Source organism: Homo sapiens, chromosome 9, assembly GCF_000001405.40.
Source record: "Homo sapiens chromosome 9, GRCh38.p14 Primary Assembly".
Lineage (NCBI taxonomy): Eukaryota > Metazoa > Chordata > Mammalia > Primates > Hominidae > Homo > Homo sapiens.
Window position 1 is genome coordinate 88,813,008 of NC_000009.12, and position 144,179 is coordinate 88,957,186.

At 40.8% G+C, this 144,179-nt stretch overlaps 1 long non-coding RNA gene across 1 annotated transcript, besides 1 other annotated feature; it reads left to right on the forward strand.

Moving 5' to 3' along the window:
- The first annotated feature begins 40,112 nt into the window (after positions 1 to 40,112).
- LOC124902205 (uncharacterized) lies at positions 40,113 to 115,177 on the forward strand. The gene is made up of 4 exons (XR_007061654.1): positions 40,113 to 40,183; positions 65,507 to 65,641; positions 74,860 to 74,968; positions 110,486 to 115,177. It is a non-coding gene; the product is annotated as an uncharacterized LOC124902205 (long non-coding RNA).
- Positions 119,807 to 120,101: an enhancer, noted in NCBI's record as "tiled region #12308; HepG2 Activating non-DNase unmatched - State 21:Repr, and K562 Activating DNase matched - State 5:Enh". NCBI's record gives its function as "activates a minimal TATA promoter and a strong SV40 promoter by Sharpr-MPRA in HepG2 and K562 cells {active_cell/tissue: HepG2 | K562}" and the evidence as "EXISTENCE:reporter gene assay evidence [ECO:0000049][PMID:27701403]".

Here is a 144,179-nt window from a genome sequence, read left to right on the forward strand (position 1 = left end):
AAGCCATCAAAACACAGTCTTAGAATATAGTCTCAATTTGGTCATTTGTGTTGAATCCTGTGTTGACCTGAATTGAGCGTCCCCTGCAGGCACATGTGGGCGGGCAGGCCAGTTCAGGGCCAGTCAGTCTGTCTGAGCCTGGTCTCTCCTGTTGTCCAGGGCCTCTCCACTTATGGCTGAGAGCTCACTGCTCCACATGAAGGTTTGGAGGAGGGACCACAGGAGGAGGAGAGCCCTGAGGACCTGCCTTCTGGGCCCAGGAAGGGCCTCCTGCTGACCCTCTCATAGTGCATTCTGGCTTGCCAAGCTCCCCTCTCACTGGGTGGGCGGGGAGGGTCTGTGACCGCAGCCCCTTCACCTGCAGTCGGGTTCACTTCTGCGGGTCGCTTACTCAGGGAGCCAGAGGTGGAGGGAGCTGAGCTGGCCTTTGATGCTGCTACCTCCCACACCAGGCCCACATCCCATCAGGCCTCCTGCACCCTGAGCTGCAGCCGGCTCTGACAGGGCATCACTCCCAGCACAGTGGGTCTCCCATTCCCCATGATCTTAACAGCCACAGGAAGCAGTTCCTCACACGGAAGCGGGCAGGATGAGCTCTTGACTTGAGCTAAAAGGGAAAACACCTTCCACACCTACAGGGGGCTTCGATACACCCTCCAAATAATCCTTTTCACAGAGTCTCCCAGCCTCCCCCACATGAGGCCTAGATGCTCCAACAGGTCCTCAGAGAGCAAAACCAATTTTTAATGAATTCCGTTGTAAATGTTGCATAAGCTCCGGCACCTCGTTTGAAATGCAGCCAGTCCTGTGCCCTGTTTTCCAAGCAGCGCCTTCATGTTAACATCTTTTCATCTCTGGGAAGAAAATTGCTTTCCATCAAAAGATTTAGAAAGCATGGGATTTATAATTCTCTTTAATAAGCAAAACATGCGTGCAGAAACGCTAAGAAATGAGCGTGTGGGGTTTCCCCACTCAGACCCAGGTCAAGGTCAGAGCCTCCAGGGTCCCTATGTGCCTTAGTCATTTATGTAAACAGTCCTTTACTTTAGGGCACTTTCTGTTGATCTATTGGCCATATACTTTTTTTTTTTTTTTTTTTTGAGCTGGAGTTTCACTCTTGTTGCCCAGGATGGAGTGCAATGGCATGATCTTGGCTCAGTGCAACCTCCAACTCCTGGGTTCAAGCAATTCTCTTGCCTCAGCTTCCCGAGTAGCTGGGATTACAGGTGCCCGCCACAACACCTGGCTAATTTTTGTATTTTTAGTAGAGACAGGGTTTCACCACATTGGTCAGGCTGGTCTCCAATTCCTGACTTCAGGTGATCCACCCATCTTGGCCTTTCAAAGTGCTGGGATTACAGGCATGAGCCAGCGCGGCTGGCCATACACTTTTAAAGGAGGGGTCTGCTTTAAGATTTGGATGAAAAATAAATAAAATTAACTGCATGAAAAAGCAATTTGCAAATGGGTGGTCCAAGCCCCTCTTAAAGTTTGATACATCTTTCAAGCTGAGAGGAAGTCTACGTACCTCCACCATCTCCAGAGTTTGTTCCCTGCAAAAGTGATTTTAATCTAGAGCAATGAATTCTGCAAACTCACATCTCAGGCATGTTCCTAATAATAGACTGCCTCCCTGCCCCCACACTGGCAGCCGAATGTTGCCAGTCCCAAGGAATGCTCCATCATGATGCCATTTGCCTGTCAGGACTCTATCCCAGCAGCAGCTGCAGCTGATTATGGCTCGGCTGTGGGCTGTGTTTTTTTATGATCCACCTCCTCCCTTTCAAAATCAATCAGGGCACACTCATGGAAGTAAAATTAGAGGCCCTGGCCAGGGCTTCAGCTTGAGAAATGCACTTTCCCCTCCTTTTCAGGGCAGTGGTGTCCAAGGAGGCCAACAGAGGGGTGGACACCCCGCAAGAAGCCCTGTGACAGCCTCCACCCAGCGTGTCTCCATCTATAGGCAGTTGCTAAGAGACTTAAAATGCTTTTATTCCTGAAGTTTCTTCTTCTTTCCCCTCCTAACCACCCTGGTGTGGCCCTCAGCTCTCAGTAGATATTTCATGTTCTGCACTCCCCTTCCAACCATGTTTATTTCTGCTTTGGGATGCTTGTTGGAAATAGCATGCCATTCAAAGTCACAGACTGTCACCTTGTCCTTAGCTGCTGCCTTCATTTCAGTCCTTTTTTCTACCTATCGAGACTCATTGGCAACCACCATGTGGTCCCTCCCCAGTTATCCCACTGCTCTCTGGGGGCATCATCTGAGCTCGGTTGTCCCTCAGCAGCCTGGGCCAGAGCTGTCCTCTTTGGTTGATTCTTGAACAATCCATCACCTTCACATCCCAACGTGACATTTCCATAAGATCAAACTGCATTCTTTATCCATCCCTGAAGATACATATTCATTTTCAAAAGCTTTGGCTCTCAATTAAAACAGAGAGAGTCATTTGGTCGAGGGCTCTGTGGAAAAGACATTATTAGCTGGAGTATTCTTCTCTTCCCTGTGGTGAATGAGAGAGCATTTTCCAATTAAGGCACTCATTCACTTTCAAGAGGCATGTGCAGGGTGCTCAGATGCGGTATAAAGGAGAGCCAGGCAGATCAGTAGCAAACGAGAGGAAAAACTGGTGGAAAATTAAGAAGAAATGAGAGTATTCAGATGCCAGAAGAGAAAATGAAAGACTGATACAGTGACGTACTCCTGCCCCAGAAGCGGAGTGTCTGCTCAAAAGCGTGAATTTGTGCAAAAGGTTGTGCACCAAAGCAGAAGGGATTCTGTTTGCACAAATGCATGTTTCTATGGATGTGCACGAGATCTGTTGTTCTAACAAGAATTGCTGAGCATTTCCAGCAGGTCACTTAGGGGAGAAAGGACTCTGCAGCCTTCCTGGCCCATCTTCTTCCTAGGTATCCCGGGGGAAGGGCATTTCTGATCTGCCTGCTCCAAAGCTGGGACTAGTACTGGGCCATCTGCTATCGCCTCCCAGGTGATGTGCCATAAAGTCAGAACTCATGAAACATCTCCTGGGCAGCCTCCTTCACTTTCCACACCTGTAACGAGTGGAGAAATTTAGGCCTGGGTCTCTCTTTCTCTCACTCTCTCTGCCCCATCTTCGTCATACCAGATATTCCGAGCATGCTGGTCCCAAAATACAAGTAGTGTAGGGGAGGCCTGGAGAGAGTGAGGCAGGAGCTCAAGTTGTCCCAGAGCCTTGCGTGGGAGCTGGTTGTTGCTTTCCTGGCCACTGACAAAGCGCTTCACCGACCTCCAGTCTATTCTCATTTCCTGCCTTTGACTCCTCGGTAGAGCGCCGTGCATCATGACTGATGACTGACTCTCTTGCCGGCTCCCTGTGGTCAGTCCCTGGGTTGGGTTGAGGCAGACACTCCATCTTCATGGAGTGTGGTCTACTGTGGAATTTCCTGCTGTGTTGGTCTCTGCATCGGTCACTGTGATGGTCCCTGCTCTGGAACAGTGTAGACAACAACTGAGTCTGAAAGGAGAAGGATGGACAGGATCCAGATCCAGGGCTTTTCAAGTTGGGATTCCCCTGGGGCCAGGTAATCTATGTGCTCCAACAGCTCACTTTTTGAGTGGGCAATGTCACAGGCCAACTCCTTTGCTTCAGGTATATCAGGTGTACTAGGGTGTGCCAGAGTACCAGGTGTGCCGGAGGGATCAGACGTGCCAAGGGTGCCAGTTGTGCCAGGAGACCAGGTGTGCCAGGAACAAGGTGTGCCAGGGACCAGGTATGCCAGAGAACCAAGTGTGCCATGCGTACCAGGTGCATCCAGGGACCAGGTGTGCCACAGGACCAAGTGTGCTATGGGTACCAGGTGTGCCCAGGGACTATTCACATCAGGGGTACCAGATGTACAAGGCACCAGGTGTGCCAGGGGACCAGGTGTAGCAGGGATACCAGGTGTACCAGAAGTACCAAAGGTAGCTCAGCTCTTCTCCAGCTGATGATGCAGTGTTGACTCTATTTTTCTTTGAAATAAGAATTTTGTTCTCTCCTTCTCACACACGAAAATTATAAGGAAATTTATTTATATTTATTTATTTATTATAATGAAATTTAAGGAAAAATTGTATTTATAGTAAATACAAATAGATAAAAAGTTAAAACTATCTAAACTACCCCATTCAGGAATAACCACTTTAAATGCTTTAATGTCAGTCATTCCAATAATTTTTTGATTTTACATGTAATGTTTTCAATACACTCTACTTAAAAACAGAATCGTGATTTCAAAGCCTGTTAGTTCAAGAAACCTGACATTTTCAACATCTTTCTGTATCATTAACACACTCCTACAACATCATTGTTAATGGCCTTCTGGGATTCCATTACTTTGAATGTAACAAAACTTTTTCAACCAATCTCTTCATTTTGGACTTTCAAATTATTCCTCCCTTATTTATCTAACCTACTACTGATAGATGTTTGCTTGGGTAGTACCAACATAAAATAGCCTTGCCAGGTGCCAAGTGTGGTGGCTCAAGCCTGTAATCCCAGCACTTCGGGAGGCCTAGGTGGGCAAATCATTTGAGGTCAGGGGTTCGAGACCAGCCTGGCCAACATGGTGAAACCCAGTCTCTACTAAACATTCAAGAAAATTAGCCAGGCCTGGTGGTGGGTGCGTGTAATCCCAGCTACTGGGAGGCTGAGGCAGGAGAATCACTTGAACCTGGGAGGCAGAGGTCACACTGAGCCGAGATGGCGCCGCTGCACTCTAGCCTGGGCGACTGAGTGAGACTCAAAAAAAAAAAAAAAGCCTTTCAGGTTGCACGGTGGAAGATATCAGCTCCTCGGTTTTAATTTGCATTTTTGCATGTGAATCATCCTTTGGTATTCTTTGCCCAATTCCTTTAGTGTCTCAGTATTAGGCTTTAAGATTTAAGGTATAAAATCTTCATCATACAGAGTGAAAAATATGGTTCTTTTTTGTCATCCATCTCTCTAGTTTGTTAGGGGTGTTTAATCTAACACTGTATTTTCTTATTTGTTATGTTTTGGGTGGAAGGAGAGAGGTCAGATCCCTTATTTTTTATCCTTGTGGTCTCTGCCTTGAGGCCCTATGTAGAGGGCCCTTTTCACATCGAGATGTATCTACAGGCTCACCTATATTTTCTTTCATTACTTTTATGTTTTTTAAAAATAATTGTCTTACATCCATTTATTTGTATGGCATAAGGTCTTTAATATTTTTCTCAAATGATTAGCGCAGTTACCATTTTTTATAAAAACAAAAGTTTACATGCTCCCTTTCTCCTACATTAAATTTTTATATATGCTTAGATCTGTTCCTGAAATGTATGATCTGTCTTACTCATCTGTCTATCCATTTCTGAGCCATGGTCACAGTTTTAAATTATTGTAGTTTTCAAATATAATTTTATTTCTATTTTTCAAATATAATTTTCTTTCTTGTATACTAGATGGCCCCGTCTTTAATTACTTAAATAAAATTTATTATCTCCTCTGAAACATTTTTTTCTCCCAGGTAAAATTTAAAGTGGAAAAAAAGCATTGCGGTTGCTGTTTTCCAGCAAACTCCTGCTGTGTTCTTGCCGCACACCCCCGCTAGCCCTGGGAGAGCCATAGGGAATGTCTCACATGTGCTGTAATCCTGCAACACTGTCACTGTGCCAATCTTGAGTGCAAATGACAGGTCCTGCCTTCTCTTTTGAGTGTGTGCTTTCCCCCATCTACCTACAGAACTGCAGCAACACAAAGAATGGAAGGGCAGAAGTTGCCTAACGTTGCCTAGTGCAAGCCTGGCCTGCGAGTCTGCTCAGAGCACAATTGCAGTTTGTAGAAGGCAGCCCCAGGGGACTCCTGGGCAGAGAGAGCTAATACCAGCTAGGTGATCACAACTCCCCAGGAATGCTGACCACGGAGGGAGGCTGTCCAAGGGTCTACGAGATGGCATCCCTCTGTAGACGGCCTCCCTCTGTGGATGGCATTCTATGGGTGAATTGATACAATTCATTCGTCTTATTCAGATTTCCCTATTATCACATTACGAGTCCTCCATGGGGACTCATCAGGATTCCTTTGTGGTCTGAAATGCAGGAAATTGAGCTCTTTGGGTCAGAAGCCAAGTTAAACAAGACAGACTCCAGATGCTCTGCAAGATGGATGCAGATGCCAGCGGCACCAAGGTTAAGGTGGGAGGCATCCACTCCACTTCCTCCCATGGGAGTCTGGTCCTTCCAGGGCCGGTGGGCACCGTTCTTCCCCATGCTGCAATGGTGTTGAACAATTCCTGGGGTAAAATAAAGTTAGTAAAGACAACAACTTTCTTATGTGATAAAAATTAGCACCAAGAACAGAGAACAAATAAGAGCAGCTTCATGGGCAAGCAACCCAGGCAGGTACACAGGTCTCCACTGTCAGAAGGGCCCTGTGCTTGGCTTAATGCTCTCCTGTCACCATCTTCAAATTCTAAATAATTGTGAACGAAGGCTCTTTCCTTTTGCATCATGAAGCGGGTCCTAATTAGCAGTATAGGAGAAAGTAGAATCTTTAATTGCAGTCAACTGGCTTGGAGTCTTCTCAAACTCAGCCTCCACTTGTGCATTATGCAGCAGTGAGGGCTGGGTCTGCATTTTGGCACCTAAAATGTGTACATTTCCATTCAGTGAATGAGTCTCCCATTCCTAACATGGATGAGGTTCCAAGATTCCTGAGGAGTTGACCTATTCCACTGTGCAATTTATCAAGCCTGAAACAAGGAACATCTGATTTGGGATTTAACAATATTGTTTTGTTTTAATTCAACAAAACAGGTTGTAGGAGGACAACATGCAAGATTCTTGTGGAAGTCTAGTCCTTCCAGGGCAGAAAGGTAGCCACTTCTACCTTTCTCCCTATGCCCATCCCTAACTCCAGCAATCACTAATTAGTACCCCCATCTTATAGTTCTGTTATTTCAAAAATGTCATACAAGAGAAACCATAAAGTATGTAGCCTTTTACAATTGACTTTCAATCAGTATAATTCCCATGAGATTCATCAGAGTTGTGGTGTGTTTCAATGCTTAATTTCTTTTTTACTGCTGAGGAATGTTTCATGGTAAAGGTATGCCAAGGTATGCAGGCCACCTGGGGGCTTTCGTTTCCATGTGGAGGAGTCAGTGGATAGGTTATGACCAGGCCACAGCTGCCAGGTGACAAGGGCATTGTGTTCTGTGGCTTGTGGCTTGGGGCAGCCTCTATCAGATGTCCCCACACAGCTAATCCTACCCACAGCCAAGATTAGAAATGTCAAAACCCTTATCCTTCTGCAAAGTCCCTCCAGCACTCTGTACTAAGAAAGCATAGCATGGGACATAGGAGAAAAGCTTAATGGAACTCTGGGATTTATCATACAGCACATACGGAAGTGTTCTTTGGAGCTGAGAGGCAATAAATTGATAACTGACATGATATACACAAACAAGCTTATTTCTAACTCTGTCTTCTGCTCAGTTTATCTGTGTATCTATCTCTTCATTGATATGACACTGTCTTCATTACTTTAGCTTAATAGAGAAAGTCTTGATATTGGGTAGAGTGATGGCTTATACTTCGTTCTTCTTCAAATTGTTTTAGGTATTCTAGCACATGTATTTTTCCATATAATTTATTTTTTATTTTTTTATTACTATACTTTAAGTTCTAGGATACATGTACAGAACGTGCAGGTTTGTTACATAGATATACACATGCCGTGGTGGTTTGCTGCACGCATCAACCCGTCATCTACATTAGGTATTTCTCCTCATGCTATCCCTCCCCTATCCCCCCAACCCCCGACAGGCCCCGGTGTGTGATGGTCCCCTCCCTGTGGCCATGTGTTCTCACTGTTCAACTCCCACTTATGAGTGAGAACATGCAGTGTTTGGTTTTCTGTTCTTGTGTTAGTTTGCTGAGAATGATGGTTTCCAGCTTTATCCATGTCCTGCAAAGGACATGAACTCATCCTTCTTTATGGCTGCATAGTATTCCATGGTGTATATGTGTCACATTTTCTTTATCCATTCTATCCATCTAATTTTATAATAAGCTTGCCAATGGCTACAAAAAAAAAAAAAACCTTGCTGGGACACTTAGAGAAATTGTATTAAACCTATATAGGAAAAAATTATCTTTATTATGTTTAATCTCCCAATTCATGAACATAGTATGTCTTTTCATTTATATAGTACTTTTTTGATTTGTTTAATCAGCATTTTGTAATTTTTTAGTATACAGATTCTATATATGTTTTGGTAAGTTTATATTGAAATGTGTCTATTTTTCTTGTTTTTCAGATTTGATAAATTCTATTGATCTGTCTTCATATTTATTCATTCTATATTTCTCATATCCACTCTACTATAGGCCCATTTAGCAAGTTTTAAAAAAAATTACTGTTATTGCGGTTATCAGTTCTATAATTTCCATTTCATTCTTTTTAAAATTTCTGTTTCTTTCTGAGATTGTCTATTTTTAAATTTTATCAAGGGAATTTGTAGTTGCTTGTTGAATCATTTTTATGGCAGCTGCTTTTAAATTCTTGTCAGACAGTTCCAACATCTGCTTCATCTTAGTGCTGGCATCAGTTGATTATCTCTCATTCAAGTTGTGATTTTCTTGGTTCTTGGTATAATGGGTGACTTCTTATTGTATTAGGTTGGTGCAAAAGTAATTGCGGTTTTTGCCATTACTTTTAACAGCAAAAATAATATTGAGAACATTTTGCCTATTGCATTTTTAGACTCTGGGTCCTATGAGACTCTTCATTTTAGGAGGCTGTTGCCAGGCTTAGGGTTAGCAGGTGGCCTGGCCTGCTTTTGTATGCTGTGGTTTCAATCCCATGCTGGTGCTCATGGTTGTGGGGTCATCCCTATGGAACTGTGTGGCCTCTCTGTGACTCTGGTTGGGAGAAGACCTCGTTGGACTTCAGGAACAAAATGTGCTGCTTGGATGGGGCTACTGTTGTTGCAGACAGCCCCTGTGAGTTCTCTCAGCTGCCCAGTGTCTCTAAGGGCCAAAGAGCATTATCCAGCCCATGCTTCCTGCTGGGCAAAGATTGCCCTGTCCATGCCACCCAATGTCCCAGTGTCTCTTGGTGGAGGAAGGGATTCTCCAGCACTAAGGGGTTAGAGTACCTCTCTAGCTGAGGCATGAGCTGGGAGGGACCTCCTAGTGCTGCCCAGCTGCCAAAGCCTCTAGCTGGGAGAGGTGAGCTCAGGGCCAGTGGTGAAGGAGCATGTTCCTTCAGAGAGAGCCAGACCCCCACGCCTGCTGCCAGGCTCTCTGGTGTTGTCAGCAGGACTCTTCTTTGATCTGGGGCAGGGAGGAGCCTGCCCAGGTTGGCCTTCATTGCTAGGCTGGGGGCTCAAGGAATGCAGGGTCTGGGTCACCTTCTGTTGTTGGGGTCAGGGGTGTAGGACTCTCTGGCGCTATTTTGTTCCTCTAGTCCTGGGGTTGCTGATCAGTTTGCCCTCCTCTTTCTCCCTTTCAGAGTCCTGTGGTGGCTTCTTCTGCCATTTCAAGGGCTTAGAGTTGTTCTTAGGGGGAGAAACAAGGAGAGAAACTGGCTGAGGGAGCGGAGAAGAAAATTTCACACAGGGAGTGACAGGAACCATGTGTGTTGGGCATGTGGTGTGTGAGTGTCTGTGTGTGTATGCAGTGTGTGCATAAGTGTGCATAAGTGGGTTTGAAATATACGAGTTTAGCCTGCCATATATTACACAATGAGTCAAGTGTCAATTATCAGTCTCTCTGGCTTTCCTCTATTACCATAGATCAACAAAATTGAATTTTGATAGTCTTCCAAGGAACTGAGATTGCCACTTAGCTCTCCTTATATTAATCATAGCATAAAGCGAGCTACAAATATTTTGGAATTAAATGGCTGTGCTGCGAACTGATATTCATTCATTTCTTTGACATATGACCATGGTAGTAATAGCAGATGTGGCAATGGCTTCAACTGAGCCCCTGGTGTGAGCCCCTTCTCCTCTAAGTCCCCTTTCCTGTGTGAGAAGACTCTGTTTCAGAGCAGTGGCCACCCCGTGTCCCTCCTTAAGCCCAGGTGACTGTGGACAGAGACCCCTGTGTTCCAGGAGCCAATAGTCTAGAGAATATGAATCATGTAGGGTTTTTGATATGCATTTTTCATTCTCACTCCTGAGTTCATGAACTTCCCCTGGTCATACTAGGCACCTACTTGCTTGGGATTGTGTGTATGGGTGTGCAGATTATAGCTTCCCATAGGAATTGACACCAAGTCTACTGACGCCAATTCTTAGGTTTATCAAAAGAAATAATGTTTTCTAAATTCCTTTACTGTATCAAGGACAAAGCCTATTGAAACCAGATCATTGAGTTACTTTTAAGAGTTTGAGAAGTTGCCCTCACCCTTTGGCAGCCTGGCCTTTGTGTCTGCTGGGAGAAGTGAGAGGAGGTAGAAGGGATAGGTGGGCAGAGGGAAGAGAGAAGGAGAGACAGGGGGAGGAGGAGATGCTCACGTAGAGCTCACTCTGGTTCAGATGAGCTTGAGTAAGGACAATGCTGGGGTCAGAGGGCTTTGGGGATGCCTATCACTGCTGGTCAGCTGCCCACATGCCAGCTGGGTTCAGCCACATCACAGCCCCCATAGTGCTTCAGCTTGGACCAAGAACCAAGGGACTCTGAAGCCATGCTGTGTCCCCTTGACATAGTGGGACCAAAGTGGGCCAAGGGTCCCTCTGGAGGGGCCACTGTGGGGTGGTAGTAGAGTGGCCCTGAGAGTGGGAGTGGCAAGGTGGTCCCCTGAACTGATGCCATCACAAGGGTGGTCTCCAGGGGCAGCAAAGGTTGCCTGAAGCTGGATCCCCAGATCTGGGCAGGGAAAGAGGGAGGAACAAAGACTCCAGTCTTTGTGGGCTGCCTGGATCCTATAGACACCAGGCGGGGAGATCAGAACCGCACAGGCTGGTGAGGGGCCATTTGAAAAATGAGGCTAGGGAGGGGTAGAATCTGAGATTCAAGGCCCGTGACCCCTAGGTGCTGTGAGACTGGCTCTAGAGCCTTTTTCTTGTTATACTGTGAGTGGATATTCTCAAGGAAGGTTGCTGTGGACTGAAGGTTTGTGTCCCCCCAAATTCACCCAAATTCATCTGTTGAAATCCTAAACCCAAGGTGACAGTATAAGGAGGTGGGGCCTTTGGGAGGTGATTAGGTCATGAAGGTGGCACCCTCATGAATGAGATTAATGGCTCTATAAAAGAGACCCCAGAGAGACCCTGCACCTCTTCCATCATTTGAGGCCACGGTAAGAAGGTGCCATCTATGAGGAAGGGATCCTCACCAGACATGGACTCTATCAGCCCCTTGATCTTGGACTTTCCTGCCTCCAGAACTGTGAGAAATACATTTCTGTTGTTCATAAACAAGCCAGCCTATGGCATTTTGTTATAGCAGCTTGGATGAACTAAGACAGAAAATTAGTACCAAGGAGTGGGGACTCCTGTACCAAATACCTGCAAGTGTGGAAGTGGCCCTGTAACTCAGTAATGCATAGAGACTGGAAGAATTTTAAAGTTCTAGCTAAGAAAAGCCAATGGATGGAGCAGTAAGGGTGATTCTTGTGAGGGATCAGAGGGAGAAGAGAAGAGCTGTGGGGAATCTTCTGTCTTCCAGGAAAACACTTAAGTGTTTGATAACAGAATGCTGGTAGAAATATGAACAGTAAAGGCCATTCTGATGAGGTCAGATGGAAATGAGAGACACATGATTGGACCGTGGAGGAAAGGCCATCCTTGTTATAAAGTGGCGAAGAACTTTGCTGAATTGTGTTGTTGTTCTAGGTTTTTGTAAAAGGTAGAACTTGTGAGTGATGAAATTGGATATTTGGTTTCAAAATTTGAATATTACGAAATTTCTACAGAAGATGTTGAAGGCATGGCTTGGCTTCTCTTGAGTACTTATAGTAAAGTGTGAGAAGAGAGAAATGGCTTAAAGACAATGTTGATCAAAAAGGAAACAGAACTAAAAATTGCGGAAAATTCTCAGCCTATCCATATTGTAGAGAATGAAAAAGCATGTTCAGGAGAGAACAGTAAAGGTGTGGCCAAGCTACTGTTTGATAAAGAGATTTGTATGAGTTGGCATCTCAAGGGAAGCCAGGTACTATTTATCCAGACAATGGAAGATGACCTAAAGGTGGAGATCATTGGGGCTGCCCTTCCCATCACAGTCTTAGAGTGCAAAGGCCTGGGTGGAGAAAGAAGGCCACTGTTGCCCAGTGCTACCTCATATTGCGGGCTCTTCTTACTTCATTTCATTTCAGCGCAGCTGTTGAGCCTCAAAATAGTGTGCCTGGTGCCTGGCAAAGCTGAGGGAACATCACTGTTTCCACTTAGATTTTAAAGGATGCCCCCAAAAGCCACAGGGCCAAGGCAGAGACCTGCTGCAGAGGTCAGGCCACCCCAGAGACCCCAGCAGAGCCATGGAGGTGGGCTGTTCCTGAGACCCTGTACTAGAAGAGCCACAGAAGCATGATTCCAGGCGAGGAGAGCTGGGGGCGTTACCCAGGCACAGAGCTACTATAGAGGTGGGGCCATGGCAGAGAATAGACTCAGGGGCAAGCCCACTGCCCTAGTGGGCTTACATGGCAGAACTTCCAGCCAAAGATGATTCTGAGGCGTTACGGTTTTAGATTTACTTGGGACCAGTTATCCCTTTCTTCTTTCCTAGTTCTCCCTTTTGGAATGAGAATGTCCGTCCTATGCCTGTTTCACCGTTGTAATTTGGAAGCACATAACATGTTTGATTTCAGAGGCTCACAGTTAGAGGGGAAATTACCTCAGGATGCATTGTACCTGGAGTCTCACCCATACCTGTTTTAGATGAGACGCTGGGCTTTATTTTGTTTTTGTTTTTTTGAGACAGGATTTTGCTCTGTTTCCCAGGCTGGAGTGCAGTGGTGCAATCACAGCTCACTGCTGCCTTCACCTCCCGGGCTCAAGGAAACCTCCCAGCCCAGCCTACTGAGTAGCTGGAACTACAGGTGTATGCCACCGTGCCTGACTAATTTTCATATTTTTTTGTAGTGATGCGGTCTTGCTATGTTGCCCAGGCTGGGATCAAACTCTTGGGCTCAAGTAATCCACCTCCCAAAGTGCTGGAAGTACAGGTGTGAACAACTGTGCCTGGCCTAAGACTCTGGACTTTATACTTTTGAGCTGATGCTAGAAAGAGTGAAGACTTTAGGGGCTATTTGGATGGAATGAATATATTTTGCATGTGAGAAGGGCATAATTTGAGAGGCCGGGAACAGAATGCTGTAGACCAAATGTTTGTGTTCCCACCAAATTTGTATGTTGAAATCCTAACCTCCAAGGGGATGGTATTAGGAAGTGGGATCTTTGGGAGGTGATTAGGCAATAAGGGTGGATCCCTCATGAATGGGATTAGTGCCTTTGTAAAGGAAACCTCAGACAGCTAGCTGGTACCTTCCACCATGTGAGGAGACACCAAGGTGCCATCTATGAACCAGAAACTGAGCCCTTACCAGTCACATAATCTGCTGGTGCCTTGATCATGGACTTCCGGCCTCTAGCTATGAGAAATGAATTGCTGTTTATAAGCCACCCACCCAAGCCACCATGCTCTTTGGAAATAAAGAGTGTAGGATGAAAAACCATGAGACATGTATGTAATTAAGAGCCTACAAGTACCAAAAACCAACAAAACAAAACAAACCAGTCCTTTTCAGGAATAAAGATGATCAGCTGGGCAGGAAACTGCGAGCTCTGGTCTCAGGCTCCTCATGCTCATCCCAGCCCCTGAGAATCAGATGCAGTCTAATTCCCAGCAGAGAAGCAGATCAGGGCTTGGACACACCTCTTATTCTCTTTCTACATTTCCTACTAGTCAAACAATAAGAGCAAAGAACTGTGAAATATTGGTTAGGTTATATGCTGTGGTTACTTTGGTTTTCAGAAAAATATTTGTGGACAAAATAAGGATTTGGGAACTGCAATCTAAGAGGGAAATAACTCTTTCCCCCACTGTCAAAGATAAAAACCACACATATTGCATGAGTATGCTTATGAAAACATACTCCCTCCTTCATTCACTCAGCAAATGTGTCCTGCACCCAGCCCTCCTGTGGTCCAGGCTCCTGTGTGCTGGAGCACAGGGAAGTACTGCTTGAGGCTGTGGTTTGAGCTCCCAGTCAGGGGAAGATGGACAGGTGAATTTAGGGGATTCCAGAACAGCTCTTGCTGTGACAGTGATGGCCAGGGAGCTAACAAAGGGGACCCGAAGGTCCTTAGAACAAGGGAGAGGGCCAGGAGGCCTGGGTTCTTTTCCAGAGTCAGAGAGACCATCTCAGTGGGCAGATAGAGGGGCTTGGGGCCGCACACACATGGGCAGCACAGATTTCAGGCAGGTGACAGAGACAGCATTTGTGCAAAGCATGTACGTAGGGACAGAGGCCCAGAGGTGAGGGGACAGCGGCAGCGTACATGGACGGAGGCTCCTCAGAACTGTATCTCCTCTTTTCAGCAAGTGGGTGCATGAAGGTCCCCGTAAAGGAATGGTACCCAGGCCAGGAGACTGTCTAGAGGCCATACTGAGGCCCGAGTCCAAAGCCATGAGACTGTTGGTTTGGAAGAGAAGCGAGGAGGCTCAGTGCACTGATTCCAACCCCGCAGGCAGTAGGCAAGGGTGCCTGAAGGGAGGGACCCTGGTGGGGCACTGAGAGGGCGCTGCCCTCACTTGCCCTGGGTGCATCTCTGCGTGCTCCTGAATAGCTGTGGCCCCCTCCTTGAGCACCTGGAAGAGCACCCAGTCTCTCATCCTGCAGAAGAGGTGGCGTGGAAGAGCAGGGCCAGAATATCCATGAGGACAGTGGTGAGCAGTGCAGGCTTCCAAGGGCAACAGTAGAGACAGGATCATTGTCACAAATGGAGTTGAGATATGCATGCGGATGCATGTGCTGAGGATGGGGGCTGGGGGGCCCTGGAGGTGGATGTGGATGGGTTTACAGAAACAGGAGGAAAGAGGTAGGAAAGGGCAGGATTCAAAATCCTACAGGAGGATAGACCTAGTTCAGGAGCGAGGGACTGACCTCCCAGGAGGGAAGGTGGTGAAGGAGCATCACTCTCAAATTCCTGATGCCGTGGGAGGCCTGCCAGTGGCCGGCACAGTCTGAGGTTGCCAGGCGCACAGGGATGCCTCGTCATGAAAGGCACCATTCTTGCTGCAGGCGACGTGGGTTTACATCATTTCAGGACATAGTGGAACTGCATCCTGATCTGCCCTTGGGCACCTTATGGAGCCTGAAATCCAGGGCATCTGCTGAGTGGGAAGGGGACTGAGAGGGGGGATCTTCAGGGGCTCTGTACAACTTGGAACTAAAGCAAAAAAAGACGGAGAAAGGAAAAGGCTGCCACAAGCAGTAAACGTCTCCTCTTTCTGTTTTTCCCAAGCGATTTCAGAAACTGCTTGTGACTGTTATCATTCTGGAATATTATCCAAGAGACCATTGTTCCCCAGGGAAAGAAAGTAACAGACAAGAAACTTTGGATCTGGACCTATGCCGTCACAAATGTGCTGTTTTTATAAAACCTGACAGTCCGGGACAGCCTAATTAAAAAAAAAATAAAAATAAGGGATTTAATTCCCTTGGTATTGCAAAATACTCAGCAAAATAATCTCTTTCTGTACCCCATGTCAGATTTTTTTTAAAGTGCTGATGAAATGCAGACCTTGGCAATTTTTGTTTAATCCAAACCCAGAAGGACTGGCTATCAGCTCATGGCCATCAGTTAATGCAGGGCTTGTAAGGCCATTTATCAATCGAGTTCATGAGCTTGAATCTGTGCCAGCCATTTTCTCTCATAAAATGATATAGCCCAGCCCTTGTTCTTGCTGAAACTGGGGGTGACAGCGTCTGTTTGTGCACATTCTGGGCTGATGCAGGCCATGGAAACAGCTGGTGCAGGTGTTGCTGGCTTTGACTGAAATCCACGGCCCACCACGGCATCGTAGATGCATGTGCATTAGTTTGAGCCTAGACTCCTTAGGAGTTGTGTGGCATTCAGTAACTGACTTAACTTCCCTGTTTCTCACAAATTAATGAGAGGTCTTAATACATTTCTCATGGAGCTAATGCCTATTGAAAGAAAATAAAGCTTTTTCACCTGTAGCACAGCCAGGCACACAAGCTATAAGTATGAGTGATCATTATTACTTATTCTTCATTAGCATTTCCCAATGTGTTATATAATTGTTATTCAAAGGAAAAATATCTTACAAAACTCCAGTTACTGCTGGGGCATGACAGCCCTAGCCATAGTTCCAGGCACCCTGAGATCCATGTACCTGTGATGAGGTTTAGTGGCATCGGCTCTATATTTCTCATGAAGCTGTAGGACAATGAACTGAGACAGTAAATAAGAAAGCACCTTATGCATCATCAAACCACACACAGGCACGGGGTGAGGTATGCACTCCATGGCAACAGCAACCGGGGTTAATAGATTACATTCACCCAGCTCCAGTGAATGTGTCAGGGGATGAGATGCCCCCAGCAGTTACTACGAGAGCTGTGAGAACAGAAGAAGTCAGCACTGCAGCCTAGAGCCCTCAAGGGGCACTTGGAAGGTCGTCCAAGCCGAATTCCCTCCCCTCAAGGCTGGGGCAGAGACTCTCTATCTTCTATGTCTAATGACTAACCACAGTGGGTGTTCAAAATCAACTCCAGACATGGCTCCTCCCTACCGTCAGAGTGGAGATGACCCAGGAGGAAGGCTCATGGGCTCTGGGCCATCTCTATGCCAAGGTCTGTTTCCTTGGGGCAGCACAGGGCACATCAAGGATTTATTCTCCCTGTGGAAAAGAAAGGTGTCAAAGTGGGAATGCTTATGTTGAAATATGTGCTGGGCACTTCCTGTGTCTGCACTGACCACTTCTAGAGGGCATCTGGGGAGCTTGGACCTGTCTGGCCAGGGCTGGCAGGCATTGTTTCCCTAGGTTCTTTCTCATCCTCAAGCCCTGACCAAGCCTCAGCCCTGACTTCTGTTCCCTCCAGCCAGTCCTCCTCCTGGCCCAGGCTCTTTGTCATACAAATGCCTCTGGGCTCTTTCTTCACTTTGCTGTTCCACATGGCACACATCTCCTGTCTCTCCACCTAGGAGGCCCCTAAGTCTCTGTGGCCTGCGTCTTTCCCTAAAATCTCTCTGTGAAGCCACTGACATTGTCACTGTGCTCACACAGTGTTTGTGCAGCCAGGTGGGGCTGGAGAAAGGACTCTGAACTTGGGGGGTGGGTTTTGTATTCCACCCCCATCACTTGGCAGTTCTGTGACCTTGATCATGGTCTTTGGAACACTTGGGTTTTTTTTTTTTTTTTTTTTTTGAGACAGGGTCTCTCTCTGTCACCCAGGCTGGAGTACAGTGACACAATCATGGCTCACTGCAGCCTTGACCTCCAGGGCTCAAGCGATCCTCCCACCTCAGCTTCCCAAGTAGATGAGTAGCTGGGACTACAGGTATGTGCCACTACACCTGGATAATTTTTGTATTTTTTTGTAGAGACAGGGTCTCACTATGTTCCCCAGGCTGCTCTTGAAATCCTGGGCTCAAGCGATCCTCTAGCCTTGGCCTCCCAAAGTGCTGGGATTACAGGCATGAGCCACCACACTTAGCCTGAAACTCTTGTTTATTGATATTTTCCCATGCTGGTCTCCTTATAATTCTGACTCAGTGTTCTTATCTCTATTTCACAGATGAGAAAACCTTGTCTCAGAAAGTGGGTTTTCAGGCTTACAGACCCTGTGAGCACCATGGGTAGAGTGCCACATCCGACATCTAGGCACCCAAGCCAGCACTTCGGGATGTGCCGATGATGCTTCTCATCTTGGCTCTTCCAGTATGGAATGGGGTGATGACCCCTGCTTCTCAGAGTTGTTACGAGGATCAAATGAATCTCCAGTCTTACTGGACTGTGGGGTTCACAGGAGATGCATGCTTTATCCACAGCAGTTGTCCTAGCATCCAGAACTGGGCCTGGTGCATAGAATAAGTGCAAAATAAGTATTTATTTAAGTGGACCACATAAGCAAGCCCTCTGCTCAGCACCTGGCAAAAGGCAGGCATTCCATAAACTATAGTTGTAGGAGGAGGATTTTTACATATATACTCAGCCAAGTTACTCATCATCTATTTTCATCTACCTTTTGTGGTCAAGCGCCCTTAGTGCCCAGTATGGAGCCTGGCACACACTGGCCACTTAACAACCATGTGTTTGTGCTGCTGAGGAGGGTGGTGGCCACATGCAATATAGAAGGGGCATGCCCGCCCTTCAAATATAGCAGTCCTGAACAAGTGGATCCACATAGAGAAAATGAACACATTTATTTATGCTCGCTCTTGTTAGGCAATGTAAACGTATTTTGCTGTGATTCATTTAATTCCCTCACACACACAAAAACAAAGGGCTCTGCTCTTTTTACAGATGAGGAGACTGAAGCCTCAAGGAGTTGAGTTGTTCACAGGGCATGAAAATTAAGTGAATTATAGAAAAAATAAGTTTACAATGCCTAACATACAGTAAGCACTAAATAAGTGTTTTGATTTTCTTTATTTGGAAAGGGTTGTTTGCTCTAATCCACTGCTCCATGTAGCCACTGGGACATCTCCACTGATTGTGGGTAGAGGGGAAGGCCACGTCCTGAGAAGACCTTCTCCAGGGGAAGAAATGCCCTGAAAACCACCCAAAGGAGCTGCTCTTGATGCGTTGAAACAGAAAAAGAGAACAAAGAACATCTGGGGGTTCTTCCTCCTTTTCCAAGCACAATGCAGGCTGCCATTTTCCATTTAAAAGCTTAAAAAAAATTGTAGTTAATAAGAGAAAAAAAATCCCTCACAATTCTTAGGGGAAATCCAAAGACAGTTATTCTCATCATATTTTGAGGAAGTCTTGAATCCTTCACTGGCTGATATCAGATTCTCAGAAAGCAACTGACCTGCAAAAGCCATTAAACAGCCTCATCTGGATGGGGGTTTTGAGAATGAAATACGGCAGAAAAATAAACCCAGACAATGGAGCCTTCGAAGGGGGCCTCCAAGAGCACACACAGACAGGCAGGCACACATGTTGAGGAAGGTCTGCAGCTTCCCTGATCTCCCCTCCAGGCTCCCAGGTTCTGGAATGTTGTGCATTTCCACTCCAGCAGGACAAGGTGAATCTCAGAGGAATGTTACATTTCCCCGACGGGCCACTTCCTTTCTAGCAGGAGAGGAGCCCACGCTGGAATGTGTTCCCAGGGCTGCTTTTAGGGCTTTTCACTAAAGTAAGACTCTTTCCATAATAATGAAAAGAATATGAACTCACATTTGCAGATTATCCTGGATGATTTACTTTGTTCAATGGCCTCAGCTCTATAGTTGTGGGAAATGAGAACTAGAGAGAGAAGTAACTTGCCAAGTTTGCCTAACTGATAGATGGAGCCAGAACCAGAACCCCCCTCACAGACCACACCCTCCATCACTGTCAACGTTGTACTGCCTCCAGTCACCTATCTACAAAACATTACCTGGGTAGTTTGAAAATTCACAGAAGATCTTGTCTCTTCCTTGCTTAGACCCTTCTGCATTAGCCTGTTCTCGCATTGCTATAAAGAAATACCTGAGACTGGGAAATTTATAAATAAAAGAGGTTTAATTGGCTCACGGTTCTGAGGCTGTACAGGAACCATGATGCTGGCATCTGCCCAGCTTCTGGGGAGGCCTCAGGAAGCTTACAGTTATGGAGGAAGGCAAAGTGGGAGCAGGCACTTCGCATGGCTGGAACAGGAGCAAAAGGAGTAGTGGGGGAGGTGCTGCCGATGTTTAAATAAGAACTCGTGAGAACTCACTCATTATCAAAAGAACAGAACCAAGGCGATGGTCCTAATCCATTCATGAGAAACTGCCCCCATGATCCAGTCGCCTCCCACTGGGTCCCACCTCCAACACTGGGGATCAAAATTGAACATAAGTTTTGGGTGGGGACACAGATTAAAACCATATCACCTTCCATTCCCACTAGCTTGGATGAAGCTCAAGCATTCTTTTGTGGCTCATGGCTTCCTGGGCCAGGTCCACACAAACCATTCAGGGCAAGTGATAATGGATAGTCCATATATCATATCTCTGCATATTTTAAAGCTCTGGTCTCAGCCCAGCCCCCAGCCCAAAGGAGAACCCTTTGTGCTCAGGTACTCAAGTTTTCATGTCCTTGCAAGTGAATATTCTGGCCTGAACATCCAACCTCTGAGCACACGTGTGTGGACACCTGCCTGGATTCCCACTTGCTTTGTTCACCCACTGAACTCCCAACTTCCAAAATCTGCGTATGGCTCTTACCACACTTACCACACTGTTGTCCACATGTCTGTGCTCAGCTACCCCTTGAGCCCAGGGTACATACTGGACAGTTGGTCAGTCCTCAGGAAGAGACCTACAGGAAGTGGGTTTGGGATGTTTGGGCAGTGAATTCTGGGTTTTGGGGTGTCACAAGCATGATCTAGAAGGAGGGGTACAGGCCCAAGGTGGGCACACCCCCTCTGCAGAAACGGACTCAGCAGAGCAGGACCAGTGTGGACTCTCTAAAGGCCAGCCCATCCTCCTCCTTTCAGGCTGAGGGCCTCCCTGGCCAGGCCCAGACCCAATGTCTGGCCTCATTTCCTGCTGTATGATGCCAGCCTTTGTAAGTCACTTGCAGTCCCCAAGAGCAACCTCTGTCTCATATCCCCATGGACCCATTTTTTATTATATGCCTGCCTGGGATCCCCCACTTGCTTTGTTCATCCACTGAACCCCCAACCAACACCAAAACTCCAGTCTGGCTCTTACTCTGTTGCACAATGATGATTTTATAGTCTGCCTTCCAGACCAGATGGATGTTCTCAGTCCAAGCACAATGCCCAACATAGGGTTGATATTTAATCAACGTATTGCCTGAATGAATGATTTTACTTGCCCTGCATTCTAGAAAAAATGAGAGACTAGCTTTTGTTCAGAGAGTCACAGAAAAAAAAATAAGGAAGGCTGGAATAATATGTGCTTATGTCATCTCCCTCCAGGCAGGTCTTGGCTGAAGGGCAGCAACTGTGGTCTGATCACCTCTTAAAGATCTTACCACTTAATATTGTTGTGTTGGGGATTAAGTTTCCAATGCATACCTTTTGAGGGATACATTCAAGCCATAACAGGCTTCAACATATTTCAGAATTTGAGGACAGGCACAAATATTCAGTTTATAGCTACAGGTGAAGGAATTCTCCTAGAAGAGAGAAAAAAGACAGCAAATAAAGAAGACAAAAGACCTAGAAGATAAATCTGGTGGTCAAACCATTAAAAAACAGAAATTCTAGATGAAGTGAAAAGGAAAAGATTAAGGGGAAGAAATTACCAAAAAAATTTCTCTAAATGGAAGTACATGCATCTCAAGATTGAACATATCCTTGAAAAGTCTACCACAATTAAATTTAAAAAAACAAAAACAGTCCAAGGTACATAATTATGGAATTTCAGGACACAACTGCAAAATAAAAACTAAGGCCAGGTGCGGTGGCTCACGCCTGTAATCCCAGCACTTGGAGAGGCCGAGGCGGGCGGATCATGAGGAGATCCAGACCATCCTGGCTAACACGGTGAAACCCCATCTCTACTAAAAATACAAAAAAATTAGCCAGGCGTGGTGGCGGGCACCTGTAGTCCCAGCTACTTGGGAGGCTGAGGCAGGAGAATGGCATGAACCTGGGAAGCGGAGATTGCAGTGAGCCGAGATCGTGCCACTGCACTCCAGCCTGGGCCACACAGCAAGACTCCGTCTCAAAAAAAAAAAAAAATTTGAAAACTCCAAGAGAAAAACAGATCACCTTTAACAGAACATAACTAAGAATGTCATTAGCCTGCATGAGGAAGGCAATAAAGCAATGCCTTCAAAATTCTGTGGAAGAATAATTTGGAGTGTAGAATTCTAATATCCACAGCAGATATTAAATAAGTATGATTACAGAGTGAAGACATTTCAGGCATGCAAGAACTCAAAATGTTTACTTCTTATTCAGTCTTTCCTCAGAAGTTACTTAAGGTTGCACTTATCTAAAATGAAATACTAGATCAAATCCACCAAATAGAGCAATGTGTGAGCTTTTAGAAGCTGTTGAGCAGTCCTGGAGAACAGCCAGCCAAGACCAGGAAGGATTCCAGGAAGGACCTGAAACAATGAAGTTTGGAGGTAAAATAAAGACTATTAAAGAGGAAGACATTGCTTGATAAGAAGTCAAATTAACAAAAAAAAAACCTCTAGAAAACCAGACTCAAAAGAAGAGGAAATTGTGGTAAACCACAGTCGCATAAGAGCAGGGTAATGTAAGTGCCCTCTGTCTAACTTAAAGTAGTGTTATGACTATACTTCAAGATAGATAAAGGGAGATGAAATGTAGTTTGAGAGAGCTAGCTTCTCAATTATCAGAAGTTAAATAATATCTAAATATTGAATGAACCAAAAATGTAAGCATACTACTTAGAGTTGTAAATGTAACTACCCTAAGAAATAGCTAAAAATGTTGAAGTGTGGTTATTACTGGGAAACATGATATATTTGTTTAAGCAGGATTTTTATATGACAATATTTTTTATTTATATAATGATACTTTAACCATATATCACTCTGATAAAAATGTCTTAAAAGTTTATTTTAATATACTTGTAGTTTGGCTTCAATTTTTATTTTATATTTCATTTCAGAAACTAATGTGACACCCATGTCAACCATTCTTGAGCTGCATTAACGTACAAAGAGACTTGAGCAATTTGCCTACTTTTCATCGAGCAAAATTTTGTTTCCCAAATCCAATTATTCAATCTCTAAATTGCTTGCTTCCCACTTCCTTTTCGTCATAGTCTCTTTATATTAATACCAAACTTGGCTTTTTTTCCTTCCTTTTATGGCCTCTCAGCCCAAACCACCAGTCCCTAGATAACTAATTATCTGTGTCCTCTGGCCTCATCCCAACTTTTTAGGGCAGTGAGCTAACACTTCTTTTTGTATGTTAGGAGTTCTCAACTTTTTTGAAGAAACATGGTGCTTTCTAAAATAAATGGGAGAACATAAGACAAAGCAAAGCCAGAAGAAATTAATTTTCTTTGGAAAATCCCAAAAGTCAGGAAAGTTTTCTGAAGACTGAATATTCTTCACCACTCATTTTCACTTTTATTCATTCAACATTGTTTGAACCTTCACCCTGTAATGGGCTCTTTAGTGGCATCATGGCTACTAATGTGAGGAAGGTATGGAGAGCCACCTAACAGGGCTCTGCTCTTCTCTCCGCTGCATGTTCCACAGGCGCTCATGGCAAAACTCACCCAAATCTCTTCATGGTGACCACTTGTTCAGCCTTATATCTTCCCTCACAAGCATAGCCCTTTTCTGAGACTTGCATTTGCTTTAAAATTTTGAATTTCCAAATTCCCAATATGGTTTACTTCATAATTGAGACATAAAGTTCACTGCAGAAGAGAAGATACCCCCACAAGTCAGAAAATGCTCTTTAATTGTTTATTAAAAATGAAAGAGTGGAAATTATTGTGCAAATCCAAATAGAACAAATCTAAAAAATCCATACCAAGACACATTGTAGTCAAATTTCTGGAACCTAAACAAAGAAAAATTCTTGAAAGCAGTGTGAGAGAATGACACCTTAACCTATAGAGGAAAAGTCACTTAAATGAAAGATAATATCTCATCAGAAACCATGGAGACCAGAAGTAAGTGGCTTAAATTTTCTTTAAAGTACTGGGAAAAGAAACCCTACCAATAAGCATTCAGTATCCAATGAAAATATTTTATGGGGATGAAAGGAAAATCAATCATTCTCAGATGAATTTCAGAAATCATCATTCTCAGATGAAGTAAAAACTAAGCAAAATTTTTACCAATACTCCTACCCTAAAAGTATGGGTAACGGACATTCTTTCAATATAAAGGATATGATAAAAATAAGAAATCTTGAAACATTAAAAAAAAGGTGAATGGGGAGAGTAAAAATATGGTGAATACAATAGAATTTCCTCCTCCTCTTGAGTTTTCCAAATTATGTGTGATATTGGAGCAAAAATTCTGACACTCTGATATTGTTCTCAATGTATGTTGAGAAAATAATTGATATAATCATAAACTGGAAAGGATAAAAAATATGCTAAATAAAGGAAAGTTTCTATACCTAATTTGAACTGAAAAAATGTTGAAGCCTTTAGACTATAGAATTATATATATAACAAATATATAATAAACATATTTTATATATAAAAAATATATTTCTATACATAATGCAATTCTATATATAATATAATCATATATATATATATATATATATGATTCCATTATTGATTTCTGCATTGCAGAAATTTGATCCTCCTTCTCTGAGAGGGAGCCGGTTTTCATTTCCTTTAGTCTAAAGGCTTCAACATTTTATCAGTACAAATTAGGTGTAGAAATCTTCCCTTCTTCATCATGGCACCCAGGAAGAGAATTCTAACTCAGAATATCTTGGCTAAAACCACAACATTGAGCATGGAATTCATTCCTGTGCAGTTTCTCCATGCTAGTCTGTGTCACTAATGATGGTATCTAAGAAGCTATGGAAGAAGGACGAAAGTCCTATTTTTTCTTTTGTATTAGAGATGATTAAGATGTCATGTCTTTCCCACCAGCTTTTCCCTTTCTCTTGATATGAAGAGTGTTGAGATTTTGAAAAGCAAGGAAATAGAGAATAGAAATCTCAGATTCTTTTCCTCTTATTTATTCATTGCATAAAATAGTTACTGAACACATCACAGGTGCCCGGATGAACGTTCAAAGCTGGGAATACTATGGTGAGCAATGCACAGTCTTGGTCTCATGTTGCTTCCTGTCTAGGATGCTTCCCAGTCACTTACTTATGCTTCTTGATCTGACAAAAAAAAATGTAAGTACAAGAGTGAGTAAATGGCAACTACCCCAGAAATGTAAGCACTGGTCCCTGTGAATTATGTGAAAGAAAGGAGATAGTGAAAGCTCAAGTGTTATGAGCATGCAACCTTCAACCTGTTGTTTGCCTAAGGCCTTAAAATCCTTTTTATAAGCCAACTCTTTACTAGCAGGTTAGAAGATAAATTTATGTTTCTTCTTTTGTTGGAAAGTCATAGTAAAGTAAATTCTAGCTTCTTCTTGGGAGAAGTCCTTTTGTTTCAGTGGACTTAGAAGTAACTTACAATCTAAACTCCTGAGAAAGCACACTGTAGGACTGCACAAAAAGCTCAAGGTAGTAGGAATACATGGATTTTTGTCTTAAGGTTAGAGCAAAGTTTTCAAAAAGGAATTCTGAAGTTACAATTAAAATTATCTACTTGGAGGGAGCCTCTTGGTGGAAATTCATGAGAGATGAAGCAGCATCTTCAAACAGAATCATCTTCCTAAAGACGGTGTGCACTTTCACAACCACGAAAACTAGGGGTCTACCGAGTGGGATAGAAACCAACTTCATTTAGACTAACAATTCGTTTTCTCTCTCCTTCCTTTCTCCCTCCCTCCTTCCCTCCCTCCCTCCCTGCCTGCCTGCCTGCCTGCCTGCCTGCCTGCCTTCCTGCCTTCCTTCCTTCCTTCCTTCCTTCCTTCCTTCCTTCCTTCTTTCCTTCCTTCCTTCCATCATCCGAGTTGTCAGAACCAGAAACCATGATCTCCCAAGGGCAGCAAGTATGGTTTAGTTGACCTTGCTCTTTCAATACTTGCCACGTAGCAAGTGTTTTAAAAATTAAAGGATGCAAGAAATTCTTTAATCTTTGAAGGGAAAAAATTAAAATGATTGCATATATAACTTTCTCCCTTCCCTACCATCTATAGGGTAATATTTGTTTTCTCCCCACTTTACAGGTCTCTGTTTCACAAAGAAATGAAATAAATGGATACCCTCAATTGAAGATGGGAAAAACATATTCTAAATGAAAAATTGCATGGAGGTCTTTGGGGAGAATAACAGATGCTGTGGATTAAAACAGGGAGTCACACAGCTGGTGGGCTGCGGGAGAAGACTCTGGGCCATTTGGGTGAGGGAAAGGGTAAAGAAATGGGCTTTAGGACAGAAGTCTAAAGAGAGAATTTCTGGGTGCTTTGCTCTGTTCTGTGCATCTGCTGCCCTCTCAGGAAAAGCCCATCTTAGAGGGCCCTGGATTGGGTGCTTGGGTGCTCAGTGGGACTGTCCTGAAAACAGGAGCAGGACAGCACAGGTCTATGTGGGTTACAGATCTTTGCATCTTGCAATGCTTCCCATCTGCCACCGCAGATACATGGCCCTGTCAAAGCCAAAGCTCACATAGACACTGTCAGCAAACAATTCAGTGTTCATGAAAAAATCTAGAACTTAGTAATAGTACATATATTTGTTTCTGTGAGTCCAGAGAGTGATCATGTAAGTGTGTGAGGATGTAATCCCTCACATGTGGAATAAAAGGGTCATGTTTCATTCAGCATTGAATCACCCTTAACAAATAATCGACGAGGAAGCCCGCTGTTGCCTGCCTCAGTGGACGGGGCTACCAGGAAGCATACAAAGGCTCATCACAGCAGAAATTCATTCTGTGGAAAATGTGATCAAGATCCATTTCAAATGCCAGAGCCCTGCTTTATTTGACAAATTCAACAATCCTGAGATGATTGGTCATGGATTCAAGGCCTAAGCAAAACTGGCTTCCAGCAAATTCCATAGGCCCTTGTTTTGACCTCTTCTGAAAATGGTAGGTATCACATTTCACCAATCATTTTTCTTTACAGTAATAACCAAAATGAAAGCTTATTTTAATTTCTCTAAATAGTCAAAGGTTTCTCTTGTTTTCCTACATATTTCGGGTGTCTGGGGCTCTCTACCTGACTCAGATCTCTTAGATTATCTTAGTAATCAACTCAGCCTTGAGGAGTTCTCTTCCCAGAAAAAGCTAAGGCTTTGCTGCTGAAAGCCAGCATGTTACTGGAGTACAAATTTGATTCTCCTTCTCTGAGAGGGTGCTGGTTTTCATTTCCAAGCACTGGGACCACACAGCTGCTGCTGGATACCCACAAGTGTTTCACAAAAGCAGTCCTGTGTCTGGGGTACCCTCAGCAAGCACTTATAAAATGCTGCATCTTTCTTTTCCCAGGAAAAAAAGATAGTGTTCTGTGCCTGACTAGGAAGTTCTGGTGGTTTTCTTAGTTAGCACATGAGAGGTTGACAGTTGCCAGTCTCCAGTGAAGCTGTCAACAGGTTATACGCAAATAAGAAATTACTTTAACACATACAAAACTTTTCTTTAGAAGAATGCAGACAACTTATATTCAATTTCATTTCAAAATGCTACCGATTTTCATATTTAGAGAAAATAAGTACGTAATACCTCCTGAAATTAACATATGTTCCACAATTGTGTGTGTGTGTGTTTGCACAATCATGCCAATAGTGTATCTCTGTAAGATATACATTTTTTTCTTTTTTGAGACAGAGTCTCACTCTGTCACCCAGGCTGGAGTGCAGTGGCGCGATCTCAGCTCACTGCAACCTCTGCCTCCTGGGTTCAAGCAATTGTTCTGCCACAGCCTCCTGAGTAGCTGGGATTACAAGTGCCTGCCACCACACCCGGCTAATTTTTGTATTTTTAGTAGAGACGGCATTTCACCATGTTGGCCAGGCTGGTCTCGAATTCCTGACCTCGTGATCCATCTGCCTGGGCCTCCCAAAGTGCTGGTATTACAGGCATGAGCCACCATGCCCGGCCACCAATTTATATTCATTGAAAATGTTACCCGCATTCTCGCCAACACTGGGCAATATTAAACTTTTAATCTGATAGGCGAGAAATAGAATCTCATCATTGTTTACATTTGCAGTAACATTAGTGATGAAGTTGAGCCTCTGTTCATGTGTATACCATCATTGATATTTCTTTTTCTATGAACTACTTGTTCAAGTCCTTTGTAGTTTATGTTCAATAGAATTGTTTATCTTTTTCTTATTGATTTGTATGAGCATTTTATATATTAAGAAATTCTGTCTTTGTTGTATGAAATACAACTAATTTCTACTTCCTAATAAATAGTATGGCATTTGTCTACTTCCTTTGTTACTTTGTGCAATTATTATTATTATTATTATTTTGAGATGGAGTCTTGCTCTGTCACCCAGGCTGAAGTGTAGTGGCATGATCTCAGCTCACTGCAACCTCCGCCTCCCGGGTTCAGATGATTCTCATGTCTCAGCCTCCCGTGTAGCTGGGATTACAGTTGCGCACCACTGCGTCTGGCTAATTTTTGTATTTTTAGTAGAGACGGGGTTTCACCATGTTGGCCAGGCTGGTCTCGAACTCCTGACCTCAAGTGATCCACCCACCTCGGCCTCCCAACGTGCTGGAATTACAGGCATGAGCCACCGTGCCTGGCTGGAAAATTTTTATAAAGTCAAATTTATTAATCAATTTTTTCCTTTGTGATGTCTGGAATTTATAGCATATTTAGAAAGAATTTCCATAATTTGGAAAAATCTATACAAATCTACCTGTTTGGTTTATAGTGCACTTGTGGCTTTTTTTTTTGTAGTTAATATTTTTATTTATCTGAAATGTCTTTTGAAATAAGGTAGGAATAAGCATTTTTGTGATTTTTCAAATGACAAGCTATCTTTTTCTACACAGGTATACTTTCATTTGAAACACCAATTTTTGATCTATGGAGTTTTCACATGCATTTGGCATGCAGACTGTGCTTGCAGACTGTGGTGGGCTTGCAGACTGTGGTGCTGGGCAAAAACAGAACTAGTTCCACTTTCTATCAGTCTATTCCTGTACAACACTATATTGTCCTATGTTATTAGCATCATAATATATTGTATTTAACAGATATAACTAGACTCACATCATTTTTTTCTTTAAAAATTTTCAGGCTAATCCTATACTGGTTAATTTTAGAATAATTTTGCCAGGGGAATTTTAGAATTGCATTCATTACTAATTTCAGAATTATTGTTTTAAGCCTTCTTTTCCAAGCATAATGAACTCATGTTTTCCATTTATTCAAGTTTTCTATCATACCCCTATTGCCATCATCCTCATTATTATTTTTGCCCAACCACTTTGGACTGCCTAGCTGCCATCATAATTTTCTAGGCGCAGAGTCACATCAGCCAGTTATACTCATTACCTTTTTTCTTCCACTTTAGTCTTATCTCTTCTTCCACTTCATTGCTTTGACTAAGTATTTATGACAATACAAGGGGCATAAGTAAGTGTCTCCATCTTTCATCTGACTTTACAGGAAATACTTTTAGTTTTTATTACTGAGTAGTAGTTGAGAAACAGGGTTTGGAAATTACCTTACTTGGATTCAAATACCAACTCTATTCCAAATGGATATGTGACTTGGAAAAAGTTCTCAACATCTGTTAAATGGGGATATTAATACTACCAATCTCTGTTTTATTTTTTCCATTTTGTTTGTCAAGTATTGTAATCACTGTTATGTTCATTCATAGTAGAAATTTGGATGCTTCCCATCTTCCTTATAAGTTCCAAACCGTATAAATATCATCAGAATCATGTTTTCTTTGAAAGTGGGAAAAAATATGGGCTTGGCAATTTGGGCAATATCACTTTAGGAATCTTCACAATTTATTTTGCTTTTATTGGTCTCTTTAGGTTTTTTAAAAAAATCTCTTATAAAATCAAATTTTGTGATTTATATTTTCCTAGAAAATCACCTATTTAATCAAGTTTTCAAATTTATTAGCACAAATCAATAACTGTTTAAATCAATAACTGTGTCCTGTCATACTTCTTCTTTCTTTGTACCTGTGGCTATGTCCCGGCACACAGTGCTAAGTTTGTGTGCTTATACCTTCCCTTACCTTGTTTATTAATGAGCCTGGGCAGTTGGTGCAACTCTATCCTGGGATCTATAATGAACAAGCACTGAGATTTGTCAGTTCTATTATTAATTGTTTCCTGGTTCTTAAAATCTTGCTTCTTCTGTATTGACTTTTTCCTTTTTTTCATTTTTTGTTATTTCTTATTTTTCTTATTTCTGAAGATTTTTTATTAGTTTATTATTTCTCACTTAGCAATGTAAAGATTTAAGTCTATGAACTTAACTTTGGGAATAACTATTCATATCTCATAGACTTTAAAAAACAGCTTTATCTAAGTATAATAAAGCATTGGCATACAATAAATAAATAAATTGTGTATATTTAAAGTGTTCAGTTTAAGTTTTTGACATATACACTTTTAACATATACACCCATGAAACCATCACCATAGTTAAGATAATGAAGATATTCATTACCCCAAAGGGTTCCCTGTACCCTTTTTAATTCCTCGTATTTGGCCCCTCTTTGACTTACCTCAATATCCCAAGGGAATCACTAATTTTTTTTCCCTCTCACTATAAATTAGTTTGCAAATTCTAGAATATTATATATATTAAGTTATATACTATGTATTTTTTTAATCTGGCTTTTTTTCTCTCATCATAATTATTTTGAAATGCATCAATGTCATATAGTGTATCAATAGTTAAGTTTTTTTATAGTTGAGTAATTTTCCATTGTATGGAAATGCCAACTTTGCTGAAGTATTCATCTGTTCATAGACATTTGGGTTATTTCCAGTTTGGGGCTATTACAAATAAAGTTGCTGTGAACATAGTGAATACATCTTTGTATGGATATATGCTTTCATTTATTTTGGGTAAGAACCTAGAAGTGAAATGTTTGGATCAGAAGTGTATGACTAACTTTTTTTATTTTATTTTATTTTATTATTATTACACTTTTGAAGAAGTTGCCAAACCTGTTTCCAGAGTGGTCTTGCCATTTTACATTCCCACCAGCAGTGTATGAGAGTTACAGTTGCTTCAGGTTCTGGCCAATACTTGACAAAATAAATCTGTCTAATTCAATCATTCTAATAGATGTGTGATGATACCTCATTGCAGTTTTAATTTGCATTTTCCTAATAACAACTTTTCATGTGCTTATTGATTATATATATATATATATATATAATATTCTTTGGTGAAACATCTTAATCTTCTGTCAATTTTTTTATGGTTTGTTTTCTTATTGTTGAGTTTTAAGAGTTTCTAAATATATTCTGGATAAGATTTTTCATCAGATATATGCTTTATGAATATTTTTTCCAGTTTGGGGTTTGATTTTTTTAATTCTCTTAACAATATATTTCAGAAAACAAAAGATTCTTTGATGAAGCTACATTTATAGTTTTTTTAAGGGTTGTGCTTTTTGTACAATATCTAAGAAATCTTTGCCTAACACAAGGTCACCAAAAAACCTCCTGTTTTCTTGTAGGAGTTTGTAGTTGTAGCTCTTACATTTATATTTGTAATCTATTTATAATTGATTATTTTATATGGTGCAAAGTATAGACTGAAATTATTTTTATTTTTGTATATAGATATCCAATTTGTTGAAAAGACAATCTTTTCTTTACTAAATTGTCTTTCACCTTTGTTGAAAATCAGTTGTTAATATGTGTGTGTGAGGATCTGTTTCTTGGTCTCTTTTTCTGGCTCATTGATCTATTTGTTTATGTTGATTTTTGTAGTGCTATAATCCTTAAAGTCAAGTAGCATAAGTCTTCAACTTTGTTCTTTTTTTACTTTAAATGCTGTTTGACTATTCTAAGTTCTTTATATTTTTATGTGAATTTTAAATCACCTTGTCATTATTTACAAAATCTTTCTGGGATTTTGATTGGGATTGCATTGAACCTAGATAAATTTGAGTAGTTATGCTTTATAAACTTGCCACAAACATTGAATTAGTGAACACTGAACCATTGCTCTTAGGGGAAAGACAAGGCTAGTTTCCTGAGAACATCTGGTTCCACAGAGGTGACCACAATAACCAAAATATTTTTATTAACATATCAACATAAAACCTCGTCTTATGTATGTTTCTGTTTAAAGATATCTTGTTTAATATATGTTTGTGTATATATATCTATTACCAATACATTAACATTGAACAGCCAACAGCACTATAGCTCAGCTTGAAGAAATCCTATCACACATATATTTTTTGTAAAGCACATCATGGCCTTCCTGAACTTAAGAACACTAGACAGCCCTTCAGCATGAAAGCTTGGGGCCATTTTAAATAGTGAATTGCCCCCAGAAGAGCTCAAAAATGTTTAAAACATGGCATGAAATACTGCAAAAAGGACATTTGTTTACAGTGTGAGAGCTGGAGCAAGAAAGCAGAGTGTAGGCTTGTTAAACTCAAGCTGCGAATGTGCACCACAGGAGACCCATCCCTCTCATCTCTCTGTGCCCATCTGCGTGTGACCATGAGAATGCTGCAGCTATTGATCTGAGTGTTACAAATACATTTTAGCAAGCAGGCAAATTGGAAAATATGGAATCTCTGAATTATGAATATCAATTGTATTTCTGCATTGATTTTCTAAAAATTTTGTTTTACATTTTTGTGTCTATAATCACAGGGGATATTGTTCTATAATGTTCTTATAATATCTTTGTTAGAGTTTAGTATTGAGAATTGGCCTTATAGAATGATTTAAGAAGTATATCTTCTTCAATATTCTTGAAGAACTTGTATACAATTCCCATTATTCTTTTCTTAAATATTTGGTAAGGCTGGGTGCTGTGGCTCATGCTTGTAATCCCAGAACTTTGGGAGGCTGAGGCAGGCAGATCACCTGAGGTCAGGAGTCTGAGACTAACCTGGCCAACATGGTGAAACCCCATCCCTACTAAAAATGCAAAAATTAGCCAGGTGTGGTGGTGGCTGGCACCTGTAATCCCAGCTACTCAGGAGGCTGAGGCAGGAAAATCGCTTGAACCAGGGAGGCAGAGGTTAAAGTGAGCTAAGGTAATGCCATTGCACTCCAGCCTGGGTGACAGAGTGAAACTCTGTCTAAAAAAAAAAAAAAAAAGAATATGACATGGCTGCTTCTAACAGCTTAAACTCAGATATGGGAGTAAAGGAATGATTTAAAGTTGAAACATATTTAAAAGGGAAGCAAAGCATAAAAGTTTGGAAAATTCACAGCCTAGCCCTGTGGTAGACAAAGAATCCAAGCAGGCTGCAGAGCAACCACTTACTAGAGAGATTAGCATGACTAAAAGGGAGCCAAGTGTTAATACCCAAGGCAATGGGAAAAAGGCCTCGAAGGCATTTCAGTTATCTTCAAGGCAGCTCCTCCTATCACAGGCCCAGAGGCCTAGGAGTAAAGAATGGATTCAGGGGCCAGGCCCAGGGCCCTGCTGCCCTGTGCAGTCTCAGGACACTGCTTCTCACATCCTGGCTGTCCCAGCTTCAGCCTTAGTTCAAAGGGCTCCAGATAGTACTCAAGCTGCTGCTTTGGAGACTGCAAGCTGCCATAAGCCTTAGTGGCTCCCACATGGTGTTAAGTCTATGGTAGCATGGAAAGCAAGAGTGAAGGGGGCCTGGCAGCTTCCCCTTAGATTTCAGAGGATGTATGAGAAAACCTGGGTGACCAGGCAGAAGCCTGCCACAGGGGTGGAGCCCTCACAAAAAACCTCTACTAGGGCAGCACAGAGGGAAAATGCAGGGTGAGAGCCCCCACAGAGACTCTACCAGAGTACTGCTTAGTGGAGCTTGGGGAAAGGGACTGCCACCCTCCAAACCCAAGAATGGTAGATCTAACAGAAGCTTGCATCCTGAGCCTCGAAAAGCTACATGTACTCAACTCCAACCCATGACAGCAGCCATGGTCATGTACACTGCAAAGTCACAAGGGGCAGAGCTGCCCAAGGCCTTGAAGGCCCACCTCATGTGCCAGAGTGCCCTGGATGTGGGAAATGGAGTCAAAGGAGATTATTTTGGGGCTTTAAGTAAAGAAAAGGAATCACTTTCTTTTTTCATCCATGCAAAAGAAAGTGATAGAGTGATCCATCCATCACTTTTTTTTTTTTTGACTGTCCTTTGAAGATTTGAAGCCAGGCATTGACTTTTCTCTAGCTATGAAAGTCCCAGATGGCATGTTCTTCCAATTTAAGGTAGTTTCATCTACACTGGAAATCTGTGGCCACCTTTATCAATAATCTTAGCTAGATTTTCTGGATAACTTGCTGCAGCTTCTACATCAGTACTTGCTGCTTCACCTTACATTTGTATCTTACAAAGACAGCTTTTTTCCCCCCCTAAATACCGTGAACCAGTATCTGCCAGCTTCAAATTTTCCTGCAGCTTTCTTGCCTCTCTCAGCCTTCACAGAATTGAAGAGAGTGAGGGTCTTTCTCTGGATTAAATTTTAGCTTAAGGGAATGTTGTGGTCATTTTGATCTTTTTTCCAGATCATTACAACTTTCATCAGCAATAAGGCTATTTTACTTTCTTATCATTCATGTGTTCACTGGAGTAGCACTTTTAATTTCTTCCAAGAACTTTTCCTTTGCATTCACAACTTGACTAGTGATTTGGTTCAATAAGCTTACCTTTCTGCCTATCTTGGCTTTTGACATACCTTCCTCATTCAGCTTAATCATTTCCAGCTTTTGATTTAAAGTGAGAGACCTGTGACCCTTTTTTTTTAACTTGAACACTTAGAAGCCATTAGGGTTATTAATCGGCCTAATTTCAATATTGTCATGTCTCAGGGAATAAAGAGACCCAAGGAGAGGGAAAGAGAGGGGAAAATGTTCAATGGAGGGAGCACTCAGAACACACACATTTACCAGTTAAGTTCACTGTCTTGTATGTGTATGGTTTGTGATGCCCAACAAAAATTACAGTAGTTCCATCAAAGATCACCGATCATAGATCACTATCACAGATATAGTAATAATAAGAAAGTTTGAAATGTTGCGAGAATTACCAAAATGTGACACAGAGACACAAATTGAGCAGTATATGCTTTGGGAAATATGGCGTCAATAGGCTGTTCAGAGTAGAGTTACCACAAACCTTGTAAAAAGAAGTTTGTAAAAAAAATAACGTAATATCTGAGAGGTGCAATAAAGGAAAGCACCATCAAATGAACTCTGACTGCATTTCATTGATTTTTAATATGTAGGTTTTTTGTTATTATTGTTTTCTTGATAATCTGATTTTTTAAAATTATACCATTCTTTTTTAGCCAAGAAAGTTATCTTTAAATATTTGGCTTATTAGGTTTTCCTGAAATGTTTGGCATTATTGGTTTTTATATTTATGTATTTATTGAGACAGAATCTACTTCTGTGGCCCAGGCTGGAGTGCAGTGGCACAATCTCGGTTTACTGCAGCCTCTGCCTCCCAGGTTCCTCCTGCCTCAGCTTCCCAAGTAGCTGGGACTACAGGCATGCACTACCATGCCCTGCTAATTTTTGTATTTTTAGTACAGACAGGGTTTCACCATGTTGACCAGGCTGCTCTCAAACTCCTGACCTCAAGTGATCCACCTGCCTCAGCCTCCCAAAGTGCTGGAATTACAGGCATGAGCCACTGTGCCCAGCATTTTTTATTTATTTTTTTATTGAGGTAAAATTTACAGACAAAATTAAGCATTTTAAGGTAGACAATTTTGTGGCATTTAGTACATTCACAATGTTTTGCAAACACTAACTCTATCTAGTTCCAAAATATTTTCATTACGCCAAATAAAATCCTATATCCATGAGGCACCTACTCCCCATTACTCACTCTCTCCAGCCCTTGACAATCACCATTCTGCTTTCTGTACCTCTGAATTTACCTATTCTGAACATTTCATGTAATTGAGTCATATGACCAACGTGTGAACTTTTGTGTCTGGCTTCTTTCACCTGGCATAATCTTGTATAATATCTGGGCAATGAAATAATCTGTACAACAAAACTTCATGGCACAAGTCTATGTAACAAACCTGCATTTGTACCCCTGAACTTAAAATATAAGTTAAAACAAAGAAAAAAAAGAGACTTACAGAAAGAAGAAGAAAAAAGACTGAATTATGGATGGGTGGATGGATGGATGGATGGATGGATAGGTCAATGAAAAGATGGAAGGCTCATTAAAATTCTGTTTATCACTAAACATACCTGTTCAGAAAAAGTGTAGCGATGTTTACATTATGTGATATGCCACAAGATGAATTCTGTTCATATCCATTATTAATCCATTCATCCACTGATGGATGTTTGGGTTGTTTCTATCTTTTGACTATTGTGAATAGTGCTGCTCTGAATGTTCATATAGAGAGTAATCTGCATACCTGTTTTCAATTCTCTTAGGTATGTCCCTAAGTGGAATTCCTGGGTCATCTGGTAAGCCTATGTTTGACTTACCATGAAATATTTATTCACAGTGACTGAATCATTTTACATTTCCCCCAGTAATACTTGAGAGTTCCAACTTGTAGATATCCTTGCCAACACTTATTTTTCATTTTATTGATTGTAGACATCCTAGTGGGTTTGAAGTGGTATTTAATTTTGGTTTTGATTTGGATTTTCCTAATGACAAATGTTGTTGGTCACCTTTTCATGTGCTTAATGTCCATTTTTAGATATTCTTTGGAGAAATACTAAGTCCTTTGCCCATTTTAAAATGGTCTTTTCAGTTGAATTTCAATTCTTTATATACTCTAGATATTAATCCCTTATCAGAGATGTGATTTGAAAATATTTCTCCTATTCTGTAGATTGTCTTTTCATTTTCTTGATAATATTCTTGGATGTTAAAAATTTTTGTCTTTATATGTCCAGTTTGTCTACTTTTTCTTTTGTTCCATGTGCTTTCAGTATCATATCTAAGAACCCACTGTCAAATCCAAAGTCATGAAGGTTTGTCCCTATATTTTCTTCTGAGAGTTTTGTAGATTTAGCTCTTACCTTTAGATTGATGGTTCATTCTGAGTTCAGTTTTGTTTAGTGATTCAACTTCATTCTTTTGCATGTGAATATCTGGTTGTTCCAGCACCATTTGTTGAAGGGATGATTCTTTCCCTAAATGAATTATCTTGGTACCCTCTTTTAAAAATTATTAATTTCTTGTTTATTTTATTTTATTTTATTTTATTTTATTTTATTTTATTTTATTTTATTTTATTTTATTTTATTTTTGATGAAGGCTCGCTCTGTCGCCCAGGCTGGAGTGCAGTGACCCAATCTCGGCTCACTGCTGGGACTACAGATGCCTGCCACCACACCAGGCTTATTTTTTGTACGTTTTTAGTAGAGACGGGGTTTCACTGTGTTAGCCAGGATGGTCTCGATCTCCTGACCTTGTGATCTGCCCGCCTCGGCCTCCCAAAGTGCTAGGATTACAGGCATGAGCCACCGTGCCCGGCCAATTTCTTGTTTATTTTCATGTTAGATATTGAATATGGTCTGCACAAGTTTCTTTTCTGTGATTAAAAAATTTTTGTTGTCTCTTTGTGGTCAATTTTTATAAATGTTGAAGATGCTTAAAAGTAGGTGTGTATGTCTGTTTGTAAGATACAGAAATTTGAGTACATATAGTACACAACCTTATATCACATATAATAAAAATATTAGTAGTACTGCTTAAATTCTCTATATTTCTTATTTTGCTAAGTAGTCTTAATTAGTGATGGATTGAAAAAGATGAGTTAATATTTACTATTATACTTTTTGGTGTGTATTTATTTTTGTATTTTCAGTAGCTTTTTCTGTGTATTTTTGTTGATATATTATCTGAGCATAAAGGTTCCTGACATTTTTACATTTATTGTGAAATACTTTCTGCATCATTAAACAATGAGTTCATTTAGGATTTTTCATGTCTTTTGCCTAAAATTAAAATTTGCCTGCTTATTAATACAACAATCCCCACTTAAGTTTGTTGGCATTTGTTTGCTTTATCTTTGTCTAACCTTTAATTTATAACTTTGTAATTTTTTAACATATCTTTTACTTTTGGCATGTAATTAGCTTTTGGATCAAACAAAGAAATTATTTTTTAACAGATTTTATATTTCTATTTATATTTGTATTTCTAACAGATATGCTTGATACATGTGCTTCCTTTTCTCTCTCTCTGTGTGTGTGTATATGTGTATGTGTGTGTGTTTAGTGAAGTGGTGTGTATGTGTATGTGTGTGGTTTAGTGAAGTGGTATGTATAGAAAGTGGTGCACTTACTTTTCTCCTGGTAATTTGAAAGTATTATTGTCTGTTTGTTACAGACTGAATGTTTGTGCCCCTCTAAAATTCATATGCTGTAGCCCTAACACCCAAGATGATGATATTTGGGAGGCGAGCCTTCGTGTGGTAATTATTTTTAGATGAGTTCATGAAAGTGGGACCCTCACGATGGAATTAGCATCCTTATAAAAAGAGGAAAAGAGACCAGAGATCTCTCTCCACACCACCACCATAAGAGAACACAGCAAGAAGGTGGCTGTCTGCAAGCCAGGAAGAGAGCCCTCACCAGGGAACCAAATCAGTAGCACCTTAATCTTGGACTTCCAGCCTCCAGAGCTGTCAGAAATAAATTGCTTTTGTTTAAGCTATCCAATGCTTGACATTTTTTTTATGGCAACCAAATTTACTAAGACACTCTTCTAGTGTTATCTTTGTAAATTTGGAGATATATGTCATCTTTATTAATTCATAACTTTTAGTATCAACTATTCTTACATCATGAAAGATTAGATATTTAGTCTTGATAGATCAAATATTCAACAATATGAATTCTAGTTTTGGAATTCTCCATTAAAGGTGCAATTGATTGGATTTGTCATCATGTTTTTTTAAGGATGAATAGGTACTATATGCACTAAGAATACATACTTTAAGAATAGCTTTCTTTCGTCTTTTATGTGAAGAATAAATTGACTACATGCATAAGTTTGGAGTCTGACTTTTCCTTCTCAGAATTATCTATATATTTCTTCACTGTGTTCTTCCATTGAAAATAACTATTTGGGGAAATCTGAGGTCAGTCTATTTTTCTTCTTCTAAGTAACTTGGCTTTTTTCTCACATTTTAATCTTTAACGTTTTGAACACCATCAGGACTTCAAATATTTTTTTCTTCCATGCTGAATTTTCTTAACTTGCTTTTCTATATATTTTATTCTCTCCAAAACTTTTTTTTTACTTCTTCATTTTGCTTATGTGATCTTTTTAAAGCTGTTCTTCTTACATTGAATCTATTTCCAGCAATCTCTATTTTTATTCCTGCTGCTTCTATTGTGGTTTTCATTTCTGTAACAGTTCTATTGTTATCTTGAATTTTCTTAATCTTCCAACTCACTTTTAACCTTTTTAACTTGTCTTAAAAAAATTTTTTTTGGCTGCATGTGTGGTGGCTTATGCCTATAATTCCAGTGCTTTGAGAGGCTGAGGTGGGAGGATCACTTGAATCCAGGAGTTTGAGATCAGCCTGGGCAACATAGTGAGACCCCACAGTGAGACAAACATTTTTTAAAAATAGCCAAGTGTAGTGGTGCGTGCCTGTAGTTCCAGCTACTTCCAAGGCTGAGATGGCTTAAGTCTGGGAGATTGAGGCTGCAGTGAGCCATGATTATCACCATACTCCAGCTGGGGTGGCAGAGTGAGACCGTGTTTCAAAAACAAACAAACAAAAAACAAAATAAGTAATCTCCTCTGTGATTTTTTCCCCAGTGTCCATGTTTTTCTTTAATTTCTTTAACACTGTAGATTACAATAATTTGAAATTTTTTTTGATGCTTGGAACAATTTTTATCTTGAAATGTATTTTAGTATTATGATATTTATTTACTTTCTCCCATTTTTTTCTCTCTCTCCCTCTCTGAGTAGCAGTGACAGAGGTGAGGGTAGTATTTATGTGCAGCACTGAACATTTTGGGCTTATAAGTCATCTTTGAAAGAGGGAAATTCCATTCAGGTCTATAATGATTTTCATGAACAGAGTGTCCAGATGCTAGAGAGCACAGAGGGTTAGATGGAAACTTCAGCGCAAGTCTGTTTCCTTAGAACAGTTTGTCAGCACATTGCTGAGTCATCTGCCCTTGGGGGCATTCCTTAATATCCTCCAGTCTTTACTCAGCCACATCCCTGGGTGGGAGCCTTTATGTCCCACAGGCCCCTTGTTTGGTGATGTGTATTTGCCTGTGTTTTTTCAGATGACTGTGTTCCACAGCTGCATAACTGTGTACCACTTGTCCCAGGATGTGTGTTCCCCATTTCTCAGGGTAAGTCAACATGATTATATATATCCAGACTCTTCCAATTTCTCTCTTGTCTAATTTTGTTTTTATTCCCTTTTTTCTGTACATCATTTCCATCCATCATTTTTCCTTCTTTGCCTGTTCATTTGAGTGCATAATGTAGAGATAATCATTCCTGTGACATATGGGCTCAAATGCCAAAATTTAATCACCTGTACTCCTAACTTTCCCATCCACTTTTTTTTATAGACCATGTGTTTTCTATTTTATGCAGTTTGCCTGGATTTTACACCATCTCCCAAATTCCCAGATGGATCTTAATATTTGCCTTAAAATATACAAGCGTTTTTGTGTCTCATCTTCATTTTCACATCATGCCTAAGACATGAAATTTTATTTGCTCTGCTTAAGTTTATAGTTTCGAAGAATCCTAAGATTATTAGTTTATAGGAACTATAAGCTTATAGTTCGTAAGAGCCCTAAGAATCCCCAAGTTGTCAAAAATTGAGTATAATACAATTGTTTCCACAGAATCAGTGGTAGAGAAAGGGAGTTAAGAGATGTACTATTTGATACTTGATGTTTATAGACATTTTCTCATAAAGAATTTGTATTAATATTTTAAATGAATGTATTTTATGTTTTTCTAGGTAAAAGTCTTATCAAATAATAATTTGTAAAATGATAAAAACATAATTCTCCTTCAAGTATATAAAGTGTAGAGTCAGTGCATACCTAACATTAAAAATTATTTTTATTTTTATTATTATTATTATTCTTGATGGACAAATCATACCTAACATTAATGAGGGAATCGGCAAGATGACAAATGTGATTCAAAGGAGAATGTAAGGGTCTTATGTAGATATGGTCAGTGAAAGAAAGGCTGCTGGAATATGATGTCTAAGTTAGATGAAAAGAAGAGGTTAATACTTTACCTGACAATACAGCCCTAACCTCTGGAGTTTTTAATTTTTTAATTTTTTAAAATAAAAAACAGCTTTAAAGAGGTATAATTGATATAAAATAAGTGTGCATATTTAAAATTTACATTTAATACTCTACTGACATTTGTATGCACTTATGGAACCATCATCATAACCAAGATAATGATCATACACATCATCCCCAAAAGTTTTCTCATTTCCCTTTGGAATCACTCCCTCTCACCATGTCCCATGCACCCACATCCATAGACAGCCACTGGTCTGTTTTCTGCCACTATAAGTTAAATAGCATTTTGTAGAAATTTATAAAAATAAAAGATGAGTATACACATTGGTTTTGATCTGAATTCTTTCTATCAGCAAAATTATTTTGAAATGTATCCACATTGTAGCCCCTATCAATAGTTTACACCTTTTTTTTTACTGCTGAGTTGTATTTCATTTCATGCATGTAACACAATTTGCTTAATGTATTTACCTTTTGATGATATCCATTCAGCTGAGTATTAATTAATCAATCCATTCAGCTGAGGAAATTACCCAAGACCAGTGAGTGAACTATCTAGAAATGTAAAGGTACCAGTGTTTGGTGTTCACAAAGGGCTGGGGATGGTGCCTTTCCTAATCATCCAGACTGAAAATACACATTCAAAAAATGTTAGGCACGTTACACAGAACTGTCTTGCTTCAATGGTAGGGAATAATTATCCCTCAACTAAATATTATATTATTCAAATAGAAAGGCAATATATTATGACCAAGTGGGATGTATTTTAGGAATGCAAGGTTGGCTTAACATTCAGAAACCTGTAAAATACTCCCACTTCCATTTCCATGAAGGTAAAGTGGATGTGCTTTTTCTTGTCTATCAACTTATACACACGCCAATGCTCATTTCAAGAAATAAAAAGACTCTCAAGGGAGGAGTAAAAAAAAAGACCAGCTATTAATAGGTACCTCAGTCTAAGTAGCAATATGGTGGTGAACTCCTGAGTTTACTTTTACCTCATATATCAGAATGGATGTTGGCAAAGTTGGCAGTACAATGATGCCAACAAGTTCAGACAAAAATAGTCCAAACAAAAACCTACTCTTGCTAGCCAAAACACCAGAAAAGGAGCAGCCTCACAAGATATTAAACTTTTAGACTGTAATTGCTCAATTCCAATCAAAAAACACAGAAAACACTTGATCCCATCCCCACCTACACCAGCAAAGGCCAAGGACCCCAAACTCCTAACCTCATGAAGTAACAAGGTGTTCCAAACACCCCTATCCCCAATTTCTTCATCCTGGTTGGTATCAGAGCAGCTGGAGTTAAGAGTCAAGACTTTCATCCCCGCCCAACAGTAAGACACCTCCTGCTTCCATGCTGTCAGTGGCCACCATGCCAGGAAATTGAATTTCTATCCTCATAGTCTGTAATAAGAGTGTAAGAATAGAAATGCTGCAGGAACAAATATGTATTCAAATAAGTAATGGCTGAAAATATACCAAATTTGGCAAAAGACTTAAACTACAGATTCAAGAAGTGAAATAAACTCCAAACGAGATCAACACCAGGACACATCATACTAAAGCTTCTGAAAACTAGAAACAAAGAAACAAAGAAAAAATATTGAAAGCAGCAAAAGAGAAAGGATGTCTTACCTACAGAGGAAAGACAGTCTAAATGACAATGAGTTTTCCATTAGAAACCAAGGAGGCAAGAAGGAAGGGTCACAACATTTTGTAAGCGCAGAAAGAACAGAATTGTTAGTACAGAATATTATATCTTTTAAGGATGAAGGGGAAATCAGGACACTCTCAAATGAAGAAAACCTAAGGGAATCTGCTGCCAACAGACCAACCCCAAAAGAATAACTAAAGGAAGTTATTTAACCCATTTCCTCTTTGCCCTGAGAATACTCTTCTCTCTAATCCTAACGTGACATCATAGACATTTCTGTTACATTAGTATTAGAGACAAGTTCTGTTTAGAAGTAACTGCAAAAACAGTTTTTATATTTCATTTTCACATTGAAAATCAGTCAGATTTGACTCAGCCTCAAAGAGCATGTAAAATTAAATGAGTGCTGGCAGTGAGCTGCATTTTTTTTTCTAAAGGGAAATGGGTTAAACATAAAGGAAATTATAAAATAAGAAATCTTGGGAGCTTGGAAGCAGAGACTGGGCTATTATCAGACTCTAAACCAGCTGGCACCTTGATCTTGGACATCTAGTCTCCAGAACTGTCTGGGAGAGAAAATGGCAGAGAGGAGGCAAGACTAACTTTCAACTCCCACTCAGATGGACAGAGCAGTGTGTGGAGACACACATTGTGAAATTTTGCTCCAAGACCTGCCACAGGAACATACCAGGAATGCTGAGAGAATCCAAAGACCCTTTGAAGGAGGTGGGTTGCTGCTGCAGGCTCCATGGGACAGCTGTGGAATTCTGATGTGCTCTTGAAAGTGCCACGCCCTGGCTGGAGGCCAACGAACACAAAACCAGTGCACTAAACAAAAATACAACCACATACCCTCACAGAGTCCACTTCACTCCCCAGCTACCTCCACCAGGTGCTGGTATCCATAGCTGAGAGAGCTAAAGATGGATCACATCACAGGACTCTTTGCAGACACTCCCTCCTCAGTACCAATCCAGAGCCTGGTAGTTCTATTGGGTGGCTAGATCCAGTGGAGAAATAACAATGGCTGCAGTTAGGCTGTCAGGAAACCCCATTCCTAGAAGAAGGGGAAGAGCACCATATCAAGGGAGCACCCTGTGGGACAAAAGAATCTGAACAGCAACACTTGAGTCACAGATCTTCCCTCTGACATAGTCTGCCAAAATGAGAAAGAGCTGGAAAAACAATTCTGGTAATATGACAAAACAAGGTTTTAACACCCCCAAAACATCAAGACAAAAATCTCAGAATTGCCAGAAAAAGAATTAGAAGGTTGACTATTAAGCCAATTAAGGAGGCACCAGAGAAAGGTGAAGTCCAACTGAAAGAAATCAAAAAGAAAATACAGGATATAAATGGGAAAATCTTTAGTGAAATAGATAGCATAAATTAAAAAAAATCACAACTTTTGGAAATGAAGAACACACTTGGAGAATTGCAAAATGCACTGGAAACTCTCAGCAATAGAATCAAAAAGTAGAAGAAAGAACTTCAGAGCTCAAAGGCAAGGCTTTTGAATTAATCCAATCCAACAAAGACAAGGAAAAAAAAAACAACAATAAAAAATGAACAAAGCCTCCAAGAAGATTGGGACTATGTTAAATGGCCGAACCTAAGAATAATTGTTTTCCCGAGGAAGAAGAGAAATCTAAAATTTTGGAAAACATATTTGAGGGAATAATAGATGAAAACTTCCCCAGCATTGCTAGAGATTTAGACATCCAAATACAGGAAGCTCAAAGAACACCTGGGAAACTCACTGCAAAAAGATGATCGCCTAGGCACACAGTCATCAGGTTATCTAAAATAAAGATGAAGGAAAGAATCTTAAGAGCTGTGAGGCAAAAACATCAGGTAACTTATAAAGGAAGCTCTATCAGACTAACAGCAGATTTCTCAGCAGAAACTCTACAAGCTAGAAGAGATTGGGATCCTGCCTTTAGCCTCCTTAAACAGAACAATTATCAGCCAGGAATTTTGTATTCAGTGAAACTAAGCTTCATAATGAAGGAAAAATACAGTCATTTTCAAGCAAACAAATGTGAAGATAATTCACCACTACCAAGCCAGCACTACAAGAACTGCTAAAAGGACCTCTAAATCTTGAAACAAATCCTAAAATACACCAAAATAGAACATCTTTACAGCATAAATCTCACAGGACTTATAAAAGAAAAACACAATGAAAAACCCAAGGTATTCAGGCAACAAATAGCACAATTAATAGCATAGTACCTCACATCTCAATACTAATGTTAAATGTAAATGGCCTAAATACTCCACTTAAAAGATACAGAATGGCAGAATGGATAAGAATTCAACAACCAATTATCTGCTATTTTCAAGAGACTCACCTAACACATAAGGACTCACATAAACTTAAGGTAAAGGGTTGGAAAAAGCTATTCCATGCAAATGGACACCAAAAGCAAGCAGAAGTAACTATTCTTATATCAAACAAAACAGACTTTAAAGCAACAGCAGTTAAAAAAGACAAAGAGGGATCTTGTGTAATGATAAAAGGACTAGTCCAGCAGGAAAATATCACAATCCTAAATATATGTGCACCTGACACTGGAGCTCCCAGATTTACAAAACAATTACTACTAGACCCAAGAAATGAGATAGACCGCAACACAATAATAGTGGGGGACTTCAATACTCCACTGACAACACTAGACAGGTATCAAGATAGAAAGTCAACAAAGAAATGATGAACTTAAACTATATCCTGGAACAAATGAACTTAACAGATATTTATAGAACATTCTATCAAATAGCTGCAGAATATACCTTCTATTTATGAAATATTCTCCAAGGTAGATAATATGATAGGCCACAAAACAAGTCTCAATAAATTTGAGAAAATTGAAATTATACCAAGTACTTTCTCAGACTACAGTGGAATAAAATTAGAAATCAACTCCAAAAGAAACTCTCAAAACCATGCAACTACACAGAAACCAATAACCTGCTCCTGAATGATCACTGAGTTAACAATAAAATCAAGATGGAAGTTAAAAAATTCTTTGAACTGAGCAATAATAGTGACACAACTATCAAAACCTCTGGGATACAGCAAAGGCAGTGCTAAGAGGTAAGTTTGTAGCATTAAATGCCTACATCAAAAAGTCTGAAAGAATACAGACAATCTAAGGTCACACATCAAGGAACTAGAAAAACAAGAACAAACCAACCTCAAACCCAGCAGAAGAAAAGAAATAACCAAGATCAGAGCAGAACTATATGAAATGAAATTGAAACAAAAAAATACAAAGATTAATGAAACAAAAAACTGGCTCTTTTAAAAGATAAATAAAATTGATAGACTGTTAATGAGATTGACCAAGAAAAGAAAAGAGATGATCCTAATAAGCTCAATTAGAAAAGGAACAGGAGGTATTACAGCCAATACTACAGAGATACAAAAGATCAATCAAGGGTACTATGAACACCTTTATGTGTGTAAACCAGAAAGCCTAGAGGAGACTAATAAATTCCTGGAAATATACAACCCTCCTAGATTAAACCAGGAATAGAAACTCTGAACAAACCAGTAACAAGCAGCAAGATTGAAATGGTAATTTAAAAAATTACCAACAAAAAAAGTCCAGGGCTAGAGGAATTCACAGTTGAATTCTATCAAAAATTCAAAGGAGAATTGGTACCAGTCCTATTGAGACTATTCCAAAAGATAGAGAAAGAGGAAATCCTCCCTAAGTCATTCTATGAAGCCAGTATCACCCAAATACCAAAACTAGGAAAGGACATAACCAAAAAGAAAGCTACAGACCAATATCCCTGATGAACATAGATGCAAAAATTCTTAAGAAAATACTAGCTAACATCATCCAACAACATATAAAAAAGATAATCCACCATGATCAAGTGGGTTTTAAACCAGGGATGCAGGAATGGTTTAACATATGCAAGTCAATAAATGTGGTACACCATATAAACAGAACTTAAAACAAAAATCACATGATCATCTCAATAGATGCAGAAAAAGCATTTGACAAAATCCAGCATCTCCTCATCATTAAAACCCTCAGCAAAATAGAAGGAGATAATAAAAGCCATTTATGACAAACCCGCAACCAACATTATACTGAATGGGGAAAAGTTGAAAGTTGAAAGTTTTTCCTCTGAGAACTGGAACAAGACAAGGTTGACCACTTTCACTACTTCTATTCAACATAGCACTGGAAGTCCTAGACAGAGCAATCAAACGAGAGAAAGAAATAAAGAACATCGAAATCGGTAAAGAGGAAGTCAAACTGTCGCTATTTGCTGATGACATACTCGTATACATAGAAAACCCTATAGACTCATCCAAAAAGCTCCTAGAACTGGCAAATGAATTCAGTAAAGCTTCAGGATACAAAATTAATGTACACTAATAAGTAGCTCTGCTATACACCAACAGCAACCAAGCTCAGAATCAAATCAAGAACTCAACCCCTTTTGCAATAGCTTCAATAAAAAAATATTCTTAGAAATATACTTAACAAAGGAGGTGAAAGACCTCTACAAGGAAAACTATGAAGCACTGATGAAAGAAATCATAAACAACACAAACAAATGGAAACACATTCTATGCTCTTGGATGGGTAGAATCAGTATTGTGAAAATGACCGTACTGCCAAAAGCAATCTACAAATTCAATGCAATTCCCATCAAAATACCACCATCATTCTTCACAGAACTAGAAAAAAAAACCTCTAAAATTCATATGGAACAAAAAGAGGCCCACATAGCCAAAGCAGGACTAAGCAAAAGGAAAAAATCTGGAGGCATTACATTACCTAACTGACTTCAAACTATTCTATAAGGCCATAGTCATCAAAACAGCATGGTACTGGTATAAAAATAGGCACATAGACCAATGGAACAGAATAGAGAACGCAGAAATAAACCCAAATACTTACAGCCAACTGATCTTTGACAAAGCAAACAAAAACATAAAGTGTGGAAAGGACACCCTATTCAACAAATGGTGCTGGGATAACTGGCAAGCCAAGTGTAGAAGAATGAAACTGGATCCTCATCTCTCATCTTATACAAAACTCAACTCAAAATGGATCAAAGACAAATCTAAGACCTGAAATCATAAAAATTTTAAAAAATTATATTGGAAAAATCCTTCTAGACATTGGCTTATGCAAAAACTTCATGACCAAGAACCCGAAAGCAAATGCAACAAAAACAAAGATAAATAGATGGGACTTAATAAAACTGAAAAGCTTCTGCACAGCAAAAGAAACAGTGGAGTAAACAGATAACCCACAGAGTGGGAGAAATCTTTGCAATCTATACATCTGACAAAGGACTAATATCCAGAATTTACAAGGAATTCAAACAAATCAGCAAGGAATAAACAAAGAATCCCATCAAAAAGTGGGCTAAGGACATGAATTATCAAATGAATTCTCAAATGAAGATATACAAATGGCCAATAAACATATTAAAAAATGCTCAATATTACTAATTATCAGGAAAATGTAAATCAAAACCACAATGTGATATCACTTTACTCCTGCAAGAATGGCCATAAAAAAAAAAGATGTTGGCATGGATGTGGTGAAAAGGGAACACTTTTACACTGCTGGTGGGAATGCAAATTAGTACAATCACTATGGAAAAGAGTGTGGAGATTCCTCAAAGAACTAAAAGTAGATCTACTATTTGATCCAGCAATCCCACTCCTGGGTATCTACCCAGAGGAAAAGAAGTCATTTACAAAAAAGAGACTTGTACATGTACGTTTGTAGCAGCACAATTGGCAATTGCAAAAATATGGAACCAGCCCAAATGCCCATCAATCAATGAGTGGATAAAGAAAATGTGATTTTATATATATATACACACACACACACACACACACACGATATATATATATATATACACACACCATGGAATACTAATCAACCATAAAAAGGAATAAAATAATTGGAAATAATGGCATTTGCAGCTACCTGGATGGAATTGGAGACCATTATTCTAAGTGAAGAAATGGAAAAACAAACATCATATGTTCTCATTCATAAGTGGGAGCTAAGGTATGAGGACACAAAGTTATAAGAATGATACAATTGACTTTGGGGACTCGGGAAAGGGTGGGAGGAAAATAAGGAATAAAAGACTACACATTGGGTACAGTGTTCACTGCTCGGGTGGGTGCACCAAAATCTTAGAATTCACCACTAAAGAACTTATTCGTGTAACCAAACACCACCTGTTCCCTCAAAACCAATTGAAATAAAACAAAGAAGAAGAAAAAAAAGAAATCTTGAGCTGTCAGGATGGAAAAAAGAACAAAGTGAAATTACAAGTAAATACAATAGACTTTCCTTCTCCTTCAATTCTCTAAATTAAGTTTGATGGCTGAAAGAAAATTCTAATGCTATCTGATGTGGTTCTAAATGTTTCTGGAAAAAATTTAAAACAATTGTATTATAAGTGGGAGAGGGTAAAGGACATAAAGGTAGATATACTTTCTATATTTTGTCTACTTACCAGTAGACTGATAAGTTTTCTGTATATATTGTAATATGTAAAGCAACCACTAAAAAAGCTATACAAAGAAATACACTCTAAAACACTGTAGATAAATAAAAATAAAATTATAAAAACATTCAAATAACCCACAATGATATATAAAAAAGAAAACAGTTAAAGGGAAAGCAGAATAAGCAGAAAATGATAAAGTAGAATGGCTGAGTTAAGCCCTAACATATCAGCAGATTACATTAAATGTCAATTGTTTATATATGTCAATTAAAAAATAAAAGTTGGCAAAGTAGATTAAAAACATGACACATTATCTACAAGAAACTCACTACAAATAGAATGATACAGGCAGGTTGAAAGTAAAAGGGTGAAGATATATATATCATATAAACATTAATTGAAACACAACAGGAGTAGCAAACATTAATTAAAAAACCCCAGTAGTGGCTATATTAATATCATATAAAGTAGGCTTCAGAGTACATAAATATGCCAGAGACAGAGAAGGATATTATGTAATGACAAAATAGTCAATCACCAAGCAGTCATAGCAACCCTAAATGTTTATGCAGTAAATATGACAGCAACAAAATATGCCGAGAAAAAAAAACTAATTTAAAGTATAAGAAAACTAAAAAAGAACTGAAAAGAGAAACACATAAGTCCATAAGTATAATTGGAGACTTTACCACCACTCTCCTAACAACTAATCCAATTAGACAAAAATCAGCAAAGACAGAAAACTCAAAAGTGCCATGAACAAATATCTAATTGGCATTATTAAATACTCCATCCAACAACACAGTTCTATTCAAGCACCCATGAAACATACTTAGATCATATAAAACAAACCTTGATAAATTTAAAGTTATTGAAATCACACCAAGTGTTTTTTGTCCACAGTGGAATCAAACTACAACTCCACAACAGAAAGATAACAAGAAAATCTTCAAACGTGGAATTTAACAGTATACTTTTTTTTTTTCTTCAGAGACAGCGTCTTGCTCAGTCACCCAGGCTGGAGTGCAGTGGCATGGTTATGGCTCACTGCAACCTCAAACTCCTGGGCTCAAGCAATCCTCCTACCTCAGCCTCCTGTGTAGCTAGGACTACAAGTGCATGCCACAAGGCCTGGCTTTTTTTTTTTTTTTTTTTACTTTTTGTAGAGATGGAGTCTCGCTGTACTGCTCAGATTGGTTTTGAACTCCTGGCCTCAAGCGATCCTCCCAACTCAGCTTCCCAAAGCACTAGGATTACAGGCATGAGCCATTGTGCCCAACCCCTAACAGCATACTTTAATTCATGGTCAAAGAGGAAGTATCTGAAGGGAAATTTTGAGAAACACACTGAATTGAATGAAAACGAAAATGCAACATATCAAAAAATTGGTGTAACACAGCTAAAGTATGGTTTAGTGAAAGGAAAATTTATAGCACTTAATGTACACATTAGAGAAGTATAAAGTCTTCTGCCTCAAGAACACAGAAAATAAAGAGCCAAAAAACTCAAAGCATGCCAATGGAAGGAAATAATAAGGATAAAAGCAGAAATGAAAACAGTAAGACAATGAATCCTACCAATGAAACTAAGAGCTGATTCTTTGAAAATATCAATACATTTGACAAATTTCTAATAAGGCCAACAGAAAAAAGAGAAACAAAAGAAACAAGTGACCAATATCGGCAATGAACAACAAATATCACTACAGATATCAAAAGGATAAGGGAGGACTATGAGTAAATCTACACATACAAATTTGACAAACATTTATGAAATGGGCCAAATCCTAATAAAGTAAAATCCATCACAACTCACACAACATAGAAAATGACTATTTGAATAGCATTATAACTATTAAATAGATTCTATAATGTAATAATTCCAAAAATGAAATTTACAGTTCCAGATGGTTTCAGTGGAGAATTCTGCCACATGTTTAAAGATGTAATACCAATTCTACACAAACTCCTCCAGAAAATAGAAAAGGAGGGGACACTTTCCAATTAATTTTATGAAGCTACTCTTACCCTGATCCTAAAACTAGTAAAGGCAATACAAAAAATAAAACTACACAATATCCGTTATGAGTATAGATACAATATCAAGAAAATTCTATTTGCTGGCAAATAGAATCCAGCAAATATAAAAGGAGTGTATATTATCAACAAGTAGGGTTTATGCCAGGGATGCAATGCTAACTCGATATTCAAAATTAATCAGTGTAAACCACAATAATAACAGACTAAAGAATAAAAATCACAGATGATATCAATCAAGACAGAAAAAGCATTTCACCAAATTCAATACCTATGCATGACAAATACTGTCAGAAAAATGGGAATAAAGGACACCTTTCTAAACTTGGTAAAGAACATCTATAAAAAATACAGCTAACAGTACACTTAATGGTATACTGTTATACCAAAGACTGAATGCTTCCCCCTAAGATTGGCAACAAGGCAAAGATGATCACTCTCACCATCACTATACAACATAGTCATGGAATTTCTAGCCAGTGCAATGAGGAAAGGAAGGAAATAAAAGGCATATGATCAGAAAGGAAGACAGAAAACTGTATTTCTTTTTAAATAACATGGTTGTCTCTGTGGAAAATCTCAAAAAATCTAAAACAACAACAAAAAACTCCAAAAACTACAACTAAGTGTATTTAATAATGTCTTATAATACAAATTTAGCACTCAAAATTTAGCTGTATTTCTATGTACTAGTGATGAACATATAGACACCCAAATTAAAAATACAATACGATTTCCAATTGCTCAAAAAGAAAATGAAGTACCTAGATATAAATATAACTAACATGTACAGGACTCATATGCTGGAAGCTGCAGAATGTTGATGAAGGAAATCAAAGAAGGTCTAAATGAATGGAGAGGCATACCATGTTCATGGATTGGAAGACTCAATATAATGAGGATGTCAGTTGTCCACAAATTGATATTCCAATTTAATGAAATTCCTTTCAAAATCCTAGCCAGGTTTTTAAATAAATATAGACAAGATAATCTAAAATTTATACAGAAAGGCAATATAACTAAAATAGCTAAAATACTTTTGAGAAAAATGGAAAGAATCAGTCTACTCAATTCTGAGACTTATTACATAGCTACAATAACCAAAAGTGCATGCTATCAGCAGAGGAATGTACACATAGATCAATGAAACAGTAGAAAACTTAAAAATAGATGGGAGGGAAATGTGAGTGGCTAATAAAAGGCAGCAGGAGGGATCCTTATTTGATGGAAATGTTTTGTATCTTCATTCTATCAATGTCAATGTCCTGATTTAATATTATACTATAAATTTGCAAGATGTTACCATTGGGGGAAACCAGGTTAAGGGTACACCGAATCTCTCTATATTGTTTTTTACATCTTCACGTGAATCTACAAGTATCTCAAAAGACAAGTATCTCAGAGTCTAATTAAATATAATTACCTCAATAGACACAGAAAATGCATTTGACAAAATACAACATCCATTAAGGATAGAATCTCTCAACAAGCTAAAAGAGAAGAGAATTTCCTTAACTTCATAAAGGACATCTATGAAAAACACAGTTTACATACATAATGATGAAAAACTGAATGCTTCTCACCTAAGATCGATATGTCCTTTCCTTAGGACCCCTTACTGCAGGACTTCTGACACACCCTGTCATAATTTTTGCCCATTTTTCTAGCAGAGCACAAAGCCAATCAAATAAGGGAGTTCTATTCAGATCTTCTTTTCCTTCCATATTCAGATAATAGTTCCTGACAATAATCTATTATTACCATCTGCTAAATGCAAATTATTTCCTTAATTAATTGTTCATATTTTGAAAACAGGTATAGTGGGAGACTTGTATGAAAAATATGTTTTTATTAAAAAAATTTCTTAGATCCAAAGGAATACTAATTTTTTATGCATAGTAAGTCAAAAGGTTTGTGAAAGATTAAGTATGAGAATCATTTTATTTATGGTTAATTCTAAATCAAAAGGGTAATGGGCTATTTTATTTTGTTCTAAGATTAACCTTCTTCAGTACTTTAAGAATTGGATATATTCTGTATGCTGTGATTATTAAGGAAATTCATAAAAAAAAGGGAGAATGGAAAAATATTGATAGTCATAATTAGACTTTATCAATACAACCTAATAATTATTTGATGTTCTAGTGAACAGTAGCTCGTAGGCTTATTGTTTCCTATTATTTACTGCCAGAGTTGGTAAGGTTAGATGTTAACTTAATACAAAATTCACAAGTTACCAATAATTTTTGCCACTGAGTATGAAAATGACTTCTATGTGGTGGAAATGATTACCCCAAAGTTGCATTTTTTCCCATTGAATGTGTGCATGTGCATTTGTATGCATCCTCATATCCTCCTTTGAAAGAGCTTTGCCATGCTTCGTGTATTAGTTTTCTCCTTAATGAGTTAAATAAATGTGATCTTTTGACACATTCTTAATATATGAGGGTCAGGTGTTCAGAGGTTTGAAAACTAAGCTTTGATATAAAGGAAAAAAGAGGATTTAGCACATGTGGGGCTGTGAGCCTTCACATAGAGCTAGCATGGAGAGGATTGGCCTCAGGCCAGCCTGTGGCCATTCTGCTCTAAGGGGCAACATTAGCCCATATGCTTGCTAATGCTTTTATTTATATTTATTGTGTATCCGTTATATATACAGAATGTGCTAGGAGTTGCAACTGTAATTTTGGTTACTTTAATAAGAATATCTTCTGTTAAAATTTTTCTCTCTCTCTTTTTTTTTTGCTTCTCCTGGACAACTCTGATTCATGGGCTTAAATTATCTTAGTATGCTAATTATACTGGAGGACTGGGAGCATATACTAGACTGTGACATCCTGAAAATTCGTGAGTGTCCCTGTTGAGTGAAAATGGTACATTGACTGTGTTGTGTGCAGAAGAAATATTGAGGCTGGCAGAGTGTTTATTTCTCTACTTGATTGAAAGTAGATTTCTGTAACGGAGCTATTTGCTCAAGAGTTTGAACCTCTAAACCCAATTCTAGAAACTTAGGGATTTTTTTAAAAAGGAACACAGATTGGGGGACAGAGCAAGAGGTGGAAAAGAAATCTCCACTGATCATCACCCCCAGCAAGAACATCAATTTAACAACTATCCACACACAATAAAACCACTTTCATAAGAACCAAAAATCAGGTAAGCACTCACATTACCTGGTTTTAACCACATATTGCTGAAAAAGGCACTGAAGAGGTAGGAAAAACAGTCTTGAATCACTAATGCCACTACTCCCTCATCCCTTTAGTTGTGGTGGCGTGGTGTAGAGAGCAGCTTTGTGCTCTGGGGAGAGGGAGAGCATAGCAATTATGAGACATTGAACTCAGTGTTGCCCTGTTATATGAAAAAAACAAAACTAGACCAAACTCAGCTGACACCTGCCCACCAAAGAGCATTTAAACCAGCCATAGCCATTAGGGAATCACTGATCTCAGCCGTCTGAACTTGAATTCCCACAAGCCTCATCACTATGGGCTAAAGTGTTCTAGGGCTGTAAATAAATGTGAAAGGCAGTCTAGGCCACAAGGTCTGCAACTCCTAGGTGTGCTGAACTGGACCCAGAGCCAGCAGACTAAGTGGGGGGGCATAAAAAATATGATTATTTCAACAGATGCTGAAAAAGCGTCTGATAAAATTCAACATCCCTTCATGATAAACACCCTCAAAAAACTGGGTATAAAATGAACATACCTCAACATAATAAAAACCATTTATGACAGACTTACAGGTAGTATCATACTGAATGAGAAAAAAACTGAAAACCCTTTCTCTAAGGTCAAGAACACTACAAGGATGCCCACTTTCACCACTGTTATTTACGTAGTACTAGAAGCCCTAGCTAGAGCAATCAGACAAGAGAAATTAATAAAGGGCATCCAAACTTGAAAGGAAAAAGTCAAATTATTTTTGTTTGCAGATGATACAATCTTATATTTGGAAAATTCTTGTTTGCAGATGATACAATGTTACATTTGGAAAACCACAAAACACTGTTAGAACCAATAAACAAATTCAGTAAAGTTGCAGGATACAAAACCAACATATAAAAATCAGTAGCATTTCTATATGCCAACAGTGAACAATCAGAAAAAGAAATTTAAAATGTAATCCCATTTACAATAGCCACAAATAAAACTAAATACCTAGGAACTAACTTAATCAAAGAGGTAAAAGATATTTATAATGAAAACTATAAAACACTGATGAAAGAAATTGAAGAGGACACACACACACACACACACACACACACACAGAGGAAAGACATTCCATGTTCATGGATTGGAAAAATCAATATTGTTAAAATGTCCATACTACCCAAAGCAATCTACAAATTCAATGCAATCCCTATCAAAATACCAATGACATTTTTCAAAGAAATAGAAAAAACGATTTTAAAATTTATATGGAATGACGAAAGACCCAGAATAGTCAGAGCTATCTTAAACAAAAAACAAAACAAAACAAAACTGGAGGAATCACATTACCTGAAATCAAATTATACTACAGAGTTATAGTAACCAAAACAGCATGATACTAGCATGAGAACAGACATATAGACCAATGGAAGAGAATAGAGAACCCAGAAACAAATTCATACACCTATAGTGAACTCATTGTCAACAAAGATGCCAAGAACATACATTGGGAAAAAGATAGTCTCTTTGATAAATAGTGCTGGGAAAACTGAATATCCATATGTAGAAGAATGAAACTAGACCCCATCTCTCATAATAAAAAAAATCAAAATGGATTAAAGACTTAAATCTAAGACCTCAAATTATAAAACTACTGCAAGAAAACATTGGGGAAACTCTCCAGGACATTGGTCTGGGCAAAAGTATCTTGAGTAATACCCTACAGACACAGGCAACCAAAACAAAAATGGACAAATGGGATCACATCAAGTAAAAAAGTTTCTGCACAGCAAAGGGAACAATCAACAAAGTAAAGAGACAATCCACAGAGTGGGAGAAAATATTTGAAAATTACTCAGGATATATACACAAAACAAAGGAAATCATTTATTAAAGAGATATCTGCACTCGCATGTTTGTTGCAGCACTGTTCACAACGCCAAAATTTGAAAACCTAGCTGAGTGTCCATCAACAGATGAATGGATAAAGAGAATGTGGTACATATATACAATGGAGTACTATTTAGCCATAAAAAATGAGATCCTGTCATTTGCAACAAAGTGGACTGAACCAGAGGTCATTATGTTAAGTGAAATAAGCCAGGCAAAGAAAGACAGACATCACATGTTCTCGTTTATTTATGGGGTCTAAAAATCAAAACAATTGAACTCACAGAGATAGAGAGTAGGATGGTTACCAGAGGCTGGGAAGGGTAGTGAGGGGAACAAGGTAGGTGGGGCTGGTTAATATGTACAAAAAAATAGTTTAAAAGAATGAATAAGATCTAGAATTTGCTAGCACAACAGGGTGACTATAGTCAATACTAATTTAATTATACATTTTTAAATAACTAAAAGTATAATTGGATTGTAACAAAGAATAGACACTTGAGGGGATGGACACCCCATTTTCCATGATGTGATTATTATGCATTGCAAGCTTGTATCAAAACATTTCATGTACTTGATAAATATATATACCTACTGTGTACCCACTAAAATAAAATTAAAACAAAAAAACACAATATATAAGCTTAAACATTTTTAAAATTGGTCTCAGTAACATATATTAAGCTGAAGTGGGGAATAGTCTCTGAACATTAGAAACATTAGAAAGTTATGGCTTGTTTCTAATATGCAAGTTAGACAGAAAATACAAGCTCCATAATCTTATATTGCGGAAGCAACATTTGTTTTAAGTCCTGGAATCCACGGCCTCCATTTCCTCATCTTGTGTTAATGGAATTGTATCTGCAGCCAGAGAAAGAGGTTTCTAGTTAGTGAATATTGGCAAAGATTCTAGGAAAGTTTGAGTTTTACTGATGAAAGAGTGGAATGTAGACAAGATTCCAACTGGAGTAGCCCAGGAAAAGAGCTTGTCAGATAAAGCTGAAAGGTAAATTCCTTATCTGCTTGTCTAATGGGACTAGGTATGATATTTATGCCCTTAATACCTTATAACCATCAGTTCAGTACCAGAAATGCATGAAACTCTGTTTTTTAGTTTTTTTAAGTTTGTATTAACAAATAGAGACATTAAAAGACACACATCATCTCTTGAGGCTTGACTAGCCATTCATCTCCACTGCCATGAGAAATCACCTGCCACCTGCACCTGCACCTCCTTCTGTGCAAAAGCACCTTTGTTTGGCAGAAGACCCTCAAGAATCCAGGAAAAAGTCTTCTTCCTCTAAACCCAGTTGAATTCCTAAATCAATACAATGCAAAATCCATTGGTTAAAAAGAACATGAATGAGATAATTTTTTCCTACTCATGGGTCGCACCCCGAGGGACTTGCTCTGGCTTCCAACCCTCGTGGGGAGGCAGCAGCCCTGGTTAGTGGGTGGGCTCCGTGGCTCCTCTTGTGCTGTTGGGTCAGCACAGCAGCTGGAAGCCAGAGGGTCACCTGTCCTTTTGTACCAGCGAAGGTTCATTTTCCTCAGTGTTTCCCCAAGGGCAGGAACATATTTTTACTGATGACCAATTCAGTTTTTCCAGAGGTCCATGTGTTTCTGAATTCAGAATTTTAGAATCCAGTAAAGTTCATATTGTCAAATAACTTATTTAAAGAGTTAGGGAAAGACTTGGGGAAAGACTTTCCAATCTCTCACTTCACTTCCAGTGTGAGATGTTATTTATATATGCAAAACTGGGAGGTATATATGTATATACACATCTAATAAGAATAACTTGAGTTGAGCAACCCTAAGATGCTACCATTTGTTTCATCCTTTTTAAATGTGCGTAGCCCCTCTCCAAACACACATAAGCAGTTTGAGGCAGGGACCATATTTTGTACTTTTTGCCTTCAAAGAGCATGATCCATAGCAGGAGCTACTAATGAGTGTTCGATCATCATAATGATGAATTAAATATAGATATTTTGTCATTCGTATTTTATTCATTTATTTTTGGAGATGGAATCTTGCTCTGCTGCCCAGGCTAGAGTGCAGTGGTGTGATCTTGGCTCACTGCAACCTCCGCCTCCCAGGTTCAAGCGATTCTCCTGTTCAGCCGCCCGAGTAGCTGGGGTTACAGGTGCCCACCACTATGCCTGGATAATTTTTGTATTTTTGGTAGAGACAGTGTTTCGCCATGTTGGCCAGGGTGGTCTCAAACTCCTGACCTCAGGTGATCCACCCAAGTTGGCTTCCGAAAGTGCTGGCATTACAGGTGTAAGCCACCTTGCCTGGCCTATTTTGTCATTTTAAAAATGTATTTCTCTACCTTCAGGTGGAGTCACAGATCTCAGTGGTCACCCCCAAGTGGAGAAGCTGTGCGATGCTGATGGCCTCTAGGGGGTGAGGCCACTGGGAACCAAGCCCTCCCCTGCAGCCCAGCGCTGTGTCCGCTGCAGCATGGGATCCTCGGGGCACTGGCTGGGGACATCTGAAGAGGTTATTGCTTCGCTGGCATGGACGGCAAGGGTCACACTGCCCAGCTGTGAGTTGCCCCTCAAGCAGCACCCTGTCGCCATTCCAGAGGAATGTTCCAGAGGAAACAAGGAACTGAGCTTAGCTCATCTCTGGTCTCTCCTCCCAGGAAGGACTTTTGTGAGGCCTGTTTTGTCCCCCACTGCCCGGCCATAGCCAAGTCCCTAAATGGACCTTCTTTGAAGGAAGAACCCAGCTACTCAACGCCCACCCTGTTCCCAGCCCCTGGTTTTGATGAAAATGCAGTCGTGCCCATGAAACTAGGAATCTGTGGGGTTTTTTAAAACTGCAGTGAGAGACAAAGAGCTGCTTCTCTTTGTCAACCAGGCTTCCCCCCTCCAGACATTTGCTTCTGCTTAGAGATATTATGAGCCGGAAAATTCACAAGGCCAAATCAGAGACAGGGGAAATTCCTCTGAGGGTTGGTGAATGGAATATAAATCCTGCTCTGATGTGGAAAACTAAGTTGCTGCTCAGTCATTATTCCTGTCAGCATTCCAGGGCCAGTCCTTGTCATTAAAGCTGCACTTTCATCCTGTCCACACACTCAAGGCCACACAAAAATAAGGGACTGCCCAACACTAAACTTCTTTTATTTTTTGAGGGAAGGGGGCACTCCTCTTTAGGGAAACAATATGTTTAAGTCAAGCAAAGAAGTTAAAAGTATGAAAACCATCTATGTGCATTTTCCTTTTCTCCATCTCCCCCCATCCACTCTTTCAACCTTCAGCGCTAATTTCTTGTTACCAACCTTGCACTAATACAATGCGACATTCTCAGGCCTGGAATTTGGTCTTTCAAAGCTGGTTCTGCTCCAAGTCCTCTGTGACCTTTCATTACTTTCTTCCACACCCCCTTATCTGAGCTGTCCATGTCTAAATGGAACCTACAGTTCCCAGAGAGAAGACAGAGAGAAAGAGAGACAGAAATAAAGAAGAGAGGGAGAAATAAAGGGAGGGAGGGAGTGACATAGAAGAGTCAAGGAGAAAGAGAGAGGGAGAGAGAGAAAAAGAAAGAGACAGAGAGGGAAGGAGAGAGAGAAAGAGTCAAAGAGAGAGGCAGAGAGAAGAAAGAAGGGAAGAAGAGAGGAAGAGAGAGAGGCAGATGGAGAGAGAGGGAGAGGAAGACACTGAGAAAGAGTCAAAAGCAGATAGCGGTGTGGGGAGAGAGAGAGAGAGAGAGAGAGAGAGAGAGAGAGAGAGAGAGAGAGAGAACCGAGAGGACCAGGCTGACTTGAGTGTCTCCTGCTGTGATCCAGCTCTGGAGGCCACACAGCATCGCTTCTACTGCATTCCACCCCACCCCATCTAAGGCAGTCACCAAGATTCAAGAGACAGAGAGTGGGAGAGTGAAACAAAGAGAGAGAGAGGGGGAGAGAGATAGAGAGAGAGAGAGAGAGAGAAAGAGGAAGAAGAAAGAAGAAGAAGAGGAAGAAGAAGAAGGAAGAAGAAGGAAGAAAGAAGAAAGAAGAAGAAAGGGAGGGAGAGAGGCAGAAAGAGACAGAGACAGAGCAGCGAGGCAGAATGAGAGACAGAGAGAGAGACACAGAGAGACAAAGTGAGAGAGTGAGAGAAAGACAGAGACAGAGAGAAAGAGACAGAAAGCAGAAAAGCAAAGGAGAGAAAGAGTGACAGAGAGAGAGAGTGAGAGAGAGAAAGAGAGAGAGGACATACACTGGCAAATCCCAGTTTCCTGTGGGAGAGGGGAAAGCAGAGCCGGTGTGTCTGGAATTACTCTTCTTCCCCAATCTATAATCCTTTTTCATGTTTTGATTAGAAACACTGTTGAGATGGAGCACCTATGAGAGGTCGTTCTCCTGGCATGGTCACAGCCTCATCTGGGCAGCTCTTGGCTCTTGGGCTCCTGCCCCGGGGCGGATCTTCATGAAGCACTCACGCTGTTGCCAGGAGGGGTCTGTCCAGCTGCATCATGCACCTGAGGACCCTTGTGCTTGCGGGGTGTGCATTCTCACTGCTAGTCCCGAGGGAGCAGAGAGCCCCACCGGCCCTGCTTCATTCTCCTTGTCCTGGCCATGCAAATGCGCTTCTCAGGAGGACCAGGAGCTGCCGAGGAAGGGGAGTCTGATCGGTGCAGTGATCAGGGACTCCAGGCTCACACAGTTTTCCCTGGAGAGCCCGAGAGGCAGGGAGTCTCTTACATTCCAGAAGAGAAAGAGGGACCATTCAGGATGGCAGGTTCAAGGATGAAGAGTTTTCTGTTTCTCAAAGCTTTTGGGGGATGACAGTTATGATTTTCATTCTTTAACATACGTTCAAACGTGGGCAACATGGATAAATATGCATTGCCACTATCACTTCATGAGTGACTTGAGAACTTTGGAATTAGGCAGAAGTTATGGCCCCCAAAACTGCTATTTTCTTTCTAATTAGACAATACAAGTACTTGAGGAATTAATTTGCTGTTTGCTTTCAGCGCTGACACATGAACAGTGAAAGGGGTCAAATTGTGCTGCGGCCATCTCCCCATCTCCTCCCCTCGCCTGACCTTGACCCGCCTGTGACCTTGGCTCTGTTGGCACCGTGCTAAGCCAATTACACTCACTCGGTGGCTCAGCCACATACCACAGTATCAGGCAGTCACAGCAAAGGAGTGGCTTTAGAATATGTGAAGGATCACCCCTGTAAATATGATTATCTTTCCTGGGCAGGAGAAACTGGAAGTTCATGTGTTACTGATGGCCACCTGGCGTCTCTGCACATAAGTGCAGGGCCATTATTGAGGATGGGAGAAGTTGTCACTATGACTAAGAGACTGTGGCTCTCCAAAGAGTGTCTGCCGAAAGGACCAGTCTCCTTGGAGAGTGTAATGTGTCATGGCACTATTCACTTTTGGGGGAAAAGAGCTTTACTTTTTAGAGTAAACTTGTGTTGAAAAGAACCAAAGCAAACACTGAAACCTATTCACAGACTGAAATCTTGTTTGCCTCAGGGAAATACTGTGCAAAATATTCTACAATCTTGAAAGTGCCCTGAAAATGAGTACTCCCTGTTTCAAGTCCTCAAATACCAATGACTCCAGAGAAGGCTGTGTTCTCCAATTTCACCTAAAAAGTAACAGATCTCCTAATGTTTTAAAGTTTGTGGGTTAAGCAGGAGCCTGAAACATTTTTTAAAAATCAACTTTATTGGCTGGGCGCGGTGGCTCATGCCTGTAATCCCAGCACTTTGGGAGGCTGAGGTGGGCTGATCATGAGGTCAGGAGTTCGAGACCAGCCTGGCCAACATAGTGAAACCCCATCTCTACTAAAAATACAAAAATTAGTCGGGTGTGGTGGTGCACGCCTGTAGTCCCAGCTACTCGGGAGGCTGAGGCAGGAGAATCATTTGAACCTGGGAGGCAGAGGTTGCAGTGAGCTGAGATTGTGCCACTGCACCCCAGCCTGGGCGACAGAGCAAGACTCAGTCTCCTAAAAACAAAAAAAAAAAAAAAAAAAAGAAAATCAGCTTTATTGAGGGATGTAGAATTCACATATGACACCCTGCCCTTTTTTTTTCTTTGTACCTCTTTGTAGTCCCTCCCTCCCTCTGCTTCTGGGCCCAAGCAACCCCTGATTTGCTTTTGGTCACTAAAAATCTCTTTCCTAGAGTTTTATATAAATGAAAGCATGTAATATGTGACCTTTTGTGCCTGACTACTTTCACTCAGCATAGTGATTTTGAGATTCATCTGTATTTTTGCATATCAGTAATCATTCCCTTTTATGTTGAGTATTACTCATCATATGGAAGTTCCACTTTCATTTTGTTTATTCGTTTATCTGCTGGTGGACATTTGACTGGTCCCCAGTTTTAGGATATTATGAATAATGCCACCATGAACATTCATGTATACCTCTCAGTGTGGACATTTTTCATGGATAAATACTTAATAACATAACATCTGGGTTATATATTTGTTTATATTTAACTATATGTTTAAACAAACTGCCAGTTTCCAAAGTGGTTGCACCATTCCATTTGACTCACATCTCTGCCAATACTTGGTATGAGCAATCTTTCTCCTTTCTTCATCCCGGTGGGCATGGAATGGTGTCTCATTGTGATTTTGATTTGCATTTCTCTGGTGACTGACAATCTCAAGCATCTTTTCGTGAGCTTATTGGCCATCACATGTCTGCTTTTAAGGATCTGTTCAAATCTATTGCCTATTTTTTTTTAAAAAATAGGTTATTTGTCTTCTTATTTCCCCAGAGATTTCAGGCAGTTGCTTCTTGTATCTTGTACAAAGACTATAAACACTATTTTTAAGAGTTTCCATTTCCAAAATATTGGAATCAGAATTCCTGATTAATTTAGTAAACAGAACCCTCACTGCAGAATCACGTGCAGAGTGCAGAGTGATTTAACGAATTGGTACACTCAGGAGTTACATCCTTTCATTATAGAAAAACAAATAAAATAATTTAATTTTCTAAGAAGAAAAGCTTAAAACAAAGCATTTTTTTCCCTTCTGGTGCTGTGTCAGCCAAAACAAGGCTCGTTTTTCCTTTTGGGCTTCCTGCCTGGCCCCTGATGCTGAAACCCAAGGTCTCTGACATTTCATTCTCCACTGACATTCATTGCACCATCAAGATAATATTTTTTTTCTGGTAAAATTTGGAACACAACTTTCTTCACGTCCTTTTATTATATTTTGAATTTTACTTGTTAATTGGTTAACGACTAGTAATTTTCAAAACAACCTGTTGCTTGAATTCAATTATTAACATGAAAAAAATATGGGTCTTTAGAGATATCTGACCTGATTAAAACAGACTTCTCTCCATGGGATCTGCTTTAATATATACATTAGCGTTACTTTTATTGGGCACATGATTTCATTTCTTTACATATTATTTTAAATGCTTAAGCACTTTGATTCACAAAGGCTAAATATTATTTACACAGCGCTGGATTTGGCATTAATTTGTATGATAAACCCTTTGTATAGTGTACCAACTCAAACTCTGTAACAAGTGGAACCTAGATTATTTCCAAGTTCTGAATTAAGAAATCCAAATTCAGGAGTTTTGCAGACTTGAGCAGCTGTCTTCACCACCTGTGATTCAGATTTGGACAGTGTTGTACCAGGTGTCAGCATCGATGGTGCCCATATTTATATTCAATGTTGAATGTTCCTCTTTCTGTACCCTACTTTAAAACAAAAGCCCCTAACACATTGAAGAAATCAAAGTTTGTCTACTTGCCCTTTCCAAAGACATGGCTCTGCTCACTCAATATCAACTTTGATTTCGAAGCCAATCCAGATATTAAATAGAAGGAATGTTTGGACATATCTTCTTCATTTGGAATTTCAAATTGATATGCTTTTTGACATGTCAAGTCCTGACACAGACAAATCAACTAGAAAGAGCAGGAGATTCTACATTTAGAGGCTTCTGATCTAGTCTGTGGAAGAAATTAAGGATTCTTTATATATTTCCACTCAAAATAGTTCTTTCTGTCTTCCCAATGAAAATATTTTCTATTATTAAATGATTGTAATAGATTAACAATAGTGTAGGGTTGACATCTTTATAATAATGAACCATGATTCCATCCTCTGATTATTCATTATATTAATGGGAACCATAATTTTATATTTCCTGATATATTTTCTTTGCCAGGCAATCAGTATTTACCTAACCCTGCATCCCATCTGTCATTATGATCAAGAGAATCATGTTTATTACCCAGAAGAGAAGGGACAGCAGACAGAGATATGCTTAGGGGTAAGGAAGTAAGAAATATGATATAGGAAAGGTTGCCATCAGACCAGAATGGGATGTCCCCTTAACGCATGGAAGGAAGAGAGAGAAAATTGGAGACTTCCCTGAATCTTTAATAAGTGACCTAGCACCCTATCCTTCTACATCTGGGCAAAAATGGGTTATAAGGAAAACTCTTTCTAGAAGCCCAGGTGGGCTGAGGGATAGCTTGCCTGCCCCTCCCACCATGCCCCGGCTGGCTGATCAGCAGGAGCAAAGGAGGTGTCTAGAAAGATGGACCTGAGGTAGCCAACTGGTCACTTGAAGGCACACCTGTTGAGTACAGGTGACCCAGGGGTCCCAAATGCCCTGGACAGGAGGCGTGAGCTAATGAAGAAACCACTGGATGGTCAGAGGCTTGAGGTTGGGATGTGGAGGCCATAGAGTGTGAGGAGGTCAGTGAGTGGAGAAAGAAATGTCAGACCTTGGGCTTCAGCATCAGGGGCTGGCAGGAAGTCCAAAAGGAAAAATGAGCCTTGTTTTGGCTGACACAGCACCAGGAGCTTGAGGAAAAGACCAAACACCACTCAATGGAACCTGTTCTGCCCCAGAGCCCAGACACAGAGCAATCTCCCTGAGGGTGTGCAGACTCCCACTCCACCTGGGCAGGCAGGAGGGAGGTGAGGAATGACGCTGAGCAATTCAACTTTGCACTTGTCTTACCCAAAGGGCTATTTAGCTGAAAAAGTGATTCGAATCAAACGGATAAGCTCCGCTTTAATCAATAACAGTGCTGATACTTACTGAGTGTGTGCTGTGTGACAGTCCCTGTTCAGAGTCCTCATGACAACCCCATTTATGGTAGGTGTTACTGTTTACCTCCATTTTCCAGACAAGGCAACTGAGGCTCTGAGAGAACCATGGAGTGATAAGCAGAGAAGCTGGATGTGCTCGCCATTCCCTGGGCTCTTCTGGGGACACTTGCTTCTATCTCTCTATCACGAGGGTAGAGGAGACACCAAACAAGGTGAGCTTGATTGGGCACACCCATGCGAGGAAACACGCTTCTCACACATCTGAGTCATGTGAGTCAATCCTCTACATGGCTTTCCAAGCATAGCCATTTCTTCCCCAACACAGGAACCAGGAGGGATGCCTTGTAGAAACAGAGCTCCACAGATGCATCACTCTTTTATTTTAGCTAATAATAGAGAACACTTGTACCGTCAAGGTATTGATTGTAGCTTCTAAAAAGCACATAGAACAACAGGTGCAGGTTAAAATCCCTGCCTACTTTCCTGGTATGTGTGTAAAGGATCCCCTCAATGTCCAAGCTATGGCCTTCCTCACCCAGCCCTCACCAAGTGGAGTGGCTATGGCCTTCTATGCAGGTCATGTGAAAAAAGGTTGACCCCATTCCCCCACCATGGCTCTTGGTCAAGAAACAAACAAGCCCTCTGTGAAACAATGTACTCTGGAAGCTGGTGAATGGTAGCATATTCCATCAGGCTGGGCATGAGCAATTACTGGGAAGCCCAGCTGCAGAGCTGAACTTAGGGCTCCTGCCACGGGTGTGAGCCCTTAGCTGCAGGATCATGAGCCAAGTCTGTCTCCCAAGCATGGGCTGCAGCCCCTGAGCCTTGCCTGAAGCTCTGTGCCAGCATCTCCCCATCCAGGAGCTGCTCCACTGCCAGGTCAGCCCTTGAGGCCTGTATCCAGCACCAAGAAGGCCCCTCCCATGGCCCCATCCTTCCCTTTCCTCCAGAGGCCACCTGGACTCATCTCTCTTCTCTGCTGTCTCATCAACTATGAGTAAATAATGATCCCCCAATCATATCTGATACTTAGTAAGTGTTGCTGTCTTTGAAGTTGTCAACCTTGAGTTCAGACTCTTATTTTAAGAATGCAGTGACTTGCCCAAGTTTCTTTTGGAATTCCATAACAGAACCTGAGTCTTCTTCCTTTGGGTCATGCAGTCGTGGTTCACTCATCTATGACTTTCAAGGAGACTCTAATTTTTAGAAATGGGACTCACCACTTCGTGGAGGCAGGAATTGTGGCAAGAGGAGCCACTGGGACCAGGAGAGATGCCTTGGGAAACAGCGTTCTTATCTCCTGTCTATATTCTGTGGACCTCCCAATGTGAAACTCTTTGTTTTCTGCATTCTGACTCTATGTGCTGTAATTCAGAACCATCTTCATGTTGTTATGATACTGCATTGACTACGTGAATGGAGACAAAAAATGTCTACAGAGCTATCAACAAAGACACATCACTGGTAAGACTGCCAGCCTTACGAGGGCTGACCCAGACCTGCACACATTGGGCCTTGCATATTGTCAGAGGCAGCGCTGAACCTTGTCTTCCCACAAGGAGCTGGGAAGCTTCCCACAAGGTGTGGTAGACCAGCTGGGGAGGGTGTGAATGTCTCTTCCAGAGACTCACAAAGGCAAGCTCAAGATCTGAGGTGAGGAGGATGAGGAGGCGTGGTACAGTGCCTCCCACAGGCTTGGACTCAGCCATTTTAATGGCGTCCTCAAGTGTAATGTGCGATGCTGCAGTGATGCACGGGCTTGCCAGGGAGCAGTATGTCCCCACGTGAGTCAGTTTTTTGGGAGGAATGTCTGTGTCATCCATCATTGAAAAAGCCTCCTTCAATGAGTGCCCTAGGGGTCAAGTGCAAGAGCTTTTTAAGGATTCTTGTCAAGCTGGTCTAGCTGCTCTGAAACATCTTCGGATGCCCAGGCAGCTGGAGGTGTCACACCAGGCTCACCATTTGCAAGACGCCTCAGGATTTTGCTCAGACACCCTCAGGAGACACTCCAGGAGGAAGTCTGCCAGCTGCCATGTTGTTGGCACAATGTGCATTGGGGCATGAAGCTGAGAAGCCGAGGGTCACGCGGGCATTCCTTTGGTGCCGAAGCATGCCCTGCAGCCTCTTCATCCAGGTGTGGCACTCAGCTGGCCACACAGACGGGGCTGAGCCTGCTTACATAACTGCCCAGGAGCACTCGCAGGTCCTACAGGAACTTGGACTCCAGACTCCGTAATTCTGGCTCACTCATGCAATGTATTGAAGCCTTTAGTTTTCTCATCTATAAACTGAAAACAGGAAAACCCATAAGGCATGTGCTGTTATGAGATTGAATGAGATAGTATATGCAAGGTCCTCCTGCATCAGAAGCACTTACCATATGGACGGGTTTGAAGGCCATGGAAAAGTGTGTGGTGTGGGCAGATCCAGAAGCACCTGTGCATCGGCAGGACGTGAATGATGTGTTCAGGTTTCTCACACCCACATTGCCTTAGTGATGACTGAAAAGAAGAATGGGTACCCATTGTCATCAAGGACAGCTTTGAGGCCTAAGCAAAGACAAGCAGCCTTCAGTCCCCTTTTGTGCATGACAGCTTGCATTGCCCAAACAACGAGTGATTTTTTTTAATTTGACATTTATTTTCATACTACATTCAGGGAGGAACAGTTAGAAAGTGATAGAATTTTTCTTGAAGTTTATTTTATTTTATCTATTTTTTATTTTTATTTTAAAAATATTTTTATTATTTTATTTTATGTTTCCATAAGTTATTGGAGTACAGGTGGTATTTGGTTACATGAGTAAGTTCTTTAGTGGTGATTTGTGAGATTTTGGTGTGCCCATCACCTGAGCAGTATACACTGCACCCTATTTGTAGTCTTTTATCCCTCACCCCTCTCCCACTCTTCCCCACAAGGCCCCAAAGTCCATGGTATCATTCTTATGCCTTTGCATCCTTACAGCTTAGCTCCCACTATCAGTGAGAACATATGATGTTTGGTTTTCCATTCCTGAGCTACTTCACTTAAAATAATAGTTTCCAATCTCATCTAGGTCACTGCAAATGCTGTTAGTTCCTGTTTTATGGCTGTGTAGCAGTCCATCGTATATATATATATACGTATATGTGTATATATGTATATGTGTGTGTGTGTATATATATATGTATGTATATATACCACAGTTTCTTTATCCACTCGTTGATTGATGGGCATTTGGGTTGGTTCCATGATTTTGCAATTGTGAATTGTGATGCTATAAACATGCATGTGCAAGTATCTTTTTCAAATAATGACTTCTTTTCCTCTGGGTAGATATCCAATAGTGGGATTGCTGGATCAAATGGTAGTTCCACTTTTAATTCTTTAAGGAATCTCCACACTGTTTTCCATAGTGCCTGTACTAGTTTGCATTCCCACCAGCAGTGTAGAAGTGTCCCCTGTTCACTGCATCCATTCCAACATTTACTATTTTTTGATTTTTTGATTATGGCCATTCTTGCAGGAGTGAGGTGGTATTGCATTTGTGGTTTTGATCTGCATTTCCCTGATAATTAGTGATGTTGAGCATTTTTTCATATGTTTGTTGACCATTTGTATATCTTCTTTTGAGAATTGTATATTCATGTCCTTAGCCCGCTTTTTGTTGGTATTGTTTGTTTTTTTTCTTACTCATTTGTTCGAGTTCATTGTAGATTCTGAATATTAGTCCTTGGTCCGATGTATAGATTGTGAAGATTTTCTCCCACTCTGTGGGTTGTCTGTTTATGCCGCTGACTGTTCCTTTTGCTGTGCAAAGGCTCTTTAGTTTAATTAGGTCCCAGCTATTGATCTTTGTTTTTATTGCATTTGCTTTTGGGTTCTTGGTCATGAAATCTTTGCCTAAGCCAATGTCTAGATGGGTTTTTCCAATGTTAACTTCTAGAATTTTTATAATTTCAGGTCTTAGTTTTAAGTCCTTAATCCATATTGAGCTGATTTTTGTATAAGTTGAGAGATGAGGATCCAGTTTTATTTTCCTACATGTGGCTAGCCAATTATCCCAGCACCATTTGTTGAAAAGGGTGTCCTTTCCCCACCTTATGTTTTTGTTTGCTTCGTCAAAAATCAGTTGGCTATAAGTATTTCAGTTTATTTCTGGGTTATCTATTCTGTTCCATTGGTCTATGTGCCTATTTTTATACAAGTACTATGCTGTTTTGGTGACTATGGCCTTATGGTATAGTTTGAAATCAGGTAGTGTGATGCCTCCATGTTTGTTCTTTTTGCTTAGTCTTGCTATGGCTGTGTGGACTCTTTTTTGTTCCATAGGAATTTTAGAGTTGTTTTTTTCTAGTTCTGTGAAGAATGATGGTGGTATTTCAACGAGGATTGCATTGAATTTGTAGATTGCTTTTGGCAGTATGGTCATTTTCACAATATTGATTCTACCCATCTATGAGCATGGGATGTGTTTTCATTTGTTTGTGTCATCTATGATTTCTTTCAGCATTGTTTGTAGTTTTCTTTGTAGAAAGTCTTTTGACTCCTTTGTTAGGTATACTTCTAAGTATTTTATTTTATTTTATTTTATTGCAGCTATTGTAAAAGGGGTTGAGTTCTTGATTTGATTCTCTGCTTGGTTGCTGTTAGTGTATAGATTTGTGTATATTCATCTTGTATCTGGAAACTGTGCTGAATTCTTTTATCAGTTATAGGAGCTTTCTGGAGGAGTCCTTAGGGTTTTGAAGTTAAATGATCATATTGTCAGCAAACAGTGAAAATTTGACTTCTTCTTTACCGATTTGGATGCCCTTTATTTCTTTCTCTTGTCTGATTGCTCTGGCTAGTACTTCCAGTACTATCTTGAAGAGGAGTGGTGAGAGTGGGCATACTTGTCTTGTTCCTGTTCTCAGAGGGAATGCTTTCAACTTTTCCCCATTCACTATTATGTTGGCTGTGGGTTTGTCATAGATGGCTTTTATTACATTAAAGTATGACCCTTGTATGCTTATTTTGCTGAGGGTTTTAATCATAAAGCGATACTGGATTTTGTTGAATACTTTTTCTGCATCTATTGAGATGATCATGTGATTTTTGTTTTTAATTCTGTTTATGTGGTATATCATATTTATTGACTTGCATTTGTTAAACCATCCCTCATCTGTGGTATGAAGCCCACTGATCATGGTGGATTATCTTTTTGATATGTTGTTGGAGTCTGTTAGTTAGTATTTTGTTAAGGATTTTAGCATTTATGTTCATCAAGGGTATCAGTCTGTAGTTTTCTTTTTTGGTTGTGTCCTTTTCTGGTTTTGGTTTTCTGGTTTTGGCTTCATATAATGAATTAGGGAGGGTTCCTTCTTTGTCTATTATGTGGAATAGTGTTAAAAGGATTGGGACCAATTCTTCTTTGAATGTCTGGTAGAATTCTACTGTGAATCTGGTCCTGGACTTTTTTTGTTAGTGTTATTATTATTATTATTTGAGAAAGAGTCTCACTCTGTTGCCCAGGCTGAAGTGCAGTGGCACGATGTCAGCTCACTGCAATCTCTGACTTCTGGGTTCAAGCAATTCTCCTGCCTCAGCCTCCCGAGTAGCTGGGATTACAAGCATGAGCCACTGTGCCCGGCTGGGAATTTTTAAATTACCATTTCAATCTCACTGCTTGTTATTGGTCTGTTCAGGGTATCTACTTCTTCCTGATTCAAGCTAGGAGGATTGTATTTCTTCAGGAATTTATCCATCTCTTCTAGGTTTTCTAGTTTATGTGCATAAAGGTGTTCATAGTAGCCTTGAGTGTTCTTTTGTATTTCAGTGGTGTCAGTTGTAATATCTCTCGTTTCATTTCTTAGTGAGGTTATTTGGATTTTCTCTCTTCTCTTCTTGGTTAATCTTGCTAATGGTCTATCAGTTTTATTTATCTTTTCAAAGAACCAGTTTTTTGTTTCATTTATCTTTTGTATTTTTTTTTGTTTCAACTTCATTTAGTTCTGCTTTGATCTTGGTTATTTCCTTTCTTCTGCTGGGTTTGGTTTGGTTTCTTCTTGTTTCTCTAGTTCTTTGAGGCGTGACCTTAGATTGTCTGTTTGTGCTGTTTCAGACTTTTTGATGTAGGCATTTAGGGAAATGAACTTTCCTCTTAGCACCACCTTAGCTGTATCCCATAGGTTTTGATAGGTTGTGCCATTACTGTCATTCAGTTTGAAGAAGTTTTTAATTTCCATCTTGATTTCATTTTTGACCCAGTTCTCATTCAGGAGCAGGTTATTTAGTTTTCATATATATGTGTGGTTTTGAAGGCTCCTTTTGGTGTTGATTTCCAGTTTTATTACACTGTGGTCTGAGAAAATGCTTGATATGATTTCAATTTTCTTAAATTTATTGAGGCTCGTATTATGGCCTATCACATGGTCTATCTTGGAGAAAGTTCCACATGCTGTTGAATAGAATGTGTATTCTGCAGTTGTTGGATGAAATGTTCTGTATATATCTGTCCATTTGTTCCAAGGTGTAGTTTAAATCCATTGTTTCTTTGTTGACTTTCTGTCTTGATGACCTGTCCAGTGCTGTCAGTAGAGTATTGAAATTCCCCGCTATTATTGTGTTGCTGTCTATCTCATTTCCTAGGTCTATTAGTAATTGTTTTATAAATTTGGGGGCTCCAGTGTTAGGTGCATATATGTTTAGGATTGTGATATTTTCCTGTTGAACGAGTCCTTTTACCATTATATAATATCCCTCTTTGTCTCTTTTAACTGCTGTCACTTTAAAGTTTGTTTTGTCTGACATAAGAATAGCTACCTCTGCTTGCTTTTGGTGTCCATTTGCATGAAATGCCTTTTTCCACCCCTTTACTTTAAGTTTATGTGAGTCCTTATATGTTAGGTGAGTCTCCTGAAGGCAGCAGATAGTTGGTTGGTGAGTTCTTATCCATTCTGCAGTTCTGTATCTTTTAAATGGAGCATTTAGACCATTTACATTCAATGTTAGTGTTGAAATGTGAGGTACCATTGCATTCATCATGCTCTTTGTTGCCTGTGTATTTTTGTTTGTTTGTTTTTGCTTTTAACTTGTATTATTGTTTTATAGGTCCTGTGTGATTTATACTTTAAAAAGGTTCTGTTTTGTTGTGTTTTCAGGATTTATTTCAAGATTTAGAGCTCCTTTTAGAACAGTCCTTGTAGTGGTGGCTTGGTAATGGCAAATTCTCTCAGCATTTGTTTGTCTGAAAACAACTGTTTCATTCCTTCATGTGTGATTCTTAATTTTGCTAGATACAAAATTCTTGGCTGATAATTGTTTTGTTTGAGGAAGCTAAAGATAGGGCCCCAATCCCTTCTAGCTTGTAGGGTTTCTGCTGAGAAATCTGCTGTTAATCTGATAGATTTTCCTTTATAGGTTACCTGGTGCTTCTGTCTCACAGCTCTTAAGATTCTTTCCTTCATCTTAACTTTGGATAACCTGATGACAATGTGCCTAGGTGAAGATCTTTTCACGATGAATTTCCCGCGTGTTCTTTGTGCTTCTTGTATTTGCATGTCTAGGTCTCTAGCAAGGCCTGGGAAGTTTTCCTCAATTATTCCCCTGAATATCTCTTCCAGGCTTTTAGAATTCTCTTCTTCCTCAGGAACACTAACTATTCTTAGATTTGGTCATTTAACATAATCCTAGACTCCTTGGAGGCTTTGTTCTTATTTTCTTATTCTTTTTTTGTTGTTGTTGTCTTTGTTGGATTGGGTTAATTTGAAGACTTTGTCTTTGAGCTCTGAATTTCTTTCTTCTACTTGTTCAATTCTATTGCTGAGAGTTTCCAGAGCATTTTGCATTTCTAAAAGTGTGTCCAAAGTTTCCTGAATTTTTTCTGGTGTTTTCTTTAAGCTATCTATTTCCTTGAATATTTCTCCCTTCACTTCTTGTATCATTTTTTGGATTTCCTTGCATTCGGCTTTGCCTTTCTCTGGTCCCTCCTTGGTTAGCTTAGTAACTAAACTCCTGAATTATTTTACAGGTAAATCAGGGATTTCTTCTGGATTTGGATTCATTGCTGGCAAATTAGTGTGATTTTGGGGGGGTGTTGAAGAGCCTTGTTTTGTCATATTACCATGATTGGTTTTCTGGTTCCTTCTCATTCCCTTTGTCAGAGGGAAGGTCTAGGGCTGAAGGCTATTGTTTAGATTGTTTGGTCCCATGGGGTGTTCCCTAGATGTAGTACTCTCCCTCTTTTCCTATGGATGTGGCTTCTTGTAAGCCAAACTGAGGTGATTGCTGTCTCTCTTTTGGGTCTAGCCACCCAGCAAGTCTACCCAGCTCTGGTCTGGTACTGGGGGTTGTCTGCACAGAGTCCTGTGATGTGATCCTCTCAGCCATGGATACCAGTTCCTATTCCAGTGGAGGTGGCGGAGGGTGCAATGGACTCCATGAGGGTCCTGACCTATGGTGGTTTCATGCTCTATTTTTGTGCTGGTTTTTCTCCTGCCAGGAGGTGGCACTTTCCAGAAAGCATCAGCTGTAGTAGTATGGAGAGGGACTGGCAGTGGGTGGAGCCCTAGAACTCCCAAGATTATATGCCCTTTGTCTTCTGCTACCAAGGTGGATAGAGAAGGCCCATCAGGCGGGGCTAGATGTGTCTGAGCTCAGACTCTCCTTGGGCAGGTCTTGCTGTGGCTGCTGTGGGGGGTGGGGGTGAGATTCCCAGGTCACTGCAGTTGTGTACCTAGGAGGATTATGGCTGCCTCTGCTGAGTCATACAGGTTGTCAGGGAAGTGGGGGAAAGGCAGCAGTCACAGGTCTCACCCACCTCCCAGCAAACCAAAGAGCCATTCTCACTCCCACTGTGTCACCTGCAACAGCCCTGAGTCTGTTTCCAGGCCAAGGGTGAGATGGGCTTGAAAACTTGCCCAAGGCTGTCTGCCTCTTAGAGTATTTGGGGTGTCTCCTGGGTCCGGCAGAAGCAGTCTTCTTCCTTCAGAGGGTCTGTGGGTCCTCTCAGGATTGCTGGTTTTTTCTTGCTGTTGATCTGAAGCTAAAATTCACAGTGGAAGCCTCCCCATGCTGCTCTGTCTGGAGCTGCAATCTAGTCCTGCCTCCCATCTGCCATGATCCCAAAATCCTGATGGTTGGTTTCATGTGCCAACTTGACTGGGCCATGTAGTACCCAGATATTTGGTCAAACCTTATTCTGGGTGTCTCAGTGAGGGTGCTTTTGGATGGGATTAATGTTTACATTGGTAGGCTGAATAAAGCAAAGCACATGGCACTCCCCCATGTGGGTGGGCTCATTTAAGTCTTTGAAGGCCTAAATAAAACAAAATGTCTGGCCTCCCAGAGGCTTCTCTAAAAACTCTTCAGATGACTGCTTTTGGAAACTTTCTTGCCTGACCACCTTCAAAGTGGGACATTGGTTTTATTTCCTTCTTTGGACTTGAATTGAAACATTGGTTCTTCCTAGATCTTGGGCCTGCTCGCCTTCAGACTGGAACCACACCACCAGCTCTCCTGGGTCTCTAGCCTGCTGACTCACCCTGCAGCTCATGGGACTTGTCAGTCTCCATAATCGGGTGAGCCAATTCCTTATAATAAATTTCTTTCTGTAAAGCTATATGCACCCTGCTGGTTCAATTTCACTGGAGACCCCTAATATACAATCTATTTTTGGTTCATTTTGGGTCATTTCAGCTGTGAAGGAATGTAGAGATGGAGGAGAGAGTCCCACTGTGTGGTGCCCTGGGCTTTCTGCCAGACAACAAACAGGGCCCAGTACCAAAGCAAACCAAAGACATGTGGACCTCAGACTGCATCTGAGTGTCCTTGCCAGAGTATACAAGCTTCTGGGTGGCTACCTCCTAAATTTTCAATATTGCCCAAGTTCACCAAGTACTTGTATGAACTTCATGTCCTGACTCCTTGGTGAGGTGTTGTTTTTCCTTTTTTTTTTTTTTTCGTTTTTGTTTTTTGAGATGGAGTCTGTCTCTGTTGCCCAGGATGGAGTGCAGTGGCACGATAGCTCACTGCAACCTCTGCCTCCTGGATTAAAGCAATTATCCTGCCTCAGCCTCCTGAGTAGCCAGGACCACAGGTGTGTGCCACCACACCTGACTAATTTTTTATATTTTTGGTAGAGATGGGGTTTCATCACATTGGCCAGGCTGGTCTTGAACTCCTGACCTCCTGATCCATCCACCTCGGTCTCCCAAAGTTCTGGGCTTACTTTAACAGAGTTACATAATGATTGGAAATCTGTGAAATGCAAAACTTTTACCAACTATTTCACTAAATAAATGCAGCATGCTAAGATGTTTTTGTTCTTGATTTCTTTTTTATTGTGATTTTAATTTTTTTTTTGTGGAGAGTTTAGAAAATGCACAGGGATATAGAAAAGGAAGTCTGTAAATAGCTGCCATCTCAGTGCCCACAGGTGTAGGATGAGTGTGTGATACTTAGGGACCCAGTGCTTTCCCTCTGCATGGTGGACAGTGGCCCCTTGGGGCATCTATTTGCAGGATCCATGTGCAGGAAGGTTTGGATTTGGCTGAGAGAGGAGTTCAGGCTGGGCCCTGTTGGGGATGGGAAAGGATGGTGGGATGGGCCTCCCTCTACCCTGCCCCACAAGGACCAGAGAGACTAGCAGCCCTCTTTTTGGACACTCTCAAGGGTGGCATTGGGGCAGCAGTGCAGGGCCTGGGACCTGTGGGTTCCAGTTCCAGGGGACATCTGAGCACTTCCTGGCCACACACAAAAACAACGGGGGAAGTGAGACAGTGGGGATCCAGATGGCTCCTCAGGAGGTAGCGGCCCAGAGCTGCCATAACAGAGGTGCAAAGAGAGCCCCTGCAAGCTCACTTCTGCTCCCAGGCTGGTGAGACTGAAAACATTGAGGGAGGATGACATTCAGGCCTTCGTTCCTTTCATAGATGCAAAATTGTTACTGTTCTCTTACAAAATTGGGACACTTCATATGCAGTTTTGTATCCTTTCTCTTTTTGGGGGGGGTTCATAGTTTCATTTTTATACTTTTTCTTATGTTATAAAGTTTCTATAATAAGCATGCATTGCTTTTAAAATCAGAAAAAGTCATGTGATTAATTAAAACAGGATGTAGATCAGTCACTGAGCAATTCTGTCTGCCTAGCAACCTCAGCTGGCAGCCTGTGGGCGGTGGTGTAGGGGGCAGCAAGAGACAAGTGGGCGGGCGGCCGGGGAGTGGACAGCACAGGGATGCAGGACAGCAATGTCTCATAGCTTCAGAATCCCTGCAGCAGATACCTTTCATGTGGTTTTATTGTCTTTAAGTAGAACTGTAGGTTTTATCTTATTTTTTCTCCAAATTCATGCAAGGCTATGAACTGAGAAAGCTGGTATGGAAGGTTGCAAGTTGCTGTTAGTGTCATGGAGGTAAAATCTTCATCAGCCCAGCTGAGCATGTCCTGAAAAAAAAACCAGCAAACAACCAGGCCTGGTTTCTACAGTCTGCAAACTACTATTGTTGAGAGCTTACCACTCCACATATTTTTTCCCAGCTTTATTGAGGTATAGTTAGCATACACAATAGTATAAATTTAAGGCATACAATGCGATGATTTCATATATGTATATATCGTGGAATGACGACCACAATCAAGTTAGTTAAGACCTTCATCGCTTTACATAGTTACCCTTTGTGTGTGTGTTTTGTATGTGTGTGCACATCTGTGGTGAGAACATTTAACATAAGTTTGACAGAGAAAGACAAGTACTGCATGATCTCATTTTTATGTGGCGTGTAAAAAAGCCCAACTCTTGCAAGCAGAATGGTGGTTGACCCGGGGCTGGGGTGGGGGAAATGGGGACATGTTGGTCAAAGGGTGCAAACTCTCAGCATGAGATGAGTAAGTTCTGGGTTACTAATGTACAGCATGGTGACTGCAGTTAACAATACTGTATTGTATACTTGAAATTCCCTTATATTCGTTTGAAAGGTCTGTTCTTACGCAGAGGCCAGCTGAAGTCAGTAAATTCCATTCAGCAATATAGGTAGCAGCTGCCCCCTGAAGACGTCACCGGCCGAGTTCATCAGCACCATGGGGAGTGCCCTGTGGATTTCCAGAGCCCAGCCTCCCTCCGTGTCTCTGGTCTTGCCATCCTGCCGCCTCTGCAGGCTCCAGCTCTCTGGGCTGGGGTTGGATAGGCACAGAGACTCTAGGCCACACTAAGAGCTGTGTGCCCCTCCTATGTCCATGTGCAGTTTTTATTGTCTTCATCGAGTTATTCCTCACACAAATCCTTTACAGCAGTGATTCTTAGATTGGTTTAATTTTTTAGATCACTCATCTCTTTGAAAATCTGATGAGTCATGAATGCTTTTTTCAAGGAAAGAGAATGTATGTGAGCCGTGCACACGTAGAATCTGACATACCATTTTGGGAGGGCTCATGCACCCTTAGAAGCCCATCTGTAAACTGTATGTCAAGAATCCATGGTCCCAGATGAAATACTGTGCAGTAGAGTCACCATGGCTCCCAGGGGCGACAGGGCCTGAGTAGACCTGATGTGACCCACTCATCTCCCTACTTGTTCATGGAAGACTCAGCCTCTAGGTTCAAAGAATCTCTTTCCTTTACTTCCACTGTCTTCCTGTGAGCACCACTCACACGGCTGACCCTTCTTGTCCCCCAGTTCCTGATGTCCACTCCTCCATGACCCTTCACCTTTTGCTCCCTCCACACCCTCCCATGGCTCACAGGCTCACCCCTCCAGCATGCAGGGGGACACCTACATGAAAAAGGAAACACCTCACTTCAAAAGAAACCCATGAGCAGTTCCTCCCCACTTCCCACTTCCTCCTAGCCCTTGGCAACCACTGGTTCTGTCTCTATGTATTTGCCTATTCCAAATACTTCACATAAAATTTTGCATGTTTTATACAATTTATGGCCTTTTGTGTCTGGCTTATTTAGCATAATGTTTTTAAGGCTCATCTACGTCATGGCATGTGTCAAAAAATTCCTTTTTATGGCAGAATAAGATTACATTTTCTTTGCCTATTCATTCATTGAAGGACATCTGAATTGTTTTCAGTTTTGGGGCTATGATGAATAATGCTGCTATAAGCATGTATATGCAAGTTTTCATGTGGACATAGATCTTCCATTCCCTTGGTATATACCTAGGATGAATTTTCATCCTTTCTTGCATTGAAGTATTTTGCCATATTTATGTAATCATTCTTCTACTATACTTAACCATTCTTTCATTATTGGACATTTATTGGACATTCTCTCATTATTGGTCATAATTTTCTTATCAGAAATGAGGGAGCTGGACCAGTTCAACTCTAAGTTCTCTCCCAGTTTTAAAGCCTGGACTCAGGGAGCCTCCCAAGCTCCACTGTTTAGCCCGTGGCCCCCAGCTCATCTCGGCATGTGTATCTCCTGCTGTACCGAACGGCCCATGAGGGGAAAGCAGGTGCTTATTTCACAGAAAGGCCACCCTGGTTACCAGCTACCATGTTTCATGCTCAGTGCTTTTCACAAGTTAAAATGGTCTGGAGATAGGAATTCCTTCTGACAGCTCTAGGATCTGCCATCAAAAAAGCCTTGCCAGCCTGAGTGATGTCCCCACCTTGGTTGGGAGGGGTGGTGACAGCCACTGGGAGCCAATCTTTGTGATGAGTTCATTTGTGCCCAATGAATGAAAATCAAGATGCCATGCAGAGCCCAGTCCGAAGCCTTGGTTGCACTGTTGATTACCTCGGTACCAGCCGCTGCCAGGAATCTAGTGCTGGGGACGGGGGAACAAATGAATCACCAATGAGTGCTGTAACTCTTGTAAAGCAAACCTACAAACACATAGGCACAAAGAAGAGCTGCACTATTATGGGATGAATTGTGCCACCCCAAACTCCTATGTTGGAGTCCTGACCCCCATTCCCTCAGAATGTGGCCATGTTTGGAAATAGGCTCTTTTAAAAGATAATTAAATTAAACCACGGCCATAGTATGGGTCCTAATGTAATATAACGTGTTTTTACAAGAAGGAAATGTTTACACAAAAACACACACCAAGAGAAGACAATGTGGGGATGCCAGGAGAAGCTGCCAGCTACAAGCCCAGGGGAGCGGCCTGGAGCAGCGTCCCCCTCACAGCCTCAGAAGGAACCGACCCTGCCCACTGATACCTTTATCTCGGACTTCCGGCTTCCAGGACTGGAAGAAATGAATTTCCGTTGTTCAAGCCACTGAGTCCGAGGTACTTCATTCCAGCAGCTCCAGCAAGCAACTATAGGTACAAAAACCATTCTGAGCTTAAAAGACAACCGAAAAAAATAAGTAGCCTTGTGTGTATTTCTAAAACTTAACTTAGAAAATGAGATAATAGCACGAGATTCTCTACCATTCTTAGGAGCCCTTTTTATTTTTAAAACCCATTCTGGTAAGATGTTAACATAAATCCTGTCCAAGAAATGCGAGCCCTGCTGCAGCCTCAAGGAATAATTCAAATCCCAAAGAGCCTTGATGTCTGACAGCTGTGGCTTGTTCTCCACCTCAGCCTTTCACCAGCCTCCCCCAGGAAGGTCACTCCGAGTCCCTGTGGATCCATTGCACACTGTTCCCTATCGAAGGTCTTCCAAACTATTACATCTCCATTAGGAAAACTGAAAAATACATGTTAAAGAAAAGATGAAAATCTCCAATAATCCTAACCTCTTAAGAAAAGTATTGTATCTATCACTTATATGTTATAGATATATATGACTTATTCTAAAAATGATTTGTGATTTCAAAAGTAACGCATTTTTATTGGAGATGATTCTCTTTTTCTCAACTTTTATTTTAGATTTAGAGAGTACTTGTTCAGGGTTGTTACCTGAGTACATTGTGTGATGCTGGAGTACAAATGAACTCATCACCCGGATACTGAGCATAGTACCCAATAATTTTTCAAACTTTGCTTCCCCTCCCTCTCCCTCTAGTGTCTATTGTTCTCATCTTATTTTGTTGTTGTTGTTGTTTTGGTTTTGCTTTTTTGAGACACAGGGTCTCACTCTGCCACCCAGGCTGGAGTGCAGTGGTGCAATCTGGGCTCACTGCAACCTCTGCCTCCTGAGTTCAAGCAATTCTCCCTGCCTCAGCCTCCCAAGTAGCTGGGATTACAGGTGCGCACCACAACGCCCAGCTAATTTTTGTATTTTTATTAGAGACGTGGTTGGCCAGGCTGGTCTCGAACTCCTGACCTCAGATGACCTGCCCGCCTCGGCTTCCCAAAGTGCTGGGATTACAGTTGTGAGCTACCATGCCCAGCCGATTGTTCTCATCTTTACGTCTGTGAGTACCCATTGTTTAGCTCCTGTTTATAAGTGAGAAGATGTGGTATTTGGTTTTCTGTTCCTGTGTCAATTCACTTAAGATAATGGCCTCCAGCTGCATCTGTGTTGCTGCAAAGGACATGATTTCGTTCTTACTTATGGCCTCATAGGATTCCACGGTGTATATGTACTACATCTTCTTTATTCAATCCACCACTGATGGGCACCTAGGCTTACTCTATGTCTTTGTTATTGTGAATAGTACTGCGATGAACATGTGAGTGCATGGGTCTTTTTGGTAGAATGACGTTTTCCTTACAAATGCTGTTTTTAAGATTTTGAGAAATCTCCAAACTTCTTTCCACAGCAGCTGAACTAATTTACATTTCTACTATCAGCGTATAATCATTCTCTTTTCTCTGCAGCTTCACCAGCATCTGTTGCATTTTGACTTTTTAATAGTAGCCATTCTGATTGGTGTGAGACGGTATCTCAGTGGAGTTTTTATTTTCATATCTCTGATGATTAGTGATGTTGAACACTTTTTCATACGTTTGTTGGTTGCTTGTGTGTCTTCTTTTGAGAGGTATCTGCTTGTGTCTTTTTTCCATTTTTAAATGGAGTTATTTGTTTTTTGCTTGTCCAATTGTTAAGTTCCTTATAGAGTCTAGATATTAAACCGTTGTCACATGTGTAGTTTGAGAATATTTTCTTTTATTCTGTAGATTTTCTGTTTATTCTGTTGATCATTTCTTTTGCTGTCCAGAAACTCTTTAGTTTAATTAGATTCCACTTACCAATTTTTGGTTTTGTTGCAGTTGCTTTTGATGACTTAGTTATACATCCTTTCCCAAGGCCAATGTCTAGAATGATGTTTCCTAGGTTTTCTTCTAGAATTCCTAGAGTTTGGGGTCCTACATTTAATTATTAAATGAGTCTTGAGCTAATTTTTGTATGTGGTGAAAGGTAGGTGTCTGGTTTTGTTCTTCTGCATATGGCTAGCCAATTATCCCAGCATCATTTATTGACTAGGGAGTCCTTTCCCCATTGCTTATTTTTGTTGACTTTGTCAAATATTGGATGGCTGTAGGTGTCCGGCTTTATTTCTGTGTTCTCTGTTCTGTTCCACTGGTCTGTGTGTCTGTTTTTGTACCAGTACCATGCTGTTTTTGGTTACTATAGCCTTATATTAATATTAGCCACAAATAATTGAAGGATAAAACTTTAATAATAATACTATTTATAAAAGTGTCAGAAAACAATCAAATATCTAGAAATAAATTTACCAAACTATGCACAGGACCATTACACAACTATAGAATATGATCAAGAGCAATTAAAGAAGATCAAAATAAATGCAAGTTAAGATCATGTTTGGGGATGGAAGTCAGAAAATGGCTAAGACTTGATTGAGATTCAGTCTAATCAGAATAAAAATTATAGTAGGTGTTTTGGGGGAATTTGACAAGTTGATTCTAAAATTAATATAAAATGCAGAGTCAATGATAGCAAAGGCGATCCTACTGCTGTATACACATGGATAAATCCCACAAGTATGATGCCAAGGGAAAGAAGCCAGCTACAAGAATCCACCCTGTATCATCTCATTTCATAAACACTGAAAAACAAGTGAGACCAATTTATTTTAATGAAAATCAAAACAGTGGTTATCTTTATGGTTGTAATATTTGAGGGGGTGCTAGGGAGTTTTCTGTGGTGTTAGAAATGGCTACATCTTGATCTGAGGGTGTTCATTTTATACAGACTCAATTTGGCTGAATACTCATGATTTGTGTATGTGGGTATGCATGTTGTACTATGATAAAATCTGTGTAGAGTTAAGACTTTGGTCTCTCTTAATCCAACAATACCTTGGCTTAAATTTGTTGAGTATATTTGATATCTAACGATTTTGACAAAGCTGTATGGGAAATGTACAACAGGAAATTTTGTCTTACAAGTCATAAATAAATATAGTTTAAGCCTCTGATTTATTAGGTAGGCAAATTAAAACAAATATCATCACAAGGATTACAACAGCCAAACGGAAGGCTAGATCAAAGTGGAAAAGCAAAGTAGTTGCACAATATTTTCACCCCTTTTGGCCAATTTGCTGGCATTTGCTCTGCCTAACAGGGTAAAACTCATTCTCTCCCATTATTTATTTGTTTTAAGACTAGAGGGAAAAAACATCAAGAAATAATTTTACTTCCAGTTTCTCAGAAGCAAGGGTATGTGACTTTAACTGAAATTGTAACTTTTTAACTAAGAAGCTACAGGTATGAGTGACCAACAAACACATGAAATTTCTTACAACCAGCACAATGCTTCAAATACACTAGAATGGCTAAAATTAAAGACTGACAATATCAAGTGTTGATAAGGATGTGAAGCACTGCAATTCTCATATTTTGCTAGAAGGAGTGTGAAATGGTACAACCATGGTAGAAGAATGTTTTGCAATATCTTATAAAATTAAACATAAATGCTTCTTTTAACCTGAGAATTCCCATTCATGGATATGTGATTCCGTCTACCAAGAAAAAAAATGGAAATATATATTCAAACAAACAACTCATACTTTGTCTTACAAGTCATAAATAAATATAGTTTAAATCTCTGATTTATTAGATAGGCAAATTAAAATAAATGTCATCACAAGGATTACAACAGCCAAGTGGAAGGCTAGATCAAAATGGAAAAGCAAAGTAACTGCATAGTATTTTCACCCCTTTCGGCCAATTTGTTGGCATTTGCTCTGCCTAACAAGGTAAAACTCAACTTCAGTATTAAGAATATTAATTGTAGCATTGTCCACAATAGCCAAAATTGGAAACAACCAAAGTCCCCACACTGTAGGATGGATAAACATATTGTTTTATATCCATACAATGGAGTGCTCCTAAATAATGAAAAGGGACAAATTACTGATCCACACAATATAGAAGAATCTCAAAAACATTATGCTAAGAGAAGCCAGACGAAAAAGTGTTCCTACTGTATTTAAAATCCACCTTTATGAAATTAGTAGCTGACTAAACTAATTGTTAGAAATTGCAATCAGAATAGTCCCTGGAAAAGAATATGAAAGAGCTTTGGAGAGTGTAATGTCTATGCCCCATGTCCTGGCTGGGGTATTGGGTATTGGTTGTAGAGGTGTATGTATGTTTGGCATATCATTGAACTGCTCATTTAAGACCTGTGCCTTTCGCTGTTTGTAATTAATACCTCAAGTAACACACACACACACACACACACACACACACACACACACACACACACACACACACACATTGGGGGAGGAATCCCATTCATAAGACAAGGGAAGAAGACCAAACTCAAATGAAAGAAGACCAAACTCAGATGAAAGAAGACCATCCCTCAAAAGCCCACTCTGGGGGTAACATCAGATTCATTAGGAGAGAGTTTTCTTTCTCACTGGAACAATATATCTGCCTTAAAACCTGGCATCTTGTTATTTTATTTTGTTCCTTGAGTTCTTCCCTAGTAGCAAATCCTATTGTTTCTGAAAAGTTTGGGGAGCACTGGTTGCCATGGATGAATAAGCTTACTCTGGAAATTCCCCAACCAATTCTCTATTTCAATGGGTCTGTAAAGAGTAGAAAATGTGTCCCAGTGTATTCTAGTTATGGATTTACTAAAGGTAACTTCAGGGCATCTTTAGCATTCTCAGAGTAATGATACTGGGTTAATGCTAAAAACTGATGTAAATCAGATTTTAATTTTCACTGCATGAACATTTCACAGGCTATTGGGTAAGATCTCTATTAAGAAATTAATGCAGCTTTATTACTCTCCTCCTGGGCAATTCCTTTACCTTCAGGCAACAAGAGACGCACCTGAGAAACATAAATGCTCACTTCCTGCAAGCATTGGACAGGTATGAGCTAAGAAATGGTGACCTTGATAGGGAATAAAATGAGTAGGTCCTCTTTGAAGAAATGCTGCATACTGAACCCAGAGTCCAAAAAAAGATGTTTCATAAAACAAATTAAGGGAACACAGCATCATGCCAATCATTAAAAAGACAAAGGCATTTTCCCATAGAAACTAGGAGTAAGAAATATTCTAGCAAATTCAGAAATTTAAAAGAGCATCCATCCCTGAACATGATTTCTGATTCACTGATAGTTGCCCATAAATATTATTTTATTTTCCTTTGCAAATTATCTTAAACATTGATATCTTTTTTTGATATCTTGATAGCTCTTGTTTGAGAAAACATATGAACTGTAATTGCATTAAGCCATAAATAGTGACAGACATTACAAAATAATTGTTTTAACCAAGAAGTGATGATGTTAGGTATTGGCTAAAAGGCGGGGGGTTCAGAAAATAACTTTCAAAACAGTTCAATTTTTTAAAAATACACATATATGGTCGTGTGAAAGAGAAAAAATATCAGTGGCTCCAGTCAGGGTGTTAATGAGAAGCTAGGTCCAACATAATTCAAAACAATGATCAGCCAAGCAAATTAAAGACTGCCTGACTCATCCTTCACAAGCAGATATCAATCACTGGGTGAGATCTCTGCTCCACGTGGGTGAGATCTCTGCTCCACGTGGCTGAAAAACATGGGTCAAAAAGAGTCATGTGCTGGTTAATCTGACATAGGGGACCACCCACAAATACTTTACATTTTGCTCTGGTATGTATAATGTAATTTTATGCAGCTTAATTTCTATTTTGTAATGAATAATATATTCTCATGGTTCAAAGCTTAAAAATAAAAAACAGTGAATGGAGAAGAATCTCCTGCTCCATCTGTGCTCAGCTGCAGTGCTTTTTCTCCCCAGAGGCAGGCTGTGTTATGTATTATGCATCTACCCAGCACTAGTGTGTGCACATCTGTGTGCACATATACATTTATATGTGGATATGCAAATATATACAAATGCTCCTTGACTTACAATGGAGTTATGTCCCAATAAACCCATCATAAGTTGAAAATCTCCTACGTCAAAAATGCACTTAATACACCTAACCTAATGATAATCATAGCTTGGACTAGCCTACCTTAAACATGCTCAGAACACTTCCCTTAGCCTGCAGTTGGGCCAAGTTGTCTAACACAAAGCCTATTTCACAATACAGTGTTGACTGTCTCTTGCAATTGATTGAATATTGTATGGAAAGCGAAAAGCAGAATGATTGTATGGATACTCCAAGTACAATTTCTACTGAACGCATATATTGTTTTCACACCACCCAAAAGTCAAAACTAAGTTGAACCATTGTAAATTGGGGACTGTCTGTACATGCTCTTCCACCTCTCACTTTTTCACACAAGCAGTAGCCTACTTTACCAACTATTCCGGACTTTGCTTTTTTCACTTAATATACCCCCTAGATTGTTTCTAATCACAAGTGAAGCAGTTCCTCATTATTTTTAAAAGTCAAATAGAATTCCATTAATAGTATATGCCATATCCATTAATTAATGTTTCAACAGATCCTTTGCTATTAAACACTACAATGCAGTGTGTAATCTTGACTTAACTCACTTCATAGTTGTAATTTTTTATTTGCATATAGTCAGTGTTATTGTTTTGCATTTTACATTTAGGTCTGTGATACATCTGAGGGTTTCTTTTTCTGTAAAAGTATACGATCTATGTCTAGAATCCTCTTATTTTTTGCATGTGGATGTCTAATTATTCTATGACCATTTGTTGAAAACCATATCCTTTTCCCATTGAATTATCTTGTTCTTTTGTCAAATATCAGTTGTCTATATTTGTGTGGGTCCATTTCTGAACTTTCTATTCTGTTCCACTGATCTTTCACCAATGCCACACTGTCTTGACTGTTATAGTTTTATGTGAAGATGGATAGTATTAGTCCTCTATTTTTTTTTCTTTAATATTGTGTTTGCTATTCTAGGTATATTGTCTCTCCAGTAAAACTTGGCAATAAGTTTGTTGATATTCACAAAGTAAATGCTGAGATTTTGATTGGGATTGCATTGAATCTATAGATAAAATTGATAAGAAGGGACATCTTGACAGTATTGAGCTTCCCTATCTATGAACATGGAGTACCTCTCCATTTGTTTAGTTTTTTGATTCCTTTCACCACAGTTTTGTAGTTTCTCTTATAAAGATCAGTGCACATTTTGTTAGATTTATACCTGAATATTTCATATTTTGAGCTAATGTAAATGGTATTAAAGTTTTTATTTCATATTCCAATTGTAATTGCTCATGTATGGGAAAACAATTGGCTTTGTATATAAATCTTGTATCCTGAAAGCTAGCTACAATCACATGTTAGTTTCAGGAGATTTTTGTCAGTTGTATAGGATTTTATACATAGACAATCATGTCATCTACAAACAAAAATCGTTTTATTTCTTGCTTCTTCCAATCTGTGTACCTTTTATTTACCAAATATCCTTTTTTTTTGTCTTAGTGCATTAGCTAAGACTTCCAGTATTATGCTGCATAGGAGTGATGAGAGGGGACATCATTGTCATTCCTGATTTTAGCAGGAAAGCTTCTAGTTTGTCAAGAATAATGCTAGCTGTGGGTTCTATTTTATTTTGCTAATATTCTTTATTAAGTTTAAGAAGTTCCTCACTATCCCTAATTTGCTGAGAATTTTTATCATAAATGGGTGTCAGATTTTGTCAAATACTTTCTCTACATCTATTGATATGATCATGTGATTTCTCTTCTTTAGCTGGTGGATGTAATGGATTGCACTAATTGATTTTTAAATATTGATCCAGACTTATATACCTGGAATAAATCCAACTTGATTATGTTATACGATTCTTTTTATACATTGTTGGGTTCGATTTTCTAACATTTTATTGAGAATTTTTGCATCTATTTCATGAGAGATATTGGTCTGTAGTTTATTTTTTCTTGTAATGTCATTATCTGGTTTTGATATTTGGATAATGCTAGTCTCATAGAATGAATTAGAAACTATTCTCTCTATTTCTATCTTCTGGGAAAGATTGTAGAGAATCAGTATTATTTTTTACCTAACTATTTTACAAAATTCACCAGTAAACTCATCCAAGTCTGGTACTTTATGTCTTGAAAATTATTAATTATTGATTTAATTTCTTGAATTGATATAGATCTACTTAGATAACATATTTCTTTTTTTGTGGGTTTTGGAAGTGTCTTAGTGGCACTTAGGTGCCAGCAGGTTTGGTGTCTGGGGGGGGCTGTTCTCTACTTCCAAGATGATGCCTTGCACACCATATATTCCAGACTGAAGGAACACTGTGTTCTTACATGACAGAAGGCAGAAGAGCAAAAAGAGACAAACTTCCTCCTCCAAGCCCTTCTATGAGGGCACCTAATCCCATCCACAAGAGGTGACCTCTCATGGCCTAATCATTTCTTAAGGGCCCACCTCCTAATACTATCACATTGACAGCACCTGAATTTTGGAGGAGACATATTAGAACAATAGCAGGAAGATTATCCCTTTCAAGGAATTGGCCAAATAGGATGGAATTGGTCCATCAACTAGGTCATCAAATTTGTGAGTATAGTTTATAATATTCTTTTAATATCCTTTAACATCCATGGGATCAGTAGTGATAACCCCTCTTTCATTTGTGGTATGAGTTGCTTGTATCTGCTCTCTTTTTTAATTGGTTAGCCTGGCTCGAGCTTTATCAATTTTATTGATCTTTTCAAAGAATGAGTTTATGGTTTCATTAATTTTTCACTTGACTTCCTGTTTTGAATTTTTTTAATTTCATCGATTTCTGCTTTTATTTTCTACTTTTCTTCAGCTTTCTTTGGAGTTAACCTGCTCTGCTTTTTCTAATTTTCTAAGGCAAAAGCACTGATTATTTTTAAAAATTTTTCTCCCTTTCCATTATATGGATTAAATGCCATGAATTTCCTTCGAAACATTGCTTTTGCTGCTTCCCACAAGTTTTTGTTTGTTTGTGTTTGTTTGTTTGTTTGTTTTTATTTTTTTTTTGATGAAGTCTCGCTCTTTCGCCCTAGCTGGAGTGCAGTGGCTGGATCTTGGTTCACTATAATCTCCGCCTCCCAGGTTCAAGAGATTCTCCTGCCTCAGCCTTCCAAGTAACTGGGATTGCAGGTACGCCCCACCATGCCTGGCTAATTTTTGTATTTTTAGTAGAGAGGGGGTTTCGCTATGTTCGCCATGTTGGTCTCGAACTCCTGGCCTCAGGTGATCTGCCCAACTCGGCCTCCCAAAGTGCTGGGATTACAGGTGTGAGCCACTGCACCTGGCACACAAGTTTTAATTAAGTTGTATTTTCATTTTCATTTAATTAAAAACATTAAAATTTCTCTTCAGATTTTTTTTCTTGGACCCACATGTTATTTAAAACTGTGTTGTTTAATTTCTAAGTATTTTAGGATTTTCCATCTATTTTCTGTTATTAAATTCTACTTTTATTTCATTGTAGTGTGAGAGCAATACATTTTATGATTTTTATTCTTTATATTTGTTATGATGTATTAATATTTTATAGCCCATAATCTGGTTTATCTTGGTGAATGTTCTATGTGAGCTTGAGAAGAATTATATTCTGCTGTTGTTAGATAAGATATTCTATAAAAGTGTATTGAGCTGGGTGCAGTGGTTCATACCTATAATCCCAGCACTTTGGGAGGCCGAAGCAGGCACACCGCTTGAGGACAGGAGTTCGAGACCAGCCCGGCCAACATGGCGAAACCCCGTCTCTACTAAAAATACAAAAATTAGCCAGGCATGGTGGCACACACCTGCAATCCCAGCTACTCAGGAGGCTGAGGCACGAGAATCACTTGAACCTGGGAGGCGGAGGTTGTAGTGAGCCAAGACTGCACCACTGCACTCAGCCTGGGTGACAAAGAGTGAGACTCTGTCTCAAAAAAAAAAAAAAAAGAGTTTATTGTATCCTGCTGACTAATGGTGCTGTTCACTATATCCTTACTGATTTTCTGCTTGCTGGATCTGGTAGTTACTGATAGGGGGATGTTGAATTCTTCACCTTTAATAGTTGATTTGTCTACTTCTCCTTGCAACTTTATCATTTTTTTGTTCATATATTTTGACACTCTGTTGTTAGAGGTGTACTCTTTAAGAATTATTATGTCTTCTTAGAAAAGTGATCCCTTTATTATTATTTAAAACCTTTTTATCCTTAGTAACTTTCCTTGTTCTGAAACCTACTTTGTCTGAAATTAATGTATCTACTCTAGCTTTCTTTTGATTACTATTAGTGTTGTGTATCTTTCTCCATCTCATTACTCTTCTTCTATATGTGTCTTTATTTTTAAAGTGGATGTCTTGTAGATCAGTGGTCCTTAACCTTTTTGGCACCAGGGACCAGTTTTGTGGAACACAATTTTTCCATGGACTTGGGGTGGGGGATAGTTTTGGGCTGAAATTGTTCCACCTCAGATAATCAGGCATTAGAATCTCATAAGGAGCATGCAATCTAGATCACCTGCATGTGCAGTTCACAATAGGGTTCTCACTCCTATGAGAATCTGATGCCTCCATTGATATGACAGGAGGTGGAGCTCAGGTAGTAATGCTCATTTGCCCGCCGCTCACCTCCTGCTGTGTAGCCGTTTCTGACAGGCCATAGCCAGGGGGTTGGGGATGATATGGTTCAGTCCTGTTTTTTATCCACTCAGTCTCTGTTTTTTAATTGGTGTATTTAGATCAGTGACATTTAACTATTGATATAGTTGGATTTATATCTACCGTATTTGTTATTGTTTTCTATTTGTTGCCTTTGTTCTTTGTTTCTATTTTCACCTTCCACTGTTTTTCTGCCTTCTGTAGTTTTATTTTATATGATTCCATTTTCTCTCCTTTCTTTGCATATAAATTACACTTTTTACCTATTTTAGCCGTTGCTGTAGAGCTTACAATATACATTTACAACTACTCTATGTCCATTTTTAGATAACGCTATACTGCTTCACGGGTAACGCGAGTACCTTTTAAGAGCATATTCCCAACCCTTCCCTCTTATCTCTTATATCATTGCTGTTATTCATTTTACTTATCTACAAGCTAAAATCAGCAAACACATTGTTGCTCTTATTTTGAACAAACTGTTATCTGTTAGATCCATTAAGAATAAGAAAAATGCACTTTGGGAGGCCTAGGCGGGGGGATCATGAGGTCAGGAGATCGAGACCATCCTGGCTAACATGGTGAAATGCCATCTCTACTAGAAATACAAAAAAATTAGCCAGGTGTGGTGGCAGGTGCCTGTAGTCCCAGCTACTTGGGAGGCTGAGGCAGGAGAATGGCGTGAACCCGGCAGGTGGAGCTTTCAGTGAGCCGAGATCACGCCACTGCACTCCAGCCTGGGTGACAGAGCAAGACTCCGCTCAAAAAAAAAAAAAAAAAAGAAAATAATAAGAAAAACAAAAGATCTTAGTTTTACCTTTATTTATGCATTCTCTAACATGCTTCCTGTTACATAGATCTAAGTTCCTGACCTATATCACTTTCCTTCTCCCTGAATAACTTCTTTAACATTTCTTGCAAGGTAGGTCTACTGCTGACAAATTCCCTTGATTCTTTATTGTCTGAGAAAGTCTATTTCTCCTTCACTTTTGGAGGATAATTTCACAGAATTCTGGGTTGATAAGTTTTATTCTTCCAACACTTTAAATATTTCACTCCACTTTCTTCTTGCTTGCCTGGTGTCTCAGGAGAAGTTGGACTTAATTCTTATCATTACTCCTCTATAGATGAGATGGTTTGCTCTGCCCCTGGCTCCTTTCAAGACTTTCTTTGTACTTATTTTCTGCAGTTTGGATATAATATGCCTAGGAGTAGATATTTTGGCATTTTTCATTCTTGATATTCTCCAAGCTTCTGGAATCCGTAGTTTCATGTCTGTCTTAATTTTGGGAAATTCTTATTCTTTATTGCTTCAATAATTCTTCTGTTCCTTTCTCTCTTCTTCTGGTGTTCCCATTATTCATATGTTACATCTTTTGTAACTGTCCCACAGTTTCTGGATATTCTGCTCCATTTTCTGAGTCTCTTCTCTTTGCTTTTCAGTTTGTGAAGTTTCTATTGACATATCCTGAAGCTCAGAGATTCTTTCTTCAGCCATGTCTAGACTACTAATGAGACCATCAAAAGCAGTCTTCATTTCTTTATAGTGTTTTTGATCTCTAGTATTTCTTTTTAATTCTTTCTTAGAATTTTCATCTCTCTGTTTACATTACCCATCTATTCTTGCATTTTGCTTACTTTTTCCATTAAAGCTATCATAATATATATCATAGTTCTTTTAACCCTTTTTCCATTTGCCCCAAGAATACTTGCTGGTGGCGCTTGCGACTGCAATGTTTACCCTGAGATGACTTTGCCATGAAATATTATTATTTTCACATTGCTCTAGTATGTCAACTTTGGAAATAAAAGACATCATTCCATTTATAGCATTGTTTTTAGTAGTGGCATTTCCATTTACAAAATATAGTAATTCTCAATCGCTGAAAATGTCAAATCCTAGAAAGCAGCAATCCTACTTGTGATGTTAACATCATTCTCAAGTAGTTGTTGCCTGAAGATTCATTTGATGAATCTGATTTTTCTGAAATAGATGATTCTGATGATTCAGATGATTCTGATGTTAATTCTGTTTAGAAATAATTCCATGAAAAGTTTTTATATTTTATTTTCACAGTGAAAATCAGTCAGATTTGCTTCAGCTTCAAAGAGTGTGTTTATGTAAAAATTAAGTGAGTGCTGGTAGCGAGCTGCCCTTTTTTTTTTTTTCTAAATGGGAAAAGGGTTAAATTCTGGGTCTGATATTTAACCTCTCTACTACATCTGAGTCTGGTTCTGATGCTTGCCTTGTCTCTTCATACTCTATGTGTGGGCATGTATGTGATTTGGGAGTTTGTTTATTTATTTTTGACTTTTAGTATGACTTGTACTATTCCACTGAAAGCCAGACATAATGTACTGGGTGAAAACAATTGTGGTAAATAGGCTTTTCGTGATGTAGCACTAAAGTATGTGGAGTAATGGGAAGCGTTCTGTAATCCCATGATAGTCTCAGTCTTTTAGAGAGCCTGTGCCCTGGATGGTGACTTTCACAAGTGCTGCTGAGCACCTCCTCTCCCCTTTCCCTTTTCCTCTAGTCAGAAAAGCTGGAAGAGGCTTGGTTAGGTATTTCTCTTTTTCACATGGAGTTTAGAACAGGCTGGAATTGACCATTACCTTTCCCCAGGGATGCTTAGCTTCTGGTAAAATACAAGTCAGTTAGGTTCTGGTGAACCAGTCTTCTTGGAGGGTAGACTTTTTGAAAGGAGAGAAGAATGCCCTGGGAGTATTTCAAAACAGTTACTTTTCCACATTTCTCTGCTGGAGATATGGGGAGATTTTTCCTATGATCTTCACCCTGAGTACCTCCTGGGGTTTTGGGAGACAAAACTTAGGAAAATGTGCCTCCCGCACACAATGCTCACCAGCCTTTAGGGTTTTTGTTTTTGTTTTTATTTTTCCTTTCAAGTTAGTTCACACCCAGTCTCCAGCAATTAGTCAATAAGTACTTTTACCTGATGCTGGTTTCACTGCAGGTTTCAATTTCCCACTCCAGGTAAACGGATTCTCTGTGTATGTCTGTGTCTCCAGTTTTAGAGTGGTGGTTTATCCTATGATCTAAATTCTCTGGTGGATCTAAAAAGAGTTGTTAATTTTCAGTTTTTCAACTTTTCTTAAATTGTGAGAATGAATGGAAGTTGTGACTTGAAAGCTCCTTACACTTTGGACTGACTCTTCTAGTATTTTTAACACTTCTTTAAAAATTGATATCTTTTATCCATCTGGAATTTCAGTATAAACTGTGATGTATAAATATAGATTTATTTTTTTCCAACTGGCCTCCTATTTGTCCTAAAGCATTTATTGAATGATCCACTTTTGCACTTACGAAATGCCAGTTCTGTGATCTAGCAAATTTTCACAAGTCCACAAAGCTATATCTAGACATTCTATTCTATGGCATACATCTATTTATTCATGCACGAATACTATGTCATTTTAATTACTGTAGCTTCATAATATGTTTAAACATCTAGCAGGGTTAGTCTTCGTCATCATTTTTATTCTTTACATATTTTCTGCCTATTCTGTCTCATTTATTTTTTCCATAAGAACTTTGCCTAGTTAGAAAAAGTTTTCAGTGATATTTTTATTGGATTCCAAATAATGTTAGAGTTTAACTTACTGAGGGAATTAATATCTTTGTAATATTGAGTTTTCTGGTTGAGTATACAGGCAGTCTTTCCAGTTGTTCAGGTCTTTAAAAAATTATCTTCAGAAGAATTTTACAGTTGTACAGTTTTTCTCATAGATTTTCCACACTTTTTGTGCAATTATTGATTTTCTTTATATTTTAATGGACTTTTTTCTTTAATTTAGCTCCTCCAAATAACTGTTGCTTTTTATAAATAAAGGTTGTAGGATTCTGTATATTGATTGTGTACCAAGTCACATTATTGAATTAACTTATTGTTTGTAATATTTTTTCAGAAGATACCTTCATTTTAAGGTATATAATGAATTAATAAGTAAAATATTATTTGTTTATTGTGTATAACTCATTATAATATTTTTACTTTTCCAATTTTTATACTTTGAATTTCTTACTAGTACTTCTCATTGTATTAGCTGGCACTTCCAAAACAAATCTAAATAACGATGATGAAAGTGGACATCATGGCCTTATGATTTAATTTGCTATAAGTACTTTTAAATAAGAAAGAAGTGCTTCCAGTTCCAAGATGGCTGAATAGGAACAGCTCCAGTCTACAGCTCCCAGCATGAGTGATGCAGAAGACGGGTGACTTCTGCATTTCCAACTGAGCTTTGAAGAGAGCAATGGTTCTTCTAGTATGGAGTTTGAGATCTGAGAACAGACAGACTGCCTCCTCAAGTGGGTCCCTGACCCCCGAGTAGACTAACTGGGAGACACCTCCCAGTAGGGGCCTACTGACATCTCATACAGCTGGGTTCCCCTCTGAGACGAAGCTTCTGGAGGAAGGATCAGGCAGCAACATTTGCTGTTCTGCAATATTTGCTGTTCTGCAGCCTCCGCTGTTGATAGCCAGGCAAACAGGGTCTGGGGTGGACCACCAGCAAATTCCAACAGACCTGCAGCTGAGGGTCCTGACTGTTAGAAGGAAAACTAACAAACAGAAAAGAATAGCATCAACATCAACAAAAAAGCACATCCATACCAAAACCCCCATCTGTAGGTCACCATCATCAAAGACCAAAGGTAGATAAAACCACAAAAATGGGGAGAAACCAGAACAGAAAAGCTAAAAATTCTAAAAACCAGAGTGCCTCTGCTCCTCCAAAGGATCGCAGCTCCTTGCCAGCAAAGGAACAAAGTTGGATGGAGAATGACTTTGACGAGTTGACAGAAGTAGGTTTCAGAAGATTGGTAATAACTAACTTCTCGGAACTAAAGGAGGATGTTCGAACCCATCGCAAGGAAGCTAAAAACCTTGAAAAAAGATTAGAAGAATGGCTAACTAGAATAAACAGCATAGACAAGACCTTAAATGACCTGATGGAGCTGAAAACCATGGCACGAGAACTGCGTGACATATGCACAAGCTTCAGTAGCTGATTCGATCAAGTGGAAGAAAGGGTACCAGTGATTGAAGATCAAATGAATGAAATGAAGTGAGAAAAGAACTTTAGAGAAAAAAGAGTAAAAAGAAACAAACAAAGCCTCCAAGAAATATGGGACTATGTGAAAAGACCAAATCTACACTTGATTGGTGGACCTGAAAGTGACGGGGAGAATGGAACCAAGCTGGAAAACACTCTTCAGGATATTATCCAGGAGAACTTCCCCAACCTAGCAAGGCAGGCCAACATTCAAATTCAGGAAATACAGAGAACAACACAAAGATACTCCTTGAGAAGAGAAACCCCAAGACACATAAATATCAGATTCATCAAGGTTGAAATGAAGGAAAAAATGTTAAGGACAGCCAGAGAGAAAGGTCAGGTTACTCACAAAGGGAAGCCCATCAGACTAACAGTGGATCTCTCAGCAGAAACTCTACAAGCCAGAAGAGTAGGGGCCAATATTCAACATTCTTAAAGAAAAGAATTTTCAACCCAGAATTTCATATCCAGCCAAACTAAGCTTCATAAGTGAAGGAGAAATAAAAACCTTTACAGACAAACAAATGCTGAGAGACTTTGTCACCACCAGGCCTGTCTTACAAGAGCTCCTGAAGGAAGCACTAAATATGGAAAGGAACAACTGATACCAGCCACAGGAAAAACATGCCAAATTGTAAAGACCATCGATGCTAGGAAGAAACTGCATCAACTAATGAGCAAAATAACCAGCTAACCTCATAATGGCAGGATCAAATTCACACATAACAATATTAACCTTAAAAGTAAGTGGGTTAAATGCCCCAATTAAAAGACACAGACTGGCAAATTGGATAAAGAGTCAAGAACCATCAGTGTGCTGTATTCAGGAGACCCATCTCACGTGCAGAGACACACATAGACTCAAAATAAAGGGATGGAGGAAGATCTACCAAGCAAATGGAAAACAAAACAAGCAGAGGTTGCAACCCTAGTCTCTGATAAAACAGACTTTAAACCAACAAATATCAAAAGAGACAAAGAAGGCCATTACATAATGGTAAAGGGATCAATTCAACAAGAAGAGCTAACTATCCTAAATATATATGCACCCAATACAGGAGCACCCAGATTCATAAAGCAAGTACTTAGAGACCTATAAAGAGACTTAGACTCCCACACAATAATAATGGGAGACTTTAACACCCCACTGTCAACATTAGACAGATCAACGAGACAGAAAATTAACAAGGATATCCAGGACTTGAACTCAGCTCTGCACCATGTGGACCTAATAGACATCTACAGAACTCTCCACCCCAAATCAACAGAATATATGTTTTTCTCAGCAGCACATTGCACTTATTCCAAAATTGACCACATAGTTGGAAGTACAGCACTTCTCAGCAAATGTAAAAGAATAGAAATCATAACAAACTGTTTCTCAGACCACAGTACAATCAAACGAGAACTCAGGATTAAGAAACTCACTCACTCAAAACTGCTCAACTACATGGAAACTGAACAACCTGCTCCTGAATGACTACTGGGTACATAACGAAATGAAGGCAGAAATAAAGATGTTCTTTGAAACCAATGAGAACAAAGACACAACATACCAGAATCTCTGGGACACATTTAAAGCAGTGTGTAGAGGGAAACTTATAGCACTAAATACCCACAAGAGAAAGCAGGAAAGATGTAAAATTGAAACCCTAACATCACAATTAAAAGAACTAGAGAAGCAAGAGCAAACACATTCTAAAGCTAGCAGAAGGCAAGAAATAGCTAAGATCAGAGCAGAACTGAAGGAGATAGAGACACAAAAAACCCTTCAAAAAATCAATGAATCCAGGAGCTGGTTTTTTGAAAGGATCAACAAAATAGATAGACTGCTAGCACGACTAATAAAGAAGAAAAGAGAGAAGAATCAAATAGACACAATAAAAAATGATAAAGGGGATATCACCATTGATCCCACAGAAATACAAACTACCATCAGAGACTACTATAAACACCTCTATGCAAATAAACTAGAAAATCTAGAAGAAATGGATAAATTCCCGGACACATACGCACTCCCAAGACTAAACCAGAAAGAAGTTGAATCCCTGAATAGACTAGTAACAGGCTCTGAAATTGAGGCAATAATTAATAGCCTACCAACCAAAAGAAGTCCAGGACCAGAAGGATTCACAGCCGAATTCTACCAGAGGTACAAAGAGGAGCTGGTACCATTCCTTCTGAAACTATTCCAATCAATAGAAAAAGAGGGAATGCTCCCTAACTCATTTTATGAGGCCTGCATCATCCTGATACCAAAGCCTGGCAGAGACACAACAAAAAAAGAGAATTTTAGACCAATATCCCTGATGAACATCGATGCAAAAATCCTCAGTAAAATACTGGCAAACCGAATCCAGCAGCACACCAAAAAGCTTATCCACCACGATCAAGTTGGCTTCATCCCTGGGATGCAAGGCCGGTTCAACATACCCAAATCAATAAACGTATTCCATCATATAAACAGAACAAAGGACAAAAAACCACATGATTATCTCAATAGATGCAGAAAAGTCCTTCAACAAAATTCAACAGCCCTTCATGCTAAAAACTCTCAATAAACTAGATATTGATGGGATGTATCTTAAAATAATAAGAGTTATTTATGACAAACCCTCAGCTGATATACTGAATGGGCAAAAACTGGAAGCATTCCCTTTGAAAACTGGCACAAGACAGGGATGCCCTCTCTCACCACTCCTATTCAACATAGTGTTGGAAATTCTGGCCAGGGCTATCAGGCAGGAGAAAGAAATAAAGGGTATTCAATTAGGAAAAGAGGAAGTCAAATTGTCCCTGTTTGCAGATGACATGATTGTATATTTAGAAAACCCCATCGTCTCAGGTTTTGTTCTTATTATTTAAATATATTTAAAAGATAATTAACTGTTTAAACAGAAATAATAACAATGTTCTGTGGTGTCTTCAGTGTATGTAAAAGTAAAATATATGACAATAATAGAACAAAGTTGGGGAGAAGAAAAATATAAATATACTATTTTTAGGTTCTCATATGATATGGAAGTGGTATAATAGCACCTAAAAGATGTATATAAAAATTATAGCAACCACTAGAATAACAAAACAAAACAAAAGCCAACAAGGGACATAAAATGAACATTTAGCAAATAATTACGGTTAAAGAATTATAATAGTCAAAATTAATATATTAATCCAAAAGATGGTTTAAAAAATAAGAGAAAAGGGAAAAAAGAACAAAGGGGCAAACAGAAAATAAATACCAAGATGATCATATTCATATCAACAACCATATTAATAATCACATGAAAGTAAATAGTCTAAATACTTCAAATAAAAAGGCAGAGATTGTCTAATTGGTTGCAAAAGCAAGACCCAACTATATGCTGGCCATAGAAAATACATAATTAGGAAATACATGTTAACATTAATCAAATAAAGCTGGAGCTACTACATTAATATCAGACAAATTAGACTTTAAACAAAGGAAATAAGCAGAAATAGATAAAGAGATTTCATGACAAAAAGATTAATTTATCAAGAGGAAATAACAATCCTAAATATCAACAAAAACAAAACAATTGAAGCAAAAACTGATATAACTGCAAGGAAAAATATATAATTGTATAGTTATAGACAGAGAATTTAGTAACCCTCTCTCAATAATTGATAAAACAGGTGAACAAAAACTCAGTAAGGAATAGAGTATTTAAACACCATTAACTAATTTGACTTAGTTGATATTTATAGAACACTCCACCCAATAATAACATAGTGTACATTATTTTCAACTGTACACATAATATTTACCAAGATAACTCAAATTTGGTGCCATTAAACCAGCCTCAAAAAGTATACAATATTCCAAGTCATACAAAGTTTGTGCTCTACTCACAATGAAATTACATTAAAAATTAGTAACAGAAAAATCTCTAGAAAATCCCTCAAACATGGAAACTAAACAACACATTTCTAAATAAGCCATTAGTCAAAGAAGAAATTAGAAGGGAAATTAGGCACTGTTTTAAAGTGAACGAAAATTAAAACATAACAAATAAAAATTTATTAGATTATCACTAAAGCATTTGGGGGAAATTTGGAGCACAAAACATTGATATTAGAAAATGAAGTTCTCAAATGTTAAGACCTCAGCTTCCACCTTAACAGTACAAAAAAAAAAAAAAAAAAAGATCAACTTAAACACAAGGTAAGTATAAGAAAGGAAGTAAAAATGGTCAGAATGGAGGTTAATAAAATAGAAAGCAGAAAGACAATAGAAAAAATCAATAAAGCCAAAAGCTGTTTCTTTAAGATCAATAAAATTGATAGACATTTAGCAAGATTGATCAGAAAATAAATCATAAATCACCAAAATCAGAAAAGCAAAGTGGCATCAGAATCAAAAGATAATGGTAGGAAAATAAGATAATATTATGAACAGTTCTATGTGAATTAATTTGTCAACATCAATGAAATGTACAAAGCCTTTGAAAAACCACAAACTACAAATGCTTACTGAAGAAGAAATTGATGATCTGAATAACTCTAAATTAAATAAATTGAATTTGTAATTAAAAATCTTCTCACACACACAACCTCCATTCCCAGGTAGCTTCACTAGTATGTTCTACGAAACATTAAAGAGAGAATGAGTTCTGAGTCTACAAAAATTCTTCCAGAAAATTAAAAAGGAGGATATCCTTTCCAACACTTTCTGAGGCCAGCATTACTCAGACCCCGGATCCTGACAAATTTATTAGACAAAAAAAGTGGAGACTAATATCTCTCATGAACATAAATGCAAAAAAATCTAAACAAAATTTTTGTATTCTAGCTGACAGTATATCAAAAGCAGTAGATATTGTGACCAAGTGGGGTTTACCACAAGTGTGTAAGGTTGGCTTAACTTTAAGATCTTAATCACTATAATTCATCCTATTAAGAAACTAAAAAAGAAAAACTTGTATCATCTCCTTAATAGACACAAACATGTATTTGATAATATTCAACATATACTTGACATAAAAGCTCTCATCAAACAAGGACCAGAAGGGCATCTACCAAAAACCCACAGATGACATCATACTCAGTGGTAAATGACAAAATGCTTTCCTCCTGAAGATTAGAAAAAACACATTTCTATTCAACCTGGAGGAGGTTCTCACAAGTACAATCAGGCAAAAGAAGGAAATTAAAGGCATTTATATTGGAAAGGAAAAAGTAGAACCTTTTATTTGCATATGACATGATCATCTTTGTAGAAATGAAATGGAATCTACAAAGAAAGCTAATACAACTAACAGGTGAGGTTAGCAAGTTTCCAGTATAGAAGATTAATATACAGAAATCAATAGTATGTCTATGTACTCACAACAAACTATTAGAAATTGAAAATTAAATAACATTTACTTTAGCATAAAAATAAGATACCTAGGAATTAGTCTGCTTCAAAGGAGTAAAACATCTGTGTACTGAAAACCGTAAAATGGTGTTGATAACAAGTAAAGATCTAAATGGAGGAAAAAATATACTATGTTCATAAGTTGGAAGACTCAATATTGTTAAGATGTCAGTTCTCCACAAATTGATCTATAGGATCAGTGCAATCCAAATAGAAATTCCAGTAGGCTTTTAAAAAAATTTGATAACTAAATCTAGAATTTACAAAATTCATACAGAAATTCAAAGTGCCTACAATAGTCAAAACAACTTAAAAAAATAAAAACAAATTTGGAGAATGAATATTATCTTATTACTAGATCTATGAAAAGCCTACAGTAATCAAGATAGTGTTGTTTTGGTGAAAATACAGGCAAAACAATTAATGGAGTGTAGTAGAAAGTCCACAAATAAAGCCACACTATATGAACATCTAATTTTTGACCAAGTTTCAAAGGCAACTTGATGGAGAAATAATAGCCTTTTCATTAAATGATACTGCAACAATTGTGCATCCATAGGTAAAATGATGACTCCATGCTGTGTGATTCAAACTATAGGACATTCTGGAAAATGTGAAACTAGGGAGACAGTAAAAAGGCAGTGGTTGCTAAGGAATGGGGGAAGGGAGAGAGGGATAAGTAGATGGAGCACTGAGGATTTTAAGGGCAGTGAAACTACTCTGTATGATACTGTAATGGTAGATTCACGTCATTGTACATTTGTCCAAACCCATGGACTATACAGCGCCAAGAGTGAACCCTAATGTCATCTATGGCCTTGGGTTAATAGTGATGTTTGCATGTTCATCACCTGTAACAAAAGGGCCACTCTGGAGTGGGATGTTGATAGTGGGGGAGGCTGTGCATATGGTTGAGGGGGTGGGGAGTATATGAGAACTCTTTGTGCCTTCCTCTCAATTTTGCTGTGAACCTAAAACTGCTCTAAAAAATAAAGCCTATTAATAAAAAGAAATAAAAAAAGATGTTTAGAAATAAAAAGTACCCCTATACCTGTTACCCCTGCTCTCTGGCTTCCTCTGATGGAAACAGAAAGCGGCTTGGTCTGGTGAGGGGTTTGAGCCTCTGTAGAAACTAGGAGCTGCAGCTGAGATATTTGCCTCCTCAACTTCTGCCCTCTGCGCACTGTGGAGTGAGTGAGGAGAGGGTGCTCCTTTTCCTGTGGGCATGCAGCTCTGTGAGGGTTCTCCGGCCTTTTTGTCTTTTTCTTCAGCAGGATTTCCACATCTGATGTTTATTTTACAACCGTGTCTTGTTTTTCAGGTTGCCATGAACAGAAGCAAAATAGTAGGTATAAAAAATGTCTTTAGATCTGCAGAAGAAAGCCACCCTATAAACCCAAGGCATTATTACCAGCAATAAAATGATTCAGGACATTCATCTCCTATTTGTCCACTTTCCAAAAAGAACCTTTTCTTTCTTTTGCTGACTTCTCTACATCTATTTCCTCCCACCTGCTCTAGAAAAGTAAATATCTGGTTTCAATTATTTATGGGACGTAGAGTTATTTTTGTTCCAATGGGGTCTCAGAGATTTCTCACATTTTAAACAATTTTGTAGCTTCCCAGGTAGAAATAAAGGAGGCCTGGGACCTATTGCCTCACTTTCTCATTTTCTCAAGATTCAAGGCACCACGTGGTACTCTGACTTCTGTAATTACTCTATTGGGCTCTCCATCCGATTGGAATGTTTTCCAAGGAAAGAGAACTAGATTTTTCTAATCTGATTTTAGCTATTTTAAAACAACTTTTAACCAGTCTGGCTATGGACTAATTCCTAGTATTTCAGGTTTATTATGGGAGATAAATCACTGTAGCCTTGGAAACTGGTCATGGAGTTGGGGGTCCGGGACTGACACTGTTTTTGGCTGCTACATGTGTGGGAGCTTAGAGATTCCACCTGGCAACCTGCCCAGGGGACGCATTCTGGGCTCACCCTGGTGTGGGCTCTGAATTCCACAGAGCTCAGGTCTCAGGCAAATGCCCCTGGACTCAGCACCCTTGGGCCCTGGCAAAGAACCTGGGCTCTTTTCACTGCAGAAGAGCAGCTGAACTAGCTTTTATCAGAGGAGGATATTTTTGATAGTGTTAAACAGTTTGCTATAGTATTTACTTCCAAGCTGAGACACCGACAGAGCTGGGAGGCATGAGATGTGTTTTCTGGGCAGACCGGTTTCCTCATTAAATTGGGGATAATCATACTTTCTTTTTGAACTTCACTGGTGAACCTGGCAAATGTTAGAGGTGGGTGGACTCTGAGGCCATCTGTGCAATATGATTTCTCTGCAAGGAGTAGGTCAGCTGGCAGATAATAAGGTAGCTTCTGTCACTCCAGATTGTTTTTTTCAGGTTAGGCTGTGTAAACAAATGTGAACCTGAGGAGTCCTTTGTGGTGGATCTGGAGTGGCTAATAGGCCTAGATTTAAAATAGTAGCCATTTCCTGATTAGAGGTACTCTGAATTTCCCCAAAACCCACACTGCAGTTCCCCTTTGGGACTTTCAGGACTCATCTGAACCAACCGATCAGAACTTACCTGCAATTCACCAATCAAACTCAGCTGCAATCCACCAATCAGAACTAAGCAAGTTTCAATCCTTCACTTGCATAAACAGATCCGACTGGGAACCTGGGTGGAACCCTTTTTTGCTATGAAACCCAAACCCTTCCCTTGTTCTCTGGAAGGCAGTTTTGCTTTACTCTGAAGGCCTGCATCTCCCCATTTTGCAGGGGATAATCTACTTCTTGCTCTTTTGCTTACCCAAGATAGCTTATACTTTGGTATATAAGATCTCTTCTGAGACACACAACAATCATTTAGGATTGATAATGTAGATATTGTAATTTCCAGAGTAGACGGGTGGGGAGGTGTCACCTTGCAGGTGGTAAAGTTCCTCCCAGGTGCACAGGCTGGTGGATAATGGAAGGAGGGAGGAGCTCTCCCTTTTCCTAAAGCTGTTTGGAAGAGGTTCTCCGCATTCTTCTGCAAGTAAAATTTAGTCTCAAGGCTATAGTGATCTCCATTTATCTAAAATAAAATGACATAATAGATTAATACATATTCCTTATAGAAAAGTAACAAAATGTAGATACAAAAACACATCATATCTCCACATAAGCTCTGCTGTGGGAGTGTGTATAATAGTGTACATGTTATTGCTTTTTTGCATATGTATAAGTGATTTTAATATAAAAAGCTGTAGCTTACCTTAGTGTTCAATAATTTCCACTCCCTGCCAGGGTGTCCAAGGGAGAGAACACAGTCATGGGTTCTTAGTTTCTGTTTCTGATTGGGCTGGTAAAGCCCCTTCCTCGTCCCTCTTTTCCACTTATCACTAGAGACAGAAACTAAAAACCATGGCTTCATACTGCTAAAAGCCTAAAACAAAACAGAACAGAACAACAACAAAATAAAGCAAGTTGGACAAGGTTGCCTTAAAGAAAGCCCTAAAATCATTGAGCATCTGGAGAAAAAGCCTTGGACATTCAAACTGACTCCACTGGTCAATTAAAGTTCAAAGTAATGCCAAATTTTAAACTCAATCTCGAGGTATTTCAACAAACAGAAACTTGGCACAGTGGAGACCCCAAGGGCACCCAAGTCTTTGCCCCAGGAGCCTAGAGCCTGATGTGGTGAGAAGGAGGCTGAGGGTGGAAGCATACAGGAGCTGGCACTTACTGTGTGTTTTCTTGTTCTTTCCCCTCTGTGTAGACACAGAACGCAGGGATCAAAGGTTGCCCAGGGAATGAGTGGCAGAGGCACACTTCCAGCCCAAGCCTGCTGCCACCAGGCCCATGACACAGCAAGGAACAGGGCTGTGGAGGCAGGGGAGGCCACAGAGCTTGGGGCCCACCACTCCAGAAGGTGAGCCGCAGGTGCTCCTACACAGACAAACCCAGAACCATCTTCCCATACGATCAATGCTGAAAAGAGGCAGTCAGCTTCCAGACCCACCCACAAACTTTTTTTCCCACCTCACATCAGATGTGGGAATGGTAGTACAGTTCTCCCAGTAACCATCTGTGTGGCCAGCCTAGGAAAGCAACCACAGGGACAATTATGTCTTCAATGAGATGGGACCCAAGCTCCAAACAACAAACTTGGAAACAAGCCTTTGAAACCCAGTACATTGGGAGGCAGAGGCTGGGACTGACACACACACAATACTAGATTGGTTATGGGTCACTCACCCCTCCCTCCTTCATGAACAACGCTCACCCTGCTCTGTGTTGACTCCAATGGGGTACAAAGATGGAAGTGAAGATATGAGTAGGAGTAGCCTCATGTCCCCAATGGCCACCCCTCTCAGGATCCGAGCCTTTGGGTGATCCCCTCTCTTTGAATCTGGGCTGGGCTTGGGACCTGTTTTCAATGGAAGGTGGCAGAAATAATGTAGTGCTACTTCCAGAATAAACCCTAGGAAGACCTGGCAGCCCAAGCCATGTGCTTTTGGGGGTCCCTGAACCATGCTGTATAAAGCACAGCTCCCTGGTGGAGACACCCTGCAGAGAGACAATGAAGAGAAGATTCATCTAGAGGAAGAAGCCAGGACTGCACAGAGAGAGGGAGACACCCACCCAAAAATCCAGTGGTGCAGTCAAATCTTAGAGCTCCAAAATAATTTCCTTTGACTCCATGTCTCACATCCAGGTCATGTTGATGCAAGAGGTGTGTTCCCATGGTCTTAGGAAGCTCTGCCCTGTGGCTTTGCAGGGTATATATCTCCCTCCTGGCTGCTTTCATGGGATGGTGTTGAGTGTTTGCAGCTTTTCCAGGTGCATGGTGCAAGCTGTTGGTGGAGCTACCATTCTGGGGACTGAAGGATAGTGGCCCTCGTCTCAAAGCTCCACTAGGCAGTGCCCCAGTAGGGACTCTGTGTGGGAGCTGTGACCCCACATTTCCTTTCTGTACTGCCCTAGCAGAGGTTCTCCATGAGGGCCCCACCCCTGCAGCAAACTTCTGCCAGGGCATCCAGGTGTTTCCATTCATCATCTGAAATCTGGGTGGAGGTTCCCAAACCTCAATTCTTGACTTCCATGCACTCACAGGCTCAATGCCATGTGGAAGCTGCCAAGGCTTGGGGCTTGCACCCTCTGAAGCAATGGCCTGAGTTATACCTTGGGCCCTTCTAGCCATGGCTGGAGTGAGTGAGATGCAGGGCACCTAGTCCCTAGGCTGCACAGAGCAAGGGCACCCTGGTCCCAGCCCATTAAACCACTTTTTCCTCCTAGTCCTCTAGGCCTGTGATAGGAGGGGCTGCTGTGAAGCCCTCTGACATGCCCTGGAAACATTTTCCCCATTGTCTTGGGGATTAATATTCAGCCTCTCATTATTTACCCAAATTTCTGCAGCCAGCTTAAATTTGTCCTCAGAAAATGGGATTTCCTTTTCTACACATTGTCAGGCTGCAATTTTTCCAAACTTTTATGCTCTGCTTCCCTTATAAAACTGAGTGCCTTTAACAGCACTCAAGTCACCTCTTGAGTGCTTTGTTGCTTAGAAATTTCTTCTGCCAGATTCCCTAAATCATCTTTCTCAAGTTCAAAGTTCCACAAATCTCTAGGGCAGGGGCAAAATACCTCCAGTCACTTTGCTAAAACATAACAAGAGTCATCTTTACTCCAGTTCCCAACAAGTTCCTTATCTCCATCTAAGACCACCTCAGCCTGGATTTCATTGTCCACATCATTATCAGCATTTTTGTCAAAACCATTCAACAAGTGTCTAGGAAGTTCCAAACTTTCCCACATTTTCCTGTCTTCTTCTGAGCCCTCCAAACTGTTCCAATCTCTGCCTGTTACCCAGTTACAAAGTTGCTTCCACATTTTTGGGTATCTTTTTAGCAGCACCCTGGTCTACTGGTACCAATTTACTGTATTAGTCCGTTTTCATGCTGCTGATAAAGACATACCTGAGACTGGGCAATTTACAAAAGAAAGAGGTTTAATGGACCCACAGTTCCTTGTGGCTGGGGAGGACTCACAATCATGGTGGATGGCAAGGAGGAGCAAGTCATGTCTTTCATGGATGGCAGCAAGCAAAGAGAGAGAGCTTGTGCAGAGATATCTCCCCTTATAAAACCATCAAATCTTGTGAAACTTATTCACTATCACAAGAACAACACAGGAAAAACTTACCCCCATGATTCAGTTACCTCTTACTGGGTCCCTCCCACAACATGTGGGAATTGTGGAAGCTAAAATTCTAGATGAGATTTGGGTGGGGACACAGCAAATCATATCAGTGTTGGTGGTGGCACCAAATCATTAAATCCAAGTGATGTTAATATCCCCATTATATAGAGGAAAAGACTGACACTCAGGAGCTTCATAGATGGCACCCACTGCCAAGTTCTGCAATACTTTATGAATGTGTTTGTACAGAGCAGGCCATCTCCAGAGTACATCTAGTCTTTCAGAAATGGTTGCTTGCATTATTTTTATTTCTAAGCCTTATTTCTTGCATTTTTTTCACCTCATGAACCATGCTCTCCTTGTTCTCATGCTACTAAGAAACCTGTGCAGTCCTGGGCATCCAAAGCTTAACAGATTTCCAGGATTCTGTTTGGATCTCTGGGAAATTCTGGGGCCATCCTGGAATAAAGCTGGTGTGTTTTGAAAAGTCCAGACATTTTCATCAGAGTTGTTCTACCAGTTATAAACCCCATGGCAGGTGTGATCATGTGTACCATTGATCAAGAAACCTGGGCTGGGAAGGGATAAGGGTCTGCCAAAGTCCTATGTGGAGGATGAAGGGCCAGCAAGTGACCTGACCTCACTTAAGGCTGTGACTCATGAATAGACCACCCTGACAGGAAGGCATTGCTGAGAAGAGGGCCACTCCTCTCCTAACTGACAAAGAGAAATCCCATGTTAGAACAGTCCAAAATGCTCCAGTACAGTTAAGAAATTGGTGAGGCTGAACTTGACACCCTTAGCTTCACCTCCTCATGCATTGCTGGAGGCCCCATATCCTGGTATTCCTGTTTCCAAAGACCCAGCCCTGCTTTCCAGCATCTCATTACCTCCACCTGGTGGGGCCTGTCAGTGTACCACAGGTCTACCTTGATTTCAAGTCCATCTCCTAATAATGAAGTAAAATGTTTTTCCCTGCATTGAAGAAATTTCCAGTGTCTTGGATGGGGGAGCTTAAGGAGCAGATGCTCATTCTTGGGGTATGGAGGTGATAACTTGTAGGCAGACTGTTCCTAGGAACACACGTAAGCTTGGCCCTTTCAGCCACTGGAAGGTAAGTCCAAAGATTCAAGAGGGAAAGGTGGCTGGTTGTGTCTGGCAGAAGGAGGGACACAGTGGAATAATTCTGCAAGTGTCACAGGGAGCCAGTCTCTGAGATGGCAGAGATAGGTTGGCCATCACTTTAGTGGGAAAAGGAGCATGTCTTTTCAAAGCTTCAAATGGGCCACATTTTTAAAAAGCATCAATTAACCTTCTACACACACACACACACACACACACACACACACACACATCTGAAAGGTGTAGAACTTTCATCAGCAGCAAAAGAGGAATGTTATTGGGAAGGTATACATTCCCAGCAAATTCTTAGCAGATGTGCTGGAGCCAACTTCCCAACTGTAGGGTCTACTCCACTGCAAAGTTTATTTGTATGAATCAGAAAATGATGATGCAGAGGAGGGTGATAATGTAAGGATCAAAATTTGATAATAGTTTTTAATAGGAAGAAAATAGCCTCAAGACTCTAGAGATTCTGTGGAATTCAGTTGCTTTATTAGAGCAAAGAGTTCTCCTTTGGGTGGCATAATAGGAGACTGGCTGCTTAGGAACTTAGTCCCTCACATGGTCTAAGGACAGTGCATGTGAAATACTCCAGCATCTTGTTAAAATGCAGAGTCTTATTCAGTGGGTCTGGGGTGGGACCTAAGATTCTGCATATCTAAAAGGCTCCCGGGCGATCCCTGTGCTGAAGGTCTGCAAACTGTGTTTTCAGCACCAAAGTTAACATTGAACCCCCAAAGTGACCACGGACTGATGGCCTCAGATCATCCAGGCCCACCGATGTACTAAGCACAATGGGCATTGTAACAGCATCTGCCACCTGTTTGAGGGGCCAGCTAGGGATTAGTGGGCATGGGGAGGGCCTAGGAGCCTAAACATTTACAAATATCCAGAAAATGATACACACACAAGTGAAAGGAAGAAGGGTGTGGATACAGGTTAGGACTTCAGCCTATGAATTCTGAAAGGACACAATTCAACCCATCAAACCCGAAAGATGGGGCTTGGGGACAGCCTGGAGCTATTGAATGATGCAAGCTATAAAAAATTCTAGAAAGGATCTGCCCTGTGTGTGCCTGGAGGCTCTGCGGGCACCATTTGCACAGTCAAACTCCTTCCCTCTCCGCTGCTGCAGCAAAACTAATGAACCACAAGAGCTGACTGGGTGGAAGCAGTAAACGACCTCCAGGCAAACACAGTGCCTGAGCCTTGATCTTTGAGGTTTAGCTGCAATGTTATAGGCCAGAAAGTTCACAAGCGAGAGCCCTGAAGATGCACAGCACGTGAGACCGCAATAACCACGGCCTTGTTTCCATCTGCAGAGACGTGAGGGTTCGTTGGCCCCACCCGCTTTGATGTTCTTTTCTTCTGTCTCACACCTGTTTGACCATCTCTTAAATAGGAACATTTTAAAACCAAATTAAAAATTCCATTTTCTGATACATTGTCTCATTTGAATCCAATTTACTAAACATATAATATGCTTTTTCCAATCTTATACTAAAATAATAAAGTGGGGCTCTATGAGAATGCATATCTTTCGTCAACTCAAAGGAAGAACTGAAAACTAACATTTTATTTCAAGGAAACATGCTTAAATGGCTCATTTGATTACTTTTATGTACACATGATACCTCAAAGTCAGATGCCTCAAATCTCAGTGTTCAGATAATCTCCTAAATGAAGATGTATAAAAAGAGCTACTTTTTCTATTTTTAGCTGTGCCTAAAGGATTTTCTTGTCTCTCAGATATTCTCATTTGCTTTGGTTATTCCCCTTTTCTTCTTCTTTCTCCTGTGTGGTTTTGCTTTATGTTTTTAACTTTCTCTGATTTTCAGATTTTTTTTTATTTTCTAGGTTTCTTACCTTTGCCTTTTCTGTCTATTCTTATTTTCACTTTCTTCCAACAAAACACCCACTAAAATTCAGAGCAGGATGGGTCTTTTCTCTTTCTCTCTCTCTCTCTTTTTTTTCAGTCTTTTAGTGTGCTCTCCCTCGTTGGATTATAAATGCTTATATACCTGTCTACATGTGGTCCATGCAGTGACAGAATTTTAGGAAATTAGGAAGTGTGGGATCTCTGGTCTGAAGGTGGTTTTAAGACATAGTCGTACACATGGCATCACCCACTGCTGACCACAGTTGCTAATCTTGGGGACCACAGCAGCCTGAGTTCTGAACCCTTGCCTTTTCTGCACTGTAGCTTTCAGGCTCATTGGTGCCACCCCAGCTTCATAGCACACAGGATGAGAGAGAACACTTCACCTGCAAGACTCTGGTTGATGAAGCCATTTTTCCTCCAGGTGTTCCCAGGCATGTGTTTAAGTGTGTTCCTCATCTGCTCACACAGAGCTCGAAGCAGGCATGCTCCTCTCCTCTTCTCCTTCAGATACTTCACCACTTTCTGCTTTTCTCTCCTCAGCTGTCTGCAGAGAACAGACTTCTTCACCCTCAGGAACCTCACTGCAGCCCTACATCTCTGCGGCTGGACGTCCCCATTGATCACAGACCAAGGCCAGGATGTGCTCCATATGTCTTTCCCTTTCTGCTGTTTTCTAGGCCCGAGGAGTTGACCGTGTGAGTCCTGGCTTGTCAATGGTGCAGCGGGGGCTGCAGCGACTCTGGCTCTGTGGCTTCACTGTGCCTGTGGGTGGCCGACGAAGCCATCATCTTGAGTGCATGGTGCCACCAATGCGTGTGGCAATCAGACAGGAAATGACATGGCTATATTGAAGGCCAGCCTCCGGCACTGTGGCTTCACTGTGCCTGCGGGTGGCCGATGAGGCCATCGTCTGAGTGCACAGTGTCACCAGTGGATGTGGCAATCAGACAGGAAATGACATGGCTATACCAAGGGCCAGCCGTGTCTATGCTGCCTTCAGACAGTTGGGTCAACCCTTGCCAGGGTCCAGACTCAGTCTCTGAAAAGGTCCCCCTTCCTCAATGCTCCTAAGACTGAAGCACCTACCTGGAGCTCACTGGGCCACTCACATGGGTTTCCGTGGCTATGCTACACGGGAAGCCAAGTCATAGTCAGAAGCCACTTGACTGATTGTGAAAAAAATGGCTTTCAACAAGACCAGGAATAAGCACAGCACATGTTCTCTGTTTAGACAGCCAAGAGTGGTTAATCTACTTGCCCAGGACGGGCCAGCTGGAGCTGCAGAGGAATGAACCCAGAGCCTGTGCTCCAGGCAGGCACACACACGGCCTCTGGGGTGGGGGTCGGGGGGACTTGGGGCTGGGAGCCACACACGCAACCTCTGGGGGGTCACACACATGACCTCCGAGGAGCTTCCCATGCTAGTCTTGCACAAATCCCTAAGAGTTATTTCCAGGGTATCATATGCTGATACCCTGGAAACACATGTTAAAAGCTGATGATGGTTACTTAGCGGGGTGTCTGGGCCTTTTTTGGTCAGAAACAAGAACTAGAAAGGATGAATCTGAAATTCAGAGAAAGTACTGTAGGACAGTGGTCCCCAACTTTTTTGGCAGCAGGGACCGGTTTCATGGAAGACAATTTTTCCACAGCCGGTGGGAGTAGTGGGGATGATTTTAGGATGGAACTGTTCCACCTTGGATCATCAGGCAATAGTTAGATTCTCATAAGGAGCACACAACCTAGATCCCTCGCATGCACAGTTCACAATAGGGTTCATGCTCCTATGAAAATCTTTTGCTGCTGCTGATCTGACAGGAGGCAAAGCTCAGGTGGTAATGCTTGCTTGCCCAATGCTCACCTCTTGCTGTGTGACCTGCTTCCTAACAGGCCCCAGACAATCCTGGTCTGTAGCTGGGGGTTGGGGACTCCTGCTGTAGAAGAATGAGCAGTTGCAACCAGCTCCACAGCTGAGTAGCTGCCATCACCAGCCTGGAGGGTCAGGCTGCCTCACAGGCCCTTCACTCCATTATTGGGCAAATGGAAAGGACTCATTCGGGCTGTCTCCTGGGGGAAAGGTCATAACGTGTGGCGCAGGAGCTTGTGTCTCTGATAGGCTGCACACTCCTTCCATGACTGATGGTCAGCGTGGGGAATGCTCCACAGGTTTTTTGAGTATGAGAGCCCACAAGTATTTTAGTTTATGAAGAATGTTCATACATGTCATTTCATTCATGGGTGAACTCAAACTCGAAGGACACAGAGGCAGTAAACGCCAGGTGGACTCCACATCAGGGGCCGACCAGGGTCCCAAGCCCAGTGATCTCATAAACCCCCAAAAGCGGGCCTCCGCCCCTGGGCTCTGGTAGATGGCACTGGTAGCATACTCTCCACCCCTTCCTGGCCAGTGGCACCCACTGCCTGCCTTCATGCAGGAGAGAGAGCCTCATTCAGGTCTTCAACAAGCCAGCTTTTATTTTTATTTCAGATTTAAGCCAATTCTTGTCAAGATCAATAGCATCTTGGTCAATAGAATTATTTGAAACCCTTAAGATACATAACTTTAAGTAGCCTTTGGAATAATGCACTTTAGAAATATTTTCAAAGGCATTTGACTGGAACAGCAAGGGGGTTACTCTCACTGGAGAATCCTTTCAGGGAGATGATTCGGCAGTTCAGAGTCATTTGGGCAAGCGATTCATTCTCAGCAGACCACAAATATCCCCCAGCCCTTCCTCCATCTGTGTCCCAAAACTAACAAGCCTGTTCTTCTCTTGGGAAACATTAATCTGACTAATGGCCTCAATCCCCATCTCATACCCTTCCTGGGAAGACTGGATCATCATTAACAAACCCCAAATCTTCCAGAACCTCCCTATGACTGACCAACACTCATGTCCCGACGTATGGACTACTTCCTCACGTGCCCCCCAACTCTGTTTCTCTTGCTCCCAATAGATCAGCTCTCCCCTTGGCTGGAGGCAAGTGGACTGTGCAGGGGACACTCCCTGGCAGCACCAACCCGCCTGCTGCCCAGATGCCCCTCACACCCTGCAGGGCCACGCTGCCAAAGGCCATGGCTTCCTGGTGACAGCAGTACTCCTGGAAACATTGTAAATCAACCCCACAGCCTTTCCCAGCATCTTTCCTGGGCAGAGGAGGAAAGAGCCCTGCTGTGAACAGTGTGGTCATGGGCCAGGTGTCCAGGAACAAGAGAAGTCACCCGCATGCTTGCATTCCACAGAGGGCAGTTTCACTGGCCCTGGGTCTGCTATCTGTCACACAGGTGGCACTGGATTTCAGAGTTTCTGAGGGGCGTTTTCTTTTGTTCTTACCCCTACCAAACACTATCTATGCAGGTCAAATCCATAGCATCTGTGGGCCCCTCATTTGAGGACTGCCTAAGCTCATTCTCAAAAAAAAAAATAAATAAATAAAATGAAAACCATCAAGCAGGCAGAGACGATGAAAACCATTGCTTCAGAGTGTGTCTGCCTCAGTCCTGTCTCCTGGGGGACAGGGGTGTGTAGAGAGTATGGCCACTGAGCCTGGACAGGAGCTGTGGGGTGGGTCTGCAAGCTGCGTGTCAGCAGTTGAGGTGAGGAATGGTACAGAATGAAGACTGTCTGTGAGTCCCCTGAAACTCACACCATCATTTCAGGTCTTCATACACACGAAATAATCCATGAGATAACTTTTCCAAATTAACTGCAAGAAGTCTTTAAGAGGTTGTGGGGGAACTTTTTACAGGAGCATACGATGGGAAATGTTTTGAGGGAGTCTTATTTCCCCCAAGACTATTAGAATTTTAAACACACAGGTCTCTCAGCAGGCTACCTCTGCTCTAAAATGCTGAAAATTCTATAAATTCTCAATGAGCTGTTATAAAGAGATTGTGCCATACCTGTTTAAAACTAGTGTACCTTATTCTGAAGGGCTTAAAATGTTGAGAGGGAGAGCTTAATGAGGAAAGAGAGAGGAACAAGAGAGAAAAAGAGAAATTGGCTCCTTTAAGAAGTTTCTGGCAGAAAATCAGCTTTAAAAATAAGTTGCTCAACTCAAGAAAAAAAATTCTCTGCAGAATGAACAACTGTAAGGGGAGAGAGAGAGATGGGGGCTAGGCAGAATTCCGGATGGCTCCTGGGGTCTCCCACTGGTGTGTTCCCCCATGTGATTGCCTCCCCTTGAGTGTGGGAAGGACCTGTGACCCTCCCAATGGGATCTGGCAAGGTGATGGGCTGTCCCTTGCGAGATGAAGTTGCTGTATGTGTATATACCGTACAAGGTTTTGTCTTGCTGCGTACACAGGGAGACACTGTCGTGGCCCTTGAGGAAGCAAATGCCATCTTGTAACCAAGGACAGGGCCATGTGGGGTGGCTGGGAAATGCAGAAGGCCTTGGGCTTCAATCCTGCTATCACAAAGAGCCACATTCTGCCAGCAGCCAGAGAGCTTGGAAGGGAACCCCAAGTTTCAGATAAGGACATGGCCTGATTGGACCCCAACCTTGCAAGTTCCTTGGCAGAGGACTCAGGTGAGCCATGCCCAGACTTCTGACTCCTGGATACCATGAGATAATAGATGGGTAGTTGTGTGAGTGGGTGTGTTTAAAAAATAGCTGTATTTTACACACATACGATTCACCCATTAAAAGTATACAATCCAACATACTATAGTGTAATATATTCACAGAGTTATGAAATCGTCAACACTATCTAATTTTAGAACACTTTCACTTCTCTTAAAAGAACCCCAGTCCTCATTAGCTGACTCCATATTTCGCTTTCTTTCCTGCCCAGCCCTAAGTAACCACAAACCTAGTTTCTGTCACCATAGACTTGTCTATTTTGGACATTTTATATTAATGGAATCATATAATATGAGGTCTTTAGTGACTACATACTTTCACTTACCATATTGTTTTCAAGGTTCATCCATGTTGTAGCATGTATTATGGCTTCATTCCTTTTTTATGGATGAATAATATTACATACATAAAATGTGTATAGTATAATACATTTTATTTATTAATGTATAAGTTGGTGAACATTTGTCTATCTCCTTTGGAGAAATATTTGTTCAAATCATTTGCTCATTTTTAAATTGGGTCATTTATCTTTTTAATATTGAGTTGTAAGAACTCTTTATATATTCTAAAAACAAGTTCCTTGTTAGATACATGATTTGCAAATGCTTTCACCCATTCTTTTCACTTTCTTGATGCATCTTTGGCAGCACAAAGTTTTTAGTTTTGATAAAGTCTTATTTATCTGTTTTTTTTTCTTTTGTAACCTATGTTTTTGGTGTCATTGTTAACTATTATTAACAGTTAACTATTGTTAATAGTTGAGAAACTATTGCCTCACCCAACGTCATGAAGATTTACTGCTATACTTTCTTGTAATAGTTTTATAGACTTAGCACTTACATTTAGATAGATGATCCATTTTCAGTTTGCTTTTGTGTATTGTGTGAGGTAGGAGACCAACTTCATTTTTTTTTGCAGTTGATATTCATTTTTCCTAGTACCATTTTCTGAAAAGACAGTGTTTTCTCCCATTGAATTGTCTTTGTACCCTTGTAAAAATAAGTTGACTGTAAATGTAAAGATTTATTTTTAACTCTCAATTCTATTCCATTGATACATATGTTTATCCTTACACCTGTGCCACACAGTCTTGATTACTACAGCTTTGTAGTAAGTTTTGAAATTAGAGTGTAAGTTCTTCAACTTAGTTTTTTACTATCAAGATTGTTTAGGCTATTCTGAGTTCCTTGCATTTCTGCACAAATTATAAGATCAGCTTGTCAATTTCTGCCAAAAAAGCCAACTGAGATTTTGATATAGATTGCATTGAATTTGTAGATGATTTGGGGGAGCATGACAATCTTGCCAATATTAACTCTCATAAACCATGAACATGGAGTAGCTTCCTATATATTTAGATCTACTGTAATTACTTTCAACAATATTTTATAGTTTCAGTATAAAAGTTTTGCACTTTTTTATTGAATTTATTCCTATGTCTCTTATTCTTTTGATGCTATTGAAAATTGTTTCCTTTAATTTCTTTTTCAAAATATTCATTGCTAATGTATAGAGACATGATGGACTTTGTACATTGATCTTGTGTTCTGAGACCTTGCTGAACTTATTAGTTCTCATGATGGATTTTTATAGTGGATTCCTTAGGACATTTTTGTATGCAATGTCATGCCATCCGCGAATTGTAGTTTTGCCCCTTCTCCAAACTGGCTGCTTTTCTTTCTATTTTCTTCATAATTGCCTTAGCTAGAACTTCCAGTACAAGGTTGAATAAAAGTGATAATAGCATTTTTGTCTTGTTCCTGATGTTAGGGGAGAATCATTCAGTGTTCACTATTAAGTATAATGTTAGCTGTGGCTTTTTCATTGATGGCCTTTATCAGGTTGGGGAAGTTCCCTTCTTTTTCTTGTTTGTTGAGTGGTTTTATTATGAAAAGGTTTTGGATTTTGTCCAGTGATTTTTTCTTGCATCTATTGATGTGGTCACTTTTTTTTATTCCATTAATATATTGCATTACACAAATTGCTTTTGAATGGTTAAACTAACTTTGGATTCTTGGAATAAATCCCACGTGGTCATGGAATAATACCATTTATATGTTGCCCAATTAAGTTTGCTTGTGTTTTGTTAAGAAGTTCTACATCTGTGTTCATAACGGATACTGCTCGGCAGAATTTTTTCTTTGTGTGTCTTTTTATGGTTTTAGTATTTGGATAATGCTGGCCTTTAATTGGCTGTTTAATATGTCTGTCATTTTACTTTTGTTTTCTGGTGTCCTGCTTTTTTTTTCTTTGCTTTCTTTGCATATAGTGAACATTTCGTAGTGTAACGTTTTAATTTCTTTGATTATTTTTAACTGTTTTTAAAAGTTATTTTATTAGTTGTTGTTCTAGAGCTTACAATATACATACCAATGTATTATAATTATTTCAGATTAATTCTAAAGTATTGCTAAACATAATTAAAGTGGGATTTGTATATTGCCTCTTCCCTTTTCTGTACAATTATTGTTATACATATCATGTCTATAGATGTTACAAACCCAGTAATATATTGCTATAATTTTTACTTTATATAATTTTGTATCTTTTAAAGAAGTTTGGAGAAAAAAGATTAGTAAGTATAGTATTTTTTAGAGTTTATTCAACCACCTCATTTTTGTTGTCATTGTCAAATATATTTTATTTCATGTGTTATAGGCCCCAAAATACAGATAGATAGATGAATAATTTTATATAATTGTTTCTCAAATCAGTCAGGAGAAAGAAGGAGAAGAAATATCACATTTTACTATCTTTTAAATTACTCGTATAGTTACTTCTACTGGCACACTGTTTTTTCATGTGGATTTAAATTACTGTGTGGTGCCTTTCAGCCTGAAGAACTTCCTTTAGTATTTCTTATGAGGTTGGTCTTCAACCAATACATTTTCTCAGTTGTGTTTTTTTTTTTTTTAAATCTGGGAATCTCCTTCTCTCTTAATGGATAGTTTTTGCTGGATATGAGATTCTGGTTTGGTAGTTGTTTATCTTTTCTTTCAGCATTTTGAGTACGTTATCCCACAACATTTGGGCCACCATTATTTCTGCTGAGAAGTCAGCTATTAATTTTGTACATCATGACTCATTTTTCTTTTGCTGCTTGGAAGATTTTCTCTTTCCCGTTTGTCTTTCAATATATTTACTATGATATGTGTGTCTCAGTGTAGATAACTTTGTGTTTATCATACTTGGAGTTTGTTGAGCTTTCTGTATATATGAGAAAATGTTTTTCTTCAAATTTGGCAAGTTTTCCGTCATATTTTTCTTTCAAATAGTTTTTTCTGCTCCTTTCTCACTCTCCTCTCCTTCCGGTACTCCCATTATTTGTGCATTGGTATGTTTAGTGGTGCCCTACCTTTTATATGTTTCTGTTCATTTTACTGTGTCTTAGAGCTACCTGCCTCTTATTAATTGCTCTCTACCCACAAACATGTAAACTGTTTTCCCCAACACCCTCAGGCACGGATTCCCTACTTTCTGTTCCAAATAAAGCCAGTCCTCCCCAGCAAGACTGCAGAGCTACCTTGTGGCCTACCTATACCTCTGGACAAAACCCCAGCATCTCTGCATCACAGCAAAAAGGCTGGGTCCTGCTTCTACAAGAGTGAGCTTCCCACTTTATAAGTGGGCCCTGGTGGGGCTAGGGGTACCTCCTGGTCGTCACAGTCTGACCCTCCCAGCATGACACTTCTATCCTTCAAGTGATCTGGGACAGGGAGTGATTGGGACCCCTGCACACTTGACCTGTCACATCTGGAGCAGAGTTTCTATTGTATGAGTGGGGGTTGGGTAGAGTAAGCAAGACATAGCCCCTTCAGCTGTGCTGGTCTGAAATAGAGCTTCCGTAACATAGGGCTGGGGGGATAAGAAATGCTACTGCCTGCCCATCCAAGGATGGAACTGTAACCCCAGACTAAGATCTAGGGGACAGGATACCCCTGACTTCTTGGCTGCATACACCCTGGGTAGAGGTTAACACAGAAGGCCATAGCTCAAATGCAACAGACTCTCACTGTTCTCACCAGGAATTGGTAGATTTTCTCTACCAATGGAGAAATAAATGTTTCTCCATTTGCTGTATGGCCTTAGAACAATTTCCAGAAACTTTAAATGATCTTTTAAAATAATATCACCCAGTAAATTGTTTTGTTGGACAGAGGGTTCATTGAGCTCCTTACTCCATCATTCCAGAAGTCTCACTGTCTGTATTTCTTCACAAATTTCTTTGATGTGTGGTAATTTGTTACATAGTAATAGGAAACTAGACAAGTGTAATTTGTGTTCTGGTTGCTATACTATTGATGTATTTATTGAGAAGCAATCAGCCTCCGCGGAGATGTGCCGTAGGAGCAACACCTCTCCAGAAGAGTCTCCCATGTGTGCCCAGAAGCAGGTGGCTGAGGGTGTGCCTCTCTGGAGACCCCCAACTTTTCTGAGGGAGCACACGGGGACCTGCTTAAAGCACAGGAGCAGCGTGAACCCAGAGTGCTGTAAGGGCCTTCACCGCTCCTGCCTGGCACCCAGGAGGGTTGAGGAACAGCAAGTCCCAATTCCTATAGCCTTAAAGCACTCCTGATCAAAGCAGCTTATCCTCAACTTCTATCAAGAAATAAATTCAGGGACAAGTGACATTTTAGACAAAGGTAATTTGAGACATTAAATGCAGTAGGAATGGTGGTCGTCCAGCTGAGGGGGATCCTTTAAAACTTATTCTGGAGACGGGGTGAGAATTAAAACCTTCAGGTGAAGCAAATGTCACAAATGGTGAAGACAAGCAGAATAAGAGGCACAGGCAAGGAACGGAAGCACATGACATGCTGCTGCCTTTCTGGGGATGGCCAGGGCACAAATGTGTCTCCCATGTGTCTGCATGGGGCTTAGCATTGATGGGTTCATTGCAGAAGCAGTGATACCTAGAAAGGGCCTGAACACATCAGCTGTCAGACAGCAGGGGAAGCGTTAGGTAAATGACTGCATTCATATAGTGGAAAACGATAGACGTCAAAACTCAGGTGTTTGATATTTTATGTTACGTTTTAATAGCATAAGGAAAAATAGAGCAGTTATTCTAACAAGCAGGGCAGAGGCTTCATGAAGCACAGCTCTAATTAGTACTATACAGTGTATACATACATATGTATCATATTTTCCAGTTCACACTGTTGTAGAAAAAAAAAAAACGGGTTCTTGTCACATGACAGGAAAAGTTAGGCATGCAGACACTTTGAAAGGTGAGGGGAACGGAATTCACTTGGCGAAAAGGAAAAGGGAAAAATAACTCTCAGCAAAGCAAGAGAGAGTCCTGCTAGCAGGTTTTCCATCTCACAAATTGAATTCCAGGTCACCACACAAGAACAGGAGAAGCCAGGCTCCTCCCCGCTGCAAACCGCGTGAATTCCCCGTGGCTCCACCTACTTCCCCCAGTGCGCATGTTGGGCACCGGTCTGCTGTGAGCATGCTCAGACAAGCCCTGGGCAGGTTCCCTCATCTGCACAAAAGCATCCATGCAAACACTCGCGGGGCTGGTCGGAGATTCGCAGCGGACCCCTTTTTATCTTCCTGGGCATTTTGCTGTCTCAACACCACACCACACCTCTGGCATGTTTTATGGAAATATAGCTATAGAGATGGTTATATATAGATAGATATTTTTAACTGGAATGCTAAAAAAAACTGTCATTTATTTATTTTTTAAATATTGAGCTCTATTCAGTGGATATAGAGCTGTTTACATTTTTTTCTTCCTTTCTTTCCTTCCTCCTTTCTTCCTTCCTTTCCACTTTTCTTTTTTTCTTTTCTTTTCTTTTTAGAGACAGGGTCTTGCTATGTTGCTCAGGCTACCTCAAACTCCTAGGCTCAAGTGATCCTCCCACCTCAGCCTCCCAACTATAGGTGTGAACTACCACAGCTGGCTAAAGCTGTCTTTTACTGAGTGGCTATTTTATGTCCTGTCATGCACAGTGCTAGGTGCTTTGGAACAAGCATTTCATTTATTTCTTGAAACAACCCTATGAGGAAGGTATATACTGGGTTGAATTAGTGTCCCCAAAATTCATGTCTGTGCAGACCTGTGACTATGATCTTACTTGGAAATGAGGTCTTTGCAGAAGCAATCAAGTTAAGTTCATGCTGGATTAGGGAATAGGTCGTAACGTGATAACTGGTGTGCTTATAAGAAGAGGGAAATTTGGACACAGGCACATAGGGGACAGGGTTGTGTGAAGATGGAGGCAGAGATTGGGGTGATGATTCACCTTGAAAACAAGGCACACCAAGGCTTGCTAACAGACACCAGAAGCTAGCAAAAAGGCAAGACAGGATTCTCCCCTAGAGCTGTAGCAGGACGAGCCGCAGACAAACCCCTCAGACACTGAGTTAAAGAAGGAAGGTACTTTATTCAGGCAGGAGCTTTGGCAAGACTCACATCTCAAAAACCGAGCTCCCTGAGTGAGCAATTCCTGTCCCTTTTAAGGGCTTACAACTCTAAGGGGGTCCGTGTGAGAGGATCTTGATCAATTGAGCAAGCAGGTGGTAAGTGACTGGGGGCTGCATGCACCGGTAATCAGAACGGAACAGAACAGGAAAGGGATTTTCACAGTGCTTCTCCAAACAATGTCTGGAATCTATAGATAACATAACCGGTTAGGTCAGGGGTCGATCTTTAACTACCAGGGCCAGGGTGCAGCGCTGGGCTGTCTGCCTGTGGATTTCATTTTTGCCTTTTAGTTTTTACTTCTTCCTTCTTTGGAGGCAGAAATTGGGCATAAGACAATATGAGGGGTGGCCTCCTCCCTTAGAGCCTTCAAACTTGTGGACTCTAGAACTGTAAAAGAATAAACTTCTGTTCTTTTAAGCCACTTAGTTTGTGGTGGTTTCTTGCAGCAGCTCTAGAAAACTAATACGTGGTATATTTATCCCCATTTGATACATCAAGACAATTAGGATCAGTAGAATTAAGAAAACTACCAAAGGCCACACAGTTCCTCACTGAAGAAACAGAAATCAAACACAGCAAGGTGGTTCCCAGGGACACCTGGAACCACAGGCCATACTACCTCCCAGTTTTTGGAAAATTCCACAGGAAAATTTTTTAAAAAATATTTCAGCATTTATTTTGAGTAGTTGAACAATAGATTACTTTTATCTTCTTCATCATAATTTTTGTTATTCTTTGTTTTATACTGAACACAAAATCTTAGGGTTATAAGGTTTATAACCCAAAGAAAATAGCTGTTATTAAAGAACTATGGCTCCAACAAAGGTGGGACCATGGTCCCAGGTACGGGCAGCCACTACACCTGTCCCTTCCATCACCTCCCTCAGGACAGTTGTGTTGAGTCTAAATCCAAAAAACAGTAGTGGCTTTCCCTCCTATGAAAGAGCCTCACAGTGCAGCAGAGTCCGGTAACCAAATCACTAGTTGTTCAATCACCCAAGACAGTTTGGAATGAGCCTGGGTGGAATTTCCAAGAGAGTGGAGACCATCCTTCAAGACCCAGATTCTCGAGGAGCATTCTTTTATCAGTGATTTTCCTGCTTCATCGCACACCATCCTGTGACCCAACACCACTGATGTTGTCTGATTCAAAAAGACAGGGTGCACAAGTACAATTATTTCCGCCAAAATTGATAAACATTTCTGTTTACCAGACGAGGGCTTTGGAAATGCCACCCAGATGAGAACTTGGACACAGGTGTGTTGGCCTCCTTCCTCCTAATTCCACTGGAGTAACCACTGGAGGCAATAGCAGGCCTAGGCTCTTCTTTTCTGGCCTTTGCTTTCCTAAAATCTGACTGTATTAAAGAGGTTATCCTAAGAGCCTTTGTTGGCAACAAGAGGAAAGAGAGAGATTTCTCAGAGGCTAAGCAAGTATGTGGAGACAGGGAGAGGAGTGGTTGGGAGTAGAAACAAAGAACCCAGAGGAGGAGTGAGACCAGACAAGGAATAGAGGGTGAACCCAAGCACTGGGGCTCTCAGCCTTGGCTAAAATTCCTGTATCCCTCTCGGGTCATGGGAATAGAGAGCTTCCAGGTCCACTGGGCCACTGCCAGCTAAGACAGTGAGGAAGCCTGCAGCCTCTATGATGAATCTCAGTCTAGCAGCCCTTCCTATCACTTGGATGACCCTCGGGGTGTAATCTAGGAGAGCAAGAGATTACAAGACTGCCTGAGATCCAGTTCTACACCATCCTGAAAGCATAAAGATTTAGTCATATTTCAAGAAAAATAAAGGAATAGATATGTCTTGCTTAATGGAGGTTGGGGTCTGAAGCTTGTATCTACTACTTATCAACACACATATGAGTTTTTCTTGTGGTTTAGGCTTTTCTTGACTTTAGGAAACCAAGTCTGAAACAAAAAAATTTGTGAGAAAAATCATTTGTATGAATATATATATATATATATATATATATATATATATATATATATATACTGAAATATATTTGAAAATATATACTGAAAGTATATATTTCAGATACTGAAATAAATGTCAGTGTGTGGACATTCAAGGGTGACTGCGCACACACATGAATATATTCACTGGCTCTGTCTGCCAAGAGGGTCTGGAAGCATAACATCCCAGGGCAACAAGTTCATCCAGCACCCAAATCTTGTTATCTAAAAACCATTTTCCAATAAATGGAAACACGATTCCCCAGAGAATTGGCTGATTCTAGGACAGGGGCAGAGAAACTACAAAATGAGCCTGGAAAATCTTGCAGTGCCGGCAATTAAGAAAGTTCTCACAAAAAAAAGGAACAAAAAATAACAAGTCAGAGGCATTTTGAAAGAGCATAAGGGCCAACCTGAAAAAAAAAATCCCAATGGCCAAAATCAGAACAAATTGAGCAATACAATAAATAAGGAGAGTGTTTGCTTGTGACCCAGAGAGTAAAATAAATATCTGTGAGTACTTACTGATATAAATAAATGATTGAAAAATAAATAAATGAGGAAATAGACAAATCTTCCTTAATAATTTCTAAATAATGTAGAAAGAATGAGTGAATAGAAAAATCACCATTAGAACAACACAGTGGTAATTGCTGAGGGCAAAATCCACTGATGGATGCTAAAATTAGTGAGTAAAACTTGAAAAAGAAGCAGGTTATTGGCATGGCCTCAAAGTGTCTATGCCAAAATAATTCTTAATTATCATGGTGGTTTTAATATGGATCCACAAATGCTTTGATCCACTTCCAGAAGTGGATCTTACTTCCCCTCCCCTGAGTATGAGCTGGACTTGGTGACTCTCATCTCATCAATTGTGTAACGAAAGAGAAAAATAGCAGCTTCATGGAGGAGGAATCTGGCAGGCACTTCCTCAACCACGTGGTCCAGGTTTCCATCAACAAGGACGTCATCTGGCATCATGCACCCACTGATGGAAGGTGATGAGGACGCTTGCCTCTGTCTCATTCTCCCGCAAATCTATAATCCTAGTGTAACTAGGAGAAAACATAAGACAGACTCAAATGAAGGGACACTCTTCCAAATACCTGACCAGCTCTCTTCAAAACCATCAAAGTCATGACAACAAGAAAAGGTTGAAAATTGCCACAGATTGGAGGGGACTAAGAAGTCATGAAGACTAAATGCAGTGTGGAAGCCTGGATTGGATTATTGGGCAGAAGGAGGACATTCATAGAAAAAACAGGTCATAGCTAGACCTGCTAATAGTGTAGTGTAGTTAATAGTGTAGTGCAAATGCCATTTTCTTTTGTTTTGTTTTGCTTTGTTTTGTTTTGAGACGGGCTATCTCTCTGTTGCCCAGGCTGGAGTGCAGAGGCACAATCTCGGGTCACTGTAGCCTCTGTCTCCCAGGCTCAGGTAATCCTCCTTCCTCAGGCCCCTGAGTAGCTGGGACTACAGGAGCCCACCACCACACCTGACTAGTTTTTTATGTTTTGGTGGAGACAGGGTTTTGCCACGTTGCCCAGGCTGGACTCAAACTCCTGGGCTCAAGTGATCCACCTGCCTCAGCCTCTGAAGGTGCTGAGATTATAAGAGTGAGCCACCACTCCAAGCCACTACTGCTATTTTCTTTTCTTTTCTTTATTTTATTTTATTTATTATTTTTCTTTTGAGACAGAGTCTCACTCTGTTGCCCAGGCTGGAGTGCAGTGGCGTAATCCTGTCTTACTGCAACCTCCGCCTCCTAAGTTCAAGCAATTCTCTTACCTCAGCCTCCAGAGTAGCTGGGATTACAGGTGCATGCCACCATGCCCAACTCATTTTTTTATTTTTAGGAGAGGTGGGGTTTCACCATGTTGTCCAGGCTGGTCTTGAACTCCTGACCTCAAGTGATCCTTCTGCCTCGGCCTCCCAAAGTATTGGGATTACAGGCGTGAGCCACTGCACCTGTCCACTAATGCTATTTTCTTAGTTTTGACAAATATACTGTGGTTATGCAAGATTTTAACATTAGTGAACATGAGAAATCGCTGTACTATCTTTACAACTCATCCATAAATCTAAAATTATCTCAAAATTTTGAAAAATGAATTAGAATAAGGTGGACCTTCAAATGTTGGAGAATGAGAGGCTATGGAGGAACAGCCATGAAAAGGCCTGGTAATATATGAAATACTGAAAAAATGTGGGTTCCTCTCTTCACATCCTAAGGCCTTTCCTTTGCTGAGGAAACAGGATGAGCACCCAATTCAATCCAACGTGGTAGCCACTTGGATGCATTTTTTTCCCCTAAGAAGGGTTGTGACTGTAATTGGAGAGCCATTTTAAGTACGATAAAGAGAGGTGAAGTTTCAAGTGTCAGAGACCAACTAGAGCAGAGGCCACCTCGCCAAAGTGAAAGGCTCATGCCCTGTGTGGTGACTAAGGGTGTGGCTCCACCATTGGATTTAGCAATTCCGCCTCCAGGTAGGAGTGTATTCCATGGGGAAAAAAGAATCATGTATATGTGCAAATATTTAGATAGGCAGACATTCACTACTGTGTTGTTTATAATACTCAAAAATGGAAATCAAGTGATCACCTAAGAAAAAAGAGTTAAGTAAATCATAGCCTGTCTGCAAAAGAAATACTATGCAGTCATTTCAGAAAGATGTTGAAGTATGATGGATATTATTCAGCCTTAAAAAGACAGGAAATTCTGACATATGCTACAGCATGGGTGAAACCTGAGGACATTATGCTAAGTGAAGTAAGCCAGTCACAAAAAGGCAAATATTGGGTGAGTCCACTCATATGAGATACCTAGACCAGTCCAATCCATAGAGATAAAAAGTAGAATGGTGGTTGCCAGGGGCAGAGCAAGGGGGAAATGGGGAGTTGCTTAATGGGTGTAGTTTCAGATTTGAAAGATAAAAAGAGTTCTGGAGATGGATGGTGGTGATAGCTGTATAATATTAATGTATAATATTTAAAGTAACTGAACAGTACACTTAAAAATGATTGACGATAAATTTTATGTGTGTTTCACCACAATAAAAAAAAAAGATGTTCAAGAACACAATATCACATGGAAACATGTAATAATATATTGTTAAATGGAAAAAGCAAGTTGCAAAAATAACTTAAAATGTGCGATTTTGTAAACACACACACACACACTCCACAGAGAAAAATGTTGGAAAAGGGAAGATGCTAACAAATTCACAAATCTGGGTAGTGGAAACAAAGTGATTGCTATTGCCTTCTTTTTGTTTATCCATATTTTCAGATCTTCCAGGAACTTCCCATTCTTGAAAATTACAGCAAATGTTGTGTTTGTAAGAGTGATATGGGAGGCTCCCTAAGCTATTCTGAGCCTCAGGTTTGAGGGTTCCTGGGAATGGAGAATTGAGATGGTGTATGTACAGGGATGCACGGAGGCAGTCCACCCTCCCTAGAAGCAGCTTTAGTGAGACTGTGGCAATGGCTGCAGGGATCCCAATCTACACTTAAACATTAGTCCAAGGGGCCCTTGCCTTGGGCTTGGATGGAGGAGGCCACCAAGCCCAGGGCCTCCAGGAGTTCTCTTCTTCCTCCCTGACTTCACCTCCTACAGATATTTCTGGAGTTTTCCCTCCCACTTCCTTAACTTTTTAAAAAATTTTAATTTAATTTTTTTTCATTTTTTTCCATAGGTTATTAGGGTACAGGTGGTATTTGGTTACATGAGTAAGTTATTTAGTGGTTATTTGTGAGATTTTGGTGTGCCCATCATACGAGCAGTATACACTGCACCCTATTTGTTGCCTTTTATCCCTCACCCCTCTCCCACCTTCCCTCCAGGTCTTCAAAGTCCATTGTATCATTCTCATGCCTCTGCCTCCTCATAGCTTAGCTCCTACATACCAGAGAGAACATACGATCTTTGGTTTTTCATTCCTGAATACCTCACTTAGAATAGTAGTCTCCAATCTCATCCAGGTCACTGCAAATGCTGTTAATTCATTCCTTTTTATGGCTGAGAGTATTCCATTGAATATATATATACCACAGTTTCTTTTCTTTTCTTTTTTTTTTTGCAGTGGCAAGATTTAATAGAGTGAAAACAGACTCCCATAAAATGGGAGGGGACCCAAAGGGGGTTGCCATTGCAAGCTCAAATGCCTGGGTTTATATCCAGATCATTGTCCCTCCTCCTGTTCTTTCAGGCGATAGATCATTGGCTATTTCTTAACCTCCTGTTTTTGCCTAATTAGCATTTTAGTGAGCTCTCTTTACTACCTGATTGGTCAGGTGTGAGCTAAGTTGCAAGCCCCGTGTTTAAAGGTGGATGCAGTCATCTTCCCAGCTAGGCTTAGGGATTCTTAGTTAGCCTAGGAAATCCAGCTAGTCCTGTCTCTCAGTACCCCCTCTCAACAGTTAAACTCAAGTGCTGTTGGGGAGGTTGGCCGATGACCACTCTAACTGCTTCCTGCTGAATTGGGGTGTAGTAGGGGTCATGCAGTTGAAATTTCCTTGGGACGGGTGACTTCGATGTCACCAACATCAAAGCATGAGCTAGCAGGCTGGTCCAGGGGTCCACGGTAGATCTTAGTCATGGACTGCATCTGGAGCTCCATTTGAAGAACAATTTGTAGTTTTACAGCTTCGATTCTGGAAGAGACAAACTTAACAAGGAGGTTAAAGATACAGGAATTGGAATGTATGGTCTGTAATGTAGGGGATTATTTCTTTGGCACACTTTACAGGCCCTGACTATATGCTTGATGGGTTTGAAAAGGCCTGGTCCACTAAATAATAATTTGGCCATCTGATGGATGCTATCAATGCCTAAGTGAAAGGTTTGGTGAAGGGTTTTAAGTAATTTCCATTGGTTAGCTGCAGGCAAAAGTATTTTTCCTTCTTCAGTGGCTAGCCATCCTGAGGGGAGGAACCTATGTCCTTGTGAGGTTCCCCATTCTATTTCTCCTGCTGAGTACTGGGGCTTGGTTTCCCTGAGGGGATTACCCCATACTAGGGGTTATTCTATAAGCATTTCTAATGAAGGGTCCTGCCTTGCAGATCTTTTGGCTTCAATATCTGCTTGGCAGTTCCCTTCTATTTCTTCTTTCCTTTCCTTTCTGATGACCCTGGCAGTGTGAGACTGCCACCTGTTAGGTTTCTGTACAGCCAATAATAATCTCCTAATGGCTTTCTGGTGTTTGATAGGTGTTCCCTCTGAACTTAGGAATTCCCTTTCTCTCCATATTGCTGTGTGGGCATGGAGGACTGGGTAAGCATATTTAGAGTCTGTATAAATATTTACCCTTTTTCCTTCTCCTAATTCTAGTGTATAATGGCCCCTGCTTTTGCTAGAATGTCTCTCCCTAACAAGGGAGTGGGGCTTTCAGGCATAATTAGAAAAGCATGTGTAAAGAGTCAAGTTCCCCAGTCACAACTTAGTGGCTTGGAGAAGTATCTAGTGACTGGCTGTCCTAGGACCCCTCAGATAGTGACAGTTCTGGAGGACCGTTGTCCAGGACAGCAGAGTAAGACTGAGAAGGCCATGCCAGTGTCCAGGAGACAGTTAACCTCCTGGCCCTCAATGGTCAAGCATACCTGGGGCTCTGTGAGGGTGACGGCATGGGCTGACACTTGCCCCGGGCACCCTCAGTCCTGCTGCTGGATCATCTGGTTAGTGGCTTCTGACTCAGAAGACCTTCATTCCCTGGGGCAGTAGGCCTTCCAGTGATTCTCTTGACATAAGGGGCATGGATGAGGAGGCAGCTTATTTCTATTCGGACAATCTTTTTTAAAGTGTCCTTGTAGACCACACTGGAAGCAAGCCCTATTAGGCATTCGATTTGCCCTGCATTTCCATGTTCCAGAGCCTCCAAAGTCTGCTTGCCTGAGGGCCATGACTAAAGCGGTGGCCTTTTTCTTATCTAGTTTGTCCCGTTCTGCCTGTTCCTCCTGATCTCTATTATAAAACACCGAGGTTGCCAAGTTCAATAGGGTTTCTAACTTTTGCTCCAGGCCTAAGGTGGACTTTTGAAGTTTTTATTAAATATCTGCAGCTGACTGAGTGATAAACTTATCCTTTAAGATTAGCTGGCCTTCAATAGAATCACGTGACAGAGAGGTATGCTTCCTCAATGCCTCCCTTAGTCTCTTCCAGAAAGGCAGTAGGATTTTCTTCCTTTCCCTGTGTTATAGTGGACATCACTGAATAATTTATAGGCTTTTTCCTAGTTTTCCTTACTCCTTCTAGCATGCAAGTTAGTAAATGTCTGTGGCACCAATCTCCGTGTTCTGATTCTGTGTCCCAGTGAGGGTGTACACTGGGAACTGCCTGCTGGCCTGTGAGGAATTGTTCTCTTTCCTCTGTTGTCAATCTATCATTGACCTGACTGAGAGACCAGAGATAGCCAAACTCTCGGGCTGCAGTTATGGCAGCACTTCTCTCATTTGGGGTTAGTGTCTGATCTAGCAGTAACATTATATCTCTCCATGTCAGATCAAAGGACTGTCTTAACCCTTGTAAAACATCAATATAGCCATTGGGGTTATCTGAGAATTTACCTAGGTCTATTTTAATTTGTTTAGTGCAAACAGCTTGCACGTTTGAGCAGACCAACTATTAAGCAATTCTCCTAACTTTGCTTCCACAAGGTCTCCCTATCAATTACTGAATACCCATTGTGGTTTTTTCTCAATCACCTGGGAGGAGCCATCTATAGTCCTGTCCTGAAGGGATTTCCTCCTAGGTCTGGTCAGACCTTTGTATGGTAATTAAGATTTAAATCCCCTATTAGGAAATCTGCTGGGTTAAAGGAGTTTTCAGTGGTTAATGTTAAATCAACTTTTTCTAACAGAATAGCCCCATACTTTAAGATTTGAGTTAGTAAGCTACCTTTTTGCTTTTTAAACTTAGGATAGTTCTGAACTGGTGAGGTGTGCTCACAATGAGGTTTCCTGTAAAGGTTATTTTTCTACTTTTAGCAAAGTGGTTGCCACTACTGATTGAATGCATTTGGGCCATCCGCGGGTTGCTGGGTTAAGGATTTTTGCTAGGAAGGTTACAGGTTGTCAGTGGTCTCAGTGCTTTCAGGCTACGCCCTTGTTTACACCGACAACAAGTTGGTATTGGAGTGTTATAGGGTCACAGAGAAGACCTTCAATTATCAATTATAGATTTTAATTTACCCTGGCTTTTAAAGGAATAGGGCACACTGTTTTGTCTTTACTACTTCTATCTTTTTCTTTCTCTCTCCTCTCCATCTCTCTCTCTCCTCCATGTGTCTCTCTCTTTCCTGTTTCTCTCCTTTCTCTCTCTGCCTCTTCCTTTTCTCTCTTTCTTTTTCTGCTTTACAAATCTGGGGCCCTGGCAAGGGTGGTGGGGAATGGGTCGCACATAACTGTCCATGTCAAGAGCTGTATGCCTAAATTGGGAGGGACACCAGGGACAAGACTCCCTGGGTCCATAGCCTAGGTGCCTAAGGACACAGCGTAGAGCTTCCTTAGATCCCTTTGGAGATACAGCCTTCTCTAATACTTGGCAGAGGGAGCGAAATTCTGAAACACTAGTATCTAGGAGGCAGGGATCAGAGGAAGTAGATTCAGAGGTAAGGAGAATTTTGGGGCTACACTTTTAAGAAAGTCATGGTTGGGGCCCAGGAGGTATGGGTCAGAAGGAGAGGTAGGGGCACACACATGGGCAACTGTTGAGTAGACTTCTGGCTGCGCCATGATCTCAACTGGCCAATGCCAGGAGTTCAGGATGACAGCTTTCTGCCTCTAGTCAGCCCTCGGCTTCCCCAGGAAAATTGAAAGTGGAAGCTGGTTCCAGGCAGACCAACACTCCCAACAGTTGTTAGAAAGCCCTTCCCCAGACAGCCTCACACCTGAGTCTTAAGTCTGGCGGCCACGCTAATCGTTTTTAACTGGCGACAGGTGCCCAGTATTTTCCTCCAATTCTAAGGGGATAGGACAGAATAGCAAATGAAAGTGGTCCAATATTACTCACCACTTTGGAGGTCCCTTCATGGTCGCCAAAATGTTACCAGGGGGTCCTTGTTCTTAGAGCTCCCAAGTGGTGGCAGGCCGCTTCCAAGATGGAGGCAAGCCTTTTGTTCTCTGACCTGGGGTTCTTGGCCTCACAGATTCCAAGGAATGGAATCTTGGGCCATGCGGTGAGTGATATAGCTCTATTCAGCTCAATTAGGACAAACCCGGGCACTTAGCCATGCAGGAATAATGGCAAGCCTTTTGCCCGATCAGGAGTGGCAATGGGTGCCTCACTGGATCAGGAGTACAGCAGACACCCTGCCAGATCCAGAGGGATGGAAGTCAGCGGTGGGTCTGTGACTGCAGCAAACAGCAGTGGTGGTTGGTGAGCAAAAGCTCAGCTCAAGCCATAACAAACACGGACCAGAGGAGTGTGCAGTTGCAAGATTTAACAGAGTGAAAACAGAGCTCCTATAAAATGGGAGGGGACCCAAAGGGGGTTGCCCTATATATACCACAGTTTCTTTATCCACTTGTTGATTGATGGGCATTTGGGTTGGTTCCACAATTTTGTTATTGCGAATTGTGCTGTTATAAACATGCATGTGCAAGTACTTTTTTTTTTTTTTTTTGTATAATGACTTCTTTTCCTCTGGGTAGATACCCAGTGGTGGGATTGCTGGATCAAATGGTAGTTGTGCTTTTAGTTCTTTAAGGAATCTCCACACTATTTTCTATAGTGGCTGTACTAGTTTCCATTCCAATCAGCAGTGTAGAAGTGTTCCCTGATCACTACATCCATGCCAACATCTACTGTTTTTTGATTTTTTGACTATGGCCATTCTTGCAGGAATAAGGTGGTGTTGCATTGTGGTTTTGATTTGCATTTCCCTGATCATTAGTGATGAGCATTTTTTCATGTATTTCATTTTACGTATGTTATATTGTTCATATATCTTCTTTTGAGAATTGTCTATTCATGTCCTTAGCCCTCTTTTTGATGGAATTGTTTGTTTTTTCTTACCAATTTGTTTGAGTTCATTGTAGATTCTGGATATTAGTGCTTTGTCAGATGTATAGATTGTGAAGATTTTCTCTCATTCTGTGGGTTGTCTGTTTACTCTGCTAACTGTTCCTTTTGCCATGCAAAAGCTCTTTAGTTTAATTAGGTCCCAGCTATTGATCTTTGCTTTTATTGCATTAGCTTTATTGGGTTCTTAGTCATGAAATCCTTGCCTAAGCCAATGTCTAGAAGGGTTTCTCCATGTTATATTCCAGAATTTGTATAGTTTCAGGTCTCCACTTCCTTCACTTTTTAACTGACCTTATGAGAATTAATCAGTGTACCTCACTGAGCTTCCTTGGCCTCAGGACTTTCGTTCAGAGACGGGTCATAGTGTGAGATTTAATCCTCAGTTGTCCCCACTGCCTAAAACTGTGTCCCCAGAAGAAAGAGCACTCAGTATGCAAACAAGATCTTCAAACTTCTGCTTACATTATTTTCCATCTCATTTTTTTATTCCTGTTTTTTGTAATGATTTGATCATACACATAATATATGTCAGTCATGTAGTCTAGACATTATAAAATGATGAATAAATGGTATATAGTGAGAAGGTGTACTCAAAATATTGTTCTGATGGGATGCTGGATCAAAATCCACTGGAGACCACTGGCCAACTGGAAGCTGCCCCTACCACACAAATAAATACTGGAGCCCTCTCCAGTTTGGCATGCACTGCATACTCATCCTTTATTCTCTAATCAACTATAATTATTGATCTATCTGTAGGTTTCCATTTTTCCCATCTAAGGACCTTTGCTCATGGTGTTTCTTCTTACTAGAACTTCTTTTCCCACATTTCTTCCCTTCTTAGATTGCAGGTTTCTGGAGAGTGATGTCAGCACCTGCTCCATCATGACTGTCTTCAAAGTTTTGCACAGAGTAAACGGGAAGTGGTTTATAAGATGAGTGATTGAATTATTGAACAAATTAGATGTTAGTTATTCCCATAAGCAATTAAACCCACCTGATAAGTATTGCAGTCAAGGCAGGAAAGTTAAGCATGAAAATCACAAACATATAGCAAAACAGGAAATATTGGGATGATGGTGAAATTCTCATAGTGTTTTGTTCGAGTCACTGAGAGAAATAAACCAACATATCCTTTGGCTACTGTGTGTATGTTGTGTCGATCAGTCAAAATCAGCTTTCACTATGAACTGCTCTGAGGCTGACATGGCTGAGAGCCCCTGCCCTGCCAATACTTGGTCCAGGGGTGGAAGGGGGCTGCTGTGCCTGAGCATGGAGGAGGCTGGCATCTGCTCCCCGCAGTGTGGGATCATGATGGATCCATCAGAGAGTTTACTGGGGACAAAAAGGCACTGAGCATTGGGACAAAAATCTGTCATTAGATTGATCCTTTATTCTGATATAGTAATCTTTATTTTCTGCCAAAACATACTAAACTAAAACAAAATCATGTTTGATGACAGATTGTAGACACAAATAGAAGCCCACCAGATCAAACAAAAACAGTTGACAAACAGTAAAATATTCCCCCAAAAGAACTCTTTGTCTAAACTTTTGATTGTTTGGAGGAGAATAAAACAGGTCAGGGGTCAGGCAAAGTTTTACCCATCATAGTCTTCAGGGATGTTGTGCTTTTTAAAGAAAATGGTAGTGGGGGGTGGACTTAGAGGAAACTTGAAATTGTATAAAACCCTTATTCAAATAAGGATTGATTGTTCCTTGAAAGTCCAACATAGGTTTCCTTAGAAAATGCTGGATAAACCACATTGATCTCAGCAAACATTTCCTGTTCCTTTCCTTGTGAGAGCCTCCTGGGCAGCTGCCTGCAGTATTCCTTGATGTACAGGCCCACCACATGCCCAGGGGCTCCTTGATCCACACTGGAAAACAGGGAAGCCTGCAGCACCAGGCACTCCCAACACATGCAGGGTACAGGGGCATGCGGAGCACTTTCCAGGTTAACTTGGGCCCACTTCATGGTCCAGCTTATTTCTACATTGCCTAGGAATCCTGACTTCGCAGGGGTGATGTAAAGAATGAAAACCAACCAACTGAAAGGCAAATTCTCTGGGATTCATTGCCTGGACAGGAAGAGCATAGGTGAGGCAAACACCACCCTAATGCCAGCAATCACTTTCCACTCCAGCAGGATGGCTAGTAAGTCTTTTTTTTCAGAATATAACATTGCATTCATTTAACACTCATGACTTGTGTAGAAAAATTAATACTTGTAGCACACTTTGCCTCTTTTGATTTTTAATTATGTTTTATTTATTCTATTTAGTATTTATGGTCATATAACAATATAATTATACATATTTATCATTATTAAATATTGCAGGTATATGAAAATGAATAACATATAATAAAATGAGCATCCTACCTGCCTGGAACACCACCTCCCCAGCAGAATCTCTCTCTGTGCTCCACAGAGGTCACTTGCGTCCCCATTGTCAGGTCCCTCATTCCCAACCATTTTTCATGCTGCATTTCCCATGAAATTTGCTAGAAGGTTCTGCGTGTTTGCTTTGTATGTCTTTAATGCTTTATAAATTGTGTCATAACACATGCATTCTTCAGCAACTTGCTTTTATCCTTGAGCATTTTGTTTGAGAGACTTATCTACATTATTAGAAGTAATCTAAGACCTTGTGTTTTTACTACTTTGGAACTATACTACCATTTATTTATCCAATCTCCTGTTGATGGACATTTGGCTTGTTTCTAGCTTTCTGCATTTAAAAATTGCTGCTACAAATCTCTTTGTGTGTGTCTCTTGCTTAGTCATAGACTTTCTCTAGGAAACAAACCTGAAAGGAGAATTGCTGAGACAAAGGGCTTACATGTTAGGAAAGTTTTTTCAAGTTTGTTTATAGTAAAAATTCCCTGGGTGTATCACAGATGAGAAGGCAAAGATGCATTCACAGCTCCCAAACTCACTGCTCCTGCAGGAGTTTTTGCACATGTTCTCAGGAGGGGCTTTGAAAACACATCATATAAAGATTCAATGACGGTTGGGCTCAGAGATTTGGGGATTTTCAACAAATCATAAAAGTCTTACTTGGTTTCAAACAAAATGAGCACCTAATTTAGGCATGAGTCAGCAGAATTAAGTGAAGGAGGTAGGAGACAGTGGGGATGGTGGGGGAATAGTTTCTCCTGGTCCCGAAATCATTATAAGTAGACAGTCACTAACCCTGTCCCATGGGGCAGGAATCCAAACAGGGCAAGATGAGCAAAGAGGGCTGTGGGGCTATTGCCATAAGATGTGTGCTCATGTGTGCCCATGTGTGTGCCTGGATGTGTGTGTGTGCATGCATGTGCATGTATGTATGTGTCTCTGTGTGTATGAGTATGTGTGCATGTGTGCAGACATGTGCATGTGTGTGCACATGTATGTGCATGGGTATGTGTGCAGGCATGTGTGTATGTGTGCACGCATGTGCATGGGTATGTGTGCATGTGTGTGCCTGGGTATGTGTGCAGGTGTGCAGACATGTGCATGTATGTGTGTCTCTGTGTGCATGAGTATGTGTGCATGTGTGAAGACCTGTACCTGTGGGTATGTGTGTGTTTGTGCATGTGTTTGCGTGTGTGTGTCCATGTGCATGCACGTGTGTGCATGCATATCCATATGTGTCCCTGTGTGCATGTGTCTGTGTCTGTGCGCACAGTGTGGGGGAGGGGCAGGGTGTCACTTGCTGCATCTCTTCCTATCAAAACTCACCTTCCATTTGGCTAATAGATTCTTCTATCTACTTTTTCAGCATTAAATTTTTAAAAAACTTTTGTTATATTTTGGGGTGGAGGGGACAGGATCTCACTCTGTCACCCAAATGCAGTGGCACAATAATGGCCCACTGCATCATCAAACTCCTATGCTCAAGCAATTCTGGCCCCTCAGCCTCCCAAGTAGCTGGGACGACAGGCGCGTGCCACCATGCCCTGCTATTTTTTTAAATTTTTGGTAGAGATGGGTTCTCACTATGTTGCCTACGCCTTACCTTGCCTCAAGTGATCCTCCCGCCTCAGCCCCCCAAAGTGCTGGGATTACATACGTGAGCCACCACACATGACATCTTTCAACATTTTTAAGTTACTTTTTAAGTTACTTCTTAAGTTACTTCTTAAGTTACTTCTCCTTTGTAATGGGAGAGAGGTGTTAGTTGATTTCCTCTGACTTTGGCTAATGCCTGCCAGTCTCGATTCATCAGAAATAATGATGAGAAGATTCGAATGCTCTCAAAGCCATTCCTACAGAGCCAGCCTCCTCTCTCAGGCTGTGATATTGTCTCTTATGGGTGAAGGTTTGGGTGCGGGAAAATTGAATTAGATGAAGAATATTAGCATCTCCATAAAATGAAATTTGCCAGAGAAGAATTCTTGAGTTTATGGAAAGGAAAACAGGGGAAGTTATAATGGGGTGCTGACACAATGTTGGTGCTGTTCTGAGTGTGTGTGTTCTGCAGTGGAGCCACATGCAGAACGCTGAAAGTCCCGATGGCCTGACAGCCGGGAGACATCCCTTCTGGAAACGTGCCAACTCCTCAACCAAGATGGAGCATCACTTCCTGAGAGGCTTTTGTTTCAGTCTCCCCCATGCTGGCAGGTTATTGTTCAGCATCTGGAATCTGACCCTGGAGACAGAGGCGCCGTTTATTTTCAGACTCAGCTAATCACCAAGGCCCACACCCGCCTGATGGGGAAAGTGCAAAGGTGGGAGAGACTGTTCCCAGAATAGAAGCGTTTGCTGCTAGTCCTTCCAGAAACGTTGCCAAGTACAGAGCTGAATGCAGACTGGATTTCTTCAACAGCTTCACCTACACTCCACAAATCTCTTGTCACTTCTTTCCCCAGTGCTCATATAAATACACCATGTATTTTATAATGTGTATATGAATTCCCCAAGAGAAATCTAGTTCAAACTTTCATATTGCAAACATGCCTGGCCAACACTTTGGCACTCTGTGCACCCGAGTGTGTCCATGTTAAAATGCCTACTATTAAGGGATTACTTTGCCCCCTTTCAATTTTATAGATATGCAAACTTGAGTGTGAAGTGGCATGTCCAAATTAGTGCCAGCTCATTAGGCCAATAAAAGCTGGGAATCAATCTCATTACTGTTTTTGCCCAGTTCTGAAGAAGCTTCCAGCCACCAACCTGGTGACTCAACTAGCAACTGAGAATCTTCATGCATCATCCACACCCAGTGGGGCTGTTTACACACTCCTGCCTCCACCACAAGGCCCTGCAGTCACACCTTCATCACACTCCAGCCAAACACCCAAACGAAGAGGGTCACAGATCTCTTTGAAACTTTGATGAAAGCAACCAAAAGCAAAGGCATTTGCTCACAGAAGCATTTGGCATACTTGCCCTAGAATGGCCAGTGGCATCTTCTCAGCCAAGCTTAGCAGCTGGAGCTGCCCCTTCCTCCCCAACCAGAGCCGCTCCATGACCTGACTCTGCTCAAGAGATGTGCCCTGTTCCCAGAGAGGCTCAGGCTTTCCAGCAAAGTCCGCAGGGCTGCCTGCAGCCCCTGCTTAGGGTTGGGCTGGCCCCCTCCTCCACTCACTACTTCATGCACAGCTATAATCCCCTGGGCCATGAGAGCTTGTTCACACATCTTCATTGTTCATGTCTTTCACAATAGCATAGTTGTGAAACAGTCCTGTATAAACACATCACAGACAAAGGCAAACAAGACAAAAACAGTTTCAAAAACTTTCACTTAAATGTGCTCACTGTCATAAGTTTAAAATTATTGAAAACATCATGAATTTAAAAGCCCAGGAAAACGAAGACTCGTCTATTATTTTGCCTGCAAGAAGCACACACCAGTGAGATCGTCCAGTGTGAGTCAGAGTATTTAAGGAGTAGCTCTTCAAACACTTCGATTTTTATCCCCATTGTTTTTAAGAATGGAGAGAAATGGATTGCGGTAAAAAGACGTCACTGTCCACTAAAAGTCAAAATACTGCATTTAAACTCTTCACGGCAGGCACGGATTACTTAGAATACTTTTTGTGAGGTAAACACCATGGCAGAAAATTAATGAGTCATACTAGCTAGGGATAACAAACATGGCTTGATTAGCTGCAGATAGTGAGAATTTCATTCCTCATGCATTAAGGGCTAGTTTCCTAGAGAGGAGGATCAAACAGAAACCAGTAAAAGTCCTTGGGTTGTGAGTTACAGACCTGGCCTCTGGGAGATGGGCTCTGGGCAGATGCAGAATGGCTTTTGACCTGCTTTGTGTTACATAGAAAAATGTGTGTTTGGAGGATGGTCAAATCAAGACCTCAGTTTAATGATTTCACCTCATGGGCACTGTTGTGTGGTCATTGCCTCATGCTGTGATCCATGCATTGTGTGTGTGTGCATGTGTGTGTATCTGTGCATGTGCACATGTGATTGTGAATGCATGTGCAGACATGTGTGTACATGTGCATGTCCTTGAGCAGATACATGCATCCAACGCAGTTTAACAATGTCTCCCACCTAACACTTCTCCAGATAGCTGCACAGTTGTGTTGCTCCCATGGTGTCACTGATGTGATGGTTAACTTTATGTGGTGGCTTGGCTAGACTATGGTGCCCACATGTTTGGTCAAACACCTGCTGTATTTTTAAGAGTTGATTAACATTTCAACCAGTAGATTTTGAGTGAAGCAGGTTCCTTTCTGTAATGTGGGTGGATCTCATGCAGTCAGTTGAAGGCCTTAGGGGAAAACCGACCTCTCCCTAGGAGGAGGGAATTCTGCCCCCAGACTGCCTTTGCCTTTGGACTCCAGCTGAAGCATCAAGTCTTCCACTCTTCCCTGGTCTCCAACCTGCTGGCCTGCCCTGCAGATTTTGTACTTGTCAGCCTTCACTATCACATGAGCCAGTTCCTTAAAATAAATCAGTATCTCTGTCTACACACACACACACACACACACACACACACACACACACACGCATCCTATTGGTTCTGCTCCTCTAGAGGACCCTGACTAATACCCAGCACCTTTCTATGGGTAGAAGTCAAGCAATGTTGCCAGCAGTGATATTTGGCCAACTTCATGGTCATCATGAAGACCATCATGGGAGGGTCATCACCTTGTTCCTGGCCTGTGCTATGATGCATGGGGCTTGCTTTCTGGGGTCTGCTAGTGAGAGAAGGAGCCCTGGGAGCTGAGACGAGGCCTTCATCACCCAGCCTTGGAGAAGGAGGTCAGAGAAAGTTTCTGGCAGGAGACAAGCCAGCTTGGAAAGAGACAGAGAGATGGGATGCCTTCTGGTTTCCCTGGAAAATGGGCATCAAAATGGTGGTGGAACAAGGCCACCAATTCTGGTGTTGGCAAACATGAGCTGAATTTCCCCATGGCAAACATGAGCTGAATACAGCTGGTCTGTATTGGTGCAAAACGTATTATTCTTTATTGCAGTGGTTCTCATACAGCTGAATCCCCTGGGGGACTTTTAAAAATGCCCTACCCCAGAGACTCTGACTCAGCAGATCTAGGGTGGGATCCAAGAATTTGCAATTCTTAGCTGATGCTGGCCCTGCTGATCCTGGGGCCACACTTTGAGAGCCATTGTCCTATCAGGATAAATTTTTAAGCACCCATGGTCCTCATAGATTGGGGATTGGGTGAACCATCACAGGCCATTGCATTGCTTGATGGTACTCAGAACCCAAAAGAGGGGCACCCAAGAAAAGATCGGGTTGTTAGTGCCAGCCTTTCATAGAAAAGAGCAGGAAGGCACAAGCAAGCTCCTTCTCATTTCCCGCTGTCTTCACCACCACACCAGGATGGAGTGGGCATGGAGTACAAAGGAATCCCTCAGCTCTCCCACCAGGGTGAGGTTGCACAATAAAGTATCCATTCCTTTGTCCCCCCAAAAAACATAAGAAGCTCTTGCTTCTCAGGGCATTGTGCATACACCACCTGGGAATATTAATTTAAAACACAAATAAAAAGCTACTCCTAAGACCACCAAATTCAAAGTTTGGGAGCCAGAGCCTGAGAACCTGCATTTAACAGCGCCCCATTCACATCAAGCAGACTGAAGTTGTGACCCAGCCCTATTCAGCCTCCTCCTGGTGGGTCTGGTGCCCACAGTTCCCCTCCACTCTGCACCAGGCTGCTGCACACATCCCTTCAATGCACCAGCCACTCTGCTCAGGGCAGCTCTCACCTCACCTGGCCCCTCTAAGGGATGCCCTGTAAGCCCACAGTGCTGAGTCAGTGGGATCAGTGGGCATCGGGAGATAGGGACCTGCCTGCAGAGGACAGAGGTGCCCTGGACAGTGTGGTGGGGGCCACACAAGAGCAGCCCTTGAGGGTAGATACACCACCCAGTTCCACACTCATAACTAACCACTTTCATCTGGTGAGTCGGGAACAGTGGGAGCAAATTGTGTCGCTCAGTGTTCAGCTTCACCCACAGATTAACCACAACATTAGGGACCCACAGTCCGTCATCTGCTACACATCAGAGGGAATGAGGGATGTGAGTCCTGCCCAGCGATGTCTCATTCTGACTTCGTGGGATTTCTGGCCTCTGTCAGAACAGGAAACAGGCTTGTGTTGCATTAAGGATGCTGCCCTTGCTGCGTGGACTCTTTAGGAAGGAATGAGAGCAATTTCCCCAGAGTGGGGCAGTTCCAGGTCTGGCCCTCCTTTCTCCCAGGGGCAGGAATCGGCCTTTGTGCTTAGGGAAAATGGACACTGGGCCTTGTGCTTGGAGCTTCTACTAAACTCATCTGAGAACTAAACTCTGCCCAGAAAGTTGAACAATGGACCTTCTGTGTTAGAGAGTTTGAAAGTGAAAGTGGTCATAGAGTTGAATTTTTGGAGACAACATTCTGGCTCCCTGGGAGACAGGGATTAAAGCCTGGGTAGTGTACCACCCTCAGGGGCCTTGCCAGGGCAGCTGGGTCCCAGGGCTGACATCTGAGGAGCTGCGCTCTGAGTGGGAAGGGAGAGTTCCCCTGGTCCATCTCCACCAGGGCAGAGAGCTGACTGCATGGGAGACTCCAGCTCCTGCAGGTGCCAGCCATGGATAGCCACATCCTGTGGCCCCTAGGAAGCAGCCACAACAGCTGCAACCTGGCTGAGCTGGGAGGGCTCTTCCCAATGGAGAACAAAAGCCTGGTAGACACATCTTCAGGACTACAGAAGAGATGCTCTTGAGGTAAAAGCATCCTCCATAGGAAGGGACCACAGCCCCTCAAAGTTAGTGATGATGGCTTCCTGCCAAATTTGGCTAGTAGTGCCTCAAGCCAACTCTAATTAAATGCAAGCAAAGAAAGAATGTGGTATTACTCTCAGGCTGTCGGGTAGCACACCACATATTCTGGTGATTCAGCTTCCTCAACCACATGCAGGAAGACAAGGCTCTGAGAAGCTGACAGGAGTCCAGAGGTGAGGACGCTGGAAGGCAGGTGGGCTCATGATCTGGAGCTGCTGTAACTAATGACCAGGGGCCTAAAACAACAGGACTCTATTCTCATTGCTCAGGAAGCCAGAAGTCCAAAATCAAGGAGTCAGCAATGTTGGTTCCTCCTGGAGGCTCACAGTGGAATTTATTCCATGCCTCTCTCCTCCACCCCTGGTGCTGCCAGCAACCCTTGGCTTGGAGGCACCTCACTCCCATCGCTCCCTGCATTGTCACATGCCTTCTTTCTCTGTGTCTCTCCTCTTCTCATAAGGACACTGGTCATATTGGATCAGGGCTCACCCTACTCAACTCCAATTAAGCCCAAGAAAAGAAGGAAATATGCCATTACCGCACACAAGTACCCCACACTTCAGGGATGTTTGGGAAGGATGATGTACCTTGGAACTCCTCCAGAAGCTCTATATCAGTGCAACTGGAGGTGACTTTTGCCCTCTGGGGGCACATGGCAACCTCTGGAGATGTTTTTGTTTGTCACAACTGGGAGGAGATGCCTCTACTGGCAACTAAAGGGTCCAGGCCAGGGATGCTGCTCAACCTCCTGCTGCACCCAGGACAGCCCCACAGGAGAGAATTCTCCAGCCCAAAATGTCAATAGTGCCAAGGATAGAAAACTCCACTCTAGATGATTTTTTAAAACTGGGTGTTTTCTTAATTCAATTAAAAAGATTTCCCAAACATGCCACCCTTCCCCCTGTCTCCACATTTATGGAAGCTCTAGCCCACCACAAGCGACACTTCCCTGCTCTAGGCGCTGAAGTCTTGTGTCTTAGTTTGGGTTTTTCCGAAAGCAGACACTAAGAAAAGTTTTGTTGCAGTGGTTTATTTGGAAGATGATTCTAGGAAGCACTTCCAGGGGAGAGAGGAAGTGAACCAGGGAAGGGAGGAGAACCAAGGAAGGGTGTGTTGATGAGGTGCTGTGGACATGTGGGGCTCAGGACTCAGTCCTGCTGAGGACCCCGGTAGGTCATCTTCAGTACTAGCCTCTCAAGGAGCAGGGGAGATGGTTTCACTGTCAGTGTCTCTTTGATAAAAGCTGATCCTGGGCATTGACTCCCCAGCCCTTCTGGGGCCCAGAGATGCCCTGAGGTTAGAGGCTGGGCCCGTTCAGGGGCTGTTTGAGGGAGGCCACTGGAGAGGCCAAGGGGGTAAAGGCCAGGAGTGGTCGACAGCCCCCACAGCTGACCTACCCAAGCAATGTGAGCTGGAATCCCCCTGAGCAAACCTCTACGCCACAGCATCACATCACACTGCAATGATCACTGTTCTCTCTAAACTCCTTAAAAGCAGTGTTCTTGTCATTAAGCTTCGTGTTCCCAGACCCTGACACCTGCTAAGCTTCAAAAAATACCTATAACGGAGAAACATATCAGTTACTCAGTTTTCACTGCCCCTTGTGGTTTGCCAACATAATGAGAAATATACCCATACAAGAGCCAATTAGCCAGTGCACTCAAAAATAGTATTTGCAAATGCCCTCTGTGCTCAGCATTGATCCAGACGGACAGGAAGACAAAAAAGAAAAGAGCTTGATCTCCACCCAAGAGCCTGGGTTTATTGACTGCAAAGACTCAACCCCACATCTGCCAGCCTGAGAAAGCAGCCAGCCCTGGCTAGAGCAGCGAGTGTTCTCTAGCTCAGTGGTCCCCAGCTTTTTTGGCACCAAGGACCAGTTTTGTGGAAGACAATTTTTCCACGGAGGGTGCGTGGGGTGGGGGGATTTGGTTTCTGGATGAAACTGTTCCCCCTCAGATCATCAGGCATTACATTCTCAGAGGATGCTCACAGCCTAGATCTGTCACATGTGCAGTTCATAATAGGGTTCATGCTCCTGTGAGAATCTAATGCTGCTGCTGAGGTGAAGCTCAGGTGGTAATGCTCCCTCACCCACTGCTCACCTCCTGCTGTACGACCCAGTTCCTAACAGGCCATGGACCAGTACCAGTTTGTGGCCCAGGGGTTGGGGAACCTTGCTCTAGCTGAACTCTGCTGCTCTTTGCACAGAAGTCACTAGCAGGAAATCAAAATCATAGGGATTCCAAAGATCCTGAGCCATCATCCCTTCTACCTCTGTCTTCCCCCTCAGCTGTAACATTTTATTGTGTTTTCAAACATATAGAAAAGCCAAAATAATTCTACAGTGAGCACCAACAGACCCAACCCCCAGATCCTACCATCCAGATTTTACCCTGGTCACCTTCCCCCAGGTGTCTCTGCACATGCACCTGCCATCCACCCAACTATTCCTCCCTCTGTCTTAAGGTTCAACCACAGATGTCAAAGGCAGTGAAAGCAGGCAAGGAGATTTGAAAAAAACTGACCTTTTTTGAGAAAACTTCCCTGCAGGTCACATGGTGTGGATGTATAAGTTATAAATTTCTTAAAACGTTTTCCAGAGCCAACCACAGCCAAGCCATTCTCGTGTCCACCCTCAAAGCCCTTGAGGGTTTGTCCTACCAGTGAGAACATTATAGGCAGCATGGTTCTAGCAGAACCTTGTTTCCTGACTTTCAGGCTTGTAGAGGTTGGTGGGAAAATGAGGTGCCTTCCTGCTGTGGACTCCTGGCAAAGCCTGCTGTCCCACGCATCAAGAGACAGTGCCCACAAAAGCTGCACTGAAAACTCACCAGTGTGGACTTTAGCTTCTGAGAATTTACTTGCTTGCTATTTTGGAAGTTCAACTTTTCATTTCTATAGGTATTATTAAACATGTATCACTATTTTGAACACTAAGATGAATAAGGCTGTATAAAAATCATGTTCATTTTTGAGCATTTCTTTACTTA